General features: G+C 38.6%; 8 protein-coding genes across 27 annotated transcripts in view; 3 read left to right on the top strand and 5 right to left on the bottom strand.

The window, feature by feature from the left end:
* Window positions 1–7,628, bottom strand: part of igf2bp3 (insulin-like growth factor 2 mRNA binding protein 3) — a 27,760-nt gene extending 20,132 nt beyond the window's left edge. For 4 of the 5 annotated variants that reach the window (XM_084423647.1, XM_084423648.1, XM_084423649.1 and 1 more), the window contains exons 1-2: window positions 6,803–7,628; window positions 5,801–5,861 (exon numbers count right to left, since the gene is read on the bottom strand). In XM_084423647.1, the coding sequence (XP_084279773.1) occupies window positions 5,801–5,861; window positions 6,803–6,977 (236 nt within the window). In that variant the 5' untranslated portion in view covers window positions 6,978–7,628. The remainder of the gene's footprint in view (window positions 1–5,800; window positions 5,862–6,802) is intronic. The other variant, XM_084423651.1, reaches the window with a different exon arrangement.
* A 6,107-nt stretch (window positions 7,629–13,735) lies between these two features.
* Window positions 13,736–19,466, bottom strand: tra2a (transformer 2 alpha homolog). 9 transcript variants are annotated; one of them, XM_084422644.1, is made up of 12 exons: window positions 19,263–19,396; window positions 18,327–18,640; window positions 17,878–18,011; window positions 17,617–17,776; window positions 17,147–17,188; window positions 16,762–16,815; window positions 16,180–16,206; window positions 15,824–16,012; window positions 15,077–15,192; window positions 14,882–14,995; window positions 14,383–14,453; window positions 13,736–14,199 (listed from the first exon to the last, which is right to left on the bottom strand). In XM_084422644.1, exons 2-12 carry the CDS (start codon window positions 18,336–18,338, stop codon window positions 14,189–14,191), a joined length of 930 nt encoding a protein of 309 aa, XP_084278770.1. In that variant the 5' UTR covers window positions 18,339–18,640; window positions 19,263–19,396; the 3' UTR covers window positions 13,736–14,188. The 9 variants fall into 9 exon arrangements, with proteins under 9 accessions (XP_084278770.1, XP_084278772.1, XP_084278768.1 ...); XM_084422646.1 differs by having other exon boundaries at window positions 14,383–14,450; XM_084422642.1 differs by lacking the exon at window positions 18,327–18,640 and having other exon boundaries at window positions 19,263–19,466.
* Window positions 19,467–19,580: 114 nt separating this feature from the next.
* On the bottom strand, window positions 19,581–23,303 carry ccdc126 (coiled-coil domain containing 126). The gene is made up of 3 exons (XM_084424035.1): window positions 22,986–23,303; window positions 21,537–22,061; window positions 19,581–20,518 (listed from the first exon to the last, which is right to left on the bottom strand). Exons 2-3 carry the CDS (start codon window positions 21,769–21,771, stop codon window positions 20,247–20,249), a joined length of 507 nt encoding a protein of 168 aa, XP_084280161.1. The 5' UTR covers window positions 21,772–22,061; window positions 22,986–23,303; the 3' UTR covers window positions 19,581–20,246.
* Window positions 23,304–23,341: 38 nt separating this feature from the next.
* fam221a (family with sequence similarity 221 member A) lies at window positions 23,342–25,877 on the top strand. Its single transcript, XM_084423575.1, has 4 exons — window positions 23,342–24,380; window positions 24,598–24,771; window positions 24,861–25,051; window positions 25,187–25,877. Exons 1-4 carry the CDS (start codon window positions 24,316–24,318, stop codon window positions 25,420–25,422), a joined length of 666 nt encoding a protein of 221 aa, XP_084279701.1. The 5' UTR covers window positions 23,342–24,315; the 3' UTR covers window positions 25,423–25,877.
* A 19,614-nt stretch (window positions 25,878–45,491) lies between these two features.
* On the top strand, window positions 45,492–47,651 carry npy (neuropeptide Y). The gene is made up of 4 exons (XM_084424379.1): window positions 45,492–45,563; window positions 45,881–46,068; window positions 46,948–47,025; window positions 47,225–47,651. Exons 2-4 carry the CDS (start codon window positions 45,881–45,883, stop codon window positions 47,247–47,249), a joined length of 291 nt encoding a protein of 96 aa, XP_084280505.1. The 5' UTR covers window positions 45,492–45,563; the 3' UTR covers window positions 47,250–47,651.
* A 5,020-nt stretch (window positions 47,652–52,671) lies between these two features.
* On the top strand, window positions 52,672–87,598 carry pals2b (protein associated with LIN7 2, MAGUK p55 family member b). Of its 5 annotated transcripts, XM_084422636.1 has the most exons (15): window positions 52,810–52,902; window positions 60,960–61,036; window positions 61,137–61,170; window positions 64,359–64,463; window positions 67,320–67,438; window positions 67,720–67,872; window positions 69,653–69,805; window positions 69,991–70,218; window positions 72,222–72,353; window positions 72,440–72,536; window positions 74,757–74,825; window positions 75,212–75,373; window positions 75,487–75,689; window positions 84,421–84,549; window positions 86,591–87,598. In XM_084422636.1, exons 3-15 carry the CDS (start codon window positions 61,161–61,163, stop codon window positions 86,765–86,767), a joined length of 1,737 nt encoding a protein of 578 aa, XP_084278762.1. In that variant the 5' UTR covers window positions 52,810–52,902; window positions 60,960–61,036; window positions 61,137–61,160; the 3' UTR covers window positions 86,768–87,598. The 5 variants fall into 5 exon arrangements, with proteins under 5 accessions (XP_084278764.1, XP_084278765.1, XP_084278762.1 ...); XM_084422637.1 differs by lacking the exon at window positions 64,359–64,463; XM_084422638.1 differs by lacking the exons at window positions 61,137–61,170; window positions 64,359–64,463 and having other exon boundaries at window positions 52,672–52,902.
* Window positions 87,593–96,000, bottom strand: gsdmea (gasdermin Ea). Its single transcript, XM_084422641.1, has 10 exons — window positions 95,784–96,000; window positions 93,807–94,015; window positions 93,488–93,680; window positions 92,722–92,884; window positions 91,512–91,632; window positions 90,955–91,083; window positions 90,666–90,784; window positions 88,374–88,722; window positions 88,221–88,294; window positions 87,593–88,140 (listed from the first exon to the last, which is right to left on the bottom strand). The coding sequence occupies exons 2-10, from the start codon at window positions 94,012–94,014 to the stop codon at window positions 87,916–87,918; spliced, it is 1,581 nt and encodes a 526-aa protein (XP_084278767.1). The 5' UTR covers window position 94,015; window positions 95,784–96,000; the 3' UTR covers window positions 87,593–87,915.
* Window positions 96,001–104,802: 8,802 nt separating this feature from the next.
* Window positions 104,803–132,623, bottom strand: osbpl3a (oxysterol binding protein-like 3a). Of its 4 annotated transcripts, none has more exons than XM_084423516.1 (22): window positions 132,201–132,623; window positions 120,458–120,589; window positions 120,157–120,273; window positions 120,011–120,064; window positions 119,784–119,897; window positions 119,545–119,673; window positions 117,456–117,540; window positions 117,189–117,292; window positions 116,178–116,261; window positions 115,922–116,075; window positions 115,666–115,751; window positions 115,439–115,564; window positions 112,770–112,863; window positions 112,433–112,677; window positions 109,881–110,018; window positions 108,935–108,998; window positions 108,770–108,848; window positions 108,492–108,642; window positions 108,171–108,315; window positions 107,887–108,013; window positions 105,268–105,390; window positions 104,803–105,178 (listed from the first exon to the last, which is right to left on the bottom strand). In XM_084423516.1, the coding sequence occupies exons 2-22, from the start codon at window positions 120,572–120,574 to the stop codon at window positions 105,082–105,084; spliced, it is 2,433 nt and encodes an 810-aa protein (XP_084279642.1). In that variant the 5' UTR covers window positions 120,575–120,589; window positions 132,201–132,623; the 3' UTR covers window positions 104,803–105,081. The 4 variants fall into 4 exon arrangements, with proteins under 4 accessions (XP_084279642.1, XP_084279644.1, XP_084279643.1 ...); XM_084423518.1 differs by having other exon boundaries at window positions 112,433–112,668; XM_084423517.1 differs by having other exon boundaries at window positions 115,922–116,072.
* Between the last annotated feature and the right edge of the window lie 11,556 nt (window positions 132,624–144,179).

Here is a 144,179-nt window from a genome sequence, read left to right as displayed (position 1 = left end):
CATGCCTTGATTTCACAAACGCTGACATGTAGATAATTAGATAACGTAGGGTGAACTTAAAGGTGGTTTTATATAATGGACAAGCTTGATTCAAACATTATACCATAGGTCAGGGTTCCCCAAATCTTGGCCTAGAGAGTTTAGCTCCAACCCTGATCAAACACACCTTAGAAAGCTAATCAAGTTCTTAAAAAAAAAGAAAAAAAAGAGCACAGGTAGGCGAGTTTGATCTAAACTCATAACACAACACAAAGAAATTCATAACACCACACTGTCTACAATACCAACTGGTCAGAGACTACAACCAAATCCATTATGAATGAACCATTTTGTCAATAATGTAAAGAATTTGTCAGTTAGCTTTTGAGGAAGACACCTGTAGCAGTCAAGAACTCTGACAGGGTATTTAATGTTTACATTACTACGAGTACAAAGACAACTTGGCTACAATCCTAACATAAACTGCACAAATGAATTATTCCATAAAAAAAAAAAAAAAATACTGATGGCCTACGCTTTTTCTTCAGATTCATTTAGAAATGACAGCATTTCTCAGATTTATACAGAGCCAGTAAATATCAGTCGGCACTGTAAAATCAATTTTAATGGTGGTATAGATTTTAAAGACCAGTACTTTTATTTTAATATAGGTTTCAATAATAATGTGTATGTTTTGGTGTAGCGATTGTGAAAGATCTATAACTGGCCACTTGACTTTACACGGCTCCAAAGTTCAGGGTCTGTATACTTGCGTATTTACACGCTAACATTAACAAGAACAGAATGTACAGAGGACATGGGAACAAACAAGCCTCTACCTGAACAGGTAGACACACTCCCTCTCTCAAACACACACGTTTTACACATGTACATAGACTGGGGCCTAAATAGTAAGTAATAAAAGGGGACTCGCAGGACACTGGTGTTCAAGAAACTGACTCACCATAATAGAGTAATCAATGTCGATGCACATAGGTGCTTAAAGCAAACAGGTGTGTATCAACAGTTCTGATGGCTTTATAAACTCAATGGTTGATCGGGATTTTTTATTTAGTGTATTGTGCTCTAATTACTGGCTATCGAAATGTCAGCTTTCACCTCCGTAAAAGACAGTAAACCACCAACCCCAAAAAAGCAACAACAACAAAAAAAAAACATCTTTTGTGCAAGTTGTTTTAATGACAGTGAAACAACAGATGGAGGATCTTGTTTTAACAGCAATGTCTTTGCTGCAAAAAAAAAAAAAAGTTACGAATTGAGCAGTTTTCAAGCTGAATTTATGATTATTCATTTAGACAAAAAACAAACAAAATTTGCATATTTTCTCCATTTCCTGTTATGTAGATTGTACAGTAACAAATTTAAATAGCACTACATGAATATCTAAATAATTCTCTGATTCAGGACTTTGTACAGTAACAACAGCACTACATTACTATCTAAACAATTTTCTTTCTGATTCAGGACTATGTAGCAACTATTTTCAAAAATAGAAATAAATAAATTCAAAATGGTCATACCATAATGCCTCTGCAAATTGGAACAAGCTTGGATATAATATTTGGACATACACTGCCACCATTAACTCCTGCAACAATTTTTGACCTTTTAATTTGTTGTTTTACCTTGAAATTGACAAGTTCAAATACTCACTGACACATTAACTCTTAAACTTAAAGCATGTTAAAAAAAAACTAGACTGTCTATCCTAGCTTTGTAACGCTAAATGGAGTAAGGCCTAGAGATGAAGTTGTGCATGGTGTAAGGGACATTTGCACTCATGAAGAGTGTACATGTCAAGAGGGGAACAATCACTGGGAATCTCAGGAATGATCAAAATGCATCACAACTTGCATTCAACATCTGTGTGATTCCTGGACATGTTTTCCCCAGCGTGTCTGTGGTGTGAAAAAATCCAAGGCAGCGCAATCCAAATTTGATTTTTGTAACCAGTGAGGCAAAAATACCACAGGTAGTTCAGGGCTTATGCTAACATCTAACAGGGAAAAGCTCCTATAGAGAAAACAAACTGATATAAAAAATAATTTTGAGCTTAAAGTCATGGGTTAAGAGTGATACTACACACAACACGAGAAGCCGTCCATGCTTCACTAAAAATCCACTGTGGCTGTAAGCTCTGACAGAATTACGTAACCTAAAACAGCAATATACACATTCAAAATTAAATCTACTAAAAAGGAACAGACACAATAAAGAAAACATTAGCACTCAACTGAATGAACAGAGACATATGCGAGACCAGAGAGGGGGGGCGGGGGATGGGGGGGGCAAGGCCAATAGTATAGCATTAACTGGGGTGAGTGAATTAAAAATCATTTTTAAAAAAAGAAGGAAAAAAAAAGAACCAAAAGCCATTTCTTAAGCCTTTACGTTCACTTAAAACCAACTTTAGCGGAAAGTACAGCCGTACGACATTCCAGGTTTGACATACGAATTAAACACTTCCCTTTTCTTTTCAGGAATTTGGTGGGATTGGTGTGCTTTTCCAGTCCAGGTCTGCATTCCAGTGGGAATGCATTATGGAATGTTCTCCTACAGCAGATTAAGCTATAGGAGCAAGAGGGGAGTGTGTGTGTGTGTGTGTGTGTGTGTGTGTGTGTGTGTTGGAGGTTAAGACGGGGGTGGGGTGTTAGTGCCCCATTTCAGGGTAACAAACTCTCTCTACCCCAGGGGGTGGGGTCTGGTTACCATGGCAACATGTTAGCCTACAGACAAGAAAGGAAAAAAGGGTTGGGGGTTTGGTTGTGACGTAAAGGAAGTAGAGGGCATCTTCATCTACTTCAAAATCCAACGGACATGCAACAACTGTCTCTGTGTGTACACGTGTAAGAACATACATAGCACAATGAGGGGATTGGGGTAGACGTCCCAACACAAACACTCCTGGAGGAACCAGGAAACACGGCTGCATATCGTTCACAAGCCCGTGACTCAATCACAAGAACCCAAAATTCTGTCTGAATCAAGACACTTCAATATTTAGGTTTTATACTCACTAGTTCATAAGAGTAAAAAGACAAAAAAAGAGAACATTTCAACCATAGTTGATATTATTGCAGAAGTTAAACAAAATAACATCAAATAGAAAATAAAATTTATAAAATTACCACTAAATGTATTAGCACAAAAAAAAAAAAAAATAGCAGCTACACATTGTGTGACTTGAAATTCCAAAGTAGGGGAAGGTTTTCAACCATACACCAATTAAATAAGAACTTTTTATGCTGTATGGGACACTTTACATTATATTAGTGAAACCATTTTTGTTTCTTTTTTTTTTTACATTTAAGCCAAAAAAAAATTTTAACCAAAGTAAAAAGAAAGCCAAATATCTAGGAATATTTTCTTCCCAACTTGCAATCGGTATAGATTTTTTTTTTTTTTAAAGTAACATTAAGAATAGCGAATTTCAGCACTGTAATATTGATAAAATAAAATAAAAAGACCACACAAAGGTTAAAAAAAAAAATTTCCACACACAACAGAGTATCTGTTCTAGCTGAAGACCCTTTTCCCCCACTCTCTTTTCCAGTTGGGGCCCCCCTTCAAGCGTCACACACACACACACACACACACACGTGTGCATGCACACACACGCATACAGCGCAAGCTCTGAGTGAAAACGGCTAGTAATCAAGAGGAAGCTACAAAATGAAAGATGGCGTATGAAACTAAACTTTTAAAGGCCAATGGGTTGTCCATGCAGACCCCCGCTAAGCTCACGTTGTCCACACAAGACTGGTTAAAGTCTGACTGGTCATCATGTTGTTATGTATGAAACATTTTAACTATGCTACAAAATTACAATTCTGAATTAAAAGGGAAAAAAATAATAATCCAGCCTAAATGTTGAGGTGAATAATACTGAATATTTACAAAAATAATTAAGTCCTGTGTACATACAGCCTTGTACACGTTGCCACCCTGACCACACTAAAGCTCTCAGAAAACGGCTCCATAGCATGCACAGCACCCCTTGATACACACACACACGAGAGAGAGAGCTAAGGGGCCAAACTTTACCCAAATCTTATGTTTTGTGTGTGTGTGTGTGTGTGTAAAGGTGGGCAGGGCCTAAGCCGAGACTCTCATGATAGAATGCAAGATCACTCCCATCATGCATTTCACTATACTTAACTCTCATTGGTTCGCAGTTCAAACCAACTTTACATACACAACCTCTGACCTGGTCCTATCAGCAAGTAGGCTATAGCACATGTGCAGCACACACACAATGAGCATTACACACTTAAATTATAGTTTTTCTATAATTTACACACAAAACTCAGCATATTAAGCCATAGTTTGACACATGGTTAGTGGATAAAAATTAAATGGCAACCAAACGGCTTGCATGTCACCAATAGTTTAACATTAGCTGTCCCTCCTTAATTTAAAAGAAATTAACTTAACATGCGTTTAACCAGTACGAGAAAAAAAAAAATTCTAAATAAAGTAATCAAACACTACGTAGCATTTATTTGAATTAAACGTTTTAAACGCTTAAATGCAACGTCTTTAATTAAACAAATATAAATGTGGGCTATATCGCGTAAAATCTATGTGTAAACTGCGTTGATTTTTGCCTGAGCAATCAATATTAAAAACACTACACGCTAGTTATTAATAAAAACACAGTAGCTATGCCAAGGAATTGTGTAGCCTACGTAAAGGCCTCATTATACTTCTGCGTCGGACATACGCCGGAGCCTATACGCCGTAGGCAACGTGTTGGTTTTAATTTATACTTCTGTGTTGTTGTCCGCGTTGACGCGCACCTGGGGAGCATGAAACCCCGAGGGAGGGGTTCTGGCAGACCAATCACAGCGCTTGTGTCCGCGTAGAATTGACGCGTTGTTACATTTTTGGAGAGGTGCACGTCAGGGTACGCCGAAGGGTACGCGCGCTACACACAGCCTACGACGTAGCTACGGCGGCAGTTCGACGCAGAAGTATAAAACAGGCTTAAGGCGGACGTATATTGAAAATAAGGCGAATATTCATTATAGCCTATCGTGTCGTTACGTCAACTTAATGATTAAAATAAAACGGCAACCCAATCGTACACGGTTGGTATACAGTGCTTTGTGGGTTACACCGGGTCTTAATAGGTACAGTTCCTGTGAAACCACAAACCAGTTTTGTGACAAGACCTCGACCCTTGCAGTCCACACGCGCTGAGGAGTCCATCTCGTGCCTGAGCAGCGCGAGGAGGGGAAGAGGGGGCGGAAGCACTGAGTGAGCGGCATGACTGAATAGTAGTTTCTTCTTAAATGGACGCCACTGCAAGCATGGCTCCATTAATGCACATTCATGTGCGGTCTCATTTTTACGTTTGTGTTCTCACGTTGGACACCGTGCTACGTTCCTTGCTACATTTTGTCAAGGCCTAAAGGCCCAGTAATATGTGAACTCAGCACATCAAGGGCCTCTGATTTGTTACAAAAACCCACATTCCGCACACTGGCATGGAGGTTCAACCAGTAGCTTACACACCTTATTTTGTTACTAAACACACCGGCAGATTTATATTTAATGCAGATGCATGAAACACCGTCACCATGCACCCTAATAATGCATTTAGCTTGCAAATAACAGTTTGAATGATCATATGAACGAAAACAAACCAAATGAGTCATTTGAAAGAATAAAAACAACAAGAATCCCACTTTAAAAGCAGGGCTACAGTGGACAGAAATGTTGAGGTATTAATTCAAAACAAAAACGTGGATTCAATTTCAACGTAGATGAAATTGCGAAATTTACAAATGAATCTTACCTTTGTCGTTTAGGGACAGAGTGCTCCACTTCTAAGACTTTTCCGTGGAGTTCTACTTTCCCTGAAAAATATTAATTGTATTTTAATAAATCACATTCTTATTTCAAACAAAATGTCTATTATGTGTCAAATGTTTACAATGTACGAAAGTGCAAAAAAAATAAAATTCCTATTTTTGTTACGTGTACAGAAACTACACTGACATGTAGGCTACTAAATTTCCACGACATCTTTAAGCAAAATCGGATTTTAATTTTTTTTTTTTTTTAAAGATCATGCATACAAATTCCCAGAGGTTAAACATGGAAGGCAAATTTGCCCCACGCTTGCGCTAAGGCCTCAGCCACGAGCAGCGAGACACTGACTTGTTTTGGAAAAATCACGAAAATGTCCACTGACTTATACGTTCCATTTACAGCAAATATTGCAGCCTTTACACAATTTACACTCATCCCAAACATAAATCAACCCATATTCTGGAGACGAGGGGAGTAGTCGAAAGGCCTACAAGCCACCAATGCAACCCAACCACCTGGTGTTCTAGAGCAGCTAGCGATAAAAGTGATACAATTTTACAATGGCAAAGTTCGAAGACGACCAATTCTGAGTAACATTCAGTTCACATTCAGAAAGTGCTCCACGAGCTGCGAGCTGCGTTTAAAAACCACACCAAACATGAAGACAATTTTAATTCAAATAAATAATATGTGCAACCACTCGCCACTTGGACACAGCATTTCACATTTCGCCCTGGTTAGACAAGCAACGCTACAACTTTGATGGACACTTGCCGTTCAGTTATTTTGGTTCTAAAGCGAGACTTGGCGTTCTCGACGAGTAAAGCCCGTGGTTTAAAAAACTGAAAGTGAATATTCAACACTTGCTCAATCTACGTGCACATCCCTGCTTTGCATAGGCATTTAATTGTTAAACGCGGCCGTTGCGTGTGCATTGTAATTCATATGGAGGGTGGACAAAATCACATTCGGATAAAAGTCTCACCTGAAAGAGTGTCAATGGCCCTCATCGCTACCTTTTCGTCGGGGCAATCCACAAACGCGTAGCCACTTTTTACGAGAAAGGGTGCACTGAAAGGTATCTTCCACTGCTCAAAGATACTTTCCAAGTCCAGCGCGCTCGCCTGCTCGCTCACGTTCCCAATGTAAAGCTTATTCATTTTGTTGTATACAAAAAAAGAGCGACCGTGTTGCAGAGGGGCAGCCCTTTATCGCGTCGCTCGGATGGGCAGTGTTTGGAGAGAGAACCGCACTGTCGCTCAGCGGAGGGTCTGGGAGTGTTCTCCCAATCACTCCAAGCTACTGAGATATTTGATGGACGAGATCGCCGCCGTGGTTGCGCGCACTCGCGTTTCCTCTTGATTTAAACGAGCTGAATTATTTATTCCGTCAGTCACCTCTGCGAGGCAAGGGCTAGGAGGAAACCAGAGAAAGTTTCTTTATTCTTTGGCGATGCGACTAAATTGTCAGACACGTTTGTGTAGGCACCGCCTCTCAATAACATCAAGAAAACGGAAAACAAAAAAACCCTAAGTTCTGCCTTTTTCAATGAGCCACGTGTTCAAACTACAAATCAGTCCTGCACGTGAGGTGTCCCGGTTGCTCAATTAAGTGTCGGATTGGGGGAAAATGGCACAGGGATGACTGGGGTGGGGGGAGAGAGAGAGAGAGAGAGAGAGAGAGAAAGAGAGAGAGAGAGAGAGAGAGAGAGAGTGCATTTGCAGGGATCCCGTGCAAAGCTAGCTGTACTCGTTGTACCGTTCAATGATATTCCGTTCGGTGGACTTTTCTCTACTAATGCAATTCTGCGCTCTTATTGGTTGTTGTTGGAGTTGTAAAGAGGCGTTGCACGCACTCTCGCTCTCAGCGGTAAAAGCCAACAATGTTATCTGCGCTTATGGTGGGCTGCCATATAGGGGACGAGGGGGAGGGTCTGCCATTCATACAGCATCTACTTTATTTTCTATACGTTATATGAAATGCAATTAATAAACATCTATAAAACTGAGACAACGTGCAATCAATCAAGGGACATGGTTTAAACGATGCCTCTTCTCTGCTATTTCATTAAGAAGTCCTACACGCGTAACTATGTATTATTAACACAGCTACATGTGTGGTAGGCTACATTTGTGTTACGCTAATACATCTTCATAACTGTACATACAGTAGGCTATATGACATTTGTGGCCTAATGTAATGTGACCTGACCCGACTGAACAAAGCGAATTAAACACTTCCGGTGCCTAAAGAAAGGGGAGGGCCATGCGCAACATAGAAAAGTCATAATGGCGAGTGGTTAAGGCGGGCCTCCTTCTGGCACAGCGGGGAGGAGATCATAGGCCTGTGTTTGTTCATGCAATATACTTTAGAGTTCTTCCCTGATAATTCGCTACATTTCTTTCACGGTTCCACAGAAAAAGACGAGTTGCAAAAATATCTGGATGTGTGGCCTGCAAATCGCTCGGCCTTCCACGTAAAGCGAAGGCATTTACACAGGGCCCACGCCCATGCGCCTCTTTCTCTCCCCCTCTCTTTCTGTCACACGCACACACACACACACAGGTCGTGTTGGATTCCTTAAAGATTTTTCTGTACACAAAAATAGAGAAAGTCGGTTTTTGGTAAATATTCAAGTTGTAGCCTATAATTAATGCGCCGCAAGTCTAGGATATGACACGTTCGACAGATTTCGGATAGTTAGGGCGTATTCAGTTTGTGCGAGATATGTAGCGCAACCTGAAGTGTCGTTCTAAAATGTCAACAACAATATAAAAAAATATATATATATATAAAAAAATCCTTTACTAGTGGCCCTTTCACAAGGCCAGTATTAAAGGTTATCCTACATAAGACGGCCACGTCAAGAATTTTTTTTCTGTTAATTTTACGTGATCCAGGTAGGCGCTCCCTCGCGATTTAATTCAAGGGAATTTAGATAATTTGTTACCTGGCGTTTAAATTAAATGAGGAATATTCCTAAAAATATTTTCATCTTTAGTTTTACCAAACGTCACACGAAGTACACACATCAGCTAATTAAATATGCTATATTTGATACATTTTAAACAAAACTGTAACCATTACCAAAGATAATCGTGCATATTAAGGTAAAACTATGATTAAAATAATTACATTACACTGTCCAGCACCTTCAGGGTAATCACATATTAGATACTCAGTTTCGAATGAACTACGTGCTTTTTTTCCCAAATGATTTTTATTAATTACTGTTTTTCACGTATCGATCTTTAGCCTATTTCATTTTTAGCCAGGGCCATCTTTCCAAAACAATGTTTTGGAAATGTGGTGGCAATGTTATTTTTCTCGACAATTTACTTTCATCCCAGATTCTGTCTTACCAATATTTATTTAGCTTTTTTAACTCATTGAGACACAAACAGAATTGCAGAATTAGAGTAAGCCATACATCATGGTTTGTTCTATAGCAGCATTATAGCCATGTTTCTAATTTAAAATCCTATACGAAGAGGATTATCTTCATACGAAGAGCACCGACATCTTAATTTGGTTTTCTCATAATTAAATAGAACTAGCTTCTTTTAGTGCCATAGATGTCAACTTTAAATGGCACATAAAAATGTAAGAAGTAACAACAGCTGACTTCTCAATGTGGGCCTAGATGCCAGTAGTATGGCTTGCACAACTGAAATACTACTATAGAATGGCACGCACATGAAGCGCTCCTATTGGTCGAACAGGAGACCAATGAAAACGCAGCTCCTTTCTGCTTTACTACTCTCGCTGTCTGCTGCGCCGACTGTTCATTCATTGGTTTTCATCCACTGCTCTTCGGTACAAATCCAGGCGCGAAAAGTCTACTATGGGGTGGAATTACTTCATCCAGTCTCAAAACTAGAAACCGGAACACATTATGCACTTTACATTTTCTTTTCGTTTCAGATTTAAAAGATAAAGGCATGCAAAGAAAAGAATATGTGGAGGAGGACTTCGTTTTTTCATGAGGTATTTCGAGGCAGTTCGCATGAATGTGTTGCATATAGAAAATTTTCTGATTCTGAAAACTTGGTTGTTGGTATATATATATGGTAGGAGACGTGGCAGAAAGTCTTATTTTATGCGTTGCCTTTAGATCCTTTTGTGTGGGGGATTCGCCTCCCCTCATTCGTTGGTCAGATCGGAAGCTCATTTTCATGCCCCCCTTTTACAACGTCAATTTCTTATAGTAAACTTTTATATAGATTGTGATAATAAATGCTTTATAAAATCACTAAACATTTACATTCGTGCAGTATGTTTGTGAGGTTGCTTTAAAATGCATGTTATTGAAAAGGAATGCGACCCGTTGCTCCACCCGTCAGGGGAGACGTTTTCTATAGGAAAACATTGTTTATATAGTACGCGGATTGAAGGTGGTAAATATTGGTGTAACGATGGAAATCTACGGGCTTTCCTTGAAAGCACCGGGATAATTTGCCGTTTTAAGTCGAATTAGTGACCCAAACGATAACATAAATACGGTTTAAACGTAGCATATATATTATATACAAACAAAAGGCTAACAAGAGCAGGAATTGATGTTAGCTTCGCTTTCGTTGAGGAACAGTGGATTTAATCACTTTGTAAGTTAAAACGTATTTTATGTAACGTTACCGTTTCAGATTTTGTACTGTTTTCAGATTATGTTCCCTGATGAGTGGATGTATGGAACATTCTGTGCAGCTATCGCCATGTTTTTGAATAATTTGCTTTCAGAAACTTCCATGGAAGTTTCGTGTTTAGCAAGTAGTTTTGTTTCGTGTTCTCAAATAAGTAATTTTTTTAATCTTCTTCACTACTCTTGGTTTTGTTTTAAGGACATATTTTATGACAGTTTAGTCGATGTTTATGTTCTTGGCTGTATGAACCACCGTGTATTTATACAGAAAATGGCGGTACTGATTCACATCTTCCAATTGTTTTTTTTCCAAACCTGCTTCCTGTGTTCATGTCAAAGAACTCATAGTTCATATATTTACTTTAACAAGCGTCACAATTACATACAACAACCTTTTTTTTTTTAGGTTAGGCTACTAATGTCATCTTAAACAATGTGTTGGGTATAGTCATTAGTTGTTTAGACTACGTTACGTAGGCTACGTTTCAGTTATTCATTCACTTTTTATCCTGTTTTGATATTTAAAAGACTTCGAAAGCTCAAATAAAATGTTTAATGTTATGTTGCAGAACATTTGTATTATTATTATTATTATTGTGCCTTTACACAATGTAAAGTTGAAAGTTTTACGTATTGCATATTTCCCTTTAATATTGTTATTTTGAGATATTAGTATTAAGAAATAATAATGATGATTGTGATCCATAAATAAATAAAACAACAAGAATAATAATAAATCTTGGGCTACATAAATTATATGGCCTGTATAAAGCTATCCTTGTACAGTCTGAATATTTGATTGTTAAAAAGCACAAGTTTTTGCTTTTTTATATTGATTTGAGAATGAAGAAGGGATTTACTAATTGCCTGTTGGTCTCAAATTCATTTTAAGAAAAAAAAAAAAGAGTTGCATAACCCATGTGACGAGGTGGGCCTGACCTTTGACTGTGGGGCCTCAAAAATCAAAACTCTGCAAGCTTTAACAGGGGTTTGTTTCTTGAATGCTAACGAACAGAGGATTTGAATAATAATAAGAGATTTAATATAAATGTTTTATACATGCTTGGTTAGAGAGGCTGTCTAAATGTAGTGCGTAATGTTTGAAAATCACAACAGACCTAAAAAAAACCCAAATCTATTAATTTGCTCATTGTCTCAAGCAGAACAAAGCTAGATGTTGTCACACTCTTATATAATTAAAAAGTGTACAACAACCTACAAAGGTATTAAACGCTACGAATGCCCTCCATTCCTGGAAATAATTGTTTGTAAAGCACTATATAAAATAATAATTTGCACTAATGCAAACAATGATATTTTGAGTGTTTCATACAATGTGCTTTAATTTCCTCCTCATGCTCATTTCCAGGAACATTTGAATGGACTAATATGGACCATTTTTGGTGTTGGAATGTATTTAGTTGCACTAATGTATGCTAACAAATTGATGATGTGCACTGAAGAATATCCACAAAACAAATGCAAGGACATTTTCCAGAGTAAAGAGTGTTATTTAATGTATCCAACAGTCACCTAATATTTTAATTGCTGAAATGGTCTGGAAATGTAGGAATAACAATGTGTAATATAATAAAAATATTTTAAGGTATTGTACACAAGTTGTGTGGCTTAAATGTTTAGCTTATTCTGCATGCAAGTTGACTTGTGTGAGAGGATGGCATATTTTTATGTGATGCCCATTTTTCATGACATTTGGGTTTGTTGAAGTTCTTCAAGCAAGTATGCAGTCGGTGGTTTTGTTGCATATTTATAAGATCTTAAAGACTGCAGCCTTGAGTCATTGATTATCAAGAATTTTAAAAAGCAGACAAGAATATGACTTAAAGTTATCCTTTTTCTTCTCAAATAAAGCTTTGTAAATGTAAGATTTGTTACGTCTATGCATCACATCACAATAAAAGAATAGTCTCATATGATATTATGAATGTTTACTAAGAAAAAAATGTGATCTTTTTTTTTTCCATAATCACAATACACTGACAGCTGAATACAGCCTGGTTAAACAATGTAACAAAATGATTTGAGTTCATTGACTTATACGAGAGGCAGTTAGCGATGTAACTTTTAAGCCCACCAGTCTGTTTTGTGTCTGTAGACTAATTTGCTAATTTCTATATATTCAAAAATACTTTAAATAAAAATGTAGGAGTGCTGGCCTCATGTCACTTACAGGCCACATCAGGGAGCGGAATCTAAACAATGGTCTTGTCTCAGAATTTCCTTACTCATCCACGCCACTGATCTGAAATGCCTGGATAGGTGAAAACAATATGGCCGACAGTCTAGCGTAGCCAAGTCCTCCATGCTCCTCTAATGGAGAACCTTGTAGGCTTGTTCTCGTAGTTTAATATAGTTGATTTCAAACACATTACATATTCACAACAAAGGTGTCTTATAAAATCTGTGGACCCTCTTGACAATTTATATAGCCTACTATAATACATGTGTAGTATGAACAAATTGAATGCATGTTAACTAATGTCTCTTATATGATGTTTGTATCAATGAAAGTAGCTGAAATAGGATAGATATATTTCTATTTGCCCTCAACATTAAATTTCTACTATAAACAGTGAAGTCAGCATGTATTCGGCCCATGCCTAAGCAACTTCTCTCTATGGTTGGGGAAAAAACAGCTCTATAGTGGAATGTTAAATATTATAGGATTAATTTATATAGAGTGCATTAAAAACTGAACACATACTGATATATTAGAGGTGCGTTTATTAGTATTGATGTACCATGCAGTTTTACACAAAATGCAAAAGCATTTATTTGAATTATTTTAGGATAAATTGTTACACTTTGTATTGTAAAAAAATGTTTTGTAAGATTTGTATTAAATCTCTTCTTGTGATATAATAAAGACAGTGTTTTAAAACAGTTGTGCACATCTCATTGCATTATGACAACACAATCTGGTAATCATACAAATGATCAATGTTCTCCTTTTCAGTTATTAATTTCATGACCTAATTATTGCATTTTAATAAAATCCAAGCATTTGGATATTTTAAGTTTAAAATCATTTGCATTGTGAGTAACCACACTTTAACATTATTTACTAGCTAGAAACACATTTCTTAGCAATAATTCATATATTTCTTCACACATTTTTGATGTCTATGGTTATGGTAATTATTAAGGCAAGCTGACATTAGATTATGTGTAGTACATTGCTTGTATTCGCACTTTGAAGAACATTCACAAGACTAAGTAGCACATCAAAGCATGTCTTGTCATAATAGAAAGAACACATTTTATTTTGAGCTCTTTATTTCTTGAGAAAGAAACAAAGCAACACAAATTAATCCTGAAAATAAAGTTTTTTTTTATGTCACAGATAAACAGGCAATCTCAGCTTGCTTTCTCAAGTACACAATGCTCTGTCACACAAATGTACAGCAACTCACACACTCTTACTACAGCATACATTCCCGCTAAAAGATGCCCAGTATTTAAGAAAATTCATATCACAGCATACGAGCACACTACACAAAAAAAAAAAAAGAAGAAGTCTCGCACATAAAACCCTATGATGACAGTATTTATGATCTCCACAAACCCTAAACTTATATACTAGGGAGTCTACAAATTAAGACATTTATTAAACAAATCTCTCCAGTACAGTGAGTTTACATGTACTTCATGTTTTTATAAATGTATAGCTTGATGCAAACAGGCAAAAAGAGAGAAGTCATCAGGATCTTCTTAGTATCGTCCTGCAAAACATAAAAGTTCTATTAGCATGAGTCTGTAATTAAAATATCCATCACATTGTACACCTTTCTTGAATGATGGGATTTCATGAGTAATACACTCTAGAAGTTGAGGCTTATAAAGCAGTCATGTACTTGGGCACATGTGGAAAATTTAGATTGCTCAAGGCGTTTAAATCCACTCACGTGGGCTGTATGAGCGAGATCTTGAGCGAGACCTGTACCGGCTGTAATAAGGTGACGGAGAGCGCCTCCTGCTGGAAAAGAGAAGAACGGATCAGGATCCACAACAATGCAAATGTTTGACACTGCAGTACACAGTAGTGGCCTTAAGTGATATCACGTTCAGCCTAATAAAGTCAAACTTTATTAAAATATTAAAAATTTTTTTTTGGTCACAGCTGTCATACAAAGAAATCATGCAAAAACAAGAGTGAACCAACTAAATACTAATAACTGATTATAACTGTAGTTAATGTATGCCTTTTTTTCTGTAGCTTGCCTTGTTTTTGCCAAATAATTTTGTCAGACAAATGCCTTAAATTATAGCGTTTTGTAATTTCCTCATATTTAATCGGCTAAAAAATATAAAACATTTTTCTCATATTTTGATGGTTTAATTGAACTTGTAGGGCCATTAAAAACAAATTACTTTTGCCAAATGCTGTATGTATATTCATGTTACCTGTATCTGTAGTCATACTCGTCATATCGGTCATATCTGTCATAGCCACGATCGTTATATGAGTCTCGTCTCCGGCCACCTCCACCGCTGCTGCTGCTGCTCCCACCTCCATTACTAAGAGTCATATTTGAAGTGTCATTAAAAACCATCCTACTAGCCACTTGCTTCTTGTTATTTTGCCTGGAAAATACTCACTGTGTGGGCCGACCCATGTAGATCCCTGGTGTGGGTGTGTGTGGACGTTTAGTGATGGAATAATCCACCCTGATGCGTCTTCCATCCAGCTCCATGCCATTTGCCCGCTCCATTGCCTATGGTGAGGGACAAATGGTCTTTTTAGACAAGATATATTTACAGAGCACTGAACCATATAAATGAAAATGTCTTGTTTTGAAAGATTAAAGGAAGTCTTGCAGACCTATTCACTAATTGATCATTCTGTTTAACTGATTTATTCGCTCACCTTACTATTGCATGCAAGAAGATTTTACTTGACAAGCAATATATAGCAAAATACTTTGAAACACGCCTTTATTGCAATACTGAAATTATCATGACTTTTCCAGTCCTGGAAAACAGAAATGTCCTGATATTTTCAGATTTTGTATGGGAAACTCTTTATAAGTCAATGTGTTCACTTGGCTACAACAGGTAATCCGAAGTTGTCCTTAAGCTACAATTAAGTCAATTGCTAAACCACTTATGCCGGGAACATACTTATTGACTAACTGAAACATTCTAAGACTGAACTGAACACACTTACAGACTGTTTCCAATGACTGGAGTAGATTTTAAACACGACTGTCTCTGACTCGGCACGTTTGGGAATGATCAGTCGTAAGTATCAAATTACATTCATAATCGGCCTTACAGTCGTTAAGTGTGTCCCCGGCTTTAGCCCATGAATATGCGTTGGCAGGTCATTTACAGTTGGGGACGTACCTCTTTAGCATCGTCGATGCGCTCATAGTAAACGAAGGCAAAACCACGAGAGCGCCCCGTTCGCTGGTCGTAGACAACGTTGACACCGGCTAAAGGGCCGTAACGTGAGAAGACCTCTCTCAGGTCTCGCTCTGTTGTGTACAGACTGAGACCAAACACACCCAGACATGTGTTTGGGTCTGGATTGGCCTGTAAGAGGGACAGAGGTGTGAGCACTAGAACACAAGACAGATGATTCAAAACACCAAAAATGTAATAACCACCAAATAATAGAATACAACATTGTGTCTATGACCTTTCATTTCATTTATTTACAAATATTACTGTTCATATAAATATGTAAATATTAAACTTACATTATCGCTTCTTTGATGAGACATTAACTTAAGTAAAAGAAAAAAAAAACATGCTGCAATTCATTTCTTTGTATCAAATTTTAGATCACAAAAAAATATTCACATGCAATGACATTACATAATTACTGGACGTGATGGAAAGCAGCTCAACATTCTTTTTGTATGAAATAACCATTCTAGGTTTCCCAGTGTTTATTGTTACACCACTAAACAGAGATGGATGTACCATTTTTCAGGAAATACTTCATTGCTTTCTCTGGTGGGACGGCAAATCAACATGACTGCTTAATTTCCTGAAATTTCTCCGGGTAACTGTGTGACAGTATTTAATAACCCCTGTTACAGAGATTTTTAATGCAAGAACAAACATTACAGCTTTCCGTCCAACAAAACATTTCTTAAGGCATTATGGTATGAAAATGGTCATTGCATGAGCCATCTGAAGGGCCTTCACAGTCACTGCAGGAGGACAAAGCGATTCTTAAAAGACACCAAAAGGACCTCTTAACCCCTTTAAAAAGCAACATGGAGACCTGTTTGGTCTAGTGGTCATTGTTAAAAGGTTAAGAAAGGTCCACATACCCTGGCGTCACCATGACTGTGTGAGTCTTTTTTGGAGTCATGGCTGTGTGAGCTCTGTTGATGTAATAAGAAGGAATAAAAGGGGTTATTAAAGACAGTCATGCTCATCCCCGTGAGGCTGTGATGGGGGTTTGCATGCATTTTGTACAAAACCAGAGACTCACAAGTTTGAGACTAGTATTTAAAACATCACTTTTTAAAAATACATAACATGGTCTTGTTCTAAATCAAGTTGTGTTACATTTTAAGCTTAGCTGTTAAAAATTGTAAAATCTTTTAATCAAAAACAGGAACACATAGCTCTTAATTGAATTGATTTCAAGGGATAGTTAACCCAAAAATGAACATTCTGTCTTTATTCACTCACCCTGATGTTGTTACAAACCTGTAAGCCAGTCGTTTTCAAACGTTTTGACTCGAAATTCTCCTAATTTCCAACACAATATGCCCCACATAAGCTATTTCCAGTATTTTTCAGCTGCAATTATGATTTATGACAAAGCTGCGTTTTCCCCCCAAAACGTATCTGTTTTTTTTATCAGTGGCTGGGAGTATTGATACATTCAATTAATTAACCATAATTTCAAGAACTATCCTCATCATTGTGATCCTGGCCACCCCAGAAGTTTGCTGAGGCCGCCGGCTCCTTGGTTGAGAACCACTACTGTATGCTGTTATTTATTTTATGACTTGGTATAAACTTTTATGAAAAAAACAACAACAACAACAACAACAACAGCACATGGGTTTACGGTGAATAAATAATGACAATTTCATTTTTGAGTGAACTATATTTAACTGCAGTAAACGTAGCTGTGGCCCATTTGAACTTTGACCCCAAACCATGGAACTCACCCGGCTGCCAGTGTGTCTGCGGCGGTTAGACATGGGCGATGCGCTCTGGCTCCGTCTGCGTCGGTATTCAGGGCTGTAGGAGCGAGAACGAGACTTTTTCCGGTGGGAGTGAGACCGAGAACGGCTGTAGCGGCGATTTGAATGCCGGCGAGAGCGGGACCTGGAAAGGACCAAAAACAGAGAGTGAGAGATAGCAAAATAAACAGACATGAAGCCAATCAAGAAATGGCTTCATGACATTCAGCTAATGTATGGTCTAACCTGGACTTGGAGTGGGATCGGGATCTTGATTCCGAACGTTTGGATGCTCGGGAAGGGCTGGGAGAGCCAGACCTGCTCTCATTCTTGGGTTGGACAGGACTGCCCCGCTCCGATTTGGATGGTGAGCGGGATTCCTAATGTCACAGCAATATGTTACAACATTTACGAGACAAACATTCACAAAGCAAGCTAACTTACGCCACATCACATTCATAATTGCAGAAATCCAAACATACACTTTATTACAGCTGTGGAGGAAAGTGTTAGAATTACTTCAATTATATAATGGATTTAAAAAAATGCTAATAACATTATCGATACATTTACAGGTCCTTGTGATGCTTTTTCTTTAGCCGAATCACCATAGTAAAGCTACAAACATGCAAATGATCATCAAAGAGAGATTAGAAAGACACTTGGAACACAAATTTTGCATTTACTTAACCTACGGACTCATTCATTCTTCTGTTTTCAGTATAGGCTATTCCTTTCTCTCAGGCATTTTATTCTTCGGTCTTCATTTGTTCAGTTTTCATTTTTCCTCTCCTTTTCATTTCTTCACCCCAATCTGAAACCTTTTTTTCTTTTTTCTGCTTTAGACATAATGCGAGCGTGCTTCTATCTGACCGATCTTCCGTTCTTTTTTCCCCTTCCCACTTAACCGTCTGCTCTGTAAACATTTTCTCTGTAAAAGCCTTCTTTTATCTTGAATATTCTTCCACATTCTTGGCCTTAACTCTTCAAATCCTTCACGACCAATAACCTTAATGAAAAAAGAACATTCAGAGCAATTAAGATCATGGGAAATTTAGGGAGAAAAATGAATTGAACTATTCAAATTTTACCACTCCTTTTGAAATACAGATGTTGGTTTGCTTATATAATCATATGATGTAAGAGACAGAAGGTAGGGAAAGATCAGAAACGTTGGAAAGAGAAACCAAAAGTAACTTACACAGGCTACAATTGTGTGAATGTAGTAGTAATTGAATATCATTCATGTATTAACATATTTCAATTCAATGTCTACTTTAACAACTATAACTTACTATTCTAGGTCCAGCAGGCAATACACTACCAAAAGGACATATTGATAAACAAATAACGTTAACTGTTACATGCTGGTGAAAAACAAACAACGTAGTTACATTTATTTGATATTCGACATTGTAAAGGACTCATAAGCTCTAAAGTGACTAAATATTTTGCGCATTATTAACCGATAAGTATGCATCAGCTGATCTATCTGCTCAGTTAAGTTGTAAATAAACAAAAGAAAGCGGCAGCTAAAGTTAGCTGTTGGCTAATCGAGCATTACCGCAAAAAAGAAAGAAAGAATATTTTAAAGTAAACTGCAGAACGGTTGACACAACAATAATGCTTACCCTCCCCTCGAACTGTGGCTCCTCGACATCACTCATTTTTAAAATATGAATGATTGGTAGAATGAAAATGAAGATATTCTTCACCGAAGACTTCCGCTCTCAATGTTGAACTGCAGAAAATGGCTGACCACACCAACTGAAGCGCGAGAGCGAGGGGAACTGGTATGAGAGGAGATCGCTCAACTACCACGTCACATCCTGCTCGACGTTTAGAGACGGATGCATGAATAAACATCAATTACAATTTATAGATATAAATTACAGATTATAAATCGACATATCCACAACAATAATATTGTGGTATTATTTGAAGCACTTTGGAGACATTTCCAATTTTATTTAATCACGTTAATGGTACAAAAATGGTTTCAACTCTTGCATACATTGACACAAATGAAGTCTGGTACATCTTTTATTGCATGGATTGAGTTGTAGAGCCTAGTAGTGTACAGTTCCTTCTGAAAGCTTAATGCTACATTCAGTTTTGAGGTAAATCCCCACCCAAATCAGCCTGCAATAGAGACATCAATCAACTATTCAGAGAATATTCTTTGGATCCACAGTTCAATAGTTAATGCGTAGAAACGCATGTAATCCTAACGATTAAAAGGCGCCACCAGTAGCTAGCTGTGGAGATGATGCTGTACATGGAGTCTTTTGCAGATACATTATGAAACACTCATCTGTATATCAAAAATCAGTTTTCTGTATATATATATATATATATATATATATATATAAATAAAAAAAATCATCCTATCACTCTCTCAGGTCTTATATTTCATATTGCAAATAAGTTATAAAATATATTTCTGATCCATGAATAAAAGACAAAACAATTAAGCTGAAACTCATGTGCACAACTAAAAAAAAATGTCTAAAAGCTGCTTTAGTCTAAAAATATATATATATTTATATATATTTTTTTTATCTCTGTACAGGCTTTGCTGTAGTGACACAGAAGATGTCCATGGCCACAGTTTTCTATTTTAAAGAGTGCGGCTTATGTGGCCTGTCAGGTGATTGTGGCAGGAACTGCAAAGGGTCACTACGCCTGTCTGGCTGGTGGGCAGGCATATTTGGTTTGGTGGGCCTGGAAACAGCAACTTTGGCAGCAAGGAGAGTGCCGGCTCCAGCAGCAGGATGGGAGATGTTGTGCACGGAAGCGTTCACCGCAGCATCCACTTTCCCCTCCAGCTTCACCAAACGGTTGAGAATATCATCCAACAGTACAGCAATTGTCCTCTTCAAGTCAGCTTCAGCAAAAAGAGATAATGAAAGTATTAGTACTGTGTTATTTCTAAAGCTCTTTCAGACACACCCATCCAGAATGCCAAGTACGCTTTCACATAAGCTTCACATGCAAAAGAAAAAAGAAAAAGCATGAATAAGAATAATGTTCATATTTTATAAAAGATAACGTAAAAGGATTACAGAATTACATGTTAACAGTTTACAATAAGGTTTAATTTGTTAACATTAGATTACATAAGTTAACGTGAACTAACACAATACTTCTACAGTATTTTTTTAATCCAAGTAAAAAAAAAGAAAAAAAAAAGTAAAATCAAAAGCTGCATTTGTTAATATTAGTTAATGCACTGTGACCTAATTGTATTTTTATTAACTAACATTAACAAAGATTAATAAATGTTGTAAAAAAAGAAGAAGCTTATTGTTAGGTCACAACACATTAACTAAAGTTGACAAATAAAACCTTATTGTAAAGTATTGTAAAGTGTAAACCATAAAAAAACCAATATGGTTAACTTGAAAATATTAGACAATGCATTAGATATCATGAACTAACAATGAACAAGCATTGTTTTTACAGCTTTTAATAAGGTCATTTTTAATTTAACTTTTAAATATATATATATATATATTTTTTTTTTTTAAACATTTTTAGTATATAGCCTATATAATAACATGAAAAAAAAGACATTAACATTAACCTAGATTAATAAATGCTATAATAAAGTTTATTTATTTTATTTGTTTTAGTTCATGATAGTTATTGCATTAACAAATGAAAAATAATTAAATTTTATTGTAAAGCGTCACTCAAGTAACATTTTGTTTGGTTAAAAGACACAAGAGAACCAACAGCATTTGCCACAGAGCACAGACATCAATTTTGGTCTTTTCATCACAAACATATATTGTATGTCGTATGGACTGTTTTAAGGCACATTTACATTGCTTTTTAACACTATAAAACAGGTTTGGAACGACATGAGGGTGGTTAAAAAATGAATAATAGTAAATACTTACCATATCCTGCCATGGAGGTGCCATGGGGCCCTGAAGGGTTCTGGTTCTCCTCGCTAAGGACTTTGACATAGCGATGGCTGAGCTCAAGGATCTGTTGGCGGAGCTCTGCGCTGCTCTGCCGGCGTGGTTGTGTGACGGTGTAGTGAAACAGCAGCAAACACCAGGCCAGGCCGAAGAGCACCAGGAACATACTAAGTTTATGAGACATGCTCCTACGCAGCAGACAGCCCAGCATGGCAATGCTGCAGGTCTGATGGGACCCCAGTTAAGGGGATGGGGTAGGGATAGGTTTAAAAGAGCCTGTCAAGTTCAGGGCTGGGGACAAGATTGGGTAATAAGGTCACTGATTTCATACATTTGTTTATCCTTTTTTTTGCCTAGGAAATTAACAGGGTGGAAGATTTTGACTGTGTGAGCGTGTGTGAGTGTGTGTGTGTGTGTGGGGGGGGGGGGGGATAGGGGGGGACAAGGGGGGGGGGGGGGGTAAATCCCTATTTATCAATGGGGTTTAGGTGCAATGAATATCTGTAAAACACCACACACAAAAACAAGCAAATATGTGGATTAATCATATGAAATGGTACTTGCCCTTAATAATAATATCAGATTTTATGAACGTGCACTTATTTAGCAGAGCCTCAGATTTCAGTGTGCATGAATAAATTACATTTCCATCCTAAGTGAATGGGAACCTTGTCATCGCTCTCTTTCACTATGGCCACAGTACTATTCTCCACCAATCACAAATCAATCACTCACTGAGACCATGCTTTGAATAAATTAATAACGCAGGAGGGAGAAATAAGACCACGTCTAACTCTCTACACCACAAAATCAGCAAGTCAATACTAGCAAAATAAAAATGTAGTGTTTTTGCACATTGATTATATAAGTCAAGACGACAAATTCAAGCTTGTGACTTTCTTAAACAAAGAGTGATCAAAGTACATGGGGTTTACATAGTGTGCTCCACCCTGTCAAGCTATTGTGTACGTTTACAGAGCGGTCAAAGCATAGTCACATGCAATTTAAGATGGGAATCACAGCATAAAACTGGGTTAAAGCGCTGAGGTCGACATTTCATGCCTTGCTGAACAGATCATGATTAATAGTTAAACAATGCTAGAAAGTTATTTATTAACAGTTTTGCTGTTATTATATTGTCTTTAGGAAAGGTTAGCATTAACAGACAAATAGGATCACTTATATTAGGCAAGCAGCATGCAGATCAAAAACAGTTCAATACTCTGGCTGGACTCTTATCAATCGTCGACACGTGCTCGATGGGTCATTTTCACTCGGTCTGCAGACTGTTAAGCTATCGACTGTATTGCTATTACACACACTCTATTATCGCTTTAAGACAAGGCCGGTTGGGAAAGACATTAGACAGCTGGAACAGCCTGAGGAAACCAATACAGTAACATATATAGCTCATATAGAAATTACCTTAAATACTTTAGTCAAGGTGACAGATTCGCTGACTCCAAATTGTTGACATCTTATTAGCACGTTTGCATGGCTGGCAGCCTTACAAAAATCAGTCATATTCAAACATTATTCAAACTGCAGCATAACTTCAGAATAAGCGTCTCTGTATAAAGTAAGAAGCGAATTATTTTACAGCTAAAACGCCTTAAAATAAATGCCAGATAATCATTCGGAGCAGCTTGATGTGGAGAAACTAGGATCAAACATAGCAAAATGTTGAGTATTTCCCTGCGGTGACAACACGACCTATTGGATACGACGTCATGTTACGCACTAGCGATGTCCGGGTTGTGAATGAATTGTTCTTATGAGTCGAATCGGTCTAAATGAATCTATCAAAATGAGTCGTTTCACAATATCGTCTGAACTATTCTTTTATATTGGACTGAACGGTTGGTACACGAAACGAACAAAAATATTTCGAGCGGTTCTCGAGTCATTTGCAAATGAATGTGCGTGTGTGACTATTCTGACTAATAATGGACAGAAAAGTTAGAGCAGAGCAGACATGTACGAATTAAACGTTCTGGATTTTTTATTTTGTACGACTTGATCGTATAACATGATTTGATCAAAACTGCATGTTATTAAAACTGGATAATATAATATAAAAAACTTTTTTCAGCCAGAAGATGTACATTTCTTGTATTATTTTCTGTTAACGCAAATACTATTTATGTTGTAAATGACCTCATGTTTTTATGAGCATGACATTACAGCAAACACCTTAATTAATAAACTGGGAAAAAAGCAGCATAGACAGTTGTGGCCTATGTGCCTACATACAGTATTTATTGGAATGATTTTTAATAGGCTATAGAAACTATGCCACACGAGGACCACGCGATAACGCAAGTACGCAACTACGTCATAACGTAAAAGAATCACTGAATCGTTTTCTTGAAAAGAATTGTTTGAAGGAACCGATCGCGTTTGAGACTTCTCGTCACGCACTTACGTAAAAGTCATAGGGAGCATGGGAAATGTAGTCAATTTGTACAAATATAGTCGAGATGCAACAAAATGGCTATATTAGGCTATATTGGACATTACTGATAAGATTTTTATATTCGTATATTTTTGTTCTTCTTTCTTTTGGTTTAGACCTGGTTTAGGTCTTTGTAAGACAAACTAATCAGTGTTGTTTCGTCGTTGCCTAGAAACACGTCACAGACGCAAAGACAAGTCTTCGTTCCAAACAAGTTGTCCGTTGTCAGTGTTGCAGCGCGAGACTGTAATTTATATATCAACAGACAAAACAACAAAATAGACTCATAATCACCGTGGAATGGAAAATATACAAATTGACAAAAATGCAACCAATGCAGTGGAGGCCTATTTAGAATACAGAAGGTGGGTTTGTTTGAGGAAATCGATGAGCTGATAACTAAAGTATGTTTAAAAAAAAACAAACAAAAAAAAAAAACCTTAATTTTGATCTTTTCATTTCCTGTTCGTTTGTTTCATGTTCTGGTGATTTGTACATCCCTTTGTAGTTCAATTAATAAACTTGTCAGTTTGAAACGGTGATCTTGTAATTCTCTATCATTAAATGCCATGCTTTACAAAGGATTGTTGGGGAAGATGATAGAGGGACGATGTTTTCAGAGGATGAGTACAAGAAATACAAAGACACAGTGGTGCCAAGAAGATTACGAAACCGCCTTTACGTCAGTTTTGGCATCCCAGGACAGATAGACTGCAAACTGGTTGGACCAGAGACACCTTGCTTCTGTACACACAGGTATGGATCACCAGTCATACACATAACTTACTTGATGTACACACACGCATACAAAAACAGATTATTCTATGTGTCTATTTCATTCTCAGGTATAAACAACACTGCACAGACTTTGAGGAGTTGCCAAAGGAAAGGCCTATACTCCTGCCCTGTAGGGTCAAAGGTTGTCTCTGTGTGTCCTATGAATACGTTCATATCAACGGCTCTAACCAAGTACGCTGCCGATGCAAACACACAACCAGTGAGCACGCTGAAGTTTCAGGGCACCTGTGCAAGAAATGTGAGTTTTTTGCACCATTGCATCCCATATATTATTAAATGAAAGCTAACATAATTTATCATGCAACGCATAAGCATTTAATAAAACATAAAATGAGTCTCTATTTGTCTTAAAGTTACCTGTTCACACATGCAGGCACTCAGTGTACTGGTTATCGAAGTCCGTTCACCTGCGGATGTGGCCAGCCTGGATATGCTCACGTGACGGTGGTTGAAACCAGGGAAGAGCGCATGACACGGGGACGTCCGGTGGGCAGAGCTGTTCCTTATGCGGCTATGGGAGGCCTGACTGGGTTCAGCTCTCTGGCAGAAGGCTACCTGAGACTGGATCCCAGTGGCATAGGCAATGCATATGAACATCACACAAATTAGGATATACGTCACCTGATCAATGATTTGGTGGCATTACAAACATTAGGTTAGCACACACCTTTAGAGTCAACATTACCCTCATTTTATTGTAAGTATATGTGTGGCTATATACATATAAAATTAAAGTATCTGACCAGATCAAGATTTTGGGGATTTTGGGTCAAAATGTATATTAATGTATATTTTAGTTCTGTAACTTTTTGCCTTTTTTAGTTTCACTTAAATGTTCCTGCAGTGTGAAAAAATATTCATGTTTAAATTGGTTAAATTCCTGATATAGTATCTGCTTTTGACCAGCAGAAGTCAGTAGTGACACACATGCCTCTGCTTTGCTTCACCAGCATTGACGTGACCGTGTGAGAGAGATGTGTCTTTGTTTTCAATGAATTGGCTTTAAATTCCTCTTCTCTACTTGGTAATGTTCAGAACAATAATAGCAATTAAAGTACGTAATTAAAAGAGTGTTTATTCTCTATCTATGAGACACAGAGGGCTGCGTGCTCTGTGAATTCTGCAGGCTCTGTACTTTGCATTCAGTCGTTTTCTGTTTAAGGAGCAGAAAGAAAGAAGAAACAATTTCACCCCTAATCATTGGTACAGTTCCACTAGAATGGTTTGCTGTATGTGCTTTGCATGACTTAGTTCTGTCTGTGTGTGTGTGTGTGTGTGTGTGTGTGTGTGTGTGTGTGTGTTTAGAATATGTTTGAATGTGCTAGTCTGTATTTGTATTTGTGAATGTTTTATGACTCATCCTAAGCTTCTCAAGATTCCATTAGATTGGATTCGTTACGACTTCCTCTTTTATACGTTCCTACTCTCTTCCTCTGTTCTGATATGCGTCTCCACTCAATTGCTCTCGAGAACATCTGTATGTCTCATGAAATGTGCAAATGCGAGTGTGTGTGACCTGTGAGACTTGCCTTTGGTGACGTCGGTGATGAAAAACCGGCGATGAGACCAAACACAGACTCTTCTCATTACCACACTTGAAATAAAACTCGCGGCTCATTGGTGGATTTTTCATTGCCACCAACACTCTGAAAATACCTCGCTGATTTATTTAGAAGTCTCTTTTGTACTGCCGCTCTTTGCCTGGTCCTCTATTTATATTAAGCCTCATTTAGATCGTATTATATTATGCACCCTTCGCCTCTCTACCTCGTCAATGATATCTTTAATTCGTTCCCTCTCTTTTGTCCCCCTCCTTCAAATCCCTCAGCTTCAAATCTTTGGTTACACAGAAATCAGTTAAAGACACTGAGAGCAGGAGAAAACACAGCATGAAGTGGGTCTAAGTTCACTGGTTGGCCGATGTTCTTTGCCATGTTGTACATTCACTCTAAACAGAGAAAGATTCCTCAAACAGATAGTTATCCCCAAAGAATAAAATCCTCATTTACTCACCTTCATGTCTTTCCAAACAATATAACTTTCTTCCTCCTCTTGGATCAAACCACTTGGAAGCCGAATGTCCAAGCAGCTCTTTTCCATAATGATAGTAAATGAGGACCAAGTCTTTTAACGAATAACCATTTAAATTTACATTTATTCATTTAGCTGACGCTTTTATCCAAAGCGACTTACAATTGCTATATATGTCAGAGGTCGCACGCCTCTGGAGCAACTAGGGGTTAAGTGTCTTGCTCAGGGACACATTGGTGTCTCACAGTGGATTCAAACCCGGGTCTCTCACACCAAAGGCATGTGTCTTATCCATTGCGCCACCACCCCAAATGTTAAATCTGAATGTTTCACACACAAAGGTATCAGAAGGTGTACTTCTTCTAATGCTTTTATAATGGATTGTGTCCTTTCAGAAGCTTTACAGACCATGGCCACTATCCAATTCAATTGTGTGAAAAAAAGAGCAGTGGGAACATTTTTCAAAACATACCCATTTGTGTTCAAGAAAGAATGTCATATTCGACTGAATTGAAACGAGTGATTGTGTAGAATTTTAGTTTTGAGGTGTAATATCCCCAACAATTAGTATACTGTATATTCCTAATTAATGCGTCTCTTTAATTATATTTAGAACCCTTAAATATATACTTAAATTTGTCTTTGTTTTGGGGTTTAAGGTGTAATTTCCTGCAGCTAACTCTTTTTCATTACGGAACCTTAAAAGCAGGGTTTCAACAACCCGAATCTGGTGCATTTAGAACAATTTGTCATTGGAGATTTTTAGTTTGAATGAATACATGTTTTGTGAAGTCTATTTGTATTTGAATTGATGAAAGAGAACATATTATAAAATTCAGCTATACTTAAATCCCTTGAGGGTTTCTTGATACTTGATATACCATATTTGCTTAAAACTGATTTTGTCATTTAGAGTGCCATAAACCAGGCCCTGTGGCCTTTTTGGTGCGTGCATAAAATTATCAAATGCATTGCAGTTAAAATATAGATTTTCCAATCATATGCGCTCAAAAGAAGTGACTTGTTGGAGGGGAAATTGCTTAATTAAATATGCCCATGCACACACACACACACACAAACACACATACATGCAGTGTTGTAATAATGTGATAAGTCCACAATAATGAAACGCTTGCTTTGTCCTGCTTCTTTCCATATACTTCTTTGATTTAAAAAAAAAAAAGAATGAAAGAAGAAATCAAAAAGGCTCTTTGAACTCATTAAAAATGCATCGCATGAAAAATGAGAAGCAGCGGTTTATTAACAAAATATAAAATTACCATCCGATTGAGGCTTTGAATGACGACATAGAAGAAAATCGGGACAGGATTACATATAAAGGAGCTGGTGTAAATGTTTAATTAATCTGATTAGATTCAGCAGATGTGCTCCACTAAAGTGATTCACATTGAAATCAGATTAATTCTCTTCCTTGCTGTGATACAGTGCATTCATTTTAATTCTGAGCTGAAATGAGTAAGTAATCGCAGTAGTGATTAAGACAGCAATTTGCTATCGTGCCATGTTTTTTGAATAAACTTGGTCTGTCAGAGCAGAGATCACGAACTGCTGTGATTCGGATTATTGATGTGGCTTCATTTGTTTATGACACACTTTGTATCTTTTTTTGACCCAAGCTTGCTGGTGTCCAAGGGAACGCAAACAATCTACAAACACACACCTGTGTCCAAAGAGAACACTGGAGTAAGCTAGCGGAAGGGATGATGTCTGATCTGAAAGGTGACATATCGATTTAGTGTGAGTGTTTGATGATTGTGTATGTGTGTGTGTGTGTGTGTGTGTGTGTTGATATCAACCCTGATGCCTAACTTCACAGATCCTTTGGTGTCATTTTGCCTTCAATAATCTTTTTTCATCTAATCAGTTTACGTCGTATAAATTACATCTTCCTGATGACCTTAATCTAAAGACTAGACGCAATGAAATCACTTCACAAATTCCCCGTCAGAGGAGACCGTGATAAAAATGCAAGGAAAGAAGGAAAGCTTCAAAATATATACCTCCTCGCAAGTCTAATCTCCTTGCCATGGAAACCTTTCGGAGGTCTTTAGAGCAACTGATGTACTTCTATAGGAGTCACCATGGTGTTGTGATTGACAGGCTTTGGGGAAGAACAGAAAAGAGTAGACCTGAAAAATATTCACCCGTGTTAGGTTATAGCTCATATTCGTCACACGAAGCAGCCGAGAAGAAGTTGAGTTTTTATTACTTTATTAATACTTTATTAGTTTTACTCAAACTGCAAACTTGCTATACTAAGTCAGGAACTGTCCAGCGAACTATGAATCACAAGGCACTTCTTGATTCTGTTCAGACTTTTGTGGTTTTCAGCCAGATTTCTGGCGCAATATGGCTGCCGTCGCATCATCCAAGTCGATGCTGCACATTGGTGGTGGTTGAGGAGATTCCCCCTTTCCATATGTAAAGCGCTTTGAGGTCTCAGAAAAAGCGCTATATAAATGTAACGAATTAATTATTATTATTTATTATTAGTCTGTTTATATTACATTGAATTTCATTGAAGCCTTGTAAAGTGTCGCCTAAAGAGTTTCTCTTCTCAGTCTCCCATAAGCCTGACAGATTGCCACACAATTGTCAGAGTCTATATTGTGTGATGTTGAAAAGAACAACATCAATTACCTGGAATCAAAGCAGTGAGACCTAAAAGTGCGTCAAGACAATTGCTTTTTTCAATTTCTTTGTTAAAAGGCTTGAAAATCGACGCTGGGACTGCATTGTGGTCGTGACTTGAGGTGCTTCTGCTCCTCGCCAATCCTTTATTCTGCTCAGTGGTGCTTTGAAGGATTGAAAAAGAAGGAGGAGGAGGAGTGAGGGAGCAGAGATGAAGACTGTGGGATTGGTGACGCTATTTATTCACGCCGAGCCCATGAGTGTGAAGGGGGAGACAAGACCCAGCGTGGAATCACGCAGCTGAGCAAAATCGATAAAAGTTTGCTTGACAGTAATAAAAGATGATCATGATTTCTGTCATTTTTGCATCCAAACACTTCAATTTGCCTGCCTACTGAATCCAGACTCTCTCAAATACACTCAGACACATGATGGCACTCTGATGATGGTCTCTGCCTTTAAAGACCAACCAGCAAGAACGGATAATGGTCCTGCGAGACCTGGGACAACAGCTTCATTGGAGGCCTCTTGACATGTGAGCTTTTTTTTAAATAGTTGTAAAAGTTAGCATAAGCATTGAACAACATGTAATATTTTAGGCAGTTTATGACAAAGAGAGAAAAACTCTTATTTTAAAATATGATTTATAATCTTTTTTTTTTTTTTTCATAAATTGTTTACTTTCATTGATTGCTTTGGCCATAAGTGATTGGCAGTGACATACATTTTGTATTTATCAAAGTTTGTTGCTTCAGTTGTTGTGGTGTTGATTCACATTGTTTCTAGATTATTGTGCAGAGTGATCGAATCTTCGAATGCATTTTAAATAATTGCAAAAAGCTTCATTGGCAAAAAAAGAGAAAAGAACACTGTTTTTATTTTATTTTTGCCCTGGGCCTGGCACAAAAATACGACCAGCTAACATCATTTCACTAATCCTATCATCAGCACATGGGAAAGTGTGAACAAGAACTTGATAAACTAGTCTTTCTGATTGGATTATAAAAGCAGACTGATTGCTATAATAGGAGATAAAATGTCTTTCCAATCATTGTGGTCTTGTGTTAGCGATCGCTACCTCCAAAGTAAGACGTGTAGCCATCTTTGCTTTGCATCAAAATGGCCTCACATGCAAGGAAATTTCTGCAAAGAATATTGCACCTAAAAGAACCATTTACCGGATCATCAAGAACTTCAAGGAGAGAAGTTCAACAATAGTGAGAAAAGCTTCAGGACATCCCAGAGTGTCCAGCAAGCACCAGGACTGTCTCCTCCTGAAGAGTCCTGCTATGGAATCATGTCACCACCAGTGCAGAGCTTGCTCAGTATTGGCAAGTGGTTTCGAGTGCATCTGCACACATAGTGAGGCGAAGACTTTTGGACAACGGGCTAGTGTCAAGCAGGGCAGCAAAAAAGGCATTTCTCTTCAAGAACAACATCAAGGACAGACAAAAATTCTGTAGGAAGTACAAGGATTGGACAGCAGAAGACTGGAGTAAAATTATTTTCTCTGAAAAGAAAATAAGCCCCCCTTCTGCTGCACTTCGGCTTTCCACCCCTTCAGCTCCTTCTGGCCCTGCCTTCCCTGCAGCTTCACCAGGGTCCTCGGTCGCACATGCTGTTACGTTCCCTTCCAGCTATTGAATTACCTGAGTTTGTTTTATTAAAGGTGCTATAAGCGATCTCGGTTGGCATAAACCTTTTGTTGAAGTTTGAATTATTATCAAACAAAACAGAGGCTAGCTAGACCCTCCCTCCTCCTCATCCGCGCACTAACCCCCGAACCCCACCCCCACATCATTCTTGTCGGTTATTGGCTGGAACAGTTTGTTATGTTTCGTGGTGCGGGTCGCTCTGTTTGTTGCTCAGTTTGTTTTTGCTGCAGTTTGTGGAGCGTGGGCTGTCTGCAGAGACCGTGTTTTTTTTACAGTGTGTTCAGGGGACAGGCAGCTAGCGGATAGTGAGGAGATGTTTGCGGTATGTGAAAAAAAAATGTTTTAGCCTAAAAAACGCGTGAGATCGCTTATAGCACCTTTAAAGAACCTTTTGTTTGTGGAATTGTTTTTAAAAAAAAAACCTTTTTCTTCATCTGAACCTAACCGCGTTAGTGTTATCATTAGACTACGCTGTTATGTTTTCAAAGTGTGCAGTAATATTTTGGTAATAAAACACAATTAACTTGGATGGAATATGATATAATGCATAGAGGTTTACACTTGTGAGAAGCGCTTTCTATTTCCAAATAACAAGAAATTACACCACAGATATGTGTAGTCAAAATTGTGAGATATAAAGTGTCAGTTACAAGAATAAACACCTTATTTGTAATCATTTGCAAAAGAAACAAATGTACCACTAGCATTGAGATGCTCAAAAATGCACTGCTGTTGGTGCTACAAGGACATTTCTGCCTTCATTTCACATTGCACCAGTAGTCACAGGCATACATTCAGACAGTGTCAGTATGTCTACACTACATTTATCTTACATTTGCAGTAGCTTTTTTTCAGGTGTCTGGCCACAAGGGCCCTCTCATGGGGGCCCCATTTGTTCAGTTAGTAATCTGTCTTTGCCAACGTCCATGACTCAAGCGTAGGAATGGACAGAGTCAAATAACAATTATGAAGAGCGAACAGAAACAGACTTTTGTAAAAACAAAAGAACATTACAAAAAAGTGAAGCTCCATGGTTTTATAGATTAATAAGACATTGTAAAACCGCCCTGAGAAAAAGATAAGGAGAAAGAGAGGGAGAGGTGGAAAAAAAGAGAAAAGAGACAATTGGTGTTTGAGTGGAGCGAAATTAGTTTGACGTTCTTATCTTTGGACGCTTTTCTTTAACATAAAGGCTTTTATGTAACATGTTAAACCAGTCAGACACAGTGAATGGGAGAAGAAACAAGAGCAATAATTGCAAATAGTGAGTCAGACATTTTTGCGAGCAAGTGAGTGTAACTGCTTTTTTTTTTCAGACAACCAGCCTTTACTTTAGACAAGTACTGTATATGTAGGACTATTTACATGTGTGTGATTTTATACAACAGTTCAGTAACCAAGAAGTTTATATATTGAGTAACTTAGCCTACATTTTAGATACAGTATTGCCAGTTACTTTGTTGTTGCTCCATCAACGAAAATTGTTCCAAACAAAGACACAAAAGAACTTTACAACACCGAACAGCAGTGGTTTAGTTCCTGGATGATTCAGCATTTTTAAATGAATCAATTGAATTAATGATTCAATGGCTCACGGTAACACTTTATTTTACAGTGTCCTTGTTACATGTTACATGTACTTATTATTAGTACACTGTAAAAAAATTCGAACCTCTCGAAAGTCAAAATTTTCTAGTGACTGGTCACATCGAAATTTTTAAATTGGCCCAAGTGCAATTCTTGTTGCAATAGCCTGTTAACATTGGCTCAATGAGAAATAATATGTCAGACTAATTGAAAAATTTAGATGTGACCAGTCACTAGAAAATTTTGACTTGGGGATGTATTTTTTTTTACAGTGTAATAACAGTAAATCATGCAACTAACTCTAAACCAAACTCTAAATCGAACCCTATCGTAAGTACATGTTGTTAATTAATATTAAGTCAAGTCAAGTCACCTTCATTTAGGCTATATGGCGCTTTTAACAATATAGATTGTTTCAAAGCAACTTTACAGTGATAATAGGAAATTAAAGTAACAGAGATTGTTTTGGCTTTACAGCAGCTCTAGAATAAAGTTATTGTGCTAAAGTTTGTTTTGATTGATTCATTTCCATTGCAAAAATCATTAGTCATTAACTTAGGGGCCGCTAACACGACACCAATCTAACAGAAAACCCTTAATGCACTCCGGCCACGCATCTGCACAACAACAGTGCCTGGTGGCTCGAGAACGCAAACCTTGAACTAGGTTCCATGGTGCAAGCCTTGGAAAAAAAAGAAAAGAAAAGTTATCTCTGCGCAAACTTAAAAAAACGTGAACCTGAGAATGCTGACAGCGTGCGTATTGCGTGTTTAGTCTATAAGTATACGTGTTTGAATATATATGTGCGCAGGTGTGTAGTCTTTCTTTACAAATTGACCTCAACAAATTACTTGTCTGGCCTCAAAAATGTATAATACAGAATTTTTTTATCGCTTCCGCGTAGCCATGTGAACCGGAATTATTTTTACAATGTTTTATCGGTACAGCGTTAAAGGGAACGGAAGGAGGCCTTCACAGGGGAGAGACCAGTTGACACTTCAGGACTGCGTTGTCGTCCTGTCCAGGCGCAGGTCCTTCATCAGATTTGGATCTGGCCTGGATCCGGCGGACTGCGGTAAACCTTGGGATAAACAGAGGGACTAATTTATACAAATGACTTGTATTTTAATTAAATACTTTTATAATAGCAGTATTTTGTTTTGTATTTAAATACATTTGATGAGTAAGTATTTGTAATTAAATACTTTTTGATGTATTTGTTCCTATCTCTGTCCAGCTGCAAACGTCCAGCTATGCAGCCTAACATTGAATTATAGAAGTTTATAATGTGTTATGTGTATGCTAGGTCAAAGAGATGTTTTCTTAGATTTAAACTGACAGAGTGTGTCTGCTTCACGGACAATGTTAGGAAGACTGTTCCAAAGTTTTGGTGCTAAATATAGGAAAAGGATCTACCGCCAGCAGTCGATTTTGATATTCTAGGTATTATCAACTGGCCAGAATTTTGAGATCGCAATAGACGTGAAGGACTATAATGCGTTAAGAGCTCGCTCAAGTACTGCGGAGCTAAACCATTTAGTGCTTTGTAAGTAATCAGCAATATTTAAAAATGTTTAATAGGGAGCCAATGCAGTGTTGACAGAACGGGGCTAATATGGTCATACTTCCTAGTTCTGGTAAGAACTGTATTTTGTTTATTAAGCGTGCAGGGCAGCCACCCATAAGAGCATTACAATAATCTATCCTTGATGTCATGAACGCATTAACTAATTGTTCCGCATTTGTCATTGAGAGCATATGATGTAATTTAGATATATTTTTAAGATGGAAGAATGCGGTTTTACAGATACTAGAAACGTGACTTTCAAATGAAAGATTGGTATCAAAGAGCACACCCAGGTTCCTAACCGACGACGAAGACTTGACAGAGCAGCCATCAAGTGTTAGATAGTATTCTAGGTTATTACGTGAGGACGTTTTTTGTCCAATAATTAGAATCTCTGTTTTTTTCCGAGTTAAGTAATAGGAAAGTACTAGTCATCCCGTTTTTTATATCAGCTATGCATTCCGTTAATTTTGTGAATTGGTAAGTTTCGTCAGGGAATGAAAAAATATAGAGCTGAGGATCATCAGCATAATAGTTAAAACTAATGCCATGCTTCCTAATGATATCTCCCAAGGGTAGCATGAACAGAGTGAACAGCAATTACTCATTACTCAGTACTTAACTGTATAATTACACTGTAACAAGGACACCTTAAAAGAGATTGTAACCTGGATCCCTCATAAAAAAAACTTGTGTTGTACCTGAATGAGGCTGTGTTCCAAATGGGATAAATCCGCCTTCGACGGTCACTTCAGAGTGAGAACAATCATTGCTGCCATATTGAAGGGTCCCTCCAAACTGAAGTGCTCAAAACTGGGCCCTTCAGAATGAAAGATTTCAAAGGGTACAACTGATAGACACTTTGCTCTCATGCATGACTCTTTGCTCAGGCAAGCAGTGTACACAGACTACAACAGTGCCCACCCTTTTTTTCAGCAGTGCTGGTTCCAGAAGTATTGTTTCCATTCATTTCTCCCATAGGGATTTAAAAAAAAGAGTCTGAACCAAGCCAACTGCCTACGATATAAATCATAACATCACTGTGGCGAGCAGGACGAGGCAGAGGGCCATGAGAAAACGGCTCGAGGCCGGTGGCGTGATTTAGGATGAGCGACACCTGCGCGACGCACGTATCTCTCACGGAGGAGCGGAAGCATAAAAGGAGGAGCGATGACCGTGAAGGACAAGAAAGGACCATGGCCTGGACTGTTTTATTTGATGTTCTGTTTATATGTGGCGGCAGTGGTCCGTGAGGGGCTGCCGTCTTTACTTTAGTTTTTGTATGTGTTTATTTATTTATTAAAAGTCTTTAAATGGTCACCGGTTCCCGCCTCCTTCTTCCACAGCTGCATTTAACAGCTTTAGTATGGGAAATAACCACAATCCCATGAAGCATTGCAAACAGCATAATCGAATTAAAAACAATGGAGCAATATAAAACCACTCATTTAAAAATGTCGAACAATATATTTTAAGCTAATTGCAAAATATGCACATATATACAAGTCCCCTTGTAGTCAATCATTTTATCCCTTAAAACTCATCTTTGATCACCAAAATTACATATTTAAACGTTTTTCCAGTGAAAAAAATTTCTTCATGCCTTAAAATAGCTTGAATGCAACTCTACACCCTTGCTTTATTTGTGGATCAATGAATATGCAAATTAGCCCCACCTCTATTCACTCACACCAGCTCAGAGATACACTCGTTAAACTACCTGAGGTAAACGCTGCACAATGGTATGGCATAACGGTAATTAATATGATTAGTCTTTTGCTTGACTGCGTAATCAAACAGCTAATAATGTGTTACACAAACCATGTTCCCGTTCACCATCTCTGAGTCAGACAGCTGCCTTCTAAAATTCAGCATCCTTAGAAATGCTTTGAACAACTTAGAACCTCAAAAGGCATATAGCTCATCATAACATTGTAATAGGCTACATCATACACCCTCTATATTGCTAAATCAACCTGATTTTTCACATCAACAGAAACATATACCGGGATAACCTGCATGGCTTTTCTTGAGATTCCACTACATCAGTTAATGATATGCTAAATCCCGCTGGCACATTGATGTAATTGGTTACAAGGTAGTTTGTGACGTCAGAAACACCAGCGATTTCAAACTGCGTTTTTAAGACTGTCTTTAGATCACTGCAGTTTTAAAGAGAAAATACTCAAGCAATGGTGTTGAATGATGAATTTGCACATGGTTAGTCTTAAAGCACATTAAAAACACCACACAAACATATAAACAACATTAAATACTTGATTTTCGCCACGGGGGACTTTAAGTATTTTGAAAGCGTATTTTGAGGCTTACTTTATTAGTGGGCAGAACCAAAGAGCTATTTTGGTGCATTTTGATAGTGGCAACTCTCTGATTGATGGAATTGTCTGTACAGCATCATGGATAATGTAGTTTTTCACCACAAATTCCATTGTAAAACACAATTATTTTAGAAATAAATTAAAATGATGTGGGCTGAGCTTCAGCTGAAGCAAATACCATCATTAAACATCCTTGTAGCTCACAGTAGGGGCTGTCTTTAAAAGTTTGTATATTGTTGAAAATCAACTTGGGGGAAAAAAAGTTTAATTCTATAAACCAACTGTTGGTTGTAGATAATGTACAACTATTGTACAATAATGGCGCCTCCTTAAAGGGTCATGAAACCCTAAACCAAATTTTCAGAGATTTTAACAGAGGTATGTGTGTTGAACACCATTGAAGACAATGTTAGCATCTGTTAGATTTAATAGTAGGGGGAAAATGGTTAAATTTGAGTTTTTTCCCGCTATTTTCGTCTTCCGGGTTTTAAATCTTCATCGTGCACTATATAGTACTTTGATGACTCATCGGTGTCTCATAATTATTCATGACTGAGTTTTCTTATCCAATGAGAAGACACTTTCTCTTAATTATTCATGACACCACGTGGAACTTTCCAGTTACAGACGCGTAGGCCTATGATGGGACGCGCGTTTGTTTTCGTGGTGCAAAAGTTCCAGTGCATCTTTCCACGCGATGCTGCTAGGGCTAGACTCTGACTGCGGGCGGTTGGTTGGCCATCAACCACGGACACATCTAAACTATGTGTGTGTAGCAACCATTCAACTGGAGAATGGTGGACTTCGGCCTTGTACAGCAGCAATGCAGGTTTCGTCTGGCGAGTGATGCGGTCCTGAGGACTTTTCTATCGCTTCAGAGGTGTGTGTGTGTGTGTGTGTGTGTGTGTGTGTGTGTGTGTCTAAAATGTAACCCTGACCGTTTTACTTGCCTTTTGTTAAATAATCACTCGTTATTAAAATGTAGATATTTCGATAATACCTCAATTGTATGGAACGTATGCTTAATTTGTACAAATTTCTATGTCACTGTCCATCTTTATTATGTGGGTTTAGGGGGCGCGTTGATCTAGGCTATGTACGGAACGTTTTGTTGGTTTTTTTTTTTAAGCAGAAAATGTATTCTTTTCAAATATATGCATTTATAGTGTGTATATAAACAAATATATATTTTATGATAACATAATTATACATATGCATGTACATTTATATGTTTTAAATAGAATTATGATTACTGTAGTGGGCTAATATAGCAGGGCATTCAGTTACTTTTGAAAGGACAAAAATAAGGTGTCAGTGTATTTCATTAGACTTTAACTTTGCAAGCTATAAAAAAATCTAGCATTTCCTCACGTTTTACCACTGATGTTTAGTGACAGTGGATATACATGGGCCACTGACATGACCGTTTCCCCTCTCCCCTACCATGCCACACCACACCCACTCCCCTCCCTTCTTCTCACAGCCACCACGCCCATTTAAGTTGCATTTTTCAAAAAGATTGTGAGCTAGACTTGATCTGAAAGAGGGGGGTTTCATGACCCTTTAATTGGCTCGGCAACATGATGCAAAAGTGCGTCCCCTACACCCTTCATCCCTTCGAATCTCTCACTCTGGAGGGTAAACCATTCGAAGGGATTAAGGCATATTAGACCTTCAGAATGGAACACTTGGTGATTCATGTTTTTGAACAAATTGGTTGAATGAACAAGTCAATAGCTTGATTAACATAAAGACAGGAACCTGTTATCACTTACTGGCATATCTTTGTAACCTGCAGAAAGATTCATTGATAAATCCCCACCACTAATGCAGCTCTAAAATTCTATTTTGGAAATCGGGAATTGTTTTGATGTTTTTGATTCTGGTATATATACAGACATGTTTATGTATAGGAATGAACAGGTGATGAAAAAAACGTCATGATCCCAGTTTACCTGCTTTCTTGACAGACATTATTGGATTGGCAGCTCTAAGACATGAGTTTACGGGTCAGACAGAGATGCAGCAGGTTTCATTAAAGTTATTTCTCACCTTTGAGTCTGACCTGTGACTTTGCACAAGCCTGAAGGCTAAGCACTGGAGGAGACAGGTGGCACCACAGCACCAGTATATCTGTGGTTCGCTTCTGTCCTTTATTTTCTTGAAAGATTGCTTCTTAAAATGTACACACATACACACACTTATCATTTTAGTTAAATGATATTTTTTCTACGGTTCAGTAAAGCTTATAAAACACAATAATCGCAGGCACATTATTTTCTAGGAAATTTGTTCTGACGTAATGTGGTCCTTTAAATGCTACTTCTTTTAACTCTATTTTTTAGCAGCAGATTTAAACCACAAACTCAATACACGTTTCAGGCTATTATCATGCGGTTACCTCAACATAATAAGGCAGACAGAACATTTTATAGTGTTATCAATAGACCATGCTGTTATGTTTTCAAAGCAAGCTGTAATATTTTGATTTGGGGGGGTGTTTGCTGTTTTACAGCAAGGAGGCATTATATGTTCCCTTTTAAGGTTGAAAATGTAATTATTGTGCTTTTTTTCTTGACTGTGAAAGTGGGTATATACAGTGGGTACGGAAAGTTTTCATACCCCCGGTAAATATGATCAAAAATGGCTGTAAAAAATAAATCTTTCATTCAAAAAATTTGATCTTTCATTCAAAATATTGGCAAAAATCTAACCTTGCATTGAAGTAAAAGAATTCAAATTGGGGGGGAAATCACATTATGAAATAAATGTTTTTCTCCAAAACACATTGGCCACAATTATTCATACCCCTAGAATGTTTTATGAATAAAATATCTCTGAAGTATATTCCCATTAATATTTACCTTTTTTTAGCACACCAGGGGGACTAGGAACATGAAATTGTCCAGCCATGACTTCTTGTCTCACAGGATTTTAAATATGAGGAAACACAAAGGCCAAATTCCCTTAATCATCCATCACAATGTGTAAAACCAAATAATACAGTTCTGATTTGCAGCAAAAGATTGTTGAGCGTCACAAAATAGAAAGTGGCTGGAAGAAAATAGCAAAATAATTGAAAATACCCGTTTTGACCATCAGGGCAATAATTAAGAAGTTATAATCAAGTAAAAATGTTACAAATCTGCCAGGAAGAGGACGTGTGTCTATATTATCTTAATGCACGGTGAGGAGGATGGTTTGAGTGGCCAAAGACTCTTCAAGGATCAAAGATGGAGAATTGCAGAGATTAGTTGAGTCTTGGGGTCAGAAAGCCTATCAAAAAATCAAAAATCAAACAACCCCTACATCCCCACATGTTGTTTGGGAGGGTTTCAAGAAAAATCCTCCTCGCTCCTCCAAAAACAAACTCCAGCATATTCAGTGGTCAGACACGACTGGAACTTTAAATGGCACAGGGTTCTGTGGTCAGATGAAACTAAAAAAGAGCTTTTTGGCAGCAAACACGCTAGATGGGTTTGGTGCACACAAGGATAAAAAGTACCCCATGTGTACAATTTAATATACCACTGGATCTTTAATGTTGTGGGCCTATTTTTCTGCTGGAGGTCCTGGACTTCTTGTTCAGATACATGGCATCGTGGATTCTATCAAATATCAACGGATAAAAAAATCCAAACCGGGCGGCTTCTGCTAGAAATCTTATAATGGGCCGTGGTTGGATCTTCCATCAGGACAACGATCCAAAACAAACATCAAAATCAACACAAAAATGTGTTTCGGAGCACAAAAAGCATCTGCCATAAGCGTCCCAGTTCCCTGACCTGATGAGTGGAGTGAACTGAAGAGATGAAGCACCAACATGGATCTGGGAATCTGAAGGATCTGGAGAGATTCTGTATGGAGGAATGATCGCTGATCTCAGGTGTTCTCAAGCGGCAACATTCTGATCTGAAAAATGAAGCCTACCCGGAAGTGCGAAAAACTGCAATACATCGAAAATCCGCTAGAGGGAGGTCCCAAAAGGGAGCAAATGTCCATAGCCCCCATGTTAAAATGTCCGTTTTCACAGCATAAATTCATGTTTTTACAGGTTGGTCCCATGGACTTTTATTGTATTTTTCGATAGCTTCCGAGTGCCTGACAACTGTGAGGGGGGTGAATTTTTTTCTAACTTGTTAGTTTAGATCGTATTTAGATATAAAATATATGACAATAAGGGCGTGGTTAACTTCGAGTGACAGCTTGATTGACAGCTGACAGCGCCACGTCCACGGAGAATGACAACAAGAAGCGCCATTTTTTAATACAGTTGACATATAATACTTCTGTTTATGTATCATGAAATGTAGTTTTAAGAGTATTTCAGGCGAGAATGTAGTTGTTTAAAGCTCAAATCTGTGGTTTATTTAAAGATTTATGAAAATTTTATCCAGTTGATCCAGCGATGACCGGGCGCTCGGCGTTCATGTACCCCACCTGGAGCAGTCTTTCATCGGCTTGACGTTATGAGGTTTGCCGCCAATGCCGCGGACTCTGGCGTCTCTTTAGTGGTTAAACATGAGATATTGTGTATATCTATATCGTCTTGTGTATATCTAATGGGCGATTTTTGGTCTCGTGAATCTAAATTTTTTTCCCTGGGCAATCGTTTTGGCTGAGGGGAAGTTTCATAACTTTATAAGCTATTTAACTTTACCGATGTATAGACTATAGAGCGCTGACTTTGTATGTTTGACTGAATTGTTTGCTTTATTTGTATAGCTTCTTATACCTTTTACGTATACTTTTATAATGGCTAATATTGATAAAACTGAAATTTAACAAAAGGAGACTGGGTTGAGTTGTCATTTTAAATTTTAATACAACGAAGATGATCTGTAATGTTGTTTACTGCAAAATCTGTTGTTTAGTACAAATGCACATATTGCCTGGACCATAAAATGTGTAATATTTTTATATTATATTTAAAATGAAAAGGAAAAGTGTTCGTATGGTGTATTATAACATATTTCGTTGCCTAAAATATACACAGCGAGCTGAGTGACGCGCGCTGCGTTAGAAGGTGGGCGGTGTTAGGATTTCCCAGGATTTTCCAAGATGGCGCCGCCCATACCCCCCATAAACGGCTTCAAACCCGTTCTTCAGAAAGTCTATGGGTGACGTCACAGACGCTTTGTCCATATTTTTTACAGTCTATGGGTGTTCTCCAAACTCATCAGGCATTATAGGAGAAGACTCAGAGCTGTTATCTTGGCAAAAGGAGATTGCAAAAAGATATTTACTAAAAGGGTATGATTAATTGTGGCCAACGTGTTTTGGAGAAAAACATTTATTTCATAATGTAATTTCCCCCCCAATTTGAATTCTTTTACTTCAATGAAAGGTTAGAATTTTGCCAATTTTTTTAACGAAAGATCACATTTTTTTAATGAAAGATTTATTTTTTACAGCCATTTTTGATCATATTTACCGGGGGTATGAATACTTTACGTACCCACTGTATCTGTATATATAAATATATATATATATATATATATATATATATATATACTGAACAAAATTATAAATGCAACACTTTTGTTTTTTCCCCATTTTTCATGAGCTGAACTCAAAGATCTAAGACTTTTTCTATGTACACAAAAGGCCTATTTCTCTCAAATATTTTTCACAAATCTGTCTAAATCTGTGTTATTGGGCACTTCTCCTTTGCCGAGATAGTCCATCCACCTCACAGGTGTGGAATATCAAGATGCTGATTAGACAGCATGATTATTGCACAGGTGTGCCTTAGGCTGGCCACAATAAAAGGCCACTCTAAAATGTGCAGTTTTATCACACAGCACAATGCCACAGATGTCGCAAGTTTTGAGGGAGTGTGCAATTGGCATGTTGACTGCAGAAAAGTCCACCAGAGCTGTTCCCCGTGAATTTTCATTTTCATTTCTCTACCATAAGCCATCTCCAAAGGCGTTTCAGAGAATTTGGCTGTACATCCAACCGGCCTCACAAACGCGGACCACGTGTAACCACACCAGCCCAGGACCTCCACATCCAGCATCTTCACCTCCAAGATCTTCTGAGACCAGCCACCCGGACAGCTGCTGCAACAATCGGTTTACATAACCAAAGAATTTCTGCACAAACTGTCAGAAACCGTCTCAGGGAAGCTCATGCTCATGCTGCATGCTCATCTTCCTCATCGGGGTCTCGACCTGACTACAAATCGTCGTCGTAACCGACTTGAGTGGGCAAATGCTCACATTCAATGGCGTCTGGCACTTTGGAGAGGTGTTCTCTTCACGGATGAATCCCGGTTTTCACTATACAGGGCAGATGGCAGATGTATGTCGTCGTGTGGGTGAGCGGTTTGCTGATGTCAACGTTGTGGATTGAGTGGCCCATGGTGGCGGTGGGGTTATGGTATGGGCAGGCGTATGTTATGGACAACGAACACAGGTGCATTTTATTGATGACATTTTGCACAGAGATGCACAGAGATGCACAGAGATACCGTGACGAGATCCTGAGGCCCATTGTTGTGCCATTCATCCACGACCATCACCTGATAATGCAGCATGATAATGCACGGCCCCATGTTACAAGGATCTGTACACAATTCCTGGAAGCTGAAAACATCCCAGTTCTTGCATGGCCAGCATACTCACCGGACATGTCACCCACTGAGCATGTTTGGCATGCTCTGGATTGGCGTAGACGACAGTGTGTTCCAGGTCCTGCCAATATCCAGCAACTTCGCACAGTCATTGAAGAGGAGTGGACCAACATTCCACAGGCCACAATCATCAACCTGATCAACTCTAAGCGAAGGAGATGTGTTACACTGCGTGAGGCAAATGGTGGTCACACCAGATACTGACTCGTTTTCGGATTATCTCGGCAAAGGGGAAGTGCTCACTAACACAGATTTAGACAGATTTGTGAACAATATTTGAGAGAAATAGGCCTTTTGTGTACATAGAAAAAGACTTATATATATATATATATCCCCACTTTCACAGTCAAGAAAAAAAGTACAATAATTATGACATTTTCAACCTTAAAAGGGAACATATAGTGCCTCCTTGCTGTAAAACATACTCCCCCCCCCTGTTCCCTGAGCGTTATTCACAAAATATATATACACACAGACACACACAAACACACATACAGTATAAACACACACACACACACACACACACATATACATATATACATACACTAAAGCAGTGGTTGCTGCAAAAACAGAAAGAATATAAACTGGAGCCGCAAGTGTTAGTAAGGGTTAGTAAAATTAATACATGTCTGAGTGAGTGGAAGCAGATGTGCAGCAATAAATGGAGATGAATTGGCGAATTCTGGAGATGAATTTTTGAGGTGCTTCCTTTCAAAGCTCTATACTGTTCATCAGCTCAGTGTGAAAGAGAGATTGGCAGAGAGAGAGAGAGAGATAACAAAAACACCAAAAAAGTGAAAGAGGTAAAATGGGACACACTGCCCTATGTAACAACAACTAAAAAATTGATTGTGCATGTAATTATCTACAGTTGTTGACAAAGAAAGACATTCTGGCCCCACAATATTTTCCTTATCACAACACAGCCTCATTCAACAACACAAAGAACATATTATATTGTCATTCATATGAAGACAGTTTGCCTTTGACGAGTGCAACACACTCAGATGTACTCCGATAAAGAGTAGAAAAAAAGGAGGGGACAGGTTACAGTGAAAATATTTTTTAACAAGAGAGCAAAGCCATGATGTGGTATATGATGCATAAAGTCTCTCTGGAATGACTGACGTACTGCGGTTATACTGACAAATAATCCATGCAAAGTTCTCAACAGAGCACACATACAATCCAAAATTTCACATTCTAACTCTTTTATCCTATGATTTGAGCACAATGGCCATGTTTTTTTTTTTTTTAGCTCCGGCAAAACTAATGCATTTTGACCCAGTTTCATGTCATGCCTGAATAAATGAAATGCTTTTCATTTCCTCTCCATTTCAAGGTGTGTGTTTTTTTATCATTAATTTCATCTGACTTCAAAAACTCACATCATTGTATGCATAGTTTTTGGGGGATGTCCATTTTACTTCATTATTATTCCTATAAGGGAATCATGGAGGGGGAAAAAATCCCTTTCCAGTTTTTCTGATTTTCCATTTGAGAAAAAGACCCCAGTAATACACCGTGTCTTCTCGAACGATGTCTCACGCTGTTCTCAGAAATGACAAAATACCCAGTCTGCAATCAAAAGTCAGAATTTTATAAGATTATAATATGATCTGAAACATTTTTTATGAAATTCATTCAAAAGGCTGAGCTATCCACATTCATTTTATAACTTTATTAATCATATTGTATGTTGACACTTGTAAATGACACTCATTTGTGTTCCTTCTATAATTTTAAGCATCTGAGACAAATGCTTCATTGAAACAGAACCGAGTTATGAAAGAGCAATAAAGCTTTCCAATGGCATTATAAATAACATGCAACATAGCATGATACTCATAAATGGACTCTTTGTTTGTTCTATGGGATAATTGAAACGTTCCCTATCAGGTTCAGCGTGTAGATATCAGGATGCCATTTTAGTAAAGAACTGAAGAAGTTTAAAAGGTGAAACAAGTGAATAAAGCTGGAAGTTTTAGATCATGATTCGAACTTCTTGTGTTTAGTGCAAAATACCGTCCCTAAATAACCTCCCACGCATTCAAATGAGGACCAAACAAGCGCGTTTTAAAGCAGTGATGACAGAGGTTTTAATCCGTGACGCGGGCTCGCGCGCATCAAAAGAGTCGCGCGCAATTGCGCGTGGGCTCCGCTCTTTATGGCACGAGCCGTGCAGGTATAAAACCAGACGACACACGACACAGATTGCAGAAAATCAGAGAAGTCGAGACCCACCGAGCAAGAAGTGCAATCAAGACCTCATACAAGGAAGAGTAAGTGCACCATTTTTATATATTTGGAAGCTTTATTTTATTAAGTTTTATTTATTTAAGAAACTAATGAAATGTAGCTTTTATGAAATATCTCTATTATGCTAGTAATATTAAATATCGCTATATTAATACCATAAAACATAATTTCTAGTTTAATGCAGACCACAGTCCAGCCCAAACGTCTCCTGTTAAGATTTGTGATTATATGAGTTAGTTTTTAGAACATTAGATTACGCATTTGCGCAAACACTTTTGCTTTATTATTATTATTATTATTATTATTTTTTTTTAATATATATATTTGTTTTATATCTCAGATGCATCCAAATATGAAAATGTGGATCGGTTGGGCAGCGTGCGCCTTCCTCTTGTTCGCCTGCTTGGGAACTCTTACGGAAGGGTATCCAACAAAACCGGACAACCCTGGAGAGGAGGCACCTGCGGAGGAGCTCGCCAAGTATTATTCTGCACTAAGACACTACATCAACCTCATAACAAGGCAGAGGTGAGCTCTTTACTTTTCCTTATAAGAAATACTTCTCAAAAGAATTGGATGGAAATGTTTAAAAATTCTTTCTCAAGTTGTTCCTTTTCTTTCTTCTCTCAACAACATCGCTTAGCCTATTTTTTGACCGACAAAAGTTAATCTGTAGCCTATTTAAAAAAGAAAGAAAGAAAAAGCTCTACCTTGAAGCAACTGCATGGGGACTGGACAACTATAGTTCCGTTTCTTTCTTTTCAAAAGCACTGGATTAATCCATAGATGAACCCCCGCTGACTCTCTAATTGACTGCGCACTGCAATGTGTTTAACAGCGGGATGTGGTTTTGTACTTACTAAAATTCATCGCTGATTGCCCTTCTTTAATTATTGACGTGACGAAATACACAGTTTTGAAAGCAAGCGAAGTAACAAAGAGACATAGGCTACTAAGGAACGGTTACAAATAAACTCAAATCCCTTCGCATAACTAAAGTAGCCTATTGTTTTCCTTCCGCTTAAAGAAAAATGAAGAACATAGATTAGACTGCACGTGGAAATGGAAACGATGCACTTCATTCTAAGCGTAAACTTTAGTTGTGGGAATCAAGTTTAAATTGACATTGGGATCTATGTGATCTAGAATGGGGGCAGGAATATTGTTTCATATTAGTATTAATGAGCTCATGTTTTAGCTTCATTTTCGACGTTATAGTAACTACATACCGTAAGTTCTTTACAGTCAGTTAGTGCGTATTATTTTGCTCCACGGTAAGTAGAAATCGTGAAGTAAGTTGATGTTTTACAAATGGTAAGCGCAAAAAGACAAAATGATTTTACAAAAGTTAACTCCACTCATAATCATTCTTACACGTGATTTTGATGTATTTGTTCTGTTTGACAGGTATGGCAAAAGGTCCAGCGCTGACACCTTAATATCAGACCTTCTGATTGGTGAAACAGAGTCCCATCCTCAGACCAGGTAAGGCTTATAAACTGACTTTAGACAGCTTATAATTAATTCATTATTCTTTTATGACAATATTATTATTATAGTGTTCCATTCATCATTCTTAAGTAGCTAAACAATAAAAACATCAAGCGTAACAGTGAACACTTTATTGTGTAAAAAGTTTTTTTTGTTTGTTTGATTATAAGAATTTATGGCTGTTTATCCACAGATATGAGGACCATTTGGTGTGGTGATCTCAGCAATTGTGTTAACACAGTCATATCCATGTGTCATCCTGTTATACGGTCACCAAATCTCATCAAATTGAAATCTTCTGTATCATCAAGATCAACAACTTTCTGTGAAGTACCACAGCCATAATCAGAATAGTGAAAACACTGCAGAACATTCAAATCCTTATGTCTGTACAAGCGTGCGTCTATGTGAAATGCTAAGATATGGTTCCACTGAATATGGCCTTGTTGACGCGTGCCCGCTCTGGACTCATCGGAGATCAGTCAGCCGCCCAACAAGACAATTGTACAGAGACTTACTGTGTGTATGCGTGTTGTGTCCATTGTAATCCCAAATATCAAAAAAGAACATTACTAACTGTACAGTATAACAGTGCTAATAAAGTTCACTATATTTGAATGAGTCGTCTTTGTTTCCTGTGTTCTGCTTTCAATAAAAACATATCAGTCAAGTTTAAGAATACTCAGAGCTTAATAGAATTGATTCCTGGCAGTAAAAAAAAAAAAGGTAAATTAGAAAAAACATATTAAAAGTTATAGTATAAAACCAATTCCCTAGAGCTTCATTGTTCTGAGGCTAAATGTTTCAAGGTTGATTGAAGTTGTTCAATTTTAAATTGCAATAAATGGCCCGTTGGTCATAATACTCATTCTAGGTTGTTTCGGCCGTCAGGTAATTGTAGCTAACCAATGCAGATGTTGAATAAGGGTCAAACTGCATTCCAAAGTTAAAAGCAAAATGTAAAACTGGTGAAGCACATTATATGCAAATCCAAAAATTATTAGAAAAAGTCCATGGCACAATTACTGATATACTTTGGACATTAGAAAGGTGCCGTAAAAGGCATTTACATTCATCATGCAGGTGACGAAAATGTGACGTTCAAAGCATTAAAATTGTAAGAGCAGATTCACATCATATGCAAATGTTTGCTTTTCAAGGCTTCAATGTTTTATCATCTTCTTCAATGTTTTATTATCTTCAGGTTTGTCAGACTCTTCTTGTCACGTATAGCTCCTGGTCTTTCCCTAGTTAACACTTTATGTAATTGACTTTTTGTCTAGGTCATGTATTCTATTTCCTGTTTCCTGTCATAGTAATTGTGCCTATTTCACCTGTGCTTCGTTAACCAGTGCATATATTTTCAGTGTGTAGTTTAGTCTGACTGTTAGAGCACTACTCTCTATCTATACACGTGTAGAAGGATCTGGACACACTATCCACCCTGTTCTTCACTATCAGATGCATACTAAAGAATCTGGGCAGAAGAATAGGTCACATATGGGAATTTTCCATTTTATGAATACTGCATATTCTGTATTGCTTTTTGCATACTACAGGGTAGGTTGTGTCTCAATCAAACCTAGTTCAAAAGTAAGCGCATAGCTGGGAGTTATAGGACTGTCCCATAGTCAAAATCAATCCCAGTGCACTGAAATGTTTGCGGTCAAAGAATTTCAACAGTGCAAAGCAAAAATGTAATTTGTACTATAACAGTAATATAAATTGCATACTGCTTACTATTTTTAAAAGTAGTATGTGAAAGTGTACATAAACAGCAATATTGTCAAATGACCTCATTAAATTGCACGCTTAATTGTGAGTGGTGTTCAGTTGCATATACAGCATATTTTGGCAAATAGTGATCCAGGTATTTCATGCATTGAATACAAAATTTGCATACTATGCACAGTACGTACTACAGAAATAGTACAAGTAGTAGCCATGTTAGTGATCTATTCTGGACATAGTCTATTTATCGTTATTGTTCCTTACTGACATGGTTATGTTGTGCATGTCTGTAAGCAGATGATTTTAGTATCAATTTGATTCAGTTTGGATTATACAGACTACTTTGTGGATGGCAAGGGGTACGTTACTAGTTATAATAAAAACATGGATTCAGCTGTTCAAAATGGGCTGTATAATCTGATCGTATAGTGATCCAACTTTTAGAAGTTTACTTGTCACTGCCGACATGCTATCAAAAAAAATAACAGTTTACATGCCCACACAAAAAAGTGGTGGAGCCCTTTGTCCAAATCCCTAAAGAGATACTACTCATACAACACTGATGCCAGGGGTGCAGATACCTTCACTAAACGCCTCTGTCCTGCACCAGAGACACTCTCTCCATGAGACATTTAACAACAGTCACTAGAGGAAACTTCAAAAACATTTTGTAGAAAGTGCGCCCTCTTGTGTGCGTTTGCGCATCCAGTATCTTGCTTGTCCATTTCCCCTTTATAGTCTTGCAAATTTTATTTACATGAATAAGTCAAAATTATATATTATAATAGTTATAAACTCACATCCTTTTCCCCCTAAAAACGTTAAGAGATGAAAGAGAGCTCTCTATTGCAGCTTACAAACCCCATTTTCTGAAAAGTTGGGACATTTTGTCAAATGCAATAATAATCAAGAATCTGTGATTTGTCAATTCTCTTGAACCTTTGTTTAACTGAAAAAATGTACAAATAAAATGTTTCCAATGTTTTCACTGACCAACTACCAATAAACTATTGTTGATTTTGGTGGCTGCTACAAACTCCAAAAAAGTTGGGACAGAGGCATGTTTACCACTGTCTCACATCACCTTTCCTTTTAAATACACGATTTAATCATTTGGGAATTAAGAATACTAACTGTTGCAGTTTTGCAAGTTAAATTTTTGCCTCATCTCACCTAATATAAAACATCTGCTCAACAGTCCGTGGTCGTCGTTGTCTGATTCTGCTTTGGATGATAGGCCATACATTTTCAATAAGAGACAGATCTGGACTGCAGTCAAGCACATCCACTCTAGAGTGTCTAAGAAACCACTGTTGTAGAACATGCTGAATGAGGCCTGGCATTGTCTTGCTTCCCAGGAAAGATGTCATCTTGATGGCAGTTTATGTCTCTGTACAATCCAAATATACACGTGATGCACTGAAGCACCTCACACCATGACAGATGTTTGCTCTTGCACCTGTCACTGATGATAGTCTGGATGGTCCCTTTCTTCTAAATGGGACTGAAAACTCAGAGTCAGTTTTTTTTTTCCAAAAACAAGCTGAAACATCTGACCACAACTGATCACAGCACACGTTTCCACTGTCTTTTAGATCATCTGAGATCAGGCCCAGAGAACTTGCGTTACAGAGATTCGAGTTGCAATTCTTGATGCAGCGTCAGACTGTGTTAAGTGACAACAGTTTTCAAAAACCTCAGAGCCCATGTGGATATATTTAACAGAGGAGCAAGATGGTTTCTCATGCAGTGCTGTATGAGGGCTCAAAGGTCACACTCCTTCAACAGAGGTTTCCTGCCTTGCCCTACATGTACTTGTAGATTTCTCTGCATTCCCCGAATCTATTCACAATATTATGTATTGTAAATGGTGAAAGACATAATGTCATGAAACAGAAGGATTCACACAGGTAAAGTAATCAACAGGTTTATTTGCAGAAGTATGTGATCGCAACGATGGAAACGGGTGAGTAACTGATGAATATAGTGTTCAGGATGGATATCTGGATGAGTAAGGGTCTTATCTGTTGCAGGTTCAGAAATGGAGATTGATGCAGATGACTGAAGACGGATGAAGGAAGAAGACAAATCGTATCGTGAAGGTATCGTGAAGGTAATAATAATAATAATAATAACTTATATTTATATAGCGCCTTTCACGGGACCCAAGGACGCTTTACAGATAACTACAGAGATAAAAAAAAAATAATAATAATAAAAAAAAGTCATTCAAGGTTAAATGCCTTTTTAAAAAGGTGGGTTTTTTTTAAATGTCCAGAGAAGGGGCATTTCGGATGTCTGAGGGGATGGAGTTCCAGAGGGTGGGAGCTGCGACGCTGAATGCTCTGTCCCCAAAAGTCTGTAGTCTGGTATGGGGGACAGAGAGCAAGCCCTTGTCAATGGACCGTAGATTCCGTGAGAGGGGATATAGGGATGGAGAAGATCCAGTAGGTACTGGGGGGCAGTGGCATGGAGAGATTTATAGGTGAAAAGGAGGATTTTGTAGGTGATGCGAAATTTGACTGGGAGCCAGTGAAGCTGAGTGAGGATTGGGGTGATGTGCTGCCACGACCTAGTGTTTGTGAGAACCCTGGCCGCCGAGTTCTGGACATATTGTAGCTTGTCCAGGACCTTGCTGGGTACCCCATACAGGACAGCATTACAGTAGTCCAAACGACTAGTGATGAAGGCATGAATGATTAACTCTGCCATGAGTCTGAGAGAGAAGGTCAAAGTCTAGAGATATTTTTAAGGTGGTAAAAGGCAGATTTCGTGAAGGTATCGTGAAGTGTTCTTTGAGGGAACAGCGAGACCAGACAATGGTGAACTGCATTGGGAAGTGTTATAAAGTGCTGGGTGATGATCAGTGAAGATTGGTGACGACAGGTGGCGGTGATTAGTACTCTGGTGACTGCGGAGTGGGTGGAGTGTAGAAATCTGGTGCTGCCGATGTTGTTGACTTTGTGACACATAAATTCTTTGCAATCTTGCATTGAGAAATGTGATTTTTGAATTGTTTGACAATTCTCTCATGATAATTGGCACAAAGAACCATAACCCATCTTTGCTTGCAAAGAGTGAGAAGCTCTTCTACAGTCAATCATATATATGAGTAATATATATGAGGATACCCTCACCTATTAGGCTACCAATTCACCTGCTCATTGTGGACTGTTTCAGAATCAGCTTTGGATATTATGTAATCTTTCACTTTAATTTTGCCTCTATCCCAACTTTTTGGGGAGTGTGTTGCAGCCATCAAAATCTAAATTTGTTTATATTTACAAAATACAATTATGTTGGTCAGTGAAAACATTGTACTTTTGTCAGTTAAAAAAAAAAGGTTCAAGAGAATTAACACATCACAGAGTGTGGTTTTTATTGCATTTTTCAAAATGTCCCAACTTTTCTGGAAATGGGGTTGTACAATTTGCCAGTTAAATACAATGCAAATTGTATGGGAAAGCAAATCGTCCTGTCTCATTTGTCCTTGTGTAGTCGAGGGATTTTAGTCATTGACTAATATGATTTTTATTATATTAAAAGTCATTCTAATATGTGTATCCACAAAGGTGAACTCTACTCATTCTTAGCTACTAAATAAGACAAAATCTCATAACATGTCTTTACAGTTGGTTGCGGAAGCTGCCTGTTAGGGTGTGGGGTAGGTTTAGGGCAGGCGTGTCCAAAATATGTCCTGGAGGGCCACTGTCCAGCAGAGTTTAGGTCCCGCTTGCCTCAACACTCCTGTCTGGAAGTAGGCTATACCTAGTAAGACTTTGATTAGCTGCTTCATGTGTGTTTAATTGGGGTTGGAGCTAAACTTTGCAGGACAGACAGGAGCAGGATTGGACACCCCTGGGATAGGGGTAAGTTTCTGTTGTAGCAATTCACCTTTAGAAACGCCCTACCTTTCCAACCTGCAGATACCCCTGTCTCGCATAATCTGCCACGAGAGGGCGAGACGCGAACCCAGAGCACGTTCTGATTGGTCCATTCGCACCGACGTCACTCGAAAGGCGAGGCTTAGCGTTTGATTGGCATTGTGTGTGTCCGAATAGTTAGCCACGGGACCCACGACCACTGAAAGCTTTGAATATCTGACCGGGACAACCGGAGCTCTAACTCGGAACAACCTTGGTGAGTGCAGTGATCATATTGTTTACGAAGTGCGGAATCGGAGCAAGCTGTGTTTCATTTTAAAGTATCATTGCACGTGCTGGAGAGAGACACTTTTGAGTAGAAATGACTTTGCCTTCGGAAGTCCAGCCCCCAGCCGTCCTTTTTAGTGTGCGTGAATTGTGCGTGTTGTATGTGCACGCGCATTGTGTGTGAGTGTTTGGAGAGCCACCAGGTTCGGTCACTGATGGGCGATCAGTGATTATGTACTTCTAATCTGTCCAGTGTCCCGTTATGGTTCAGGTGGAACAGGTTAAGTCTGTTTTGCGCTTTGAACATAAAACAAAAATGGCCGCGCGTGTGAAAACATCTGCAACAAATATAGTTTTTAAATGCACAGCATAGGATAGATAATCTTTTGCCAGTGATATATTTCGTTCGCCTCGTTCTGCTGATATTGATGGTATCGTTAATGGACTGAACGTCCCGCGCTGCAGTTTTGATGGAGCGGATCTTGACAAAAATTTCTTTGGGAATGTCACACAACTTCTTAAATTTTAATAGAATACATTCGCGATTGTCAATTGAGTTGAGTTTGACTTTACGTGAAACAAGACTTTGTAGGTATTCTGTAGGAAGAGGACATGGCGGATATCCTTGCGCATTTGAGCTTATTTCGGCCTTAATTGTGTCGTTTTAAAGACACCTGTCGGTTGTCAGTGTTTCAACTGAGCATAATATGTGTATAGTCTACCTTAATATCGATCTTAGTTCATAATTACGCAGTGTCCTACTCCCACCCGAACCCTGGACATCTGCCCGTGTAAACATTTCTGGGAAGTGACCGGGGAATCCCTCTACGTCATTACGCAGAAGACTTGGGGTTCCAAAGGGGCGTGTCTTCAATTACCTGTAAATATCAGAAAACATTAGAGCAAGACTCTGGGTCTTTATTATTTTCACCCTTCCACAATTTTCCATTTAAATAATCTATTTAATAAAATGCTTTGATTTTTTTCTTGTCAAAGTGTCTTTTAATTCATACATTTTATCTAATTAAATACTTATCCAAGGTAAATCTGTCTTAATTATTTGCATAGTAGAATTTTGTCCGTGGCATTTTAGTTTATGCTATATAAATGATCTTAATGATGATCAGTGTTGTGTTATAAATGGAATGTTATAAATGTAATTTATTAATTCAATTCTACATCCAAAAATGTAAATAAATATGCTGATTATAAGTCTCTCTTCACAGTTTTTATGAAAAAAAAAATTAAACTTCACCTAGACACAATATCAAATCTGTCAACAAGGACAATCAAACATCTAACATTTGCTTTAACATTAACATTTTTACCATTTTCACTTTGCTATTTTTACTTTGTAGGCTATGCTATGCTATTACATTTTGTATGTTTTATTTTTTTACATCACATCTGCCTTCAACCCAATAGGGAAAATTATATTGTATTAAAAATATGAAGCATAAAAAACACAAATGAAAACATAGATATTGTTAATATTTTATAGATTGATTTTTAGATGATGAAAATTGTTGTTGTGGCTTTTCATTATTTGTTTTGCTTTTGGCACAATCAGCGTAATCCTCTTATTTGCAGGGCACTTCATCATGCAAACTGACCTACATATTCATGCAAGTGAATAAGTGTGTGTGCGTGTGTGTGTGTGTGTAATGAGGGGGTTTGCAATGTGCCGTTTCCTTTGTTCAGAGACGAGCGTGTGTGCGCTCCATCAAGTTCAGTAATTATCAAGTATTGAGACGTCAGCAGCGCAGGCTGTGGGATGGACATTAGGCTGTCGGCAAAGCCATGTTACCAGTCCCTCTTTATGAGAACCGATCCGCAGAGACATTCATAATAGCTGTCGTACACAAACTTTAATGGATGCATATCCCCGCTAAATTAGAAAAATGTGATAAATAATATATTTGTTATGTGTTTTATGATGGTGTCTTCTAGTGCTCTCATTTTGTCTTTAAAGTTGGCATGAAACTTAAGTTGTGATAGTCTTTTCTTCCCAATTGTGATGTATATCCAAGTGAAACAGCTTCTCAAACAAGAAAAAAAATGTAGGGCGGAATTTGATTTTGTCCTTTGGGAATTGTTGGATGGTTGTGGTTTGCTATTGCTGTGATCTCATGTGAGTGACAGGTTGTACCGCCCTCATGTAGGTAAACGTCATCAGAGAAGAGAAGAAATGTGCTGCCTCCAAGTAGGAGGCGGAGTTATTTTCTTTAAAATGTATGAGGGCACATGAATAAAAAAATAATAATAATGATGTGCACAGATAGCCTAAATCAATAATAGTAAAATACTGCAATATTCCATAAAACATATGAATTGTCAATTTTGATTTCATGGTGACTTCAAAAGCTTGCAAAAAATGCCTTTTTATAGTAGTAACATGTCAAAGTTCAACAAGGACAGAAGCTCACACACACAGTAGAAGATTTCTTACAAACACTATTTAGAGGACAAATGCAGTAGATAGAATCATTTTGTAGACAGAAAACATTTGTGTCTTTGTCTCTCCTTGTTGGTCTTTGATATGTTTTTTGAGTTTATCCACCAAAGTCATTTTTATCTACTAACTCCTTCAATATTTTGCACAGATGTTCTATGGCTTTTTTTTGTGCTGGTTTCACTGTAGTAGTAACATGTAAACAAAATTCACAGAAATAGCACAGAGATTCACTGAAGCTTTCAGAATTACACAGTCCCTCGACTCGAGAATCCATCTTAATTCAACATGTATGTTGGCCACCTATTTTTATCTGTCATGTAATATGCATAGCACACTCTCCAGCTTCTTTATTTGAAATGAAAGTGCCTACAGTCTATAGGAAAGGTTCTATATAGAACCTTAAAGGGTTCTGTCAGGCACTTCATAATCATATAGAACCTTTTAGGGGTTTCCTTCATGAGATCTGTAACGCTCTAATCCAAGGAAGACGACGATTATGAAGATATAACATGGGTTTATTAACACAACACAGAACGAGATAGCCAACATGCGAGAAAGCGTGTAAACAAACACAAACAATAACAGACAACTGAAGAGTGCACAAGAAGGAACTTAAATACAAGATGATGACAAAATAACGAACAGCTGGGATAATTAGTGTTAGTGTCCATGGTAACTGATGAGTGGCGGGAAAACAAACAAAAAACATGTGAATGAATGAAAACAAACTACAAATCCATGGCAACTAAAACTAAACATAATGGTGACAGTATTTCCCCTCTGGCAAGGCGCGACCTCATAACGTAAATGAAGGACGAGCAGAGGGAGGGCTGGAGGGAGTTTTGGAGGAGGACGAAGATGTGGCGAAGAGATGGTGACGGAAGGATGACGACGATTCCCTGGCGGCGATGATGGAAAAAGCCAGATGGCACAGACCCAGAGCTCTCCAGTGCCGACAGTCCATGGCGGAGTAGAGGGAGGGTGGAGCCTAGGTGGTGTCGAGGCTGACGAAAACTGGGGGACGACCGACGGAGACGTGGCCGATGGATCCACAGGCGCAGACGTAGAGCCATTGGAAACGAGTGACATCGCTGGTACTGGAGACAAAAGCGATGCCGCAGTGACGTTAGTTGAAGGCGGAGCTAGAGTACCTGAGGGCTCAGGTGGAGCTGGTGTGACAGAGGCGACGCTGAAGGGAAGGAGGAACACGCTACAGCAGTAGGGGTGGAGGGACGAAGCGCAGCGGACGGCCCGTAAGTCCTTGGCAGAAGTAGGGTGACGACTGAACCACGGGGAGCTGGCAGGACGAGGGAACCTGGTGAAGCCACAATGCTGAGGGTCTCCGGTGGAGCCGACAGGTCGACAGGCCGAGATGGAGAGAAGAGGACATAGGCCGGAGGATTTTCTCGCATGGGCGCTGCAGGTAGATGCACGACCTGCAGCTCAACGTCACAGGGACTCCCCGGAGACAGCGCAGGGCTGTAGACATCCGGCAACGGCGGGGCTGGAGGACTGGCTGAGCTTCACGGTGCCACAAAACTTGACAGAAAAACGGTAAGAATAACACAGTCCATGTAGAATGATGAAATGAGGACCTCATAGTTCATACAGTCAGTTGGTGTTGTTCAAAAACAGCGATTATGAAGGTACCTGGTGGGATAGGGTGGGAGTCGATACTTCCTCATTGAAGTCTATCAGCCAATTATCATCCTCCGTAGTCACGCCTCATCCGTTGATGTCGCGGGTTCACACCCCTGGTCAGACTCATGATGGAGCTCCACTTCCAGGGCAAGGGTCAGCTCTGTCCTCTTCTCCTCTGGCTCTGACTAATGTGTCGCGGCGGGTGTAAGCTCTCCGTCTGTCGGGGGCTCACACGAATTCTCCGCTGTCTGTGTGGCTGTGTCCTGGATCGGGGACGGACGCTCTCTAGAAACCGGATGATGACTTCTTTCCAGTTCAGACCAGTGGTGTCTGGGAGGTCAACGGGATGGTGATCCATAACACTTCAGGGTCTCGTAGTCGAAGGGGAGGGAGATGGCGAGACGGTAAAACTCTTCTGAAAATGATAAATTCATGACTCTCGGCCACAAACTTCGCAGCGTAACACATCTGGTCTGGTATTCTGTAACGCTCTAATCCAAGGAAGAAGAAGATGATGATGAAGATATAACAAGGAGGATTTATTTACACAACACAGAACAAGATAGCCAACATGTGAGACAGCGTGTAAACATAAACACAAACAATATCGGACAACTGAAGAGTGCACAAGGAGGAACTTAAATACATGATGATGACAAAATAACAAACACCTGTGATGATTAGTGTTAGTGTCCATGCTAACTGATGAGTGGCAGGAAAACAAAGACAAAGAAACATGTGAATAAACAAACTGAACATAATAGTGACACGATCATTTTATGAATTTAGTTCTAATTCATTCATTTTGGTTTAATTAGCCTAATTTTTGTATATTGATTGAAGGTAATGAATTAAACAGCTTGAAAACATACACTGTAAAATATTATCAAAAGTTATGACATGATTTTACATTGCTTTAACTTATTTAAGTTAAGCAATTTTAAACTTTTTTTTATAAGTTTACAAGATTCAACTCATTTTTTAAGTCAGTTTAAATAACTTAAACATCCAAGTTGATTGTACTTGGGTCAATGACGTATAAGGATTTTCAACAGGCCAATTTTAAAATACAAAAAATAATAATACCTGTTGCAATTGTTCAAACATTAAGGATGTTGTGTACACCTAAATTCATAAAAAAAAATAAATTTAAGTGATTTTAGTGTTTTTTCATCTAGATGAATATTGTCCGTAGCCTTAAAAAATGTCATGTGGTGCGACCATGATTTATCTTAAAATGAATTAATTTCCTTAACCTGCTTAAACATTTTTTTTACAAGTTCTTGGTAATTAAAGTGTTTAGAAACCAAGTATTTGCATTTCTTTTGAGTTTTTGTAAATAATGATCTCATTTTTTGTTCTATAATTTCTGAGTTGCCTTCTTAAATCTAGTTAACAGACTTATTTTTCCTGTAAATCACATAAAACTGATAGAAATGTTTTAAAAAATATAATTTACTAAAGCATACTGTATCAGTGATTCATATTTCAGCCACAGAAATAAGATATTTTATTTTAAATTTAATACAGTTTATTTAAAATAAAATTTAAATTTTTATTTTAAATGTAATACTTTTATTGGTCGCACCACATAAGTGGTCGCTCCAAATGACACGAAGACCTTATATAGTTAAAAATCTATTTAAAGAGATCAATGAATAATACATTTTATACAAAAAAAATTGATTTAAACCAGATTTTATACAAATTTCACAGAATTTTCCTGAACATAAACATTTTATAAACATTTTATTTTTATATAAAAATCACATCACAAACACAAGTGCACCATTTAATTTAACTTGACTTAGAATTTCTTTCTAACAAATAATAATGTTATAAATATAAATTATTTCATAAAAGTATTGTATACAGGTAACATTTGGGGTCAATAGTTTTTTTAAAGTAATTAATACTTTTATTAATCAAGGACACATTCAGTGTCACATTCAGGCGCGGGCTATAATGTTACGAAAGATTCTATTTCAAATAAATGCTGTTCTTTTGAACTTTCTATTCATCAAATAATCCTGACATAAAATGTATCACAGTTTCCACAAAAATATGAACATTGATAATAATCAGAAATGTTTCTTGAGCAGCAAATCATTAGTGACTCTGGATCACAAAACCAGTCACAAGTCGCAAAGGGTATTTGTGGCAATAGCCAACAATACATTGTATGGGTCAAAATTATCGATTTTTCTTTTATTCCAAAAATCATTAGGATATTAAATAAAGATCATGTTTTATATTTTGTAAATTTCCTACCATAAATTTATAAACATTTATTTTTGTGAGTAAATATAGCAATATCGCAAACATAAATGGACAACTTTAAAGGCGATTTTCTCAATGTTTCGATTTTGTAGCACCCTCAGATTCCAGAATTTCAGTTGTATCGGCCAAATATTGTTCTATCTTAACAAATCATACATCAATAGAAAGCTTATTTATTCAGCTTTCATATGATGTATAAATCTCAATTTAAAAAAATTGACCCATGTGACATTGACCCATTAAGTGGTTTTGTGGTCTAGGGTTACATATTAGAATGATTTCTGAAGGATCATGTGACACTGAAGACTGGATTAACGTATCATATAAATAAATTACAGTTTACTATATATTCACATAGAAAACAGATATTTTAAACTGTAATAATGTTTCACTCTTCTCCTATCAAGGTACTCTTCTCTTGCTGCAGGGTCAGAATTTTTTCACTTGGCAGTGGCATCTGGTAAAATAGATTAAAATAGTTTTAAATAAATAAATAGGCAATAATAAATACACTACTAATAAATGCATTATTACTAAACTGAAATGACATGCTCTAATTTTTTTGGTTGCATTTTTCTCATATTGTACAAAGAGTAAACTGGAAAATATATTAAAAAAATATCCCAAATTGCATAAAAACATATTCCAAATGATACTAAAGTAAACTACTTTTTTATATAAACCGTCAATTGAATATAAAAGCATAAAACTGCCAATCTAGGACATATATCTATCATGGAAAACAATCTGCAGTGGTCGCACCACATGATATTTGGTCGCACCACATGATATTTTCAAATTCAGTCAAAATTTACAGGCACAGAATTGGCCACCTAAACAAAACAAGCTAGCTTGCCAAAAAAGGTCACTATGAAATTTATAATAAAAATATATATTTGTAGAAATAACTTTTGATATAAATTTTTTTTTGAGGTCATACCACATGACATCCAAATGTGGCAACTACATACCAACCATTACAAAGGTTTATTTTTTTTCCAATTTGAGAGAATTACAAACCTGCTTGCTGTTTCCATGGGTCCTTGGTAAATTGGTTTATGATGTAACTTCCTGTGTTTGAATTGTTTTCAACATAAAAGTCCCAAAATGGTAGTTCTTTGATGGTCGCACCACATGATATTTCATAAAATGGACATCATCGGACAAAGTTTGTTTGTATATTATGATGGAAATATAAATACAAATGCTTTGAATTTTTTTAAAGGATTACAAAACATTTTGGAAATCATGCCAAATAGTGCAGAAAATAAATTTGAATAAATTTTGCGTAATTTCAAAGACGTTTTCATAACAGAAGTTATGGCCGGACGGTCGCACATGATGTTTTGACACTTTAAATAACAAAAAAAGTAACACATAAGTAAAGGTTTTTGAAAAGTTAAAGTGAGTACATACATACATACAATAAATCATCATCATGCATTGCTTTATAAAGAATACTTTTTTAAGATTGTGACATGAGGTGATCAATGGAACAGAAGCATAGTGGATTTTGCTTAACACAACAAACCAGCCAACTGCCTTCTGACCTCAAGTAACAGTTCACACAATGACCCCGCTGTATCAGGATCAGGGCTGTGACAGTCTCCGTCCCGACCCAAGAAGAGAGTGTGTGCGTGATCAGTGTAAAATGGTCTTTCTCTCTATAGATTCGGCACTTACGTGGAGCAGTAGATGAGAAGTTTGTAGCAGCACGGGGAGGGAGCGGGAACATCATCGGACACAAGTGAGTCGTGTGTCAGTGTGTGATTGTGGAGTGTTTGTGTGTTCATTGTTCCAATGTTGCTTGATTATGAACAGTAGTGAATGTGACATTGTCTTTACAGCTGGAATCTCATTTATCGGCAACCATGATCACAGGTAGAGATGTTGAAGTGAGCAGAAGAAAGACTGAGTGTACTTATCTGGCTTGCAACTTACTATGAGTACAAGCGCTTTTTTCATAAACCAGTCCTAAAATTGCTGTAAAATAACTGGTTAGTGGTTAGTGATTCAGGTCGCCTATAAAGAGTTGTAGGTATCTGAGAGATATAAACACAAGAGATACAGTAGGCCTAAAGTGATACAGATTAATAAGATATCATTTTAGATATAACACTGTGAAATATGCATGGTCAGGTTTTGAAGATAAACCAACATGCATATAGTCTTTGGTGCCTGGAACGAAAGATGTAAGTAATAAGTAATGTGATGAAATAAATGAAAATGTGTTTGAGAAATGTTTTGGAAATGTTGAATATGCTGCATAATAATTAATAGTATATTCATTAGAGTCACACATTTGCCACCTTTATGATTCACAGACATTCAAATAGCTGACAGAGGTCATAAGTCAAAAAGCGACTGTGAAGTACTTATAGTAAATGGTCAAATTGTAATATCCACAGTGATATTTAAGTATCATTGTTATGTTTAACCATGAATATCAGTGCAAATTTGGGAAGGGGTACATTGTATACAAAAATATATGTATGTAACTCCATTATTTGAAGGTCAGATAAGTCCTCATAGTCTTTCTTCACAGATTTAAGCCTACTAAAATATTTTTTGTAGCTATTGCTAACCAAGAGCAAATGTTCACTAAACGTACTTACAGTTGTTGGGAAATCTAAGGTTTGATTTTGGTTTTATTTAATTGGTGTCTTTAATAATGTATATGGGACATGGTAGACATAAAATGCTGCTTAAAGGTACATTCTACAGGCTTAGCTTCACAAATTTGCAAAGGCTCTCCATCTGTAACTTTGAGTTAGCCTCCAAGCTAATACCTTACAAAGATAATGGGATTTTTCTCCGACTGCAGATTATACGTGAAAGCTAGTGATGATTTGCATGTGCATGGGCTGTCAGATGTAATTTGATAATTCAATGTCTCCTGATATACTTCTTTGGAATTGTTTTCTCAAATTTATGTTATGAAATAAGTGTGTATAATGATCCAAAATCGCTATTTGGTTAACTAGCTAATGCTAAAGTTTAAAATAGCTGCTAAATTCATCTTCTAAAAACTCACTGCCGCTTTCCTCTGAAATGCATCATTTGAAGCACATGTGCAGTAAACATATGGACCCTTCCTGGAAGTATCTCTCCCCTCAGGCATTATTTGTCACCTTTTTCCCGCCTCTCCAATGAGTCATTTACATACCTGATGCCCGGACGTGCCTTTTCAGCCTGGCTCCAGCAAGCTCCTAATGGATTCCCTAATCCACAATTGGATAGAGATTAAAATCCGGCTCAGATTTACAGAAGGCAATGCCATGAGAGGGGGGAGGAAAAGAGGGAGATGTGGGGGAGGGGCGGCTGGATTAGGGACAGATCGTATCCTCTTACGGCACAGCTGTGCAAGAGAGTGACTGTCATTGCTGGGTGCATCTTACAAACTGACCTCAGATCAGACTACACTACTGTACCAGTATTGAACAAAGATTTATTTTAAATGATGATTTTTGGACTTTTGCTGGGAAGGAAATTTTTCAGTCTTTTGGAAGTCGAATTGAATACCATTGATATTTTGGGGGCTGAATGTCCAGTGTTTCCAGATTTAACTCCAATAAGCACTCAAAAAGCACACATAGGCCTACATAAAATCCTAATATTTATTTAAAATTAGTATTTGATAAACATTCTTTTATTATTTACAACATATTCATATTATTATATATATTTAAATGTAGTTATATTTTAATATTAAATATATAAATAATAATATGTTTCTTTATCTGAAATGTATAAATATACACTACCATTCAAAAGCACTACCATGCTTTTATTTAGCAAGGATGCATTGAATTTACAAAAGTGACAGTATACAGGAATAAATTACATTGATTAAAATAGATTTTAAAATAGAAATTTTATTGTATGTTTGATCAAATAAATGCAGCATTGGTGAGCATAAGAAACATCAACAAATCCTACCAACTCCATTTGAACAGTATAGTGATTTTTTATACATTTCAGAAATATTTATATTTAAATGTAAATGTTAACAGTTAATGCCAGTGATTGATAAATGGCATCTGAAGAAACTGACTTGACTCATTCCTAATGCAATGTGCATGATGTCTTTTTTTAAATGGTATGATTGATGGTTATTGCTTATATTACCAGCTTGGTTGGAATTCTTGGTTCATTATGATGGTCATGAAATGAGAGTTGTGAACTAAAGATTATAGTAATTCATTACTGTAAAAACTAAGTGAGCTGTTTTTAATGCATCCAGCAAGCGAATGCATTTGACCCCAACTGACATCACACACCAGCTGATTCAATCCAAGCATAAAACATCACAATCTATACATGCATTTAAAGCTTTGTATATCTGACAGAATATGAGCAAACTGTGGTCTCAAACATGTCAGTCCAGAGTGTGACCGTAGAAACTGTGAACATTCTTCACATATAGACCATTGAGTCTTGTGTTGAGGTGTTGAGTGTACTGCTGTTCATAATGGAAACCGCAGAATTTCACTCATGCATTTCCTGCGAAAGTCCATGCATGAACACCATGGATTTGAAGTATGACCAGGATTGGGACAAAGAAAAATCAGCGGGAGACATGTTCAATGAGGGTGGGTGAATGTTGCGTTGGCCCCACAGACCCCTGGTTGCTGAGCTTATATAAGGACACTTATGTAAGATCCACTGGGGGGCTTAACTGGGTGATGGGCTGTCTCTGATGTGAGGGGGTGGAGTCTGAAACAGCAGGAGAGGATTGTGGGATTAGATGTTTGGAGGGAGGGCAGTATGTGTGTGTTTAAGTGAAGCGCTAGTAAGAGGATCTGTGTATGTATATGTATATTTATGTGTGTCCACATCTGTGTTTAGCAGACGTCTGTAAGGCTCTCCTTTCTTTGTTTGGATGTCTCTCGGCCTCTTTTTCTGTCTTTCTTTTTTCACTCTACCTCCTGCCTGATTTTTTCATAGAGTCAGAGGAGTTTCTGTCTAGGTTTTTATTTTATCATTCACTTTATTTTCATTGGCAGAGGCAAGTCAGCATTTGTGCAGTTTTGATACAGAGCAAAGGTCAGGAATGATTCTCACTTTAGGCGAAACGTTCTCAAACGGAGCAGGTTCTAACTCGGATGCCGGGGACATTGGAGAAACTGGGGAGGGGGCGTCTGAACTTGCAGAGAGCGCAGAGTCATCTGGAGGTTAGAGATCTTCATGGTTTTCCATATCCTCTGTAATTGTGTGTTCAAATATGAGTGTCATTTCTTGGCTCTTGTGAAATATCTTTGGGTGTGAAATATTCTCAACAAACCAAAAGAGAACATGTGTGAGTTGCCAGATTGTGTCAAAGCGTGCCGATCAGAGTATGTCGAGAGCGTAGTTTGTAGCAGTGGTTTGACAGATGCGTTGTTGCATGTCTGTTTTATTTGTTCATTTATGTTTTATTAAAAGAAAATCAAGCAGAACTTGAATGTGAGGGAGAGAGGATCTCTTGCAAAACTTGAGGCTGAGAAACTTGAGAATGAGAAAAATGTAAAGGTTACACACAAGATTCAGTCTACACTGAAAGTTTAATTTGTTGTCTATTTTGAAATAGCCTGATTTTAATGATCTGACATTTTTGAAACAGTTTTGTTTATATCATTAAAATAACTAGACTGATAGTTAATGAACCTAAATGAGTCACTGTTTGCTATAAGAAGTTGATCCAAACACTTATGTATACCGACACATAATTGTCAGTTATGTTATTGAAGAATATGATTATATTAATAAGTAAGTGTAATAACAATAAGGTTAAATTATTTTAATTACTTAAGTCTATATTTTTTTATCAGCCAATCCTTCACGGACTAAAGTTTTGGAAAAACAGACTTATACAGATTTACAAAGTAATATTGTATTGTTTAATTGAAAAAAATAAATAAAATCATTCATTTGATGTTATGACTTTTCCCACATTATTCCAAACATATGAGTTGGTCAAATTATTTCACAAAGAATATGTTTTGATAAAACATGCAATTTTGAGGCCAGTGAGTGTGTTACTCAAGCATTTTCTTGTGACATTTAGAGCTCACTGTTTGCATGGAATTTACAGTAAATCATGTGTGTAATTAAATCTTTGGGAGTGTAATAACAGTACATGCCAAAACTGCAATTTAACTGTCAAACAGAGTGCTAATGCCTCTAATTAGGTCTTTAAAATAAACCAAATTAAAACACAGCTTACAGAATTTGATAGATATGAGAGGACGTTTTTATGAAAGGGTTTGTGCACACATATGTTAATGTTAATTGCGTGTTCTCATTTTTTAGTGTGTGTGTAACTTCATTTGTGTTTTATTTCCCCCTCAATTGTTTATTACTCTGTCACTTCATCCATTATGTACTCTGTTCAGCCAAATAAGGGACGCCCCGGGGTGCATTTCTCTGTGACATATTTGCAATAGAAAATAAACAGTGGCTCAATGTCAAAGCTTGCTGATGGTTGCTTCTGAACTGCAACAGTAGTGTCTGACCTGAATTAAGTGAGTGCAATTAAACCACTGAACTGATGTTAAATATTGATCTGTTGCTCTCGCCTACTGTTTCCTGATGAGAGTAAATGTGCAAGCATACATAAGTGCTCTGTTCTGTTCTACTGTCACAGATGGATTACGCGACTGCAGGCTATGACCTGTGTAGTCACGTGACTCACTGAGTGCTTGGCCTTGCACAATGGTTGTGTGTGTGTGTAGATATTGAGGGAGATTTTTCAATGACTGTGTTAGAGAGTGGTCTTAACATCAGTATGAGTACACAAAGTTTTTGAAAAACAAATAACATATCATTTTAATAATAATTACTTAATAAATACATTAAAAGTACTTAATAATAAATAAATACAATTTAAATACATAAGTATATATTGAAGTGGTTTTAATATTTGATTTATAATATACATTTTTTACATATATTTTATATTGATCTTAGCATGATGGATTGTAGGGCAATAGAAGATCAGTTGAATACACAGCTGAACCATTTAGTGCCTTTGATAGTGTCATTGATATGGAACTTAATAGTTGACCAGCGTAGAGATGATAAAATTGGTGTTATATGATCATATTTTCTTGACCTGGTAAGAACTCTAGCAGCTGCATTTTGGACTAACTGTAGATTGTTTATTGAGGATGCAGGGCAACCACCTAGTAATGCATTACAGTAATCCAGTCTACAGGCCATGAATGCATTACAAGCTTTAGCGATGTTTCTGAGGTGGAAGAAGGCGGTTTTTGTAACATGAAATATGATTTTCGAAGTTGCTGTCTAACATAACACCCAGGTCTTCAACTGTAGAGGATGAAGTAACAGTACATCCTTCTAAATGTAAATTGAATTCTAAGAGATTCTGTGTACAGGTTTTTGGTCCAATAAGTAATAAACCCAGTCTTATCCAAATTTAATATAAGAAAATGACTGGTCATCCAATACTTTATATCTTAAACACACTCTGTCAACTTGGATAATTTAGAGATTAGAAAACTGAGTAATTCCATGGAAACTAATTCCATGTTTACTAATAATATTACCAGGGGGATAGCATGTATATTGAAAATAGCAGAGGGCCTAACACAGATCCTTGCAGCACTCCATAATTTACTGAAGTTAATTTTGATAATTCCCTGTTTAAATAAACAAAATGCCTATGGTCTGTTAGGCACGATCTAAACTACCTTAATGTCTGTCCCTGAATACCAGTGTAATTTTGTAGTCGATCTAAGAGTATATGTCATGATCTTCTGTATAGTGTCGAACCTAGCACTAAGATCAAGTAAAACCTCAGTGGATCAAATGAACACTGAAGACAAAAGAATAGCTAAACACGTACAATAAGGAGATGATAGTATTGTGTAAGGGGGTGTTATATTTCAGCCATCTGATATTGTAATGTGAAGTTTGTTTATTTTACAGATGAAACATTTGTCCTGTTCTCTGACCCTGATGTGTATTACTTGTAGTGTTGCAAGGAGTGTTTCTTGTGTCGTAACAGCTTTCTTTCTGTATGCGTGCAGCTATGCAGCAGGTGTTGGAAAACCTGGGCGAGTTGCCCTCCACCACTGGGGCTAAAGACATTGACCTCATCTTCCTCAAAGGCATCATGGAGAGTCCTATCGTCCGCTCTCTGGCCAAGGTAAAGTACACTCAGCTGCCCAGGTTTTGCTCTAGCTGATTTGCATTGCTAATAAGGTTAATCTGAAAACAAATTTAATTTGTAACTGAATGACATGAATAATTATTGGATATTAAACAAGTGTCTGAAATCACACTCATGATCGACACTTTAAGAAAGTCATGCCGATTTGTCCGATCAAAATGTGTCATGCCATTAAATTTGTGATAAATACACAGAGAGGAGCAACTAGATACTGTCAGAAATATCAGTTCATGGATTGATAAGATGTTTGTGTTCAGGCTCATGAACGTTTGGAGGATGTGAAGTTGGAGGCTGTGCAGGAGAATAATGTTGAGCTTGTGACTGAGATTCTGGGTGACATCAGCGGGCTGAGTGTAAGAGATGACAGTGTTGCAGAGCTCTCCAAAATCCTGCAGGAGCCCCATTTTCAGGTACAATATTTGTACCTTATCTTGTTTTATATTGTACCTTCTCGTCTTGTTTCGTCTAAACTCATACCTTCTTTTCTCATCTCGGGCCCTATTTTAACGATCTGAAACGCAAGTATCAAACGCGAAACACAAGTTTGACTCTTGACTCTTGCGCCCGACGCAAATCTAAAATGGGTTGGTCTGAAGGAGCTACATTACTCATAGGTGTGGTTTGGCCGTAACGTGCAATAAACCAATCAGAGCGTCATCTCACATTCCCTTTAAAAGCAGGCGCGCTTGTTCCATGGCGGATTGCTATTATAAAGGCGAATTTGCCAGGCGCACGACAGGAGCGGTTCACAGCCGAGGAGACCGATGTTCTCGTTAAGGCCGTAAAACACAGAGAAGTGACATTGTATGGGGATGGGAGAAACCCACCCAAATAAGCTTCGGTTAAACAGGCTTATAATAATTTGGGTAAATGTGTAAGCTAGATTTATGACTATTTTATCAAATCTTCATGGACACCACAATGATTTCCCTCATGCGGAATATTTTTCCTTGTAATTATGTATGGTTTGCAAAAATGGGAACTACTGCGTCTGTGTAAATGAGAGAATCACAGTGTATGCGCGTTGTGCACACGCTACATTATGACCAAGCATGCGCCCTTAAAATAGCGTCTGAATAACGCGCCACTGACTTTAGACTAGGTTTTTCCTGGTCTGTGGCAGAATTGTTTTCTGGAACTGCAAAATAGCACCAGGGAACGTTTGCGCCGGAACACGCCTCCTCTTTTCGCTGAACCGCCCCCGGGAGCGCAAGTTCATTCCCTAATTTACCGACGTGCGTCTGTGGAGGGAAAAGTCCGCTGTGCGTCGGGAGCCAAATAAGAATGATACATGCGTTAGTGTACAAAGTCAATTGCGTTGGGTGCAAGATAGGGTCCCTCATCTCATATCATCTCTTCTCTTTCATCTCATGCCTTCTCCTCTTGTCTCATCTCATCTTGTATCCTCTCTTCTCGTTTCATCTCATCTCATGCCTTCTCTTCTCGTACCCTCTCTTCTTGTCTCATCTCATCTCAAACCATCTCTTCTCATATCATCTCATGCCTTCTCCTCTTATCTCATCTCGTACGCTCTCCTCTCGTTTCATCTCATCTCATGCCTTTTGTTCTTCCTACCATCTAATCTAATTATATATATATAGCAAGAAATCACATCCACCAGTATTTGTACCTTCTCTACTTATCTCATCTCGTTTCACCTCATGTCTTTCGTTTTGTCTCATCTCATCTTGTCCATTCTCCTCTGGTTTGATTTTGTACCTTCTCTACTTATCTCATCTCATACCCTCTCTTTTCATTTTATCTCATCTTGTACCTTCTCTATCTCTTCTCGTGCCTTCTGTTCTTGTCTCATCTCATACCTTGTCTTCTTGTCTCTTCTCGTACCTTCTTATCTCATCTCATCTCATACCTTCTCTACTCATTTCATTTAATCTCATTCCTTCTCTGCTTGTCTCATTTTATCTCGTACCCTCTCCTCTCGTTTCATCTCATCTCATGCCTTCCCTTCTTGTACCTTCTTATCTTGTCTCATCTCATATCTTATCTTCTCTTCTTGTCTCATCTTCAATTCATCCCTTTCTCTTCTGATCTTGTGTCGTCTCATCTTGAACCTTCTCTATTTTCTTATCTCGTGCCTTGTGCCTTCTGATTTTTTTCTTCCATTTTTTTAATATGTATTGTCAAAATTTTCTACAGTATTTTGTTCTCATATTCTCTCTTTTATCTCAGTCTCTTTTGGAGGCCCATGACATGGTGGCGTCTAAATGCTATGAAGCCCCAGCCCCTCATGAAGTGATCAATGATGCAGCTGTAAACAACGCTCTTATGCAGGCTGATGCGGTCAGGATGATTGGCATCCGCAAGAAAGCAGGAGAACCTTTGGTGTGTTTTTTTGAATATATAGATTTGTATATGGCCACAAGTTTAATTAACACTTTTAAAATCTCATCCAGTCACAATTTCAGTCAATATCCAGTCCAATACGCAGATGATCCAACTGGGCAAAAGCGTCTCATTATATATATTTATATATATCCTGTCATTACTCATGCTATCGTTTTGCCCAGGGTGTGACTTTCCGAATGGACAAGGGTGACCTGGTAATCGCCCGCATCCTCCACGGAGGGCTGATTGACAGGCAGGGGCTGCTGCACGTGGGTGACATCATAAAGGAGGTGAATGGGAAGGACGTTGGCAATAATCCCACTGAGCTCCAGGAGATGCTCAAAGAATGTAGTGGAGGAATAACGCTGAAAATACTGCCCAGCTACAGAGATGCTCCGGCGCCACCACAGGTACACACACACACACACACACACACAATAATATATCCATAAACATTACTGTTAAAAAATTTGGGGTTGTTAAGAATTTAGTCTCTTATGACCAAAGCAAAATTTATTTAATCAAAAATGCAGTAAAACAGTAATATTGTGAAGTATTACAATTCAAAATAACTGTTTTCTATTTTAATATATTTTAAATGTAATTTATTCCTGTTATTATGATCCTTCAGAGATCATTTTAATATGCTGATTTCTTATTATTATCAATGTTGAAAACAGTTGTGCTACTCAATATTTTTGTTTTGAAACCGTGAATGGATTCTTTGATCTTGTGGACATCATTTATTTGAAATAGAAATATTTTATAACATTATAAGTGGACATTTACTGTCAATTTTGATCAATTTAATTCATTCTTGCTGAAAAGTTCAGCATTCATTTCTTTAAAAAAATCCTACTGACCCCAAACTTTTGAACAATACTGTAAATGCAACTGCATATGTAGACACTAAATATACGAAATCAAACTAGCTTTTATTCATGCAGTTCACATCCTCCAGTATTTGTTTCAGGGCATCTCCTTTCATGAAATATAAAATGCATACATGTGGAGTTATGTGCATGCCGGCACATTAGACATCCATTCTTGGGGTTGCATTTGGTCATTTGTGAAATCCCATGATGCTTTGTAGTAAAAAAGATCCCTGAGAGCCCTATTAATAACACTCCACATGCTATCTGGGGCAAGACACGCACACTCGCAAAATTCAATCTCATTACATGGCTCCTGGTATTTTCTCTGTATCACAAATCGCTCTCTGTGTTCGCATAATGTATTTATGGATTTTTCTTTGAGAAAGGGAATCTGCTTATTACATAAATAATTTTGTTATTGTGATTCAATATCTGAAAGTCAGTGACAGTTGGTGACAAAATAAGGATTCTTTTCATTTTCCATTTATGTAAATATAATATCATCCCCTCCTCCTCAATCTGTTAAAATCCAGGAGATCTGCCATGGAAATGTAGTCGTTTTACTTGTCGGATCATGACGTCTGATCAAATACGAGTTTGTGTGTGTAAGGTTAAGGGTAGATTATCTTTAATAATGCTGCTTTCAAGTAATGTTAAAAAGATTGTATTTTTTACAAGATTATGTTTGAAACATCTACCCCCGGTTTCACAGACAAGGTTTAAGCTTAGTCCTGGACTAAAATGCATGTTTGAGCTGTTTTAACTGAAAGTAACTTGCACTGACATATCTTAAAATATGTCACTGCCATTGTTTTGTCTCAAGATACACACCAGTAAGGTTTTTTTTCTAAGGCACATTTATTAAAGCTACTTATTTAGATGTCCTAATTAAACTAAGGCCTACTCCTGGCTTAATCTAAACCCTGTCTGTGAAACCAGACCTTACATTAATACACTAATACACTAAATATATTTAAGATTTAAACGTTGCTTGGAATTATTATTATTATTATTTTTTTTTAACTGACATTTTTTAATGGCTGGATGGAAAATAACGCTTCTTGCTCCCATGTGGTGTAGTTTCAACATCTTCCTAACAGGGCAATGCTAACCAGCAATACCTCAACCGCTTAGTTGAAAAAAATATGTATTGGTCATAAGTTTTAATTTACTTGATTTGACAAAGTCTCATTTCCTATCCTTCTCTGTTGCAGTACAATAGTGAAAAATACCAAAAACATCAATTACACACCTAATGCACATCCTTTGCTCCTCATTTTGTTGTACTAATGGTAAGAAGTGTGAAAAAGGAATATGAATTTTATTATTATTATTATTTGCCATTTTCTTTTAATGTTAATATTAATATTATTTACCATGGAATGCGAACAGCCGAGGTTCAAAGTCAATCTTTTCTGACAGACAGAGAGTGTGAAACTTTCTCAGAAATCATTTGCTGATTGTTAAACGTGAATATAAAAATCATGCTGAGTTCTGGTTGGTGTTTGGATTAATCCCACCTGTTTTATTTCTCTCAGGTGTACGTGCAGCCACATTTTGACTACAACCCAGCCAATGACAATCTAATTCCATGCAGAGAGGCGGGACTTGCTTTCAAAAGGGGTGATATCTTGCAAATTGTCAACCGAGAAGACCCAAACTGGTGGCAGGTATGATTGTGGTGGTTTGACCTATTTTGACTCATTTGCATTGGTCGGTTATTGTATTTTACTGACAGTATTTTTTTGACTGACAGGCATGCCATGTGTTGGAAGGAGGTACTGGGCTGATTCCCAGCCAGTTTTTGGAAGAAAAGAGGAAAGCATTTGTTCCTAAAGACCTTGATGGAGCAGGTGATACACTTAAACACACTACTGTTGCCAAAAGATTCAACAAAATGGCAGAAATATTCTGAAACACTGTTTGAAAGACATGCCATATAAATGTATTATGCTTTTGCAGTAAGTATCTTGGTGAAAACTATAGCACATTTTTTTGTACGGGATACACACAAATTTGTCCATGTATGTTATAACAGTGCCACAAGCCTACAGAAAATACAAACTTGCTGCCATCTAGTGGACAATTACATTACATTACATCAGTGGTTCCCAAACCGGGGGATACGTGAGGTGATAGAGGGGGTACGCAAACAAAATGCTGAGTTTTCCCGTTCATTTAATTCTACCCCACTTTAAAATAACATTAAAACCGAGCATGTATTTCTAACAGTGTAAAAACAGAAAAGTGTCGTGAAAGGTCAAATATGACAATCAAATTAACAAGTGACTGCATCCACACAAGCATCGAGCAAATCACGCTACATTACTACCGTTCTCTATAATGTACCTTTTTAAAAGTAGGGTTTTAGCACTTACTAGCTTGAAGAACAAATATAGACACAAACTTTGCATATAATATGAAATACAAGCAAAAATGCATTTTGCCCAAATATCTACATGATTGCAAATGTGACATTGATTTTATAGACCTACAACAGTTCAACAAACAAAAAGATAACATTAAGTGATGTATATTTTTAGACGCAGTATTGTCAATATTGAGTTCTCTATTTTGGAATGAAATAATAGTTCAAACGAAGCCACAGTAGAACTGATATGTTTCTCCAAGCAACACACAACGGATTTTCGTTAGTGAAAGAATCTGCGACTTTGAAAGAATCGGGAGAGTCAATGATTCAATGACCCATTCATAAATACATACAGCCATTTTCTTCGTTATTGAATGAATGACTCAATGACTCACTCATTGAGACAGTGAATTGCCGTCACCTACTGGCGGTTTTAGTTTGATATTTTATATGTTTACACAACAACTATATGCTTAAAACGGAAAAGTTTTTCCTTTGAGTTTTCCGCGGACAGATGACACCATTGTCAAAACAATCTCCATTAACATGAATCCGTTAAAACGACTAAAAACGCTGTATTCAGCTGTCAGCCAGGCCATTAGATGGTGATGAAACACTATATTGAACACAGAAAACGCATGTTCACGACATTATTGGTTTCGTTCGTTGTTTACACAGAGACCATTTTCAAAAACGTACACTTTGACACCCATTTTCAAAAGTTTGCGTTTTCAGGCACCCAAAACGCTGCTGTTGTGTAAATGAACGGCCAAAACGCACAAAAAGGTTTACGGTTTTAGTTGAAAAGGGTGTCGTCGTGTAAACAGCCCCTAAAAGTATCACTTAGTTTTTACCATCATTTCATATTTCTCTGTTGAACTTTTTTATTTAAAACATTATCTCATTACATTATTTATGCCTATTGTAACTGCATTAATGTCAGCTCTGAGCAGCATTAAACAATGTGTAAATACATCTAGATGCAGCTTGTACCACTCTAGTGCAAATATGGGTTTTATTGATGATTTCATTTGATTGAAATTATTTGTTTAGTCTAATTTATTGATTTATTTATTTATCATATTGATAATTAAATAAACAGAATTTTAAGAATTTGAAACTTTGTATTTATAAAGGTAAAAATGCATCTGAAAATTAGTTTAAGAGGGCAAATATTGACCCTTAAAGGGTTAGTTCACCCAAAAATGAAAACTCTCAGTAATTACTCACCCTCATGTTGTTCCAACCCCGTAAGGCTTTCGTTCATCTTCGGAACACAAATTAAGATATTTTTGATGAAATCTGAGAGCTGTCTGACTCTTTCATAGACTTCTAGGCAATTTCATTCTGCTGGTCCAGAAAAGATAGTAAAAACATTGTTAAAATAGTCCATGTGACTACAGTGGCTCAACATTAAGTTTATCAAGCGACGAGAATACTTTTTGTGCGCAAAAAAACACAAAAATAATGACTTTATTCAACTATTCATTTTCTTCTGTGTGGGCCTCTGACGTGAGTTCACGAGAGCCACGACGCATGCGCGAGTAATTAAATAATTACTAAGTAATTACTGACATAATTTTTATTTTTGGGTGAACTAACCCTTTAATAGAAAAGTTGAATGCCTCAAGGGGTACGCCACTCTAAAAAGTTTGTATATATCTATATATCCTCTTTTTCTATTTTTTTTTTTTTTTTTTAGGAATCCTATGTGGAACAATTACTGGTAAAAAGAAGAAGAAGATGATGTACCTTACTGCCAAAAATGCAGGTAAACAGATAAAAATATGTGGTTATATATAAATGTTAAAACGAAATCAGAAAGAGCTTTATCTTGACATAATCAAATAGAATTTTTATATAAAATTAGAGACTTGGAGAACAAACAAACATCACAAGCACAAAAAATTATTAATATTATATTAAATTTAATATATATTTAAAATAGAAATTGAATAATACTATATATAAATATATATTAAAAATAAAATACTAAATTACTCATTTATAAATAAGTACAATTTGACCCTAGTTAAATATCATTTATATGCAAAATATGTCTCTTCTTCCTTTTTTACTTAAAATATGTATGCATCCTTTATTCTAATAAATCTGGTTGATCCATTGTGCTTCCTCTCCTGTATGGTTATGTTGCAGACTTTGATCGTCACGAGCTTCAGATCTATGAGGAAGTAGCACATATGCCACCATTTCAGAGGAAAACCCTCATTCTGATTGGAGCGCAAGGAGTGGGGCGCCGTAGCCTGAAAAACAGACTAGTTGTACTACATCCCACCCGTTTTGGGACCACTGTACCGCGTGAGTGGCTAAGGAATAATCCTACCTAGAAAATATAAATAAAACATTAAAATATCAATGCATTTTCTTGTCCATATGATTACCCATTTCTTTGTTCTGTCTCAATATCTCAGATACGTCTCGACGGCCTCGCGATGACGAGCGAGATGGTCAGTCGTATAGATTTGTATCACGTCTAGAGATGGAGAACGACATCAAGGCGGGCCGGTACTTGGAACACGGAGAGTACGACGGCAACCTCTACGGTACTAAAATCGACTCCATCCATGAGGTGGTGAACACAGGCCGTACATGTATCCTGGACGTCAATCCTCAGGCGAGTGTCTTGACATGCTTCTCTTTCAACAGCTCTCAAAGTCAGAGAGGTTCACAGATATTATATTATGTCATTTAGGCTAATTCCGATTAATGAATATATGAAAAATACTGTAACTTTCTTTCTCTCAGTGACTTTTTCCCACATTGATGATCATAGGAAATGTTTCTTAAGCAACAATTCAGCATATTAGAATGATTTCTGAAGGATCACGTGACACTGAAGACTGCAGTAATGACTGCTGAACATTTAGCTTTGCAACACACTGTAAGAAAAATGATGTGGACGTCGAAGATCTCAAAAATGAAGTTTATTAAAGCATAGCAGTGGCAAGGTACACAAAGCACCTTGGGTTCACCGGCGTCAGAATGAACCCAGAACATCCAAATCTTAAACCTTTTATCCTGTTACAGTTTACAACTCTTAATGTAAATTAAGTTGCCCTTGTTGTAACAGCTGTGGTCTGTATGTTAATGAAGTTGAGACACCCCAATGTCTGAGAAGGTTCTCTGTGTCCCACACCCATTCCCATTCTACAATTGACTACCATTTGCTCAGGATGTGATCAACCCAAATGGCCAAGAAACAATATAACTTGACTGCCTTAATCTAAATGATAATTAAGCCATTTTGGGGATGAGCTCATTCTAAAATATATTTTGGAGTGGAATCTGGGTCGAGGCAGACTACAATTTCTTACAGTCCCCTCTCTGATGCTCTTGACCCAAAAGAAGCATCACATCCACTCCCTTCTCACAGATTACACCTCCCTTCCCTAGTGGGCAGGTGCCCAGTGGCGGTGAAGCCCTGGCTTAGGTTGTCCCCCTCTGGCCACCGGAGAATCTTACCAGTCTTTGGGTCGACACCTCATGCACACTGGTTACAGTTCCATCCAATTGGGCAGAATTATCAAAGAGACTCTTCTAAAATTTGGCAATATGATGTACAAACATTTTCTTGGGTGTGGGTGAGAAGACATTCAAGAACCATCACAGCCAGTAGGAGTGTCCTAAAGCGATCCTTAAGTCATCTGCAATTCGACATTTAAACATAGAACACATAACATAATGCATTGGCAAATAATAAGAAAGATACATACACATACAGCCGTTTTAAAGGTTACATTCCAAATTAAACCAGAATAGGCCATATCTCCATCATGCATTTGTTTTGCAAAAATCTTGTCTTTCTTCAAGGCCTTGTTGGGCTCTCACAATGTCAGATGTTCAGTGATGTTCACATCAGTGATGTTAGCATATTGTTTAGTTTTGATAACTCAAATAATCAACAATCAATAGACAATATAGTGTGTGATTTTGTGTGATTTTGTGTTTTGTGTCCATTTTCTCAGTGTGGACATCCTTTATCCACTTGTTTTCCCTCTATGTGGAAAAACTGCTGTCCGTAGTCTCTGAAATGGTTTGTTTCTGAAATCTCCTCTTGTTTCACTTCTCATTGTCAATTTTTTTCCACTTGGAGCGCAAGTCCTTCTAGAAGAAGCAGTCACTGGTGTTGTTCGAGTCTGTGCCTCTTTATCAGTTTCATTCATCCCATGGTGGGTCTCAGGGTTTCTAGGTCTTTTAGGCCTGGAGTTCTGGATCTTGCAGGTCTGGAAATCTCTTCTTTTCTTTTTCTTGAGAAAATCCCCCTGGCTCCACTTCCTTCTCGTCCTTCAAACTACTAGATCATCTTTCTCCAGGAGGTTATACATTTCAGACAAACATCTCGATGCTTATATCTGAAACTATAATCAAAAGAAGAGGTTGCCCCCCTTTCCCCCACAAGCATCTTTTCACATTCAAACATTGGTAATGTTTTTAAAAATTATTTCTAAACATAATGTCATTAAAACATTTATTATAAATTACAACTACATATCAATGCTAATAAAACATGTTTCATAAATCATAAAGAATCACCCCCCTTTTGATAGTAAACCTTTACTATCATAAAACTAATTCTAATTTGCATCAGCATTTGCTTGTGACTGAGCTACAGTCATGTTGCTTGTGTAGTGATATGTTTGACAAGGTGTGAATGACTTCTTTATTTCCTTCCAACAGTGCCAACTGGGTTTCTAAATTGCCTATTTTCTTAAGCAACCCACGATAGCCCATCTTTCTTTTGTGTGAAAAGTGACACTGTCTTGCCTTGTGTCCCATCTTTCCACAAGCAAAACAAACAACTTCCTGATCTTCCTTTCTTTTCTCCAAACAGTGCCTTGCAATGTGACCATCCTTTCCAAATGCATGACAGACAAAGTTTTGAAGAGGTCTCTCATTGTCTTGACAATGTCTAGCAATGTGACCAGCTTTTCCACATGCATAGCAAAGAATAACACCTTCTGAATTTATTCTTGCAAATCTCCTTGGTCTATGATGGAAACCATTAGACAATGTAGAACATTCTCTCTCGCCAAAGGCAGCAACTGGGTGTATAGATTTGGCAGCTTTCATTTGACTATTTGCATTAGCATTATTGTTGTAAAACTGTGTCATTTTAGCAATAATGTCATTATATTCAGAGAGTGGTGTCACGGGTGAGTGGGTCACATTTGTTAATCAAGGCAGACTTGAATCTGACATCATTCTTAATAATATCAGGATTGCCACTGAAAGTTTTAAACATCTCCAATAAATGCTGCTGGATGCTACCCTTTCCTCATGTGCATCTCAGATATGTTATCCCAATTAACTGACATCACACCTAAGACTTCAAGCAGTGCCCTTTTCCTCTCTGACTTATTAGCATTTCTGTCCTTTACTTTCTGAGTTGAGGCTCCAGACAAAGTGTCAGACAAGCGCATTCTTAACAAAATGCATGCATCACCATCTGTTAAATTGTAAACTTCAGCATATTCCTCCAAGTTTTTCAGAAAATCGAATGGATCTTGTTTGTCATGATCAGATGTACCAATATTCTTGATCACAGTTTCTAGTTCAGTTGGATTAAATCCTCGGACTATGGTAGAAGTCATTGGTTCTTCCCTTCCTTCTCTAGCACGCATAGTCTTAGTAGTATGAACTGGTGCCATGGGAAAAAGAACCTCAGTCCTGTCTTCCTGTAAATCTGGCATTTCTGGAACTGGGTTACACAATGTGACACCTAACAATGTCTTACTAGGGTTTTTCTCAGTTGTGCCATTCTTTATCATAAACTGACAAGCCGCCTTCGCCTCCTCCAAATTGTTGGACAATGTTTCCACTGATGATTTAAGCATACTATTGTTAGTTCTAAGAAGTGCGATCTCATTCTGCATCTTGACCTTTTCTTCTTTCCATGTCATTTCACTAGCCAGGTAATTTTTTGTAGAAATTACCCCAACACTGAGTCGCTCATTTTCAGCCTCAACTCATCTACTCTCCTCCTAGTTACTTTGTATGAAGCAAAAAGTGCTTGAAGCGCATTAGCAATTTTCCCATTTTTGTTCTTAGGCATTTTGGGATCATTTTCAAACTTAGAGATAGCCCACTTGTACGGTTTATCAACAATATTCTCTATTCCGTCAAACATTCCCTGAGAACCGTGTTTAGCGATGTATTTAACAATCATTTCTTCCATTTTCAAAAGTCTTATCAAGCTTTAAAATATCTCGTGATCTAATAGTTATTCACAAAGTTTGATTTAAATGACTACACGTTATCTAGTTCCTTTAAGATATCCGTTAGTCTAAATATTCACAGCTCCAGTACTTCGGACACAAATGATCAAAATAGCCACACTACCTGAGGCTTCTAAACTTAACCACAGCCACAATCCATTGGGCCTTAAATTTCGTTACGCAAAACAGTTAAGAAATGTAACACTGTTACAGTACGTCAGACAAAACCACACTTCTTCGGGTTCTTGTTTTAAACTTCACAGAGTCACGGCGCGTCTGACTCACTAGCCTACACTTTAACACACAATAGTTGTGAAATAATTCTGTGACCACACTGCGTCAGGTCAATTCAATTACTTTAGAATTTCCTCCGAATTATTACAACTTCACAATCGGTTTCAAGTATGCTAGAAACACACATTTGTTTGTTACTTTAGAAACAACCAATCTAATATAACTCTGCCACCACACTACTTTGGGTTGATTCAATTACTTTAGAATCTTAACAGAATTATAAGAAACCAACACAAAGTTTCAGTTACTTTAGAAACTTTACACTTAAGCACTTTGTTTCAGTTACTTTAGAAACAACCATTCCAATACAACTGTGCCACCACACTGCTTCGGGCTGATTCAGTTCCGTTAGAATCTTAAACAAAATTGTACGGAATAGGCTTAAAGGGATAGTTCGCCCAAAAATGATATTTAGCCCATGATTTACTCACCCTCAAGCCGTTCGAGATGTATATGTCAATCTTTTTTCAGACGAACACATTTTCAGTTATTTTAGAAAATGTCTTAGATCTTTTAGTGGTTATAGTGTGAAGCAATGGGGTCCAGCTCGTTGAAGTCCGCAAATGAGCATGCATCCTTCACAAAAGTAATCCATCCGGCTCCAGGGGGATAAACGAAGGCCTTCCGAGGGTAATCCGTGCGGTTTTGTAGTAAAAATATACATATTTAAAACTTTATAAACGAAAATAACTGGCTTCCGGTGGCGGTCGGCGCGCGTTCATGGAGATGGAAGCGTCGTGACGTAGTACGAACGTGACAGCGCAACCAGAGAGCAGAGCAAAACAAAACTCTACGTTCGTTCTACGTCACGACGCTTCCGACGCTACGTCGTACGTCATATGCCAGCATCCATCTCCGTGAACGCGCGTCGACCGCGACCGGAAGCCAGTTATTTTCGTTTATAAAGTTTTAAATATGTATATTTTTACGACAAAACCGCACGGATTACCCTCAGAAGGCCTTCGTTTATCCCCCTGGAGCCGGATGGATTACTTTTGTGAAGGATGCATGCACATTTGCGGACTTCAACGAGCTGGACCCCATTGCTTCACACTATAACCACTGAAAGATCTAAGACATTTTCTAAAATAACTGAAAATGTGTTCGTCTGAAAAAAGATTGACATATACGTCTCGAACAGCTTGAGGGTGAGTAAATCATGGCTTAAATATCATTTTTGGGCGAACTATCCCTTTAACAACTCCTCCTGCTAATACTGAATAAACCAAATTCTCTTCTGTCCTTAAAATTTTCCTTTCTAGATTTTTTTAAACGAGGGGGTTCCCTGACAAAAAAAAACTGCATAAATGAAAGAAAACAGCCTTTTCTTACCTTTCCCCACTTTTTTTGTTTGAAATTCCTCGCTGGGTGGCTCGCCAATGTAGAAAAAATGATGTGGACGTTGAAGATCTCAAAAATGAAGTTTATTAAAGCATAGCAGTGGCAAGGTACACAAAGCACCTTGGGTTCACCGGCGTCAGAATGAACCCAGAACATCCAAATCTTAAACCTTTTATCCTGTTACAGTTTACAACTCTTAATGTAAATTAAGTTGCCCTTGTTGTAACAGCTGTGGTCTGTATGTTAATGAAGTTGAGACACCCCATTTTCTGAGAAGGTTCTCTGTGTCCCACACCCATTCCCATTTTACAATTGACTACCATTTGCTCAGGATGTGATCAACCCAAATGGTCAAGAAACAATATAACTTGACTGCCTTAATCTATATGATAATTAAGCCATTTTGGGGACGAGCTCATTCTAAAATATATTTAGGAGTGGAATCTGGGTCGAGGCAGACTACAATTTCTTACAACACAAACACACACACACACACACACACACACACACATACACACACACACACACACACACACACACACACACACACACACACACACACACACACACACACACACACACACACACACACACACACACACACACACACACACACACACACACACACACACACACATTCTTGTACATCTATCTTTATGAGGACATTCATTGACACAATGCAATCTCTAGCCGCTTACCCTAACCTTACCCATCACAACTAAGTGCCTAACCCGAACCCTGACCCTAAACCTACCCTTAACCTCATTATAAGTCTTGACCCTCAAACAGGCCTTTAAAGGGGTCTCAGAAAGTGAGGACCGGCCAAAATGTCCTCACTTTACTCTCTTTGTCCTCACTCCAATGGTCTAAAACTCAAACTAGCCCTCACAAAGATAGTTGTACAAGTACACACACACACACACACACACACACACACACACTTAATTGTTCCACTTGGGCCGTAGACTCCTCATTATGGCTGCCATGTGGAGGTCACATGAGCTTGGACCGATCTGACAGCTAAACGAGTTAAACAACCTACCACGAGCTCTTAATAAACATACCACAAGCTCTTTCCAGAGAGACTGACCTTGTTATGTTGCGTATATGTCAACCATCAAATAAACACAGGTTCTACAGTTTAGGAAGCAGCCTCATGCTGTTGTTTCAGCTGTTTAGGAAGACTTAGCAATACATAAACATTTATTACTTTGTGCACCTTTCGTCATGAGTTTTAAAATAATAATAATAAATATAGCTGCATGCAGCAATTATCGGGGCCAAGCAGAGTAAGACAACAAGACATGTCAACATGTCTGAAAGTGTCAGACCAACTGCAACAATGAGCAATTAAAGACATTAAAGAGGATTTTAGGCGAAATGGCTGAAAAATCACATAAACAGTAATTAAAAATATGATTTAATTGATTATCACTTTTGACCAATAGGTGGCGCAGTTACAAAACTGATGTGATGTGGTCAGAGTGAAGTGACAATGACACATACAAAGTTTGGTGTCAATATGTCAAGGCATTGCAGAGATAAAGCCTGAATAGTCCTTTCGGCATCATGCCTCAACTTTGCTGCTGCGCTATACGAAAACGGTTTTGTTTATCGACATGAAATACATAACTTTTAGTCGGCACAGTCTGGAGATGATACGATTCGATTTTGGTGAAAATCGGACAAACGGTCTAGGACGAGTTAGAAAAAGTAGGTTTTGAATGAAAATCAAGATGGCGGACAGGAAGTTCGGCCAAATAAGGAAAACTTGGTATCTATGTTCTCGGCATGACCCAAGGAATCTATTAAGATAAGTGACATTTAAATAGCCAGATGTATTCAAAAGTTATTAGCCTTTTGGGAAATTTTGTTATAACTTTTCTGTCTCAAAATATTTTGAGTACTTTCAGGGGATGGTGTTGATGGCACATTCTGAGTTTCATTAAATTACACCAATGCATTTGTTTAGTATAGCATTTTATTTCACAAAACTGTATGGAATTTCATGTTTTGTTCTATTATAGCGCCACCAAGAGGCTCAGTCCCACCATTTTTTTATGTGTCCTCAGTGAGCCCATACATATGTGTGTCAATTTTGGTGAAGATATCTCAATTCGCTTCGGAGTTATAGACATTTATATGAAAAAACACGTAAAAAATTACTGACACATGACTTTGATTGGATTTTACTACCCCTTACTATCAATATTTTCGCATTTGGGCATTGGTGTTTAGCTATCGACCTATGTTTCCAAACTTCTGATGGTGGTTTCGTCTCGATCGGACTAACGGTTTCGAAAATATCGGCAAATGTTTTTTAAGCGCTAAATCACAATGCTACACAAACCGTAAGGCGAAATCTAGCATGTTTGGTATCGTTGGACTCAGCAAGCATTCAGTAGTCTAATGAGCTGACTCTTGTGAAAATAAGTCAACCACACCCAAAGTTATAAGCATTTGAAAAAAAAATTCACCACTAGGTGGCGCTGTTTTGAAACTTCTCACACCCCTTCAGGGCATCGTGCTGATGACCCATACCAAGTTTCGTAACAATCCGTTCATGCGTTCTTAAAATACAGCATTTTAGCAAAAAATTCAAAATGGCCGACAGTCAAAATGGCCGATATGGTCAAATTGGATATCAGTCGACTCGGCATGTTGCCCTGAATCTAACAAGACCAATTTTATGATTTTTGGACAATTTGTTCAGAAGTTATAAGCAAAAATAGTCCTTTTTCATATCTCCGGACAAGTAGGTGGCGCCGAGCCGAAACGCAGCATGTAGCCTCAGGTCATAATTCTGATGACATGTACCAAGTTTGGTCTGAATCCGATAAAGCGTTGCGGAGATACAGCCTTATGTCGGTTTTTGCAAGCGCGATACGTTAAATTATTTTGCGCGGTATTCGAGAACGGTTTGATCAATTTTTATGAATTCCATAACTTTTTGTCGGCATGGTCTGTAGATGATCTGGTTCAATTTTCATGAAAATCGGAGCATCAGCCTAGGAGGAGTTCGAAAAGTATGTTTTTCAGATAATTCAAAATGGCGGACAAATTTCCATGACGGAAAATTACGTCATAGGTTTCTATCGAATTGGCTTAAGCCAAGGAATGAGAGGAAAAAATTATTTTGTTTCAAAAGTTATTAGCATAAACATGAGTGAAACTTTGGACAGTTGGTGGCGCTAGAGGGATTGAGTTGGAGACTCCAAATTTGCTATGGTGACTTTTCAGACTGTCCTTTATCAGTGTGCCAAATTTCATAACTTTCCCGCAAGCGGTTCTATGGGCTGCCATAGTCGGAAGAATAAGAATAAGAACGGGAACAGATACAATAGGTGCCTCCGCACCTTCGGTGCTTGGCCCCTAATAATAATTTAATGGGAAGACACATCAGAGGCTTTGGGTATAAACCATTGTGTAATCAAAACCCTTGATATGCACTGTTTTATCGTTGTATTTTAATTGTTTTTTATCATCTGTCCTCAGGCTCTGAAGGTGTTAAAAACGGCTGAGTTCATGCCATATGTTGTGTTCATCGCAGCTCCAGAGTTCGACACACTGAAGGCCATGCACAAAGCTGTGGTTGATGCTGGACTCACCTCTAAACAACTCACAGTGAGTTCTGTTCAACTTTCCCTGGGCTGGTTCCCTGAAATTCTGATCTAGTTCTCTAGATGACCTACTTGCACTATATTTACATAGTGTTTGGGTTGTGGGTTAGTTCAGCTTCACAAATGATGGCATGAAGGCAGCACAAATGGATTGGTATTTCCTGTTTGGTAAGATGTGCTACCTAGCTACATCAATATTTATAACAGTGGTATACCTCAGGTTTTTTCTTCCTCATGCAACATGCTATACATGTGGAAGTTTTAAACATGACAGTGTTCACTTGTGAGTGATTCTGAGCACATTTTTTAATTGTTCTTCCATTTAAACATAGCTGTGCTACATCTTTCTGCGTTTCAAAAGAGATGCAGATATGAATTGCTTTTTAATAAGATGGAGATGTTCATGGAATATATGTTATTCAAAGGTTTGGTGTCAGTCAAGATTTGTTTTTCAAAAAATTCATTAAGCAAGGATGCATTAAATTGATCACATGTGACAGTAAAGACTTTCGTAATGTTACAAAACATTTCTATTTCAAATAAATGCAAAGAATCCTGAAAAAGTGCATCACGATTTTCACAAAAATAGTCTTCAACATTGATAATAATAAGAAATGCAGATCAGCATATTAAAATGGTCTCTGAAGACACATTTGGAAATAAATTACATTTAAAAAAATATTGAAATAGCAAACGGTTATTTTAAACTGTAATAATATTTCACAATATTATTCCTAATTATTATTATTACATTAAAGTCGGCATGAAACGCAAGTTGCAATAGTCTTTTCCTCCCGGTTTTGATGTATATCAGAGTGAAACGGCTTCTCAAACTATAAAAAAATGTAGGACTGGACTTCATTTTGTCCATCGGGAATTGATTGAATTGTTGGATGGTTGTGGTTTGGTATACTCTGTATAGCAGCGATGATGTATTTTTGTAGGCCAACCTGCAAGTTAGCATCTCCCTTGACAAAAACCCAATTGGATTTTTCCATTGGGTTTTGGATTATTGCAGAAAATAAGGTCTGTGACTAACAAAAGCTTATGATTCTTGCATGCTTTGATAATCTTCACAAATGAACACAACTTTTCTTGATTTTTGAAGTGTAAATACAATCGGCAGAAGTCAAAAGCTAAATGTAGGCTATAAATGAACCACACTACACTACAGTCTTTAAAAACATTTTCCCTGACAGTTCGAGTTATAATAGTCTGCAAGAGCGTGATTATAAACACAACGAGGTTGTGAAAGCGGACTAGTGAGTAGATGAGGTTACCAGTTCGTGTGATGACATTTTATGTCCTCTTTAGTCCCATTTAGCCACTTGTTAGCAACCGCCTTGTGTTTACCACAGACCTTATTTCAAGCATTTAACCAAAAACCTGTGTTGTTTTAAAGTCTTGTGTGAATACTCTAAATATACCATTCTTATCCACTTTAACATCTGTTTTATGTTTCATTCTTTTAAGACCTGGCTACTCACACAGTAAAATCTGACCCTATTTTTAACGCATTAACCAAACCAATAAAGCCAATTGTTACAAACTGAACGTTTAAGAAACATCAGTCAATCAAGCATTCTTTATGAGATTAAGAACACACTAAAAGCTAATGTTTATATATTTAACAACAATATTCAAAGACAAATTACCTTTATGCTCTTTTGAGATTGTCAGCAGCTCAGTGACTGTTGTGCTCTTAAATGTTAGCCATGGGCTCATGAATATTAATCACATTGTCTATATTTGCCCAAGTGATTTGCTGACATCAAAATGTGGATGGTAAAAGATGAAGAGACTAGCCAATGGAATTAGCACTTGCGTGTTAGTCCCTCCCACTGCTGAAGGGAATTAAGGGCTACAGTTATTTCCCATAAACTTCTACAATGTAATTATTATTCCTCAAATCAATGGGACAAATTGAATATTTTCCGAAAGTGACAATGTTCAATCTAGTTTTACAAATGGACTTCATGAATATCTGTCAACATCAGAAGTTCTCTCTTAACTCAAGTAATAATTCTGTTCTCTCGTTCTCACAGGATGTGGACCTGAAGAAAACCGTAGATGAAAGCGCTCGTATCCAGCGGGCGTACAGACACTACTTTGACCTCATCATTGTCAATGACAACCTAGACTGTGCGTTTGAGAAACTTCAGTCAGCTGTGGACCAACTCTGCACTGAACCGCAGTGGGTTCCAGTGAGCTGGGTTTACTGAGGGCACTTTTAGAAGCTCACCATGCAAGTGTATGTGTGTGTTTGTTTACAGTGTGTGTATGATTGGTATCCAAGGTGACTGATATGGGGCAGAGTGAAGTTAAGTGTTTGGAATGACCAACCAAATGAGTGTCATCTCCTCCGCAAAAGCACCGTTAGCCCAAACGTTTTTTTCTACTCAAACTGAAAGGGAAGAGTACTTATTTATTTTAGTATTTCTATGTTTTTAACGGAAATCTTTCTATTTGTAACTTCTTTGGAGTTGGAAGAAAAGAAAAACGAGGAAAACTAAAACCGGCCTTGGCGAATCAGAGGCCATATTTTTTAATTTATTATTGTTGTTATTTTTACATGTGTTCCTCCTTCATTTTGTAGTTCCTGAACCTACTGTGATGTTTTAATTTATACTCAAATGAAGGACTAACCTGACGGAGTGTAGCAGGCCAAGGGCTTACTATATGTAGAACATTTCAGATCCTCTTAACCATTTGTTCGCTTATCTTCATATCTAAGAGATGTATTGAATCTTTTATGCAAAAGTCCATATCAATGTGTGCAGTTTGTTTTATTTCTAGTGTGTTTTGTAAAATTTCATTCACCATTTTTGTCTTGCACAACATTGGGCTGCACATTGTGTCTTTGTCTTATGATCCTGTCATTTTCTTTGAAGTCTTTTAAGGAACCGAACAAATAGGCCTCTTGATTTCAGCTGTTTCGTGTTTTTTTTTCTTTCTTGTCAGCATTCCAGAATGTCATAAACTCTCTGCCAAATGTATTTTTGTCTCTGTGTCAACAAGACCTCAACAACAAGGCAATAAACATGCTGACCATTTTTACTCTTTATTCCTCTTTTCCGTTTATTAATAAAAGTGCATGATACACTTAAATTGAAGCTTTTTGGAGAAAATATATGTATGTGCTCTTTATCTGTAGAGATACACAAATCAAATGCCAAAAAGAAAAAAGTATATATATATATTATTAATATGACAAAATATCTGATAAACTGTAGCATCCCTAACAAAAATAAAGACAAAATGAGTAATACTGCTGCATTAAAGTGTGTAATTTCTGTATTACTAACATGTCGTAATCCGGAAAAACGTACACACTTTACACATTAATAGGCCATTTTAGCCATCAGAAAAATCATGCATCACTGAGGGAAGCAAGGCCATGGATGGCAATGCACAGTACCATAGGAAGGAATCCCTCTCCGCATGTCATTTCTGAGGTTAGTGTGTCATTCTCTTTCCTTAGTAAAACATTACATGAATTAAAAAGTGCCTCCACTCTGCGGAATTCATCGTCACTTTGTGGGAAAACAGGGATGGTGTCCTTGCAGAGTGGCTTGATAGAAGTCAGATGAATTACCTTGGTATACAAAATAAACATATTTTAATAAAATAACCTACAAATCCTCAAACATTAATGCAGAATCTGCAGAAACTCACTAAATACTGTAGACTTTTGAGACGTTCAGAAGTGCAGAACGGTTCTAGCAGGTTCAGTCCAGCATCCGTCAGCTCTGATTCAAAATGAAACAGTATGAGTGAAAACAGAAAGAGTTTTGTACACAAGATATCTCTGAGTTTAGGTGTGCAAACCTTCAAGAGCGCTGATTAGCATTTTAATGGCATGCATAAGCTCCATGCTCTGCTTGCTTGCTTTTGTTGAGCATCCGTTCTGATGGGAAATCGCCGTGTGATGACCATTCTGTTCTTCTGGTTTGCGGCTTGATCCATTTAACTCGGATGCCAAGGAAAGATCACTGTGATTGGCTGTTGATATCTGACATCCATTATAACTGGACAATGGCGTTGATGTGGAAAGTCCATTCTTGTCAAGTGGTTCACACTTCAGTAAGTCTAAAAACTCACTAATAATCTGGCTCTGTTTTTCAGGCAGCTCGCTGGTTAGGAAGTCTGGAGTCTCACCACTGCTTAACATATCACTCTGAAAGACAGAAAGACCATGAGATAAGACAAAAATAAATAGAAGTGATAAAAAATAGGTGTATATATATATATATACACTCACCTAAAGGATTATTAGGAACACCATACTAATACTGTGTTTGACCCCCTTTCGCCTTCAGAACTGCCTTAATTCTACGTGGCATTGATTCAACAAGGTGCTGAAAGCATTCTTTAGAAATGTTGGCCCATATTGATAGGATAGCATCTTGCAGTTGATGGAGATTTGTGGGATACACATCCAGGGCACGAAGCTCCCGTTTCACCACATCCCAAAGATGCTCTATTGGGTTGAGATCTGGTGACTGTGGGGGCCATTTTAGTACAGTGAACTCATTGTCATTTTCAAGAAACCAATTTGAAATGATTCGAGCTTTGTGACATGGTGCATTATCCTGCTGGAAGTAGCCATCAGAGGATGGGTACATGGTGGTCATAAAGGGATGGACATGGTCAGAAACAATGCTCAGGTAGGCCGTGGCATTTAAACGATGCCCAATTGGCACTAAGGGGCCTAAAGTGTGCCAAGAAAACATCCCCCACACCATTACATCACCACCACCAGCTTGCACAGTGGTAACAAGGCATGATGGATCCATGTTCTCATTCTGTTTACGCCAAATTCTGACTCTACCATCTGAATGTCTCAACAGAAATGGAGACTCATCAGACCAGGCAACATTTTTCCAGTCTTCAACTGTCCAATTTTGGTGAGCTTGTGCAAATTGTAGCCTCTTTTTCCTATTTGTAGTGGAGATAAGTGGTACCCGGTGGGGTCTTCTGCTGTTGTAGCCCATCCGCCTCAAGGTTGTGCGTGTTGTGGCTTCACAAATGCTTTGCTGCATACCTCGGTTGTAACGAGTGGTTATTTCAGTCAAAGTTGCTCTTCTATCAGCTTGAATCAGTCGGCCCATTCTCCTCTGACCTCTAGCATCAACAAGGCATTTTCGCCCACAGGACTGCCGCATACTGGATGTTTTTCCCTTTTCACACCATTCTTTGTAAACCCTAGAAATGGTTGTGCGTGAAATTGCCAGTAACTGAGCAGATTGTGAAATACTCAGACCGGCCCGTCTGGCACCAACAACCATGCCACGCTCAAAATTTCTTAAATCACCTTTCTTTCCCATTCTGACATTCAGTTTGGAGTTCAGGAGATTGTCTTGACCAGGACCACACCCCTAAATGCATTGAAGCAACTGCCATGTGATTGGTTGATTAGATAATTGCATTAATGAGAAATTGAACAGGTGTTCCTAATAATCCTTTAGGTGAGTGTATATATATATAGGTTTTTTTTTTTTCTCCTCTGAAAAATTTATCCCTAAAATATATATTCATAATAACTACAAATTTAATATAGAGAAATAAATAGCATGTCCTGTTTTTGCCTAGTTGGACGTGTTCCTGGGTCAGCATATTTTGTTGATCCTGGAACAGCATTCCTGTCTGAAAATGTACCCCAAGTTTACCCCTAAACCTAATAAGTTATTCCTAAAATCAAAGGGAAATGATAGCTGGATAACACTGATATAGAAACATCTAACCCTAAACTTGACATAAACTATAAACTTGTTAATCAAATCTGATTGGTTGATTGGAATGTTGTTCCATGATCAACAAAGAAGTTGATCCAGGAACATGTTGCACTTGGTGAAATCAGGCTACCCAAAAAAGCATGTGTGTGGGCACAAGCACAAAATAGAGAATTTATGGGACATGTTACCTTTAAACACTGTTAAATGAGGAAAAAAGGAGGGGAAAAAACTATAGAGACAATAAAAACAAATCTTTAAAATCATCCAAGGGGACAGACAGGAATCCCCTATTTATACAATTTTACAATACCCTTGTGCAGTATGAGTACAAGATTAGCAAGCAATGTTCCTTTCTTTCAAACTATCACTCACTCACTCTACCCACCAAAGCTGACAAGACAGATCGGTCCAACAGAATTTTCCTCAACAGGAGCAGGATGGAGGAACGGCTTTCAGTAGACAAGTCATCCAGCGCACAAAACTTAGTCTGAAAATCTGCAAGTGCTGCAAGGAGACCAAAAATATATATCTTTAAACAAAAATGAAAGGGTCTCACTATGGCAATATCCTAATAACCAGGCAGGAACTTGAAAAAGGGAAACAGGAATAAATGGCCAATTCTACTTCTGCTTCACACATACTTGCACAGCACACAAAGGAACTGAAACACACACCATCTTTCAGGGTACCAATTGGGAAACCTTCTTGGATCAGTGGCCGTTGACCATCCACCTCTGATAAAGTGGGCGAGGGATTCCAGGAAGTGTCATCTGCTTCTAGTCCACTAGACGTGACACACAAATCTAAACTCACACAAAAATCAAAGGTCCAAATAAATGTCCAGCACACCTGTCTTACTGATGTCCTATTATGTATGTTTTTTTTACATTTTCAACTTTTTTAGCATGTAATGTAACAATGTAACAATGTAAAACATGTGAAAAACTATTTGTTTTTTTGAACATTAAAGCATGAAAACCTATTTTAGTAGACCCCAAAAGCAAAAATAATTTGAAAAATAATAGGTCCCCTTTAAACAAGCAATAATAGACATAATAGGTCCCCTTTAAGCAATGAAAATAATGTATATAAAAATAATAATAATACATTTAAATACAAAAGAATCAATTTAAATAAAAAATGAATTAAATATTAATTAATACATTTAATAATAATAATAATCAAAAAGAACTGTAGCCTTCGCCAGCCACATACAGTAAATGTCACTGACCAAAGTAGCCGTCACTTTCGATGGTCATTTCAATGACACTGTAAGCAATCACAGTGTCCGGTGGGATGTCTAATGCAGTCTCAGAGTCATAGTGTAGATTGCAGCTGTTTTTCACGAACACCTGAAACCATAGAATCACTCAGATAAGGGCATTTATTAAAGCAATGAGCTAATCTCAAGCCCATCACTGTTTACAGTTTTTTTTCAATTGCTTACACACTAAAATGAAAACTTTCCCACAATTAGCAAAACCTTACACTCACGGAGCAAAACACCGGCCTAGAGTTGCACGATTGTAAGCACACGGTCAGCTTCACACTTTTTGCAAAACATTACACACAGTGATTTGCAAAACACTAAACACACGTAAATGGACGGTGTCAGGGTGCGGATGAGAGGGGAAATCCGGAGAGAACAAGGTGGAGGAAGAGGAAGAGGAAAAGGAAGAGGGAGAGGACGAGGGAGAGGAAGAGGGAGAGGGAGAGGAAGAGAGAGAGGAAGAGGGAAAACAACCAAATCCGTGTAACGAAATTCGGTTCCGTTTTTGGAAACAATTGTGGACCATGTAATAAACCACGGACTAATACTGAGGGAGGTGAATTCGTCACTCCAAAAGATTCTTTCTCCAAAAGACGTTGCCTCGCAAATGAAAATTTGCAGCCTGTGATGTTGACAAGGCCCTGTGGCCAGATCCGGCTAGGCGGAGACATGTTTATTTTTTTTTTATTTTTTTATTCGGTACTGAACTGGATTTGTATTTTTAAGTAACAGTATTACCGTAAGCTTACAGTACAAGGGTATGTTCGGTAATACTGTATGAAAACTGGAAAATGTTTTGTTATGAATGTTTTGTTGAAATGTTCAGTATTGGCTGACTTGAGTACATGAAAAGAAATAAATATTTTCATTAGTCTGCACAATTGGTGTCATGTGGTGTTGGTGAATAAATATAAATATATATAAATATAAATATATTTTTACACTGTAAATGCTAAAAGTGTTTTAGGTTGAGCACAACTGATTGAAACAGAATTAGACCATATGATTGTGTTTATATTATGACAACAAAATAAGGTTTTATAAGACATTGTATAGGTCATTTTGCAAATTATCTGAGGTGTTGTGCTAATTGTGTGAAGGGGTTTGAAAAACCGGGCCCTGTTTTCAAAATTGAAAAAAACTGTAATCCCTGAACACACTTCTTACAAACCTCAGAACAATTCCCTCCAACCTTAGCCTTGCAGCCACACTTCTCCTGTTCAGCACAAGAGATGGAGCAGCTGCGGGTGGTGAAGATTCGCTCTGAAAGGAGGGTAAAAACTTTCTTCCTTTTTTGAGACTGCTTGATCAAAGAATGTGTGAGGTCCAATTTCCTACAGGAGTCATCAGGGTTAAATCAAAAGGTGAAGAATGAAGTTTATCTTCTTATATGCATTAAGTATGTTAAAGGAATAGTTTACACAAAATTGACATTTTTGTCATCATATACTCATGTTGTTTTAAACCTGTATGACTTTCCAAAAATATATTTTGAAAAATGTAGGATTTTTTTGTTTGTTTACATGTTTACATGCACGTCCTGAGTTACATGCGTTCCTGGGTCTAAATTTTTTGGATAGGAATGTTGTTCCAGGATCAACAAAATATGTTATGTGAAGAGATTTGCTTGTGTCAAGCGATTTAAGTCTTTCCTCTGATTACTGGAAATAATCACTTAATTGGTGCACATGTGCATGCAGTGATTTCAAATCAATTCAATATTGTTTTGGACAGTTTCAAAATTCTTCAAAATTTCAGAATAAAGTCCTCCAAAATTATTTTTGGATGAACTGTCCCTTTAAGAGACTCAACAGGGTTGTGTTCTGAATAGATTTTCCAAATTATGATAAAAAAAAAAAAACCTTAAAAATACTCTTTAGTTCGTAATTATCAAATTAAAATAAAATGATATACATATTAAAGTGTTTTTCTCTAACCGTCCTTTGGAGTCATTCATTAGCGTCTGAATATCCACGTATTCCGTCTGAAGTTTCCCGAGGGATAAATGAAGTTTTGATGTGCCCTGTCCTTTCATATTTAGGTTGACAGCTGCAGCTCCCACGTCTACAGATGCTTCAATGAAGTTTGTGTATATTCCCTCATACCTTCCCAACTCTTTCACCTTACACACTGTTTAAAACAAAGAGGTTTTCATTTGGACAAAAGATATTTCCATTTAGGCATATTTTGCCCAACACAAAACACATCTGTTTAAGCTAAAAACATCCTGAGATACTTATTTGCTATTCACTTTACCTGGTTCAATTTCTTCCCCATTCAGCAGGTGATTGAGAGTGAAGGGTGTGGGTCTGTATTTAGTTTTCTGCCAGAACCACACTTTCGGGATTTTCAGCACCACCGCAAGCGGCTGGAGGTATTTGGAATCATTCGAGCTGGAAGCCGCAATCAGAGCTCCCTCAGGATCTATCTGTTGGACCAGCTTCTTCGACGCTCTCTTAAACATCCTTTGCACAAACACGTGAACAGGCAGCATTAAACCACATTGGAAAATGTGTACACTTGATGAACATCTTTACTCATTGACTTTTCTCAAGGATGCAAACTGTAAAATACCCTAATTTTGATTGCACAATCCTTTATTTGTTTGGAAACCACAGAATCATCATAAAATACGCAAAACTCCATTCACAGATGATTCCTTTGTAAGTTACGCAATGTGATGAACCTCAAAAACACTAAATGTGCAGAAACTGGTTACCAAAGAAGTTTTCGCTTCTTGCCAAAAACATGAAGTAAATCCAAAAAGGGGAATATGACAGATATTATGAATAGCAAGGATTAAGTGAGATTAGAGAAAGCTCACAACAAATCAAAATGTCAGAGATGCTGTGAATGAAATAGCATTTCAGCTGCATCTGTACACAACACATGGTGGCTTATGGGTGTTACAGATATGGTTCATCATACTAATAGAGTAAGACAACATAAAACCTACCTCTCTATAAAGGGCTTAAACAAGGACAAATGAAGCTATACTGGCAGTTGTGTTTATGATGAACAACAGGTGTTAAACAAACTCTCCTCAAGTTTCTAATGTCATTCTGAGGCTCCTTATTTTTAAAGGGATAGTTCACCCAAAAATGAAATTCTGTCATTAGTTGCACCCTTGTGTTGTTCCAAACCTGTATGAATTTAATTCTTCTGTGGAACATAATTCGGACAACATAATGGTAAATTTGTCAATTGAGTTACAAAGAATGGAGCTAGGAGCTCGCAAACGTTTGAAGCTTGATAACTTCAGTCATCACCATGCATTGTAATTGCGGGGAAAAGAAAGACTAGCGCATCTTCAAAACTTTCTTTTTTTCTTCAACGTTCATCGGAACAAAATGAGGGTGAGTAAATGATGACAAAACTCTGTAGACAGAATGAAAGTTTGAAATGTATATCTGAGTAATAAAAATGTATGGCGGGGCTTGATTTTGAATTGATTGGATCGTCGGATGGTTGTGGTTTACTATTGCTGTGATCTCATGTGAGTGACAGGTCGTCCCGTCCTCTTGTCTGTAAACATTCAGAGAAGTCCTTGCAAGAAGGAGGGTAAATTATTTTTGATTAATGATTATGAGGGCACATTATTATTATTATTATTATTATTTTTTTTTAGATGATGTGCTTGGGTAAATTATTTATAATAAATACTGCAATATTTAAAAATAATAAAAAATTATACATTTTTATTTCATGGTGACTAATTTTGGGGTGAACTTTTTGGATGAGCCGGTTATGAATCATGCACTTGCCCAAAAAAGGTGTAAAGAGAATATGATTCTGTACATCAATAATGGTTATTTTAATGGATTTGCAATGTAACCATGGTAATAAAGTAGCCTACAAAAATACATGTAATTTTAAAATGCAGCACTCAATTGTATTATTAATAAGGGGGTGCTCTATCTCTCTACCCAAAAAGGTTTAAAAGACACCAGCTCAAAATCCTTTGTTTTATTGACGCAAATGTGGCACAGGAAGTAAGCAAAATGGACGGAGTTCTTCAAAAAGACTTAAGAGGATGTTTAAATAACCTCAGTCACAATAGAATGAGCACAGCAGACCAACATTCATCTCCAAACTTACCACTTCATTTACATCACATAGACATAGGCTGTTGAATTCGCGTACATTATTAGCTATTATTACAGTCCAGTGAAGCAAGAAATCAGGCGATCAAGAGTAAGATTTGATAGATATGTTTTTAAGTAGGCTACATACCTGTATCTGTTAGTCAGACTCCTTGTTTGCGCTAGATCAACAGCCAAAGATCTGAAAAAGCGACGGATTATGAAGAAACGATGAAGAATATGAATTCATACAACAACTGCTTTGTTTAAGAGACAAGTCCACAGTATTTCTCGTATTAGAAAGTGCAAAAAATTCAGCACGTTCACTCAGATTTAAACGTCTTCTCTCGACTCCTAACTAAAATGTCATCTCACACGTGTTGCATCGGGGTTTTTGATAGATGCGCGCGGACGGACGAGACTCAAGTAAGTTACCAAAATGTCAGGAGGAGGCGGTACAATATAGCCTAGGGGGGTTTTATCTTCTTGCTTCCTTGCTCAAGTTTGGGTTCCACATGAACAGAACCATAAATAATCTTGGGACAAGCCCGATTTTTAACTGATCACGTAAAGCGAGTGAAATATGCAGAGTTTGGTTGACTGAATTGTCTAGAATAGACTTACAAAAATGTAAATGAACATAGATCAGTTAAACTGAAATAATTATAAACCAGTAATAAAAAGTTATCAACATTAAATATTTCGTTTTTGACTGAATGCAGTGTAGAATGACAAACAAACAAATAAACGTGATAAATTAACGTGAAGTAGCCTAAATAAATAATTAAGCTAATAGCTTGGTTATAGCCTAATGTGAGATAATTTGTATAAAAAAGAAAATAACTTTGAGAAGTGATTTGTATAAATAGGTGAATAACTGGTTATGACGTGCTTTGCGCATGGGCGTCAGTTTGGTTTGTAATGTGCTGGGGACAGAGATGCATTCGGAAGTGCATTTTCAGAAGTGCTGGGTACAATGACGCATTCATTTTTTTTTTCTCTCTTTCGCGCAGGTTATGTTTTGAAAGACGATGTCCTGTAGCTCAGGCACGGCCCCACTTTTCAACAGGCCCACCCCCCCAAAAAACTTTTAATACTATACTATATACTATATGCGTATATAGCCTACTATATTCTAATTTTGTAAATAATTATAAAAAATAAAAAAATCGCCAATTAGCTCATAATTTGTGCTAAAATAGTGTTTAGCTGGTTACTGATGTTTCTGCGCAAGTTCAGCAGACAGTGAGGTTCGGGTTTGTTCCGATCAGAGCTCGTGAGCGGAGAGCGCATTTCTGAATATTCCGCTCCGCTCGTTCATTCCGCAGGGTCGCTCGCTCAACAGTCCTGTTGCCTGGTTCGAAAATATGTGGAATAAGGGCTGCTTCCGACTAAAAGTTTTTTTCCTAGTCGACTAGTAGGCTAGTTGTTCATTTAAGTCATTCGTGGACAAATCGCCCCTTTATAGTAATTTAATTACTTATAGCCTACAGCGGCCATTCCCAAACTGTGGTCCGTGAGGGTACTGCAGGTGGTCCGTGGAAAGGCAAAATCAAATAATATTTTTTTTACCTTCATTTTACCAGGAAATTCCCATAAAAAAATATATAAAAAGTAAAACGAATATGTAGGCCTATATTGATATAAAATGTAAATTAAATTGTCAAGTTATTGTGTGATTACTAAAATAGTGGTGCTCGGCCGTGTCACATTCAGTGCCGTTAGACCACAACATTGGTTCGGTGGATAGCAACAGGTTTTCTGAAGAGAAAAGGGAAGAGGCAAATATGTTCTCATTATCACATCACACGCATAGCCTTAGGCATAGGCAGTTTATATGAAACGAAATGTTTATAAATGGAATGAATAAGGCCTGTTATTATTTTAATTTCCAGTTAGTTTCTTGATCTCGCGTTTCTGAAATGTTTTGCGGATGTGCTGTTAAGTGGACAAACTCAAGCCTATAGGTATACTTTTTGAGGACTTGTAAAACTCTGAAGATTAATAATCTCCTAAAATCGCCAAAGGTTTTGAAATGTTGACTATATCCAAGTGTTCTTATTACTGTATAGATTTCATACTCCATTGCTAGCCTATGGAAATAAGCCTGTTGTTCAAATGAACCTGATTATGCCCTCGGGCGCTTGAGTAAATAAATAAATAAATAAATAAATAAAATAAAATATGTGGCAGCCGTTGTGTGCAGTAAACTTTCTTTTAACAAGCCTGTTGTAGCCTAGGCCTAGGCTACTGATGTGATGACCAATTATAGTTTTTGTGCTAGTAGGCCTAAAGCCTGTTTTATACTTCTGCGTCGAACTGCCGCCGTAGCTACGTCGTAGGCTGTATGTAGCGCGCGTACCCTTCGGCGTACCCTGACGTGCACCTCTCCAAAAATGTAACAACGCGTCAATTCTACGCGGACACAAGCGCTGTGATTGGTCTGCCAGAACCCCTCCCTCGGGGTTTCATGCTCCCCAGGTGCGCGTCAACGCGGACAACGACACAGAAGTATAAATTAAAACCAACACGTTGCCTACGGCGTATAGGCTCCGGCGTATGTCCGACGCAGAAGTATAATGAGGCCTTAAGCCTATTTAGAGGTAGCCTACAGATTAATTCAGGTAGGACTCTGTGTAGACACATTTTATTATGTGTATTATGAGGTGGTCCGCGAAAATTCTTGATTACAAATAGTGGTCCACACACACAAAAAGTTTGAAAACCCCTGGCCTACAGGATAATGAGCGTTTACGTAATATAGCCGCGCACGACCGCACGCATAAAGCTTGCCACAAAGAACCGGTAAAAGTAATGATTATGAATGCGTCTAAATGTGTCTAAATACGCTGTGAATGGAGCTCGCTCACTGCACTGCTCTCGCCCGCTCTCACTGCTCACTCGCTCGCTCACTGCTGCGTCACGTGATTGTTGCGGTGCGTTCAAATACAGATATTTATTTTAAAAAAGACAAGTTATTTCGAGTCATTTACCTCAAGTCCGAGTCAAGTCTCAAGTCATGAATATCAAGTCAAAGTCAAGTCAAGTCTTTTATTAATATTTGTCAAGCAAGTCTCAAGTCCTAAAATTTGCGACTTAAGTCTGACTCGAGTCAAGTCATATGACTCGAGTCCCCCATCTCTGCTAAATACGCTGTGAATGTGAATGTGCATTATACGCTGAGTTTCGGTTCATTTATGACAAACTCCAGTTCACTCGCCGGCGCCTCCATGTCGTGATTCTGCTATATTAAAATTAAGATATAATTAATACAAAACGAAATTAAATTTAAAGAAAGGCAGCTGTTCTGTTTGAGGTCTCTGTGAAAGTTGTAAAGCAGTCTTTTAGTGCCGCTTTCAGAGCGCTCACGTCCGTAACCGAGAACTGACACGTTGTTTTTTCCCTCCTAAATGCGAACACGAAAAATAAAATAAAATAAATATTATAATGTTTTTTTTGTTGGGTCAGACAATGATTACCAAATTTCTCTCTCATATTGCTCCTCATAACCACTGTAAAAGGGTAAAAAAAAAATCGAACCAAAAGTCAAATTAATATGGACGGAAGTTAAAAGTGGTGGGTACAAAATGACTCATGACGAAATCTGGTGGGTATACGATCCCGACCGACCCCCCCCCCCCCCCATGGCCTATGGCTTTGCGCCTAAGTCACTCAAAAGGTAATAAGTGAAAGTGTTTTGTGCAGAAGAGCGAAAGATAGCCCAACAGAAGCGCGTGCGTCGACGCCATGTCAGAATTATCGAAAAGCGAAGGCTACACTTTCTCTTAGAACTCGTAATCCACATTTGTAAACGCAGAATTTTCTGAGATCGCCCACTTGTAGGCTACCACATGACCGATGGAGATTTATTTAGGCGTTGATAGCTCTAGCTTTTGTGTGAGATGTAGACCTGGAAAATTCAGGCAAATTAATTAAATCCTAAAACGACATGAACATTTAGATAATGCATGTACATTTTCTAGGCATGCCATGCTCTAAAATATTTTTTATCAAGCAGAAGTTGTGAGTAATTTTTCAAAAAGTGCCCATAGATTAAAATAGGTAAAACAGGATGTTAACATCTAAACTGTTAGAGGAATAGTTCACTTAACAATGAAAAATTCTGTCATCATTTACTCACCCTCAAGTTGTTTCAAACCTGTATGAATGTCTTTATTCTGCTGAATACAAAGTAAGATATTTTGAAGAATGTCGGTGACCAGACAGTTGATGGACCCCATTGACTTCCATGGTAAGAAAAACAAAAACAAAAACAATGGAAGTCAATGGGGTCCATCAACTGTTTGGTTACCGACATTCTACAAAATATTGTAATGTGTGTTGCGTTTTGGGATATTGTCTTGGCAACTAATTAATGAGACTGATTGAGAAATGAGAAACACCGGGGCTGGAGCTGTATATTGAGAGACTGGGGGTGGAAAAAGGTTTAAATGGAGTGCAAAAGACGATGGAAGGGGGCTCAGTTCCAGTTACATTGTTAACAACAAGACGGCGGTACTCACCTTTTTTTGGGAGGGGGGTTTCGTTCGCGGTCGGTTAGGGCCGCCGGCGATGAAGATAGATAGATAGATAGATAGATAGATAGATAGATAGCGGGTGCGGGGAGAGAGTATAGAGATGGGAAGTTAGGAGTGCCGTCGCTACTGTGCCGAATACTGATGCTGTTGAACTGCAAAAGCTCGGCTGGACTTTGCCCTTTTGGAACTGACCTATGGTGGGATTTCCCCTTTTGTGACTGAGACTGTCAGAAGTCAACGTGAGTGCTGAAGTGACGACACCGCTCACATTTCCCTTCACGGAACGGTGTGGAATATCAGTGTGTGCTGTTAAGGAGGGCCCCCAGGTAGTGCAGAAGAAAACGAATGTTGGGGTGGGTGATGATTTGGCACAGGCCCAGCGAGATGATGAAAAGTACAGGTGGTTCTCCCTAAGGCGCTGGTAGCATCTGTGTTAAATCAATTGCACAGTTCGGTAACGGGAGGCCATTTGGGTATTCAAAAATTGCAAGAGAAAGTAAGAGATCGTTTCTATTGGCCAGGGTGGTTTGCAGATATAAGACAGTGGTGTAGGCAATGTGTAGACTGTGCTTCTCGAAAGACACATAGGAAGGCCCCCTGTGCTCCAATGAATTCTTCAGTTACATCTCGTCCTCACGAACATATTGCTTTGGACATTTCGGGGCCTCTACCTGAGACGCCTAGAAAGCATAGGTATATCCTTGTCGTGAGTGATTACTTTTCTAAATGGACTGAGGCATTTCCCCTTCTCAACCAGGAGGCACAGTCAGTTACTTGTGTCCTGGTTGAGGAGTGGATATGTCGCTTTGGCACTCCCCGCAGTATTCATTCTGATCAGGGGCGAAATTTTGAGTCTGCCCTGTTTAAAGAATTGTGCCGACTGTTGGATATGAGCAAGACGCGTAGCTCCCCATATCATCCACAATCTAATGGGTTGGTGGAGCGATTTAACCGTACTTTACTGTCGATGTTGAGTTTGTTTGTTGATGAGAATCAATCCAACTGGGACTGTCTGTTGCCATACGTGTTGATGGCTTATCGAAGTAGTGTCCATGCCAGTACAGGGTTTACACCTTACAAGATCTTGTTTGGACAGGAAATTGTTCTTCCTCTGGACGTGATGCTGAATGTAGGTCATCATGAGAAGTTTGTATCCGCCAGTGAGTATGTGACTGGGTTGGCAGACACATTATCCACAGTGGTAGAGGCAGTAAAGAGACATCAGGCTAAAGCATCCAGGCAGCAGAAGGGGTCATTTGATCTTCGGGCTAATTTGCAGTTCTATTCTATAGGGGAATTGGTGTGGGTACGGAATAAGGCAAAGAAAAAAGGCATTTGCCCAAAACTACAAAGGCGTTACCCTTATAAAGTTGTGGAACGCGTCTCTGATGTATTGTATCGCATGGTGTTAGGAGAGGGGGGGCCGGAGATAGTGGTGCATTTTAACAGACTTAAACCATATGTTCTTTCCTTTCTCTCAGAGACCGCTGTACCCTTGGTCCTTCTGCAAGAGGGAGCTGAGTCCCAGTGCTCAAGTCGGAGGGTGGCCGGCCAGTTAGATGTCCCTTGTTGGGTTCATCGAAGGGCACCTGTGCTTCCTCGTAATTTGGACGGTCCAAAGGAAGGGTCAGCATCAGTGGCTGCTGGTCCTGTACAACAGCCTGTCCAGGAGCCGGATATACAACAAAAGGACCCGGACAGACTGCAGGATGGCTCTACTGTGGTGATGCATCATCCAAAGTTAGAACGCCCACTATGAGAGCGACGTCAACCTGGGTGGACACGGGACTATGAGATGGATTCAGTATGACTCTGGGACGAGTCTGTTCCATTGGGGGAGGGGATAGTGTAATGTGTGTTGCGTTTTGGGATATTTTCTTGGCAACTAATTAATGAGACTGATTGAGAAATGAGAAACACCGGGGCGGGAGCTGTATATTGAGAGACTGGGGGTGGAAAAAGGTTTAAATGGAGTGCAAAAGACGATGGAAGGGGACTCGGTTCCAGTTACATTGTTAACATCAAGACGGCGGTACTCACCTTTTTTTTTTGGAGGGGGGTGTCGTTCGCAGTCGGTTAGGGCCGCCGGCGATGAAGATAGATAGATAGATAGCGGGTGCGGGGAGAGAGTATAGAGATGGGAAGTTAGGAGTGCCGTCGCTACTGAGCTGAATGCTGATGCTATTGAACTGCAAAAGCCCGGCTGGACTTTGTCCTTTTGGAACTGACCTATGGTGGGATTTCCCCTTTTGTGACTGAGACTGTCAGAAGTCAACGTGAGTGCTGAAGTGACGACACCGCTCACATTTCCCTTCACGGAACGGTGTGGAATCTCTCCCCCTGGGTGTTGTCACCAATGAAGTGAGTGAATTCACGTAGTGCTCGGTGTAGTTCTACGGCTTTCCAGGTTGTGTTTAGCCTGTCCTTGTAGTCCCCTCTGTTAATAAAACTGCATATTTTGAGGTACAACATAAGTTGTGGTGGTGTTGTCTTCTGTTGCCAGACCATACTGGCTAAAATAATTAAAGGTGGTGGCAGAAGCCTATTAAGATTTATCGTGATTACAATATCTTCTTTTGTCTTCAGCAGAAGAAATTCATACAGGTTTAAAAAAAAAAAAAACTTGAGGGTGAGTAAATGATGATAGAATTTTAATTTTTAAGTGAACTATTCCTTTAAAGGCACAGTATGTAAGTTTCGCTGCTAGAGGTCACTTATTCAAAACAATAACAAAGGCGGAGCTTGATGACGGTGTGAATGAGCATGGAATCATGGGAGTTGTCGTCTACACTTCCACAGATGATGGAAAGCAATCCGACAGGACTCAAGGCAGATATCGTGTTTCATGAATGAGCTAATGTATAAAAGTTTTATTAGCGTTAGGCCTACTGTGGTATAAAGAAGGGGCCGAGAGCGGAACGAGGCCTGTGGAGCGAATGTTAATGGGAGACGCCCACGCGACACACCAGCCTCGTGTCCCATGGAGGAGCTCTTGAATGAAAGGCCTATAAGAGGGAATGATGGCAGTGAAGGGTGAGAGAGGACCAGGCCTGGAATATTTTACGTTGCTGTTTTCATTATGCTTATGTGCCTTGGTCGGCCGCTGCTGCTCCTTTTGTTATGTTGTGTAGCTAGTTGTCACACTTTCCAGCTGTGTCTAATTATTATTATTATTTTTAAAGTTGGGTACACTAAAAAAAAAAAAAAAAAAAAAAAATCTCAATAGAGTCACTTTAGTTTGGAGAGCAGTTACACATGGAGCATACAGCGATGGCTCAGGTCAAGAAAGAACATATGACGTTCATTGTCCATTCAAAAAAAAAAAAAAAAAAGTGTCATGTTCAGAAAGGGGATCTTCCTATTGTGTTATACAATTATTCCAGCCATTCAGTGATGGAGCAAACAAAGCTCCAAGGGATACCCTGCTAACAATATCTTTAAAATTCATCATATCTAATTCCAACATATTTTCCTCTTTAATTAAAGCTTGTAGAAAAATAAAGAGCTAAAAAGAAGTGGGGAAAAAACACCACGTAATAAGAGTTAAGCAATAGATGAATATCCAAAAGCGTCTGTATAATAAAAACAGGGAAAGTTTCTTAGATTCGTGCTCACTACATTTATTGTGCAAAGCAAACATGTGGTCAGTCATACACTGATGCAATCCGTTTCCAATCCTCTGAAAGCAACAGTCCCAGATCGGTTTAAATTCTTTGCAAGTATGTCACTGATTAAGGAAAGAAATGTTGTGTTTATCGCATCTAAAACACCACACCGACAATTCACAGAAACAGGACAACAGTTATCAAGTGTAACAGGTATACCACATGAGCACACATCACTCTCTCTCTTTCACATACATACACAAAAAAGGAGGACAAGCATGTACATGACATAAAATTACCATGCAGTATACAACTATTCTTTTAGACAATTTATTTTAAACATTTTATATATTTTTTCATTTGTTTTCTATTATTATCCCTTTTAAGAAAGATAAATCCCTGTGCAAATATTATATATATATATATATATATATTTCTACAATGCCGGAGTGGATTTTATGAGTCAGCAATTGATGAACTGTGGCTTTCAAACATTGAATATAGTACCCTGGTGTAAATCTCTTTAAGCTATTCAGTCTAGGTTTCACTCAAAATCAATTGTTATTTAAGAAAAAAAGAGGTATAAATAAAAAATTATATCTTGCACAAAAGAATATCAAGCCTGTTTTTAGGACCACAATTTTTAAAAAATTGCTTGAATATTAATTTCATTATAATTAAGTACCCCAGAATTCTCATTACTGTAAAACTTCTGAAATTTGATTTCTTACAATATTTTATGCTGAAAAAAAAAAAAAAAAAAAAAACAATAGTAAAAGGCAGTACAACAAATACTACCATGTTATATAAACACTCTACAATTTTTCAGATTACAGTAATGAAAATGACAACAAAAATCACATCATAATGCAAAAATTAAAAATCACAATGGTCCAAAAATAGGCTTAATTTACAAAATATAATTTCTTATTTATTTTAGGGTGAACTTAAGTGTTTGTCTTTAAAATTCTAAATCAATCTTAATCTTAATTTATTTTATTAATTAATTGATTAGATTTTTTTTTTTACTTTGCTTATTAATTATAAATACATCAATTATATCCAGGCACTTACAACAGTCATTGGTCTGTGCATTTGCATCTAAACATCAGCAAGGCAGTTTGACAAGTAAGGCATTGATGTGTTTCTAGAGATAATATATTGTGCTATAAATGTCTGTTCAACAAATATAAATACCAATACAAAAAACATCAAGATAAGCACAGTACATCAAAAACCCACAGAGTGCAGGGCTCTATATACAGTCAGAGCAGAAAGAGAAAAGTCAATGACACAAATCCACAGGTCACCAGAGCACAGGGAATTCTAGTTTGCTGAATCCAGGGTCCTTCCTGAGCTCCCAGTAAGTGCCATTGCTCACCCACGAGTCGTCTTCAGCACGTCTGATTGAATGAACAAAATTGAGTTTTGAGAAACTCATGATGCGCCCAAATGCAACAACAGCATCTTTATGTTCATAACAGTCACTTACTTGAAAAATCGGGGTGAGTGTGTCATGTTATTTTCTTGCAGGACTCTCCTCCTCTCTCTTTGGAGGACTTCAATTCTTTCTTTCTGTTCTTCTGCTCCGGTAATATCACCCTCTTCAAGTAATCTAACAAAAAGAGGACCAATAAGTAGACAACAGCTGGTTTTAGTAATAGGAAGAGTTCATTTTGCATAACATACATGCATAATTCATACTTCATAGTGAGTCAAAATCTGCTAAGGGGTCATTAAATGTAACAAATCATGTAAAAATGTTTAATCTTTTATTGTATATTACAACATTTGATCAAACTTTGATAATTGCTTTAATCTTTTAAACATTTTATAAAAATCATCAGTCAACTTTATAATATATTACATCAGCATATGAGAGTCAAATTGGATGACTACTGGGACTCATCCCAAGATCAGACCCAAGGTCATCGACTGCCAAAATTAGGAAAAAAGATTTTTAAATAATCAAAAGATTATTACAAAAGATTTTAGATAATCAAACAATTATTGAAAATATTCAAATCAGGACTGTCAGAATCAGAATGTGTAGTTTGTGCATAAAAAAATATCTGTCAAAAACCAACACTATTGCGCACTATTGAGTATGAGAGGCGAGTATTCTTGCAGTTGAATGGTTTAAAAATCACATTAAAATCACTTTTTTTCTGTGCGCAAGTTTCGGATGTGTGCGCAGTTTAAAACAACAACAAGTTGAAAGTCATATTAAAATGCACACAAAATATTTTTTTATTTTATAACAAGTATCCGATTCCTGACCATAAGTATTTTCCATTCCCAACCCTAATGCTGGACTTCTGCTTCTCGTAAATACTACCGTATATTATGCATGTTATTTTTTGACAGACATCGATATCATCGAACGTAAGGTAATAATTATTTATTTCTTAGCTGTCAAGTATTCAGTGAAATGATTGATTCCCATGAGTGTGTTATGTCTATGTTTTAGTTCTAATATTCCAACTGACAGCCAGCCTAAGTTTTTGACGGACTTGATAATGTGCGTGAGGGGTAAGCCATGTTTGATTTTTTTAAAACGTGCAGATGTTCGAAATGCCTTTTATTGTGGCCAGCCTAAGGCACACCTGTGCAATAATCATGCTGTCTAATCAGCATCCTGATATTCCACACCTGTGAGGTGGATGGATTATATCGGCAAAGGAGAAGTGCTCACTAACACAGATTTAGACAGATTTGTGAACAATATTTGAGAAAAATAGGCCTTTTGCATACATAAAGTCTTAGATCTTTGAGTTCAGCTTATGAAAAATGGGAGCAAAAACATTTAATAATTTTGTTCAGTGTATATGCAGTATATACAAGCAAATATTTCTTAAATATATGTGTATTTATATATACAAAATAATTATACACAGTACACACACATATTTTATATAAATACAAACTTTTATTTTGGATGCGATTAATCGTTGCCCAGCACTAGTTGAAATATCGTCTTGGGAACCCAATATCATGTATAAGTTTATTGTGACCCCTACTCAGAGACTGGCATGTTTGACTTGTCAAATTTTCCATTCAGTTGTGGCAAATTTGTTCACTTTTGAAAATCAAGTTAATTTTTTACCAGGAAAGGAGTGGTTTTGATGCAAAGTTGTTTTTGTTGTCTCTTACAACAAAAATATTTTATTTAAACCCATGAAAATGCAGATCCTGTTGTAATAATAGTGGATAATGACTTGTTCCATTATCACCCCTTAAAGGGATACTCCACTTTTTTCGGAAATAAGCTCATTTTACAACTCCCCCAGAGTTAAACAGTTGAGTTTTACCGTTTTAGAATCCATTCAGCCGAACTCCGGGTCTGACGGTACCACTTTTAGCATAGCTTAGCACAGATCATTGATTCTGATGAGTCCAGTAGCATTTCTTTCAAAACGACCAAAGAGTTTCAATATTTTTCCTATTTAAAACTTGACTCTTCTGTAGTTAAACCGTGTACTAAGATCGACGGAAAATGAAAAGTTGCGATTTTCTAAGCCTATATGGCTAGGAACTACTCTCATTCCAGCGTAATAATCAAGGAACTATGTGGCTGTACCATGAGTGCAGCAGGCGTAATGATATGACGCAGCGCCTGAAAATAGTCCCCAGCTCGGTAACTTCTTCCAACGTGACCGGGACTAAGTTTGTCTAACCTATTAGACCTATTTTCAGGCGCTGCGTCATATCATTACGCCTGCTGCACTCATGGTACAGCCGCACAGTTCCTTGATTATTAAGCTGGAATGAGAGTAGTTCCTAGCCATATAGGCTAAGAAAATCGCAACTTTTCATTTTCCGTCGATCTTAGTACACGGTTTAACTACAGAAGAGTCAAGTTTTAAATAGGAAAAATATTGAAACTCTTTGGTCGTTTTGAAAGAAATGCTACTGGACTCATCAGAATCAATGATCTGTGCTAAGCTATGCTAAAAGTGGTACCGTCAGACCCGGAGTTCGGCTGAATGGATTCTAAAACGGTAAAACTCAACTGTTTAACTCTGGGGGAGATGTAAAATGAGCATATTTCCGAAAAAAGTGGAGTATCCCTTTAACAGATTTTGACTCATGTCTCTAATTACGTCTGTACCTTTGGTCGGGTCTAAAACGAGTGTCCGTCAGGGGCAAGAGTGGCCTTAAACTCTCCTCCAATTCATTTAGCTCAATTGCAAACTGGGTGAATCCATAGTACTGCTCATGGTCCTCAGGTATAGGATCTATATGCATCCATACACAAACATACAAAGACAAAAACAGTGTTGTGTTAGCGCCCTCCTGAGATCATTAGCCACAAATTTATTGAAGATGGAACCTAATGATTATAATTTCATTTAAATAGTTAAATGGACTGCTCTGGACTGGTCTGGAACTCACTTGCTCTCCAGATGCAGGTTGCCGAGGGCGGTTTTCCCAGGTACAAGGCCTCATTCCATTTGCCAAACAGAGAGTAAATGACACGCCCCTCTGAATCAGTGACCACACCCTCTACCTCATTAGCATTCAGACCTCCAGATCTCGACTGAATATAAGGCATGCATAAAACAAATCACAATAAAAGAACAGGTAATAAACAAATCATTCATAAAATGAATATTTGGTTGAGGTTGTTCAACAAGAGGAAGATGTGGGCAAGACAAACACAGATACACACACATATGTGGGATGAAAGAATTTAGCATGTCTTGAAGGTCCCACCTTAAGGAAAGTGACTTTGCAATGACTGACACCTCCCATCGTGGTTGAGTGCTTGATTGACATTTCCCCATAGTGTTCGATCCAGCGCTGACCACTTAGAATGTTATGAATGCATGAAGTGACCTTACTCCACTCATATCGATCCCCAAAACTGAGAATGAGCGAATGAGTGAAAGAAAGACAGAGATGCTGAGAGATGCTGAGACATGGAGGAGACTGCATGCTGGAATAATGGAAGTGAATGACAAGCAGAATAATTCATGATAAAATTAAATCACCCTGGCAACTCTAAGTGAGTGACTCCCATGGGAACAATCTCCATTGATTTTCCCCAAAACTTATTCTTCCAACGGATATCTAATGGACAGAGAATATACAGAGAAGGGCATCAAATCATGAAAACTGCAAAAATGCTTGACACTAGCCAACTGTGCTTCACTTACCTTGCCAAAATGTGTACCTTTTGGACTCACAGTGACAAGCGGACACAGGTGGATGGTGACTGACCTTAGGGACACAGTGTTAAAGAGCATGTGAGCGTGTACACTAAGGCTGTCACAGTGAAGGAATTTCCCTTGCGGTGATTTTGAGTGGCTCAATAATATCACAATATGCCATATTATCATAATTTTTTTTAAAACACGCAAACCACACAATGCAAAAACGAGAACTGAAAAGGAACAACTGAAACACAGGGCTATATAAACAGGGGTAGAGTAAAGGAAATTAAACAGGAACTAAAGGAAATAATATTAAAATAAGGGTCCACCAAACAGAACATGAACCTGACAATAAGCTTGTTAGGCTACTAGCTTACAGTGTAACAGTTAATTCCGATCCTCGAATCTGACTGGACGAGAGGCTTTCTGAGACTGCTGATATTTCCCAATAGTATCCAGCATCAGCACTGCTTGCCTCTACGCATTCTAGACTGGCTGTCAGTCAGTGCAGGTTACATTGTTACGCCACTAGGTGGGGACTGTCTTTGAGTGAGTCAAACCGTTCATTCAACTGTGTGTTCAAAAACGCTCATTCATTTATTAATGAAACAAGGCGTTTAAATTATTTTAACTTTGAGCTCACTTTACAAAGCTCAACCGACCAGCAATGCTCTACAGAGCTTCTTTACAAATCACAATGGTGCACAGTCTTAATTAAGAAAAATTACATTCTTCACTTTTGTTCATTATTAACTTAAATAACACTCAAGTGTAAACCAACAAGGGTATAGCCTTGTGAAAAAAGAAAACAAACATGAACATTGCGGTTGCTAGCATTCCTCTGCGGTTGGCTTGTCAGTATCGCGGTATTACAATATTGCGGTTATCGCGTCAGCCCTGGTGTACACCCTTGTGATTTGGTTGAAATAACAGAAATGTGCACGGTTACCTGTTCAGCAATGAAGCGGAAGCCCTTATCTGTCCGGAGACACTCAAATGTCTCTCCCAGTATAGGATTAAAGGGTTTTCCTCCTGCTCTAGTGAACGAACATGCATAGGCTGACACAGCAAATGCTGCTATATATACCTTAAGAAAAAGACACACAATAATAGAATATATGGTTAAACATAGGGCAGCACAATAATGCTTAAACTAACAATGACAATTATTTTGCTAAAAAATGTAAATTGCAATTATTAATCACTATTGCTTTCATTTGAGAAATTTCTTTTTACATTTCATTAGAATTATTGCACTTTCACCTAAGCAAATATTAAGAAAATGTCAACTCATAAGCAGGGTTTATTTTACATTATAATATATCAGGAAACTATATATTTATAATGTACATTAACACACTCTCTATATTACAAAAATTGGTAAAACCTTAAGAAGCTTCTTAAATTCCTAATATTAATTACAATAATTCCAAATTATGTTAATGTTTTTCTATTAAAACAACTAAAAACACATTGTATTGTACCAGAGGTTGCGTAAGTGGATTATTCAGCAACCACAATCGCAAACAATTTAGTTGAGAATCATGCTTGGATATATTGCAGACTATCATGTTTAAAGGAATAGTTCACCCCAAAATTAAAATTAGCCCATAATTTACTCACCCTAAAGCCATCCTAGGTGTATATGACATTCTTCTTTCAGACAAATACAATCAGAGTTATATTAAAGAGGTGGTTGATTATGATTTCACTTTTCTAACTTTGTTAGTGTGTAATGTTGCTGTTTGAGCATAAACAACATCTGCAAAGTTACAACGCTCAAAGTTCAAAGCAAAGGAAGATATTTTCTTTTAAAGAAATTGCTTTTCAAGGACTACAACAAACGGGACTACACCACATTCCTCCCGGGTTAGTGACATCACTAACCCTAAAATGTACATAAACCCCGCCCCCGGAACACGCAGTCCATGTTGAGAAGAGGAAGAGTTGTTATAGTAGAGCACATTTGCGAGTCTGCTCAAGCTGTCGCTTTCGTCTTTTCACACGCAATACAGTACGTGACACAAATGCAATAGCATATCACTCAATAGGCATTTTACAACAGTTCCCACACAAGCGATTTTATAGATAATCATGACAGAATATGCTAACTGACATCAGCAACATAAACGAATGAATTAACCATTCAGAAACGTCATGTTGAATTTTACATGTTGTCACTTCTTCTTGAGTCTCTCCATCATTGTCCAACTCCAGTTTAAAGGTGCTCTAAGCGATGTCACGCGTTTTTTAGGCCAAAACATTTTGTCACATACAGCAAACATTTCCTCACCATCCGCTAGCTGCCTGTCCCCTGAACACACTGTAAAAAGACGTGGTCTCTGTAGACACCACAGGCTCCACAAACTGCAAGAAAAACAAACTGGGCTCACCCGCACCACGAAACATAACAAACTGTTCCAGCCAATTACCGTCAAGAAGGATATGGGGGTGGGGTTTGGGGGGTTAGTGCACGGATGAGGAGGAGGGAGGGTCTAGCTAGCCTCGTTTTGTTTGACAATACTTTAAACGTCAACAAGAAGTGACGTCACCCAACATCACTTAGAGCACCTTTAAACATAAAAAGGCAGAACAGTTTCTGACATTTTAGTGCTTGTCTGCATGAGGTAACCGGAACTGCTAACACACACACACACACACACACACACACACACAAGCTCTTGAAGCTCCTGTGTGGAAGCAGCAGTTCATTTGCATTTAAAGGGACACACCAAACACGCATTTTTACTGACCCTCAAAAAGGGACAATTTTAACATGCTGTAAAAAATGATCTGTGGGGTATTTTTAGCTAAAACTTCACATACACACACTGGGGACAACAGAGACTTATTTTACATAAATGTAAAAAGGTGCATTATACCACCCCTTTAAAAAATTTAAAGCAACTTACGCAACTTGTGACGTCAGAAGTAGCGTAGTGCGTCATGGCGTAGTGTAAATATCAGCAGTACGTCACATTACTTGGATAAGTTGCGCTTTAGACTTAAGTGGAATCCGTATGTTCGTTTGGCCGGAAGCTAGTTATTTTACTTTATAACGTTTTAAATATGGATATTTTTCTTATACAAACGCATCGCTTCGCTTCAGAAGGCCTTTATTAACCCCCCGGAGCCGTCTGGAGCACTTTTCTGATGGACAGATGTACTTTTATGGATTTCAAAACAGAATCGGCCATTCACTGCCATTATAAAGCTTGGAAGAGCCAGGACATTTTTTAATATAACTCTGATTGGATTCGTCTGAAAGAGGAATGTCATATACACCTAGGATAATTTTCATTTTTGGGTGAACTATCCCTTTAAATAATCAAGAGAGATAGAAATAGAGATCATGATTAAAATAAAATTAATCATGCAGCCCTAGTTAAACAAAGCTTAAAAGTCTCCTTTCATGTTCCATAGAAGAAAGAAAGTCATACCAGTTTAGAAGGACATGAGAGTGAGTAAATGGTGACAGAATTATAATTTGACTGATCTCACCATGCGCATGTGTGGGTCGCGTGTGTTTGCAGCGGTGTCCAGCAGGTGGCAGTACTCAACTTCCTCACACAGTCTCTGCAGAGTGTTCATGGGCTCATTGAGTTGGACGGGCATAGCCACTTTCGACAGGTCTTTACCGATGTTACTGCGCAGAATACTCCACAGATTCACGCTCTCGTTCATGCGTGCACTTGGCAAACGGCCTCGTCTCATCACTGCACTCTCATTGCCGTTACCTGAAGACACTAACACACACATAATCCACTAACTATGATTGCAAAGAAAGGTGAAGCTTCATAAAAGTGAACTTGAATGTGCGTGCTTAACAGTGCCTCACCAAAATTCTCCCTCGTGCAGCCGTTCTCATCCCTGCAAAACTCTACTGATGTGCTGTCACTCACATCACTGACGTATGAATCATCATCAGACAACTGGTCACACAAAAAAAATGATAATGATCATAAAGGAATTCATGTGTAACATTTCAGTTTTCCTGTACATTTTTAAAGTCAATTTTAAGGCTTTTTATAACCTTTTTAAGACCTGGAGAAATAAAAATGAATAGTATTAGTAATATAATTGTAATAATACGTTCGGGGTGTATATTGTTAAAAAAAATTATGCTTTGGACAGATTTTTATTAGCCTTATGAAACGCAATTAACTGTTAAAACAAAACATCAGAACTGGTGGAGCGTAAAGACATTTAAACGTATGTGTATGTAACTGGTCCAACTCGTCCCGCTCCGAGTAGGATTCAAACCGGGGTCTCTGGTGCGGGACGCTAACAAGGACGCTAAAGACTGCAGCCGTTAGCATCCCTTGCAAAAGCGCCTCTAGAGGCCAGGGGAGTAAGGTTTACACGCACAGCTCTTACAGCCTACATCCATTACACGTAACACCACACACACACTAGCTAATTAATATAAAGCAAAAAGAAGAGAAATAATACCAAAAACACACAAAAAAAACGCATTAAACGTACTTTACGAATGAATTAAATAATGAATCACTTGGCCTAGCCTGCTATGGAGGAAGAGAATGTTACTGATGGACTGCAGTGAACTTCATTTGTTGACTCCTGTTTTAAGTCCTGTCAGTTTAACAGGGCGCGCTTGACAGGGCATATACGAACGAGCAGAGAGAGAGAGCCCCGGCCGTGCGCGCGCACTCACTATTAATAATAATAATAATAATAATAATAGCTAATTATTTTTTCCCTCGACCAAATGTGACCAAAACGGTTATAAAATGCTGTCATTATAAAAGGTTTCTAGTGTCAATGTATTGCTGTTTTTTTTCTGTTTACATTTCATGGTGTGACACTTCTCTTCTCCCATGATCGAACATAGAATGCTGCTACGTCAGAGCGGCCAAAGCGTCAACAAGCTTCCCCGTACTTTTTGACAAGCGTCCTTGACAGGGCGGCCAGAGCTTCTTTGCAGCTCAAGTCGGCGGCGGTGTGAACGTACAGTTAAAGGTGCAGTGTGTAATTTTTAGCGGCATCTAGTGGTGAAGTTTGCGAATTGCAAACAGCCAGTCACTCACTGCCTATCCCTCCCTTTGCAAACTCGAAGGAGAAGCTACGGTGGCCGACGCAGGATCTGAAGATGTCGTCGTCTGAGTCTGAGTCAGCAGAGAGTAGCAAGTCAAGCAATGAGGTTTCTTTATATTATATTTTATATTAAATTGTATTTACTTAATTATTCAGTAAAACCACATGTTATTGCGATTGTTATTTTTACTTGTTCATCATTGTGTTAGTCTTTTATTCACTGACTTTACCATAGCTTGTTTCTATGCTAGTTAGTATAAGATAAGAGCTATGGATAGGAGCATCAAAGCAGCTAGGTAAGGGGAAATAGCTAACGTTACGATGTCCGAGGCGTCGTTCAGACAGCATGTTTTTCTCCACGTTTGCAGAGTCAGGGACAACCTGAGTATTCTGCTGCGTCTTTTTCTGCAGCTTCTCATTCAAGTTAGTGACGAAACGCGCTCTGTAGCGCTGTTTGTTCGCTGTCGGCTACGGTAGAAACATGACGTCACAATATGTCGACCTTCATAGAAGGGGGGTGCCCGCGGTTATGCAGATATAAATGACTCATTCTAAGGCAGTGGTCTCAAACTCAATTCCTGGAGGGCCACAGCTCTGCACAGTTTAGCTCCAACCAGCTCCAACTCACACCTACAACGAAGTTTCTAGTAATCCTGAAGACCTTGATTAGCTGGATCAGGTGTGTTTGATTAGGGTTGGAGCAAAACTGTGCAGAGCTGTGGCCCTCCAGGAATTTAGTTTGAGATCACTGTTCTAAGGTAATAAAAACATAACGGTTCATTAAGTAAGGTCTTTATACACCACTGAAAACATAGTTATGGATCTTATATTGCATTTCTGTCAATAGATCCTCAGAAATATTACACATTGCACCTTTAACTACATCTTATGTCAGTGGTTCTCAATTCCAGTCCTCGGGACCCCTTGCTCTGCACATTTTGTACGTCTCTCTTATCTGACACACTCAGTTCAGTTCATGGAGTCTCTCCTAATGAGCTGATGATCTGGTTCAGGTGTGTTAAATAAGGGAGACATACAAAATGTGCAGAGCAGCGGGTCCCGAGGACTGGAATTGAGAACCACTGTCTTATGTTATAAATATGAAACAAAAACTCATGGGGGGTAAAAATGTCCATGTATCTTGAATTTTGGGGGTATTCTAATTATATAATACATATATATCATGCGGTGAAAGCGTGAACTCTCGAGTCATGTTTTTGTTTGTTTTTGCAAAGTGAGTGACAATGTCAGCTTGCATATCGTTTAAACAATAATGACGATATTATCGTGAAAGTACGCAAAAAATAACAATCTCAATACATACTCCGCAATTCAGTTCACAGTGCCTTACATTTTAGTTCCTTTTTGCTAAAATGTTAAAATTTCATAAAATTCAATTCACTGACAGATGATTCACGCAAATATGCGATTTGACCACTTGACCTTTCTGACCTCATTCTCAGACGAGCTGCCAGACAGCAGAAACTCTTTAGCGTCAAAGAACTCTGATAAGGACTCTGGGATTGACCCTCGACTCTCACTGGACACTTGCTGCAGCAGAGGGCGTGACCCATCATCCTGATTGAATAAGAAGATAAAATTGGCTTGTTTTGGTCAATAATAATAATAGAAAATATAAACACTTAAAAACAGATGACATAAATTTGTCACTTGTATACCTTCTCACTGATACAATCTAATGTGTTCCTGACTCTGTCTCTTTCTGAGCAAAGGGAAGTGTACGCTGACCTAAGAGTGGAATTAACTAGTAGAAGAAAGAAAGGGGAAGAATGTGTAATTTCATCATATGGTTCTTGTAATATCAGAAACTATGATTTTAATTATTAATATAATATTAATGATTGAATATTAACATATATCATAAGTATTAATATAAATATCCCTGCAAAAACGCATGTGAACATTCAAACTCACTAGTGCCAGCGAGTCGAAAGAACTCCTCCTGCATCCGAGAGGCTTCCGTGGGCGAGTCTGGACTTTCCAGGCAGGAGTCTGGTGAAACAGGCTCTGAATATACCAAGTTTGGATGAGATACATGCAGACGGGAAGATGAAGTGTCAGGATTCTGCTAGAAAATGACAGATAGTGAATGACAGATAGTATGTGATGCAGTGTCTAGTACAGTATGTGTAAATTGGAATTATATTTAGAGCCTAAATCTAAATCTTACCTGTAGTGTGCTTTTATTTTCCTTGCTAGAATTCTTTGATCTCCATTTTTTGTGTCCTCGTTTCTCTTTTTTGGAGCCTTCAGTCTGGGGTCACACACACACACACACGCACACACAGACGTTTAATGTTTTGTCAAAAAGATGACATACAATGAGCATTGGAAACTGCAAAAACATTAACAAATCATGCTGACCCCAAACTTTCAAACAGTAGTGTACATATATGAAGAGTTTAGGAGGTATTTGGATGTCCCCAAATTAATTTATCATCATATGCGCCAAACTTAAAGGGACAGTTCATTTTGAAATAAAATTTTGGTATGTTTTAGCTTACCTCAAGGGCATTCAAGATGTAGGTGTCTTTGTTTCTGCAGTAGTTTCAATTTTGATATTTTTAGGTCAAACCGTTCTTGTCTGTCAGTCATATAATGCAGGTCTATGGTCACCACCTCAAAGAGCATGCACAGAGAAGTCCAAATGAAACAATTCCCCATCGTAAGTACACATTGATGGCCTAAGACACGAAACGAGCGGTTTGTGTGAGAAAACGAACAGTATTTATATAGTTTTTACCTCGTACACAACCAAGTCCAAGTGATCTGAGGGCGCGCGCGCTTCCTGGTGTGTGACGTGTGCGCGCGTTCTGGCTTCAGATCACTTGGACGTGGTTGTGTACAAGAGGTCAAAATGATATAAATACTGTTCGTGTTCTCACACAAACCGCTCGTTTCGTGTCTTAGGCCATCAATGTGTACTTACGATGGGGAATTGTTTCATTTGGACTTCTCTGTGCATGCTCTTTGAGGTGGTGCATTATATGACTGACAGACAAGAACGGTTTGACCTAAAAATATCAAAATTGAAACTACTGCGGAAACAAAGACACCTACATCTTGGATGCCCTTGAGGTAAGCTAAAACATACCAAAATTTTATTTCAAAGTGAACTATCCTTTTAAACACATATTGATGATCTTTTAATCATTACACACAATAATGCAAAAGGCACTACCTGCAGAAAGTTAATGGCAGGTGCTGAGAACGCTCGGTGAAGAACTTCCATATTTTTCAGAAGAAGATTTAATTCCAGCAACGATGAATCACACTCCGACAGATCTAACAAAAACATTACCATTTAGCATTTCATTTTCTTAGTGATGGGTCAGTTAAGCCATCCTGCTTTTTTAAATGTTCTCTGTGTATTATCTGAGAGATGAACAGTATTTTGGCCATGATTAATACTTCAGAATGATGTGTCAGTTCAGGTTTTTGCAGCTACCTTTGCAGCACTTCTCCATGTCTTGTGAGTTTTGGAGCCAGTTGTTCTTCAAAAGGGCTAAAGGCTGCTTGGAATGAAACGAACGCTGGGAACAAAAAAAAAAGACAAAATGTCACATTGGCGTATACTGCCTTTCTGTGTCACTTGAAAATGATTGGAAAGACTTCAAAAATGTGGGATCTGTAAGATATATATTAGGAACCCTTTAGTCTCCAGTGCCACCATTTTCTAGAATTGAAACCTACCTGGAGTCTCCAGAAGTACAAGGTGTCAGCTTCTCAGTGACTTTACTAAGGTAAAGAATCATGAAACTTGATCCTAACTTAATAAAGATCACAAGCCAAAGTGTTCGGATTTTTTTTTAAAGGCTTTATAGACAGACAGGTTGCGAGTGACTCTTGAAGGACCAGCCCCACTTCCTCTTGTACCACTGTTTGAAGAATTTATCTTCCAGAATCTGGCAGTACGTTTTAGAAGACCCTAAAAGGTCCGTCTTGCTCATTGTTAGTAGCAGCTCACACCATGACCCAATCGCCTGAAGAGTCACTCTCAACCTATCTGTCGATGAAACTTTTTATTTCTTTTTTAAATCAGTCTGTGACTTCTATTAAGGGTGTGTTCACACTTGTAGTTTGGTTCTTAGTTCTTTTGGTCCAGACCAAAAAAGACATTGATACATTCAGTCCTGGTTAGCTTAGTGTTTTTAACACTGAACCTAAAGATACAAAACAAATAAAAAATGGCTTTTGTGATGTATATTTTGCGATGGAACTTGTCGAACATCTAAAACATTGCTGTGTGCTGGGCTAAATGCGCTCGCTGTATATGCGTACATATGATGGTATATGATGGAGCTGACAACTCGAAGTGCTTATAAAATGTGTTAAAGGAGAACTCCGGTCAATTTTAACATTGAGCTAATTTTTTTGTACATTTGGAGTGCTGTCAGTACAGAGAACAACGACAAAAATCGGTGTTGCCTACACCGTGTTATCCTCGTTTTTAAATTTGCACCCTGTTGACTTCAATGGGGCAAGTTTTAAACCTGCTTATAGCCTCTTAACATCCTTGATGTGTCATTACAAGTGCACAGGTCATGTGAGTGATTGTTTCGGAGTGAACGCGGGTGAATCTGACTGCAGTAGATGTGAAAGAAATATATAAAAAATGATGTTTATTCAGCCAGCGCACATACCTGTGTTTACATCCTGTTTTCGGTCGAAGTCCACAGTAATCGATTGTCGAGTTCACGCGCATAGGTTTAGTACCTATGATCACGCGCGTGAACTCGACAATCGATTACTGTGGACTTCGACTGAAAACAGGATGTAAATACAGGTATGTGCGCTGGCTGAATAAACATCATTTTTATTCACATCTTTCACATCTACTGCAGTCAGATTCACCCGCGTTCACTCCGAAGGAATCACTCACATGACCTGTGCACTTGTAATGACACATCAAGGATGTTAAGAGGCTAAAAGCAGGTTTAAAACTTGCCCCATTGAAGTCAACAGGGTGCAAATTTTAAAAAGAGGATAACACGTTGTAGGCAACACCGATTTTTGTCGTTGTTCTCTGTACTGACAGCACTCCAAATGTACAAAAAAATTAGCTCAATGTTAAAATTGACCTAGGTAGACCTAGGTAGACTCTAGGTAGTTTGCAGCTCTGTAAAATGGAGACTAAGAATTAAGGTGAGGAATTAAGTGAGAAACCACTAGAATCTTTTTTTGTTGTTATTGCATTAGTAATATTAGATTGATGTTGAAAGAAAATTCAGGCTTTTCCCTTCAAACTCAAACTCTTTTTCCACTGTACATCCATATTTTTGATTCCGGATTTAACAAATCACATAAAATTCTAGATGGAAAACTATTAATGCGGTTTTAAAAAGCCAGAAGAGTAGAATTATTTCTTTCATTACATAAATAATCAACAATTGTGAGTTTCAAACTAAATTTCATCAGTGGATCTCATTATTATGGTGACTTTTCTAACAGTTTACAGTTTCTTATCCTGTTGATGTGTCTGAAGGCTGAACTTTACACCACACTGTGAATGATTATTGTGTAAGAAGGGTAAATACTTGTCTGTTGGAGAGGGGGTCAGATTGCAGGTGTCGCTCGGGAGGCTCCATGGCTATCTCGTTCTGACGGAACATTCGATGAAGACGTAGTTGCGTCACCCACTTTTCAAACAGATCCCTAGTCTTTGCCTGTGAACGTAAAAGCAAATACAGCTAATGAATGGGCATTGATAAAATGAGAATAAATAACTACTGTTTGCCCAGCATATGTAGGTGTGTGTTGTTTGTGTTGCCAGTACCTTGAGGTGATAGATACTGTCCTCTGTGTCCAAGTCGATGCACATTGACTTCTTCTTCATGGCCATGACAGAGAGACCAACATCAATGCGACCTCGTAACCTCCCCTTCTTTAGCTGAGGAATCAATCACACAGTAAGGGATGAAAGAGCATCTCTGACAGGTTTTAAGTAATCTTACTCCACATGAGCCTTGAAGAATGTGTGTGTAGACTTGTTTTTACACTCACATCAGTCCCAGTCTTGGCATATGTAAGGATGCCCCTTTCCAGCAGGAAATATCTCTGTGAAAAATAAAAATAAAAATTAGCACCCTTAGATGAAAGATGCATGTATTTAAATGTCATTATATTTAATTACAAAATCACATGATCACCTTATGCCAGCCTTTCATTGGCCACTTCCTCTTTTTCAACAGCAAACCTTCCTGCTTCTCAGGCTTCTGAATATTTTCTGTTAATCCCTTCAAATCTTCAACTACCTCCCAGCTCTCCTAAAGAATAAGAAAATGAGACAAAGAACAAACAAGACAAAGTGTACATTTTAAAAAGCTCTGGGGAGAAAGAACTAAATTACAATACCCCCAATACCAGATGCCTCAAAAGACATCATATGTATTATTTGCACACTAGATGTTTTAGCAAACATCAATTAAGATCTGAAGCCGTTTGTCTTGCCTGTCTGTTGTCTTCAGATGAGGAGTTACTCTCTTTCCGTTGTGTAAATGGTGTCATGCTTGATGTGGCGGGTGATGTCTTGGGAGACAGTGGTGCTATTTGCTCGTCTGAACTCATCTTGTAATTAATTTACTGTGGACACAAAAACAGTAAACACTCAACACACAATTGTACAAGTTAGATCATGTGGCCAGCAGAGGGCAACAGAGTCACAGAAAAGAACAAGTGAGTGAGGCAAAGGAGGAAAGGACAACCAAAAGAAAAAAAAAATCTGTGAAGATGTAAAAGAAGGTAATAGTCATATTGCCATAGGTGGAATTTTCGAATATTTCATACCTACACTAAGTTATGGCCAGTAATATTTGCTTTATCCTCCTTTTTCCCCAAAATAAATTATTTTAGTTTGTGTACCTAATATTAATCTAATAGCTGGTAGGAAAAACATACAAATTCAACTTAAAACAAAACAAAATACAACGTCAACATACTTTTTTTTTTTTTTTAAACATTAAAACATACAGAAATAAGTAGAAACCAAAAAATTATGTAAGAAATGTCAACGACAAATGTCCCTAATAAAGAAAAATTTAAGAGATCACAGCGGTTACAGCAAAGACATAAAAAATAATAAAAAAGACAACACAATGCATAAAAACAGTACGACATGGTCATATTCCCAAGCAGGCAATATAATACAGGCTTCCAGATCTCTACGAATAAATGTAACTTGTCATCAATATAATATTTTAATCATTATTTTGCTTTGTAAAAGCTAACTATTTAATGTCAGAAACATGTAAAATGGGTCATTGAACATGAAAATATATAGCTGAAAATATATATATTTATCAGATTATTTTTTATTTACTCCAGAGCCAAGAGAGTGTGTGTGTGTGTGTGTGTGTGTGTGTCATTGTTTTGAGTCCACAGGGACACACTGTTGTGCATGTGTCCATGTGCACACGCAGTCACGCACACGGGTATGATACAAAACTACTACATTGCTCATCTACATCAGCAGTGTCACAATTTTTCATGACACCATGTGACCTTTTGAAATTAAGTTGAAAACATTCTGAAACATGGTTGTGTTTTTTGTTTGCATGATGCAAAAAATATGAGGTGTTGCATCATGGTTTCTCCAACAACAGAACGAGAGGCTTTCAATCAATAGCCAAACCTTTTAAAATCTAGTGAGCAACATTTTTATGTAAGAGTTTAGGTTTATGGAGCGGTCAGGTGATTCATTCATCCACCCTGACTGAGCAGGTTTAACAAATCAGACATAAACTTAAGCATCAGTGTGACAGCAGAGGACTTAAAAGGTCTTAAATAGCTTAATAATAGCTTATTACACACACACTAAATTTATATATATACTGTATATTGATGTAATTACATATATATTTTGATGTAACTTTGTGCATCAAGTTATTAAAGCCAAACATAGTTAGTTACTTACATAGTTTCGAAGCTCATACCCATATATCTTTGATGTAAAGTTAAAGGAATAGTTCACTTTAAAAATGAAAATTCTGTCATCATTTACTCTCCCTCAAGTTGTTCCAAACCTGTATGAATTTCTTTCTTCTGCTGAACACAAAGGAAGATGTTTTGAAGAATGTCGGTGACCAGACAGTTGATGGACCCCATTGACTTCCATAGTTGGAAAAAAATATATACTATGGAAGTCAATGGGGTAAATCAATTGTTTGATTACTGACATTCTTCAAAATATATTTCTTTGTGTTCAGCAGAAGAAAGAAATTCATACAGGTTTGAAACAACTTGAGGGAGAGTAAATGATGACAGCATTTTAATTTTTAAGTGAACTATTCCTTTAAGTACACATAAAAATGGCTCAGAATATATTTCATATAAGTCAAGGGTTTTTATAAACAGTCTGTCCCACTCACATTTCCACAACTATCAAACACAAACAAAACGTCCCACGTAAACACAACTGTCAAACTTCTTCAGAGTGACCACAAACTAAAAATTACTTTATATACGTCCACACCCAGTGACACACACCAACAACATGTATGGAACGTTTACAATACATACATACACTGTTAAATCTTTAGGTTAAAGCATTAAAGAGGGAGCACATGGATAGGAGAAATAGACAGAGAGCGACAACACAGACTACTAATGCTCAGAACATTTGAGTCACCAGGGCAAATTTGTGGTAAATAAACAACCACACACACACACACACACACACACACACAAAATCTCCTCTTCTGTTACTGAGCCTCTCTTGCCTTGGGATAAATATGTTGCTATTCCAGTTATTCTCCGAGCATTCGAGGGGGTCACTTGCTTGTATATTTTATTTTATTTAAAATGTATGTATGTTTGAGAATCTGGGTGTAAATACCAGTAACTCTAGTTAGAGTTTCCAAACTCAAAGTCTGATCTTTGTTTAGTTGGCAGAGCCAGACTTGTCCAAACCTAGACTGAGGCATGTATGTAGACAATGCATGTTGGTGTTTATGAAAAAATTAATTCCTGTGGTTTTGCATCTCTGCGTTTGTACACACTACAAACATTTCACCATGAACTGCCCTGCAAATGTTATTTACATTTCTGCTTATCATGCATAAGGTGTTGCTAAAACACATGCTTATGATTTTTTTAATTTAGCTAATCTCATAAAAAAAAAAAAAATCAACATTTATGAAAGGAAACTTTCACAAAATAGGTTCCCTTGACGGGAAGATTTGCAAATACGGAAAGTCAGGGATTTCCTATTATCACAACTGAAAATAACATTTTAATATAATATTAGTATATTTTAATATGTAATTTATTCATGTGATGGCAAAGCTGAATTTCCAGCAGCCATTACTCCAGTCATCAGTGTCACATGATCCTTCAGAAATCACTTTAATTTCATTGCATATGGGTGTAAGTATGGCTCTTGGGTAGGGGGAGAGAGGGGATGTGCTCTTTGGTTACATTTTATTCTTTATTTAAATTTTGTATTGCATACCTCATTCATTTTAGAAAATAATAAAGAGAGGTGCATACAAAGAAATTCTTATATGCTGATGTTGTGCTCTTATTATTATCAATGTTGTAAATATTTGTGCTGCTTAATATTTTTGCGCAAACTGTGATTCATTTTTTCCTCAGGATTCTTTGATGAATAGAATATTCAAATAAGCAGAATTTATTTGAAATAAAAGGTCTTTACTGTCACTTTTGATCACTTTAATGCATCTTTGCAGAATAAAAGTCAAAATTTCTTAAAAAAAAAAAAAAAAAATTTTTTTTTAAATCTTATGGGCCCCAAACTTATATAAATCAGATTTCTGAGCCAGAACTTTCAATTTTATTGCCCTGTAATACTCACAGCAAAGTTATTTGGGTTCTTCACTTTGTGGTAAAAAAAGAAAAGAAAAAAGGTTTGAAATATGTGAGTAATATACAGGTGCTGGTCATAAAATCTGAATATCATCAAAAGGTTGATTTATTTCAAGAATTCAACTTAACAGGTGAAACTAATATATTATATAGACTCATTACATGCAAAGTGAGATATTTCAAGCCTTTATTTGTTATAATTTTGATGATTATGGTTTACAGCTTATGAAACCCACGAAATCAAAATCCCAGAAAATTAGAATATTACATGAAATCACACAGTAATTACACAGTAATACCATGGTCATTGAACCAGGTTTTGGTTCTTTTGGCAGTGTGGGCAGGTGCAAATCCTGCTGGAAAATGAAGGAAGCATGAAGTGCTCTGGAAATGTCCTGGTAGACGGCTGCGTTGAGTGGACCAACACCAGCCGATGACATGGCTCCCCAAACCAACACAGACTGTGGAAACTTCACACTGGACTTCAAGCATCTTGGATTGTGTGCCTCTCCATTCTTCCTCCAGACTCTGGGACCTTGGTTTCCAAATGAGATGCAAATTTTGCTCCCATCAGAAAAGAGGACTTTGGTCCACTGTGCTTTATTAAATCCAGATTCAACGCAGCCGTCTACCAGGACATTTTCAGAGCACTTCATGCTTCCTTCATTTTCCCACACTGCCAAAAGAACCAAAACCTGGTTCAATGACCATGGTATCACTGTGTAATTACTGTGTGATTTCATGTAATATTCAAATTTTCTGGGATTTTGATTTCGTGGGTTTCATAAGCTGTAAGCCATAATCATCAAAATTATAACAAATAAAGGCTTTAAATATCTCACTTTGCATGTAATGAGTCTATATAATATATTAGTTTCACCTGTCTAGGGCTGTCACGATGTTAGATTTTTCACACCACGGTTATTGTGGCCAAAAGAATTCACGATATCGATATATCGCGATATCTATACAATCTATGGGGGGGGGGGGGGGGGGGGTACTCAATCTATGGCAAATTTTTGTGAAGGAAGACAAGCATGTGAAGTTTATCTGGTTTCAAACTGAAGCCAAACACTGTCTGAAGGTTTCCTGAAGAACTGAAAAGCTCTTAAACCTGTTGTTGCACTGGCGCCAATAAAGTCATGCAGATAGCAGATTTGAATAAAAAAATCAAGTGCAAATACAAATACAAAAATAAGATGAGAAAAGAAAACGGGGTTCTTAATTTTAATAATCACCCTTTATTAAATATATGAACACAGAAACCCCCTGTTAACAGTTAATGTCACGTTTCCCATTCCATGATGACTAGTAAAATAATAGCCGCGTCGCGTCTATGACAACTCTCGAGGTATTGCACACCGGACACGCACTTTCTCAGTTTATGGCCAGCAATATCATTATGTTTAAGGACATTATGGAATTGAGATAATGCCTGTACTATGTTATGATTATACTGTACAATTAAATACAATAGTTGCTGAGTGTGTGATCTGAACACTTTTTTCTGCGCTCTGTGTCGCGGCAGGATTTTGAACAAGGTCCTGAGCCGTTGCTGGGCGCCGCGGACAGACGCCGAATAGAACCGCGCTGTGCTTCTCGTCCGGTGTGTGTACACTCATACAGAATGTGTTCGAATTTTAAAGACGTGGCGCTGCGCTTCTCGTCCGGTGTGCGACCACCTCTAGTCTAAGGTGCTGTTTTCTTTGAAGCCGAAGAACTCTGTTGTTAATACTGGCGAGCTCAGCTTACTTTTTTCGGGTGTGGACAGAGTGTTTCACTCTAGCTGCGCGGGCGCGGACGAGCGCTGCGTCTAGAAAACGTCAATATCGCCAATACCGGTATATTGTATTGCTCTAAATTAACACGATGTCGATATTTCATGCTTTGAATATCACGATTATCGTCAATACCGGTATATTGCGACACCCCTACACCTGTTAAGTTGAATTCTTGAAATAAATAAACTTTTTGATGATATTCTAATTTTATGACCAGCACCTGTACTGTTAGCAAACATCCTGACATCCCTGATCCCTGTGGTAGAGTGGTACACTGTTTGACATTGAGCACAGGTTGCCTTGTCTCATGCGGGTGAGTAACCTATGATGTAAACAAAGAACGCCACCACAGTATGATCAGCGTTAGTTGTAATGCCAAACAACAAAAACCAATGGAAACTGACATTGTCTAATCTATACTGACATTTATGGTATGTGAAAACACAAAGACGCACAGAATATGAGGACTGGCCCTGTATAATACATGTCAATCATAAACACCACATACAATAGTCATTGCAGTAAATAGGCAGTAGGGTTGGGAACAAGGTCACAGAAGCATATCGAAATACAGTTATGACAAATACAGAATCATCTGAGGATAGATTAAAAGGAGTAAAGGTTGTCTGACTTAATGAATGAGCAATTTATTGTGGGTGAGGGTCCAATGAAAAGTGCAGTTAACAAACCAAGAAAGCGATGTGCAGCTTGAGTTGTTTGAAAGATGCTTCAGGTCACATGATTGAGTAAGCATGATCTCACAGGGGCAATGAAAGCTCACCAGTGCTGCGTTCCAGTCCACTTTTAGACACGCACTTGCGAACTTCCCTAAGCACTTCCCCTTGGGGGAATCCCTGCCGCCATTTTGAAGTGCGTTCCACTTCGTGAAGTGGACGAGGGAAGTTTATATGGACAGACCCTCGTTCCCTCGATTTTGACCGAGGGAGCGAGTCTGCTTCAAATGTACACTTCAGGCACCTATATGTCCCACAATGCAGTACGATTGTGACGTCACCACATATCTCATCTAATCACCACAACTCTATGATATATTAATTATATATTTTTTTTGTTTAAAACAACCCAAACACACATAAACATTTGGATGCTGCATTAAACAAATTCTTAAAGGAAAAAAAAATGTAAATAATAAATCAACTCCACAGCTGATTCCAAGTGATCAAGGGCTTAGGACGTTCCAGTTCAGCCCATTGCAGTTTCCGCCAGTAGTGGGCACTCGCAATGACGTACATCCGAGTGAACGAGACGGAGGGAAGTTTGCGAGTGAAGGGCATGACAGTTTTGGACTGGAACGCAGCACAAATGAAGTATATTGGTAAGACAGTGGACTACTCTTGAATTAGGGCTGCTCCATTATGGCAAAAAAAGAAAGAAAACAATAACGATTATTTTTGGTCAATACTGAAATCATTATTTAACACCATTATTAGTGGGCCATATGATCTAAGTCTTATTTTACAATATGAGTCATTTTAAATAACAGCGAAATTTCACAATTATTGACAATTATCGAATTAACTAATGAAAAAAAAAAAAGATTCCTCAAAGTAATTACATAAGACAAGTAAACAGTCAGCAAAACAATAAGAACAAAGAAAATAATTGCAAACAAAACAGACAAATAAATACAATAGAACAAAAATACAAATTAAATAAACAATGTTTTAAGTTTTGAGATGTACTAACAGTATTCACTCAGTGCATCCAGAAAGTATTCACAGCACTTCACTTTTCTCACAGCCTGTTACAGCCTTATTCCAAAACGGATTAAATTAATTATTTTCTTCAAAATTCTACAAGCAATACCCCATAATGACAACGTGAAAGAAGTTTGTTTGAAATCTTTGCAAATTTATAATAAAAAAAAACATGTACATGAGTACTCACAGCCTTTGCTTAATACTTTGTTGTGCTTGGCACAAATTACAGCCTCAAGTCTTTTTGAGCATGATGCTACAAGCTTGGCACACCTATTTTTGGGTAGTTTCTCCTATTCTTTGCAGAACCTCAATCAGGTTGGATGGGGAGCGTCGGTGCACAGCCATTTTCAGATCTCTCCAGCGATGTTCAATCTGGTTCAATTCTGGGCTCTGGCTGGGCCACTCAAGGACATTCACAGAGTTGTCCTGTAGCCACTCCTTCGTTATCTTGACTGTGTGCTTAGGGTCGTTATCCTGTTGGAAGATGAACTGTCGCCCCAATCTGAGGTCCAGAGCGCTCTGGAGCAGGTTTTCATCAATGATGTTTCCGTACATTGCTGCATTCATCTTTCCCTCGATCCTGATTAGTCTCCCCAGTTCCTGCCGCTGAAAAACATCCCCACAGCATGATGCTGCCACCACCATGCTTCACTGAAGGGATGGTTGGTATTGGCCAGGTGATGAGCGGTGCCTGGTTTCCTCCGGACATGACGCTTGTTTCATCACACCAGAGAATATGGTTTCTCATGGTCTGAGAGTCCTTCAGGTGCCTTTGGCAAATTCCAGGCGGGCTGTCATGTGTCTTTTACTGAGGAGTGGCTTCCGTCTGGCACTCATACAGGCCTGATTGGTGGAGTGCTGCAGAGATGGCTGTTCTTCTGGAAGGTTCTCCTCTCTCCACAGAGAAACGCTGGAGCTCTGTCAGAGTGACCATTGGGTACTTGGTCACCTCCCTGACTAAGGCCCTTCTCCCCCGATTGCTCAGCTTGGCCGGGCAGCCAGCTCTAGGAAGAGTCCTGGTGGTTCCAAACTTCTTCCATTTATGGATGATCTGTTCATTGGGACCTTCAATGCTGCATACATTTTTCTGTACCCTTCCCCAGATGTGCCTCGATACAATCCTGTCTTGTAGCTCTACAGACAATTCCTTGGACTTCATGGCTTGGCTTGTGCTCTGACATGCACTGTTAACTTTGGGACCTTATACAGACAGGTGTGTGTGCCTTTCCAAATCATGTCCAATCAACTGAATTTCACACAGGTGGACTCCAATCAAGTTGTAGAAACATCTCAAGGATGATCAGCAGAAACAAGATGCACCTGAGCTCAATTTTGAGTGTCATGGCAAAGGCTGTACATTTTTCGTTTTTTATTTTTAATACATTTGCAAAGATTTCAAACAAAATTCTTTCACTTTGTCATTATGGGCTATTGTTTGAAGAATTATGAGGAAAATAATGAATTTAATCCATTTTGGAATAAGGCTCTAACATAACAAATGTGGAAAAAGTGAAGCGCTGTGAACACTTTCTGGATGCTTGAATGGTGGGTTCATTATTATTCTTAATGAAAAACACATCAACAAAACAGTACAATGACAAACATAGAACTTTTATTAACAAAACAAATAAGCACGGCAGCCTCATTCTTGTGGTGCGCTTGAAGGTTATTGTGGTGCTACCTCTGGATAATGCCACCTTCATCTAGCAAAGTTTACAGATTGCCTATTAAGGCTTAATTCACCCAAACATTTTAATTATCCCATAATTTATTCACCCTCAAGCCATCCTAGGTGTATGACTTTCTTCTTTCAGCAGAACACAGTCGGTGTTATATTAAAAATTATCCTGGCTCCTCCAGGATATTTTCTTTATAATGGGTGTGAATAGTCGCTCCAAAAAGGACATCAATCCACCATAAAATCCATAATCCATATGGCTTCAGGGGGTTATTAAAAAGGGCCTTCTGAAGTAAAGCGATGTATTTTTGTAAGAAAAATATCCATATTTTTTAACTTTAGAAACTATAATCACTGGCTTCCGGTTAACGGCCGTACACGAGTCTAGTTCCAGAGGAAGAGTGGCCTTTTATTTTGGTCCAGAGACTTCTACAGAGGATATAGCCAATGTACTTTTTTTATATTTTTAAACCACTTCTATTATTGATTGCTATCAGGATGTGAAGACAGTTTCAACCAGTATAACAAAAAGTGTTTATAAAAAAAATTTGCCTTCCCTACCTTTAAGAGCTAATGCACGGATCAAAAATACTGTTGCACGCGTGTTCTCTTTCTCAACTTCGTACATTTACTTAAGACATAACCCACTGTGTAACCCACCAAAAAGGCATTTTGACAATTTTTGTGTGTACGCATTTAGGTGCGTGCCCGAAGCCCATTTGATATCCACATTTGGCTCTGACTCGGAGCGCGCACACACAGAAAGCCGCCTGGGGCTTAATGCGTATTTTAATAACACTATTTAATATCAAACACGTCCCACAGTTTAGCAACAGTAGACTTCATTTTACAACACTCACTTATTTGGCTGATTTGAATGTTAAAGGGATATTCCACTTTTTTGGGAAATAGGTTCATTTTACAACTCCCCCAGAGTTAAACAGTTGAGTTTTACCGTTTTCGAATCCATTCAGCCGAACTCCAGGTCTGGCGGTACCACTTTTAGCATAGCTTAGCATAGATCATTGAATCGGACAAGACCACTAGCATCGCTCTCAAAAAAATGACCAAAGAGTTGATATTTTTCCTATTCAAAACGTGACTCTTCTGTAGTTACATCGTGTACTAAGACTGACGGAAAATAAAAAGTTGCGATTTTCTAGGCTGATATGGCTAGGAACTATACTATCATTCCTGCGTAATAATCAAGAAACTTTGCTGCCGTACCGTGAGTGCAGCAGGCGTAATGATATGACGCAGCGCCTGAAAATAGTCCCCAGCTCGTAACTTCCAACGTGACCGGGACTAAGTCTGTCTAACCTATTAGACCTATTTTCAGGCGCTGCGTCATATCGTTACGCCTGCTGCACTCATGGTACGGCAGCAAAGTTTCTTGATTATTACGCAGGAATGAGAGTATAGTTCCTAGCCATATCAGCCTAGAAAATCGCAACTTTACATTTTCCGTCGGTCTTAGTACACGATGTAACTACAGAAGAGTCAAGTTTTAAATAGGAAAAATATCGAAACTCTTTGGTCATTTTTTTGAGAGAGATGCTAATGGTCTTGTCCGATTCAATGATCTATGCTAAGCTATGCTAAAAGTGGTACCGCCAGATCCGGAGATCGGCTGAATGGATTTGAAAACGGTAAAACTCAACTGTTTAACTCTGGGGGAGTTGTAAAATGAGCCTATTTCCAAAAAAAAGTGGAGTATCCCTTTAAGTTGGGGCTTTTATGGTGCTTGGAAGGAATGCGGCAGTAGCACAATAATAATTTTACCTCGATTATCTTGTTTTCATAATCCTTAGAAGCCAAAGTCAAAAATCAATTACGATTAATCGCACAGCCCAATCACGCATCATATTGTGTCAAGGCCAACAATGAAGAGCCAATTTGACTACCTTGAGTCTCCTTCACTTCCTCGAATGCCACTTGATATCTATAACGCTCAACTCGGAAAGAAGGCCACAGACATGTTTTATATTATAAAAGGTATTGTGTCTGTAAAATACACCAGTTTGTTTTATCACAAGATCGTGCATGAGTACATTTTGGAAAAACCTATTAAAACAGCTCATATGCCACACAAGTAATTTCAAACCACTTAAAACCACCATGAAAGTTCCACTAAACCACAGTGATTATGACAACAATATGACAATTTCCCTCCTTGTCTAACAGAAAAATAAAAACTACATAAAATGAGGTGTCAAAGGAGAATGCAACAATATTTTTATGGCACAACCTTATGGTTGAATACAATGTTAGGCAGCTCAGGAATCTTTCACTGTCATTGAATGAAGAAAAATAAATAAATAATGCAATGAAAATGAAGTGTGACTGAAGCTGTCAGTCCCTTACATTCTGCCTAACATCTCCTTTTGCCTTCACAGAAGAAAGAAAACCATACAGAAACGACATAATGGTAAGTAAATGATGGCAGACGTTTTATTTTGGGGGAAACTCTCTTTAAGTCATTAAAATCATTTTAAAACTACCTAAAATTGAACTTAGCTACATTATTGTCCCACACTACAATATATATAATGATGGGGAGCCACATTTGACGATGTCCCCATGCAGTTCTCTAATAATAAATAAACAACAACAAAACTACACGAAATGTGAATAAAAGGATGTATTGCACACAATATTTGCATTCGTGGCGCCGTCGTAAGCAACGCGGTCTTTCTTTTTTTTGTTCTTTTTTTTTGGTTGTTGCCACAGCAACGCAATGTGCCTACGACTGAACATTCACAATGTAAACGACGACGACGAAAGTGAATTGTGACCGAGGACTTCAAAAATCTACAACCTCTCAACGCAATCTAAAAAGCGTGAGGTGCCTTAAACAGTAAGAGAAAAAGATTTAGTAAAGGAAACACTGTGTGAAATTAGGCTCATCGATGAGTCAGTCTATCCATGATGAGGACAGGAAGTTTTTAGGGTTTCCAAAGCGAAAGGCACGAAAACAAACGTTGATTGGCTATCGAGGCGGAGTTAACAAAACACACTTATATTTATGTTTTGGATGTGTACATTCACGGAATGTCAAAAGGAGGTTTAGCACAAGGTAAAAGTGCCTATGCATCGATTACAATACTTCTCTTGCAACAAGCAAGGATTTATTTTATCATTTAAACATAAAAAGTCTCCCTGGGTAAAATGAACACAAACTCAGTGCCTACCACAGTCGCCAGGTAGAGAGTGACAGCGTGGCGCGGCGGCGGCTCTGTCGTCGTGTCACCGACGGTCCACTTATAAAATCGCCTTATCAGCACATGTATACTTTGGACCAAGTGGCTGACACCAGGTTCACCATCACTGTTCTTCCACCTGCCGAAATCAGATCCTAGGTAACTTCGCTTCTGAGAAGATTATCGCTAGCGAAATGTCCGTGACGCACCGCTGTAATCCGAGAGTGAAGGGGAAGGTGGAAGCGACAGCGACCACAAGTTTTAAGTTTACTGTTTCCAGCTCAGGTTTGAACCTCGTCCAGACTCGAGCTGTATTTTGAGTTCCGCGGTGAGGCGAGGAAGAGGGGGTGGGACATCATGGCAATTGACGTTTAGGAAGCAAATGAAAATCCACCGAAGAGTTAGCATGTCGTCCTATCCAGAGACTGCATTTCAAAACGCAACAGAGACCATTACGTAATTCAGGTAGCCTAACGTTACCTACGCCCAGGTAAAGCTGCCTTCCTGTATTGCAAGCCGTAAAATGCTCCCAGCGTTACTCGTAATAATTTTATTTTCACTAAGAATTAGTCAGAGAGCTCTCTATTTCGATTCTTGGCTATTAACAATTACAATGAGAGAGCTCTCTAATTCAATTATTAACCATCACAATTACAGATATCTACTACTGAATTTTTACTAGTCGTCTCTATTGACTTCCATTCATTTTTAATTAGAGAGCTCTACAATTCAATTCTTTATAGTAACAATTGAATTAGAGAGCTTTTTAATAATCTATCTATCTATCTATCTATCTATCTATCTATCTATCTATCTATCTATCTATCTATCTATCTATCTATCTATCTATCTATCTATCTATCTATCTATCTATCTATCTATCTATCAACTAACCTGGAGAATAACCATCTGATCTCTATATTGTGAGGGTAACATAAGTTATAATGTATAGAAGAGGGAATCCATCTTCCATTCACTACATCAGCATGGTTCTATGATTCATTTGTTGCTAGACAAATATGCTCCTTTGCATGTCATCCCGGGGTTGCCTTAACAACATAGGTTTTAGTTCATTGCCAACACCCATCTACGCCAGAGAGGGAATCCTCCCTACATTGGAATTCACCAAACCACTGAACTTGACTCAGGTATGTTTTAGAAGAGAGACACATAAACACATTCACACATACCACCAGAGTGCAGAACTTTAAACAGTGAAGTGTGAGTGACGTCAAACGGTCAGCTCTGGGAAAAGTCTGCAAGTGCTGAAACTATAGTGATTTCCCATGACAGCGCAACAAGAACAGCACACGGAAAATATGACACAATAGATGCTTTCTCTGGTATTACATTTCTTACTTGCCACGTTTTACTTGCCCAATTGTCTATGCTAGTGATGTTAGTCATCATGCCATTGTAGAAGTTAAGACAATTCCATTGGAAAGTGAAATCATTATTAAAAAAACCTGTTTTTATTAAGTGGTTGACACATGAAAACAAAGACACATGGTAAAATAGGCACACTTGTGTTTATATTGCCTTTAACTTAACAGTGTAAATGACTGCTTCATGTTAAACTGATTAAGATTTAATTATTATTAAACTGACTGTAGATTATGAGCATAAACATCTTCCTTCTGCCCCATTTTACCAAATCAGGCACCAGTTTTTGACTCTAAAAAGGCTTAAAATAACAAGTTACATTTTACAAACATAATGCTAAACACAATGCATCAGCAACATAGGCTACTTTACATATAGGCAAATGTGTGGCATTTTATCAGATGGCTGCATTACATAAAATAGTCAAAACATTGAAAACTCAGGTTGTAAACTTTAAGTTTTATAAATGTACAAAGCTTTCAATGAAAAGTCCAAAAATGGGAGCATGGCAGCAATATGGTTAAATGATTCACTGAGTGATAATTCACAAAATAATAAATGTTCATCAGAAGTTGAGTTGAAATGCAATGTTGCATTGCTGAGAAAACACTCCTTAAAAGTGAAAGGATTATGGGTGTCAAATGCTTTGTGGCCTCTCAATTTTTAATTTAGCCAGCCATCTAGTGGCTGTGTGTGTGCAGTTTCACAAAATTAAAAGATCTTCTGAATGCATATACATTATATATATATATATATATATTTTTTTTTTAAAGATTTATTTACTGCCATTGTGAGAATAGCATGTAGGCTATTCATGTAATCAATAAAAAAGTAATTGTAGTCTGATTATAAGTATCTTAAAACATAATATAATCTAATTACTAAATCCAGATTACATGTAATCAGTTACTACTCTAGGTGACTAGATCAGTGTTTCCAAACCCTGCTCCTGGAGGCACACCTGTCACCAACCCTACACATTTTGGATGTCTACAAGGGAGACTTTCCCTTATCTGACCCATATATTTCTGGTTTTGGAGTCTCTACTAATGAGATGAGTTGAAACAGTCGTGTTTGATTAGGAAGAGTTCAAAAATGTGTAGTGTTGTTGTTGGTGTGCCTCGGGGAACAGGGTTGAGAAACACTGGACTAGATAAACACTGGACAAGTTGTCACAGCAAACATAAACTACTTCTGATGAAACAGTGAACTCTGGTGGTGAACAGGAGTAGTGTTAGGTCCGATTCGATTGTGAATCATTAAAAATGCATTATTAAAATTAATTTATTCCTTTAATTAATATCTGTTAATTTATGATAATTATTTATTATTAATAAAATATGTATAATGTATGTTGGCAAAATGTGTTAAAACATGAGAAAAGAAAACATGTTTGAAATGGTGTGAATTTCTTCAAATATGTTATTATCAGATCAACTCTTTTCTGATTTCTACGGATCCCAGCGAAAATCATCATGGTCTCTGGAATGTACCTCTTTGGATTCTAAGTAGCCGACTCCATAAGAGTGTCTTCCTCCCAAACAATACCTAAATAAACCAAAGCAATGCTAAAATAACGTTTCTTGGTTTTATTTAATTGTATTAGTGTGAAGTGAATTAAAAATGTTCCACATAATGGATGTGGTTTATTAATACAGTAGGCCAATGTGGTCACAAATACCCAAATGACTAGATGATCTAAATTGAAAGAATTTTAAAGGATTCTCACATGCAGTGAAAAAGTGAAATGGCTTACACATTCTCAGTCACTTTGTTTCCATTTTTCCTCTGTGTTGTAAGTAGCCAGGTACTTTGCCAGTCATGCGACCAAAGAGCCCATGTAGGTTTGGGCCAAGTTTGTGCTTGCCACCAGCCTCAACACTGAGAGCATTTCTGCACAAAGATCTTCTTTCCTTGTGCTATGTCTTCTTCCATTTTAATGGTCACAACAGCTGGATCTGACAAAAAGAGAGGATAGCTATTTTATTGGACAACTTTATAAGATGTAGTGCTATGTTACCATACAGAAATTGATTTTCAAAAGAAATATTCACTGGAGTAAAACCCGTCAGGAAATTACTTCTCTAAAATAAAACGTACTCGGTTACTAACGTAACCTCGGTTCTCTCTAGAAGAGGGAACGAGTACTGCGTAAGATATCTTACGCTAGGGGAAAATCCTTTTTCCGCGAGATATTGAAGCCAAAAATTATCCTTAATTTTGTAATAATGCAAAACGCGTTGCGGCAGCATGCAGACATAGGCGAGACAGCTCGCGCGCCTATTGGCTGCTCTGCGGCAACTGCAGCAGCCTATCGAGCGAGGCCTGGCGTGACGCCAGACCCAATCAGGGCACTTCGCGCCCGCTGCGTCACGTCCCGCCGAAATGGGCGTGGTCTAGGCCTATAAATACCGCTCGCAGGCAGCTATTATCTGGTTTTTCATCATCGAAGCAACCAGAGCGTGTGCATGCATGGCAAGATACGCAGTACTCGTTCCCTCTTCTAGAGAGAACCGAGGTTACGTTAGTAACCGAGTACGTTCTCTTACGAGAGGTCTCTCGTACTGCGTAAAATATCTTACGCTAGGGGACCCAATGCAAAACGCCGTGCATGCTGAGATCTGACACCAAAGACCCAAGGGCGAAAGCCCGGGGTACATATAGTGCACAATCACTCAGGGAACTCACAGGGAGTCCAGGAAGAGGGAGGGGCGAAGCCGCACTCTTCCACATATGGTAGCGTCGCTGAGACGCGAATTTCATCATACAGACAGGGCGGGGTACGGCCTGAACTGATGGGGGAATGTGGGTCTTACACAGTTTGCCCAGGCACATCTCGTGCTGCTACTTTTTTACTGTCGAACATTGAGCTGTGCTCAGTAGACGCAGCATTCTGAGCTGATCGCATCAGGTCAGATAATACTGGTAAACTTAGACCGACAGCAGCCTGGCCTGCAGGGCGGGAACCTCTAGGTTATAAAACCTTATAAATGTAGACAGGGAGGCCCAGCCTGCCGCCATACAAATATCTTGCAAGGCAATCCCACTTGACCAGGCCCACGAAGAGGCCATTCCTCTCGTGGAGTGCGCTCTGACACCCAACGGGCACTGCATGCCCTTGGAGGCGTATGCCAGCGCTATAGCATCAACTATCCATCTGGATAGGCTCTGTTTCGACGCGGCTAGTCCCTTAGAACGTCCGCTAAACAAAACAAAGAGCTGCTCCGTCTGTCTGAAACCAGACGAGCGAGACACATAAGCTCGTAATGCCCTGACTGGGCAGAGGAGGCTCGCGTCTCTTTCCTCATCAGGGACCGGTAGGGCTGACAGGGAGATAACCTGCGCCCTAAACGATGTGTTGAGGGATTTCGGAACATAACCGTGCTTAGGTTTGAGTATAACTTTTGAGTCATTAGGCCCAAACTCCATGCACGCCGCGCTCACAGAGAGCGCGTGCAGATCCCCTATGCGCTTCACCGAAGCGAGAGCCAGCAAAAACACCGTCTTGAAAGACAGGTGTTTCAAATCGATTGACTGTAAAGGCTCAAATGGCGCACCTTTCATGGCTTCCAGAACCGTAGAAAGGTCCCATACGGGGACTGAGGGAGGTCTGGGAGGATTCAGTCTCTTAGCCCCTCTAAGGAAGCGGATGACTAAATCGTTCCTTCCTATTGACTGACCAAGCGTTGTTTCTGAGAACGCTGCTATAGCCGCCACATAAACTTTGAGCGTGGAGGGGGCCCTGCCCCCATCCAACAGCTCTTGTAGGAAGGAAAGCACCTCCGCCACACCACAGTCTGTGGGTGACACACCACGGGCTGTGCACCAGCCCGAAAACACTGACCATTTCGAGGAATAGAGTCGTCTCGTAGACGGAGCTCTAGCCTGCGTGATCGTGTTTAATACTCCTTCAGGGAGTCCAACATGTACCCGTTGATGGCCCAGACATGAAGGGACCACAGTTCCGGGTGAGGATGCCAGATCGAACCGTGGGCCTGTGAGAGGAGGTCTCTCCTCACTGGTACTGGCCACGGGGCAGTACTTGCTAACTGCATCACGACTGGGAACCAAGGTTGGTTTTTCCAGAACGGTGCCACCAGCAGTACTGAGCATCCTTCTTCCCTGATCCGTTCTATCACCTGAGGCAGGAGAGAGACGGGGGGAAAAGCATAGAGCGGGCGGCGGGGCCACACATGGGCCAGCGCGCTCCTGCTCTTTGAGAAAAATTCCTGACAGTGAGCGTTTTCTCGAGACGCAAACAGGTCTACTTCCGCTCTGCCGAATTTCTTCCACAGCAGTTGGACTGTCTGTGGGTGTAGAGACCACTCGCCTGCCGGAACATTGTTCCTGGACAGTCTGTCCGGTCCTATGTTCAGGAGCCCTGGCACGTGCGCTGCTCTGAGCGAGCGCAGGTTGCACTGAGCCCATACCAGGAGGCGTTCTGCCAGCCTGTACAGGTTCTTGGACCTGAGGCCGCCCTGGCGATTTATGTAGGACACCACGGACATGTTGTCCGAACGGACCAAGACGTGGCGTCCTTTTATCTGGGGACAAAAACGCGTCAGCGCGTTGTCTACTGCCAGCATTTCGAGGCAGTTTATGTGCAGGAGCTTCTCCCGTTCCGACCACTGGCCGAAGAACGGTCTGCCCTCGAGCAGCGCTCCCCATCCCGAGGTGGACGCATCCGTGGACACCACTTTCACCCTCGAGGAAGTCCCCAGGCTTACACCTAATTGGTACCAGTCGCTCGCTCTCCAAGGTTTCAGAGCTGTGACGCACTTCTGATTGACCCTGAGGCGAAGCGAACCGGATGCCCACGCTCTGCGTGGGACTCGCGCTTTCAGCCAAAACTGCAGCGGGCGCATGCGGAGCAGGCCCAGCTGGAGCACTGACGATGCTGAGGCCATGAGACCTAGCATCTTCTGAAATTTCTTGAGCGGGACAGACGCGCCGCAGCGAAACGCGTTCGCTGTGCGCTGAATGTCTACCGCGCGCTGTGGTGATAGTCGCGCTATCATGGACAGCGAGTCCAATTCTGTGCCCAGGAAAGATATCTTCTGACTGGGTAACAGAGAGCTCTTCGCCCAATTGACACTGAGACCCAAATCCTCGAGGTGATCGAGTAAAATGGTCGTGTGTTCTATGAGCACTGCGCGAGATTGCGCTAGAATCAGCCAATCGTCCAAATAGTTCAGCACTCGTATGCCTCTCATTCTGAGGGGTGCGAGCGCCGCGTCCATGCACTTCGTAAATGTACGGGGTGCCAGGGACAAACCGAATGGCAGGACTGTGTACTGATATGCCTGGCCCTCGAAGGCGAATCTCAAATATCGCCTGTGACGTGACGCTATCTGTATTTGAAAATACGCGTCTTTCAGATCTATTGACACAAACCAATCTCCTTGGCGAATCTGCACAAGGATTTGTCTGGTCGTGAGCATCCTGAACTGTCGCTTCACAAGCACTTTGTTCAGTTGCCTTAGATCTAGTATGGGTCTGAGACCCCCGTCTTTTTTCGGTACCAGGAAGTATCTGCTGTATAGCCCTCCTTCGCTCTGAACTTGAGAGAGAGGCTCTATGGCCCCTTTGCTCAATAGTTTCGTCACTTCGGCTCGAAGTAAATGTGCTACTTCTGTTTTTACCGTGGTCTCGACGCGCGCCACATAGCGGCGAGGGCGTCGGCGAAACTGCAGCGAATAGCCTCTTTTTATAATGTTCAGCACCCACTTCGAAACCCCGGGCAGCTTTGCCCATGCGTCTGCATGGATAGCTAGGGGTTGAATACGAAGCGCGCTCCGCTCGCTCAGCGATGGAGAGGCTTCGGCGTGCTGCAACACAAGCATCGCGCTCGTGACATTTGAGGCATGGGGCGCGCTGATAACAGCGGGCAGATTGCCCGCGCTCGACTCCTCTGCGGTGGTCAGCCGCGAGGGGGAGGGCTGGGCGGTTCCCGTGGGAACTGTCATGTCTGTGTGTGGATGTGGGCGCGGGACAGCGGGCACATTTATCACACCGAAAACATCGTTCGCTTGCGTGAAGCGAGTGCACGTTGGTTTCGTTTTTACAGAAACCGTGAGACATGCACAACGCGGTGTTAGTGGGCACTGGGTAGTGGGCACTTTCACCATGTTTGAAGCGCAACCGATCTGAGTCGGTTTTATGTGCGCGAGCCCTGTGTGACAGGCTGTGCTTGTGTGTAGGGATGGGCACTGGGCAGTGGGCATTCTTACTACACATGAAACACCATCGGCCGTAGCCAGGACACCAGAAAATACACTCTTTTGGGGATTTATCTGGGTAGCCGTGAAAACGGCATTTGTGTGCAGGCAAGCGGGTGACAGAACCGACTTGTTGGCTGCAGAAAACACTGGAACAGTCACATTTGCTGGAACTGGACGAGCGAATAGCTTTGGTGTGAGTCTGGCCGCAGCGGGACTTAAACACCGTCGTTTTCCTAGCTGTGCTAGGACGACTTCGGGGCCTCGGGCTTCACCGTAATCCTAGGTCGCGGGCCACGTGCAGCGGGGCGGCGACCGGATGAGCGGGAGCGCGGTCTCGCGCTTCGGGCCTGGCGGCGCTGTGAAGTGGAGGCAGTGGACGGTGGCTGTGGCTGTGAGCTCTGAGCAGACGGTTTCGCACGGCCTGCTGCAGAGCTGGAGCGGTTCGGGAGGAAGTGCTTCATAGCCTGTGACGCTTTCTGTACCTCTGCGAATCTCTCCGCGAAATCCTTGACGGAGGATCCAAAGAGGCCTGTGGCGGAAAGCGGGGCGTCGAGGAACGCGGTGCGCTCAGACTCGGCCATTTCCGAGAGCGTCAGCCAAAGATGTCTCTCAGTCACGGTGAGAGAGGCCATATTCCGTCCAATGGCTTGCGCTGCAGACTTAGTAGCACGGAGAGCGAGGTCCGTGGCACTCCTTAAGTCCGGCACGCAGATCGCGTCAGGCCCTTCCTCATCCAGCTTACGGAGGAGATCGGCCTGGAAGATCTGAAGCGTTGCCATGGTGTGCAGCGCTGACGCAGCTTGCCCGGCGGCGGAGAAAGCGCGGCGGAGCAGGCTTGACGTCGTGCGGCAAGCTTTAGAGGGTAGGGCCGACTTAGCACGCCGTCCAGCAGAGGGCGGGCATAAGTGGGCCGCTATCGCCTCTTCGACCGGCGGCAGCGAAAGGTATCCTTTGTTCTTGGCATCGTCAACAGCGGAGAATGCCAAAGAAACAGCAGGACGCACTCTAGCCGAATAGGGGGCGTTCCAGGACTTGGCGACTTCTTCGTGTAACTCAGGAAGAAAAGGCGCCGGTCTGGACGCAGGCGAAGCGCGCTCCCCAGGAAGGAAAAATCCATCCAGCCGGTTGTGAGCGGGCTGCTCAGGCGAAGACCACTCGAGGCCGAGGCTCGCCGCGGCCTGTGCGAGTACTCGCATGAGCTCCGTCTCGATGGACGCTCTCTTGCCTGAAGACATGCGGGCAGGGGGCGCGGGGTCCTCAGAGCCCGCCCAATCCTCACTGCCTGACGCCAGGATAGAGCAGGAATCACCCTCTCCCAGCAGGGCTTCCTCATCCACGATGTCAACGGAAGCGGCGGCAGACGGCGGCCGCTGTCCGTCAGGAAGCGAGGCTGACGAAGCCGGGGAAGCAAGCGGGCGAACCGGCGAGCTTTGGCGGCTGAGGGAGGGTTCCGGGGCCCGCTGGGCATGGCGCTTTTTACGGCGCGACGCCGCGGCGGGCGGGGGAGCAGTCTCGGTGAAGAAGGCTAGGCGAGTCCTCAGAGTCGCCATTGCCATCAGCTCGCAGTGAGGGCAGCCGCCGTCAGTGAGCGCGAGAGCTGCATGTTCCTCACCCAGGCAGGAAACGCAAATCACGTGGCGGTCCCCGTCGCTGAGTGTGGCTCTGCACGAGCCGCAGGAAGGCATCTTTAAAAAGACACTAGCTCTTTTAGAATGTGTGTCGCGGCGGCGACACACACACACAAAAGTACAGAGTAATAAAAGGATATAAGCGCCGGAAAGCGCAGCAGGAAGGCAGGAAGGCGGCGCGGCCAGCGACTTCAGTGACTCGTCCCGCTGAAGGTGCTCTCTCTCAAACGGCGCGGCTTCTTCTCCGGCTCCAGCGATGCGTGTGCTTCGCTTGAAGGATGAAAAATCAGATAATAGCTGCCTGCGAGCGGTATTTATAGGCCTAGACCACGCCCATTTCGGCGGGACGTGACGCAGCGGGCGCGAAGTGCCCTGATTGGGTCTGGCGTCACGCCAGGCCTCGCTCGATAGGCTGCTGCAGTTGCCGCAGAGCAGCCAATAGGCGCGCGAGCTGTCTCGCCTATGTCTGCATGCTGCCGCAACGCGTTTTGCATTATTACAAAATTAAGGATAATTTTTGGCTTCAATATCTCGCGGAAAAAGGATTTTCCCCTAGCGTAAGATATCTTACGCAGTACGAGAGACCTCTCGTAAGAGAACTCGGGATACGTAATCCACGAACATCGTTATAAAACAACGCGAATTAACTTAGTTCTGTAAAAGGAAAGTAGCCTATATCTTAAAATGTAAAAGTTAGCTTAGGGTATAGGCTACATCTTTAACACCATGACAAAATTAGTTTTATATTAATCTTTATGTAGGCCTGTTCGCTTATTTATTCATTTATTTATTTATTCCGAATGACTGGACTCGTGAACGTACCTCATCTGCGCTATGAATACTCATGATACAATCATCAGAATCAGTTCAGTTTTTAGTACTCAATTGAGTTTCAATTTCAATTTCAATTGAAATGAGTTTCAATTGGCTACAATTGTCAGTTTTCAGCAGTTTTTTTTTTTGTTTTTTTTTTTTGAACCCATATTACCCAATGTATTCTTACCAAAAGATATGTAGGCTATTTGTTTGTAATCTGTTGGTTGTGAGGAAAAGTTATTTAAATATGCTATTTATTTATTTATTTATTTATTTATTTATTTATTTATGTAGCCTATGTATGTATGTCAGTTTTGCAATTCACTGATGCAGTTGGAAGCTTTTGGAAATGATGTAGGCCTATTATATTGTGTATTTAATTCAGATGGTTTGGTTTGACCTACATTAGAGCAAGACAACTGCTGCATGTGTGTTGTGTAAAGTAATTAAATAAGCAAATAAGCATCACCTGACACCTCATGAGGTTTTGTGAAACTGGTGATGGATATCTATGTCACAGGATGAATCCTGGTGGTAAAAAAAACTGAAAGCAAGGAACAGTGTTGTGGAAAAAATTGTTACTTCCTAAAAAGTAACTAATTACGTAACTTAGTTACTTTTTCTGTGTCTGGATATAGTAATGTCTTGCATTACTTTTGTGTTACTTTTCTAACCTGGGCTGGGCATGTTTGTTTGTTTTATAATAAAAAAAAAAACAGAACAAAACAAAAGTTTTATTTTTGGTAAATGTAAAGGCCCTTTCACACCAAAAGTGAAATGAATAAGCCACAGGCTGAAGGAAATGCAAACGCACAGTATGTTGAAGGCGCAACTCAAACAAACCTTTCAGCTGTGCTGCGATTGCAGAAGAATAGGATGCAGGAGAAGAATGCTTGTGATGTAGGCCTATGTGAGGTCTATCTAAAGTCATCGAAGGTTCATTAGTTAACATTAGTTAACTACCTTGGTTAACATGAACTAAGAATGAACAATACTTCTTCAGCATTTATTAATCTTAGTTAATATTAATTTCAACATTTATTAATATGTTATTAAAATCAAAGGTTGTATTTGTTAACATTAGTTAGTGAACTGTGAACTAACATGAACAAACGATGAACAGCTGTATTTTTATTAACTAGCATTAACAAAGATGAATAAATACTGTAACAAATGTATTGCTCATATTAGCTCATGTTAGTTAATGCATTAATTAATATTATCTAATGAACCTTATTGTAAAGTGTTACCAAAGTAATTTAGTATGGTTGAACTGGATCATCGAAGGTCAGCAGCAAAGACATCGGTTGATAAAGTGAGATTAAATACATAAAGTAGTATGTATCATGTCTGTGCATGTAGTATGTACATAATTTGTGTAATTTAACATTGAATAATTGCAGGTTTGCGTAATATTCTGAAGTAATATTTTACACTTAAAGCCCTGTTTACAGATCGTTTCTAATGAAATAGAACGGTTAAGATTAAAATTTGGACACATGCTGCTGTCCCGAGAATTTTAGGTTTCTTTCGCTAAAGGAGAATTTTAGGTTTCTTTAAGTGTAAAATACCGAACTTGTCCTTTAAAACCAGACTCTAATTTACACTGCTCTTGGTAGATTGCGTTGGTCATGATGGAAATGATCCGACTGTGTCTGTTCTTTAATTTGCTAGATCAAGCGCTGAACTTTCCACTCCCATCGGTGCTTTTATCGAATTGCGCTCTTATGCTAATTTGCCCTGTTTAGTAAATCTGGGGTAAATGGGAAAATTAACTCGCATTACATATTTGAATAAGTAACTCAGATATTTTGTTGTAAATTTAAAAGTAATGTGTTACTTTTATTCTGAAAAAAGTAATCTGATTACGTAACTCACGTTACTTAGTAATGCATCACCCCCCATAGCAAGGAATGATTTTG

This window comes from Rutilus rutilus (genome assembly GCF_951802725.1).
Source record: "Rutilus rutilus genome assembly, chromosome: 11".
Lineage (NCBI taxonomy): Eukaryota > Metazoa > Chordata > Actinopteri > Cypriniformes > Leuciscidae > Rutilus > Rutilus rutilus.
Note: the sequence above shows the minus strand (reverse complement) of the source record. Positions and strands in the feature narration are given on the sequence as shown.

What these genes read in the sequence shown, in the direction of transcription:
- tra2a (XM_084422642.1), bottom strand. Translation starts at nt 19,298, where the DNA reads ATGAGTGATGTCGAGGAGCCACAGTTCGAGGGGAGG. An exon ending in AGCCACAGTTCGAGGGGAGG is followed by an intron (nt 18,012 to 19,262) that starts GTAAGCATTATT and finishes CTGTGACATTAG; the next exon opens with GAATCCCGCTCACCATCCAA. An exon ending in GAGTATGACTACAGATACAG is followed by an intron (nt 14,454 to 14,881) that starts GTAACATGAATA and finishes TCTCTTTTCCAG; the next exon opens with CAGGAGGCGCTCTCCGTCAC.
- ccdc126 (XM_084424035.1), bottom strand. Translation starts at nt 21,771, where the DNA reads ATGCTGGGCTGTCTGCTGCGTAGGAGCATGTCTCATAAACTTAGTATG. An exon ending in CACCTCCATGGCAGGATATG is followed by an intron (nt 20,519 to 21,536) that starts GTAAGTATTTAC and finishes TTTTTGCTGAAG; the next exon opens with CTGACTTGAAGAGGACAATT.
- fam221a (XM_084423575.1), top strand. Translation starts at nt 24,316, where the DNA reads ATGGAAAATATACAAATTGACAAAAATGCAACCAATGCAGTGGAGGCC. An exon ending in CCTTGCTTCTGTACACACAG is followed by an intron (nt 24,772 to 24,860) that starts GTATGGATCACC and finishes TTTCATTCTCAG; the next exon opens with GTATAAACAACACTGCACAG. An exon ending in AGGGCACCTGTGCAAGAAAT is followed by an intron (nt 25,052 to 25,186) that starts GTGAGTTTTTTG and finishes TCACACATGCAG; the next exon opens with GCACTCAGTGTACTGGTTAT.
- npy (XM_084424379.1), top strand. Translation starts at nt 45,881, where the DNA reads ATGCATCCAAATATGAAAATGTGGATCGGTTGGGCAGCGTGCGCCTTC. An exon ending in AACCTCATAACAAGGCAGAG is followed by an intron (nt 46,069 to 46,947) that starts GTGAGCTCTTTA and finishes TCTGTTTGACAG; the next exon opens with GTATGGCAAAAGGTCCAGCG. An exon ending in GAGTCCCATCCTCAGACCAG is followed by an intron (nt 47,026 to 47,224) that starts GTAAGGCTTATA and finishes GTTTATCCACAG; the next exon opens with ATATGAGGACCATTTGGTGT.
- pals2b (XM_084422635.1), top strand. Translation starts at nt 64,343, where the DNA reads ATGATTCTCACTTTAGGCGAAACGTTCTCAAACGGAGCAGGTTCTAAC. An exon ending in GAGCGCAGAGTCATCTGGAG is followed by an intron (nt 64,464 to 67,319) that starts GTTAGAGATCTT and finishes GTATGCGTGCAG; the next exon opens with CTATGCAGCAGGTGTTGGAA. An exon ending in CCTTACTGCCAAAAATGCAG is followed by an intron (nt 74,826 to 75,211) that starts GTAAACAGATAA and finishes GTTATGTTGCAG; the next exon opens with ACTTTGATCGTCACGAGCTT.
- gsdmea (XM_084422641.1), bottom strand. Translation starts at nt 94,014, where the DNA reads ATGTTTAAGAGAGCGTCGAAGAAGCTGGTCCAACAGATAGATCCTGAG. An exon ending in TGGGGAAGAAATTGAACCAG is followed by an intron (nt 93,681 to 93,806) that starts GTAAAGTGAATA and finishes TGTTTTAAACAG; the next exon opens with TGTGTAAGGTGAAAGAGTTG. An exon ending in AATTGGTACCCTGAAAGATG is followed by an intron (nt 90,785 to 90,954) that starts GTGTGTGTTTCA and finishes GTCTCCTTGCAG; the next exon opens with CACTTGCAGATTTTCAGACT.
- osbpl3a (XM_084423516.1), bottom strand. Translation starts at nt 120,574, where the DNA reads ATGAGTTCAGACGAGCAAATAGCACCACTGTCTCCCAAGACATCACCC. An exon ending in AACCTGCATCTGGAGAGCAA is followed by an intron (nt 108,014 to 108,170) that starts GTGAGTTCCAGA and finishes GGATGCATATAG; the next exon opens with ATCCTATACCTGAGGACCAT. An exon ending in CACTCACCCCGATTTTTCAA is followed by an intron (nt 105,179 to 105,267) that starts GTAAGTGACTGT and finishes TCATTCAATCAG; the next exon opens with ACGTGCTGAAGACGACTCGT.